Source organism: Pelobates fuscus, chromosome 5 (assembly GCF_036172605.1).
Source record: "Pelobates fuscus isolate aPelFus1 chromosome 5, aPelFus1.pri, whole genome shotgun sequence".
NCBI classification, from domain to species: Eukaryota; Metazoa; Chordata; class Amphibia; order Anura; family Pelobatidae; genus Pelobates; species Pelobates fuscus.
This window is the reverse complement of record NC_086321.1, coordinates 178,194,163-178,338,341: the sequence shown is the minus strand read 5'-3', so window position 1 is coordinate 178,338,341 and position 144,179 is coordinate 178,194,163. Positions and strand designations below refer to the sequence as shown.

General features: G+C 44.1%; 1 protein-coding gene across 1 annotated transcript; it reads left to right on the top strand.

Annotated features, from left to right (window-relative positions):
- Nucleotides 1-32,984: 32,984 nt before the first annotated feature.
- On the top strand, nt 32,985-91,528 carry INPP5J (inositol polyphosphate-5-phosphatase J). The gene is made up of 14 exons (XM_063454778.1): nt 32,985-33,077; nt 36,602-36,775; nt 39,653-40,218; nt 48,625-48,732; nt 49,750-49,858; nt 54,973-55,089; nt 57,565-57,740; nt 81,462-81,573; nt 82,349-82,458; nt 85,391-85,589; nt 86,433-86,570; nt 86,692-86,775; nt 87,858-87,962; nt 88,821-91,528. The coding sequence occupies exons 2-14, from the start codon at nt 36,704-36,706 to the stop codon at nt 89,271-89,273; spliced, it is 2,349 nt and encodes a 782-aa protein (XP_063310848.1). The 5' UTR covers nt 32,985-33,077; nt 36,602-36,703; the 3' UTR covers nt 89,274-91,528.
- The last annotated feature ends 52,651 nt before the right edge of the window (nt 91,529-144,179 follow it).

Here is a 144,179-nt window from a genome sequence, read left to right as displayed (position 1 = left end):
CGTTTCGTAGAACATTTGACACGACTAAAAGGTCAAAAAATGCCGCCAGGGCGTTAATGAGAATTAAGCAAGGATCTAAATCTGTAGCCGATTATGCTATTCAGTTCCATACCCTTGCCTCACAGGTAGATTGGACTAACAATGGGCTTACTACTGCGTTTATGGAAGGTCTGTCTGAAACTATGTTGGATGAGGTAGCAGCTAAGGACCTCCCTGTACCCCTAGAGGACCTTATTGACTATCTCATCGATATAGATAACAGGATCCGTGACAGGTTATATACCAGGTCCAGAAATAGACGCTTTGTCCCCGTTAACCCACCTAGAGCTGAGACTTCCGAGGGATCTAAAGGGTCAGAGGAGGAACCTATGCAGTTAGGGGTTGCCAGACTTACTGACGCTGAAAAACTTTATAGGAGAAAGGAGGGACTTTGCCTTTATTGTGGTAGGAGGGGCCATATGAGACAAGAATGTCCCGTGCGTCCGGGAAACTATCGCACCTAAGACCGTATAGAGGACTGGCCTTGGTGTGACATCAGAGTCCTCACAGTTGCCTCTTAATAAATTGCTTCTCCCTGTTTCCCTGCACCTTGGTAGTAACTGCATAGCAGGGAATATACTAGCCCTGGTTGATTCCGGAGCGGCCGAAAACTTTATAGATTCCAGTTTCGTCAAGGAGAATAACATACCCACTAGAGAGAAGGAGACACCCTTGGCCGTTGAGGCCATAGATGGTAGACCATTATGCTCTCCAGTTATCACACATGAAACTGTACCACTACATATGTCTACAGGGGTGTTACACTCTGAAACCATTCGGTTTCAGATCATTACTTCTCCTTCCTCTCACCTCGTGTTAGGGTATCCTTGGTTGCGTACTCATAATCCCACTATTGATTGGGAGTCAGGACAAATAGTTTCTTGGAGTGATGCTTGCCAAGAGTCTTGTATTGTTAAAATCACCCCTTTGAATTCTACTAATATTCCTCCCGTGCCTACGGTCATACCCCCTCAGTACTTGTCTCTTAAATCTGTTTTTGATAAAAGGGAGGCTGAAAAGTTGCCACCTCACAGGCCTTACGACTGTGCTATTAATTTACTACCTGGTACTATGCCTCCCAAAGGGAGAATATATCCTTTATCTCCTCAGGAGAATCTGGTTATGGAGGATTATATTAAGGAATCTTTAGAAAAGGGATTTATAAGAAGATCCTCTTCCCCGGCAGGGGCTGGTTTCTTCTTTGTATCTAAGAAAGATGGCGAATTAAGGCCTTGTATTGACTATAGGGGCCTAAATAAAATCACCGTCAAAAATGCGTACCCCATACCTTTGATCACGGAACTATTTGATAGGCTTAAACATGCCACGGTTTTTACTAAATTGGACCTTAGGGGTGCTTACAATCTCATACGTATCAAAAAGGATCACGAATGGAAGACCGCATTCAATACCAGGAGTGGTCACTACGAATATACTGTGATGCCCTTTGGCCTTTGTAACGCCCCAGCAGTTTTTCAAGAATTTATTAATGATGTCCTACGTCAATATATACATACATTCGTAATAGTATACTTGGACGACATATTAATTTATTCTACTGATTTACAAACTCATCACATGCATGTTAAATTAGTGTTGAGAACTCTTCTTGTTAACGGTCTCTATTGCAAACTCGAAAAATGTTCATTTGATCAATCAGAAGTCCAATTCTTGGGTTATATAATCTCTGCCAAGGGGTTTCGTATGGATCCCAAGAAACTTTCTGCCATTATGGAATGGCCTCTACCTCAGGGTTTGAAAGCCATTCAGCGTTTTCTGGGGTTTTCAAATTATTATAGGCGTTTTATTAAAGGGTTTTCTGCCATTGTAGCACCTATAACCAGAATGACCAAGAAGGATGGTAATACTCATGTCTGGAAACCAGAAGCACTTGAGGCCTTTGAATTCCTGAAGGCTTCATTTGCCTCTGCCCCTATTTTACAGCATCCTGTCCCTTCACTACCCTTTATTCTTGAAGTTGATGCTTCTGAGATTGGGGTAGGTGCTATCTTGTCTCAAAGAGATTCACCTGAAAAGCCATTACACCCTTGTGGCTTCTTTTCCAGACAGATGTCCAAAGCAGAGAAGAATTATGATGTAGGCAATCGTGAACTCCTTGCTATCATTTTGGCGCTCAAGGAATGGAGACATCTACTAGAAGGTACTAGGGATCCCATCCTCATTTTAACGGATCACAAAAACCTCTCCTACCTTAGTGAAGCAAAAAGATTGTCTTCTAGGCAGGCCAGGTGGTCTCTGTTTTTGTCTTGTTTTAATTACATAATCACATACAGACCAGGTGATCGTAATACTAAAGCTGACGCTCTGTCCAGACAATTCGAGACTACTGACAAACTAGAAATTGATGTTACCCCTGTCATTCCTCCCGACAGAATAATAGCTACTACTGTTCTTTCTATTTCTTCTTCCCTCTTACAAGCTAAACAGGCTAAACAAAACATGGCTCCTGGGGAGAGGCCTGCTGATAAACTGTTCGTTGATATACCCGAGAGACGAGACATTATGTCATTATATCATGACACTAGAACTGCTGGACACCCTGGTATTTCTAAAATGTTCTCAGCAGTTTCTAGATATTTCTGGTGGGCTTCCTTACGCAAGGACGTCACCGATTACGTTAATGCCTGTACTACTTGTGCTAGTATGAAGTCCTCCCACAGAGTTCCTTGTGGGTTGTTGCATCCGTTGCCCATACCCGAGAGGCCGTGGTCCAATCTATCCATGGATTTTATTGTTGAATTACCTCCTTCGAATGGTAAAACTGTCATCCTGATGATTGTGGATCGTTTTTCTAAGATGGCTCATTTTGTGTCTCTTGTCAAATTGCCATCATCCAAGGAACTTGCCTCTATCTTTGCCAGGGAGGTGTTTCGGTTGCATGGTATTCCCACTTCGATCGTGTCCGATAGGGGTAGCCAGTTTATCTCCAGATTCTGGAAAACGTTTTGTTCAGAGATGGGTATCTCCCTCTCGTTTTCTTCCGCTTACCACCCCCAGTCTAATGGAGCTGCTGAACGTGCCAACCAATCTCTAGAGCAGTATCTTCGTTGTTTCGTGTCCCACCATCAGAACAATTGGGCTGGCCTTCTTCCTTGGGCTGAGTTTGCTCGTAATAATGCTGCTCATGAATCCTCCGGTAACAGCCCTTTTTACGTTGTTTATGGCCGGCATCCCGTGGTTCTTCCAGCTGCATTCTCCTTACAGGGCATGTCAGCTCTGGATGAACATTTGGCTGGTTTACGTAATACTTGGGAGCAGGTTCAGTGTTCTTTGGTGGCTTCCGCTGCTCGCCAGAAGGTTCAGGCAGACAAGCATCGCAGGGCGGGACCGGGGGGACCGGGTTTGGCTTTCTACTCGCAATATTCGTCTTCGTGTGCCTTCTATGAAGTTGGCTCCTCGTTTTATTGGTCCTTTTCGTATCTTGCATGTGGTTAATCCTGTCTCGTATGCCTTGGATCTTCCTAGGAATCTACGCATTCCTAACGTGTTTCATACCTCCTTGTTAAAACCCCTCCTGTGCAACCGTTATACTCGGCATGTCCCTCCTCCCCCTCCGGTTTCTGTGGAGGGCCATGAGGAATTTGAAGTGGCTGCTATACTTGACTCTCGTTTTCTTCGGGGTCGCCTCCAATATCTGGTACATTGGAAGGGCTATGGGTCTGAGGAACGCAGTTGGATTTCCGCTGGCGCTGTTCACGCTCCTCGCCTTGTGCGTTCTTTCCACGCTCGCTTTCCTGCCAGGCCTGCTCCTCCCCGCCCGGTGGGCGTGTCTTCAGGGGGGGTACTGTAGCAGTACTTACCCTCTCCAAGGGCCGGCCGGGGTCCTCTCTCCTCGCCGCGCACGGTCCTGCTCCTGCACGAGCCGCGCGCGGCTCATCCAACGACGAGATCAGTCGGGCGGGCAGTGACCGCGAGAAGCGGTCACGTGTCCCGCCTGACACTAAGAGCGTGCCGCGCATCTCGGGCGCGCTCTTAAAGGGACAGTGGGAGACAAAATTAGAATCAGTCTCCCATTGGCCCCTGTCATGCCACGTTCCCCATACACTCACGTTTTGGGGGCGTGGATATGACAGGGGCCAATCAAAGTGAACATTAGGGTATTTATACTCACCTGTTTCCTTTGCACCTTGCCCTATCGTGGTTTCTGTCCAGTTCCCTTTAGTGCTTGTATCGTTCAGTTGGTTTTTTGGTGCTTGACCTTGGCTTTGTTCCTGACTCCGCTCTCTCTTTATCCTTGCTTGTTTCTCCGCTGGTTTGTCTTCTGTGTACCAGTACTCGGCTTGTTCTACTTTACGCTGTCTCTCCGTTCCCTTGACCTCGGCTTGTTCTGGACTCTGTCTTTTCTTGTACTCGTCTAGTCCGGCCATTCTAAGGTCCGGTAAGACTAATCCTGGTTTCTTGTCTCTTGACTGTCTGGACTATTCCTGCGTGTTGGGGTATATTACCGTGACAGTAATAATGTGCAGTGCTGCAATAGGAATACTAAGATATCAGAAAATGCTTGTAATACAGGCTACAACATGGTCTTGCTAGAGATAGTGCAACTAAAAAAGTCCGACAATGTAGTGGGAACATAAAAGCAACATTGTCTTAGCTAATAGTGGCTGCCAAATAATGTAGCCAATACATGTCTGTATTAATAGGAGTGATGGCAGGAAGAAGAAAAGTAGATACTAATTTTACCACATGACAGGAGGCTTCATATTTTGCATTAACTTTTTTTTTACTAACTCCATAGGAGCAAAGAAAAAACAGATGAAATGAAGAACCAATCAGAACACAGTCAGAGTGTATATAAGTGAAAGCATATCCAGAGCACTTCCTCTTTCTTTTCTGCTCCATCACAAGTCAGGTCAGAGTACTTGTTCTATGCCTCGGTTTTAAAACTGTACTTATTATATGGGATTACTATTTTCCTTTCCTGTGGGGGTGGCTGGGGGCTATCCTCTCTGGTGGGGCTGTTTATTTCTCTGATTGGGGTTCTGTCCCCTCTCTCCACAGGCCCTCTCTTCACTGAGGCGTACTATGCGCCGTTCGCATTTACTTCAGTTTTTAAAGGTAGGCAGACAATGTAATGGAGCAGCAGGAAATGCTAGCAGAATGCTTGGTTGTATTAGCAGTAGAAAGAGGGAAGTGCTCATGCCATTGTACAGAACACTGGTGAGACCTCACTTGGAGTATTGTACACAGTATCTCCAGAAGGATATTGATAATTTAGAGAGAGTTTAGAGAAGGGCTACTAAACTGGTTCATGGATTGCAGAATAAAAGTTACAAGGAATGGTTAAAGGAACTTAACATGTATAGCTTGGAGGAAAGATGAGACAGGGGGGATATGAAACATTTAAATACATAAAGGGAATCAACACACTAAAGGAAGAGACTATATTTAAAAGAAGAAAAACTACCACAAGAAGAGGACATATTCTTAAATTAGAAGGGCAAAGGTTTAAAAATAATATCAGGAATTATTACTGAGAGAGTAGTGGATGCATGGCATCCAGCTGAAGTGGTAGAGGTTAAAGCGGCACTGTCATGCCGAATTCTGTTTTTTTTTTAACCCCCCTCCCGCCTCAACTACATCCAATCGACCCCCTAGTCATCCCCAAATGCCCCTATGCCCCCCACATTACCTATTTTTTATTCTTTATTTTCTGCCCCGATCTATATTCAGGGCGCCGCCATCTTTGTGTGGGTAGGTGAAGTCCCTGTGGGACACGTCATCTGCCCACACTAGATAGCCCTGAGATTCCCGCACATGCCCAGTGAAACATCTGGACATGCGAACGAGAATTTCACCTATTCATTCATTCATCAGACAGACGAATGAATGAATAGAAAAAATCAGACGAACAAACTAACACTGTGTATCAGTGTTCGTTTGTTTGTTCGGTTTATTACAAGGAGGGAGCTACCGGCATGCAGCTCCCTCCTTGTAATATGTAACTATAGAAGCGGCAGGGAGCAGTGCTCCCCACCACTTCATAAGCCCCCCAGGTCCCCTCCTCACTCTATGGGGGTCAATATGACCCCCATAATAGCAGAAGGGAGATTAAAATCTCCCTAATGCCCCTACTCGCTATATCGCGAGTAGGGGCATGTCCACTAAACAGTGAGCAGCCTGTGGCTGCTCACTGTAAAAAAAAAAAAAAAAAAAAGGGTAATAAGGGGGGGACGGGGGGCCTACTGTCCTCCCCCGCCGGCCCCCACCCCTGGACGGCGGGTGGGGGCCATAATGGGAATGAGGGGGGACCTACTGTCCTCCCCTCAGGCCCCCACCCCTGGGCGCCGGGTGGGGGCCATAATAGTAATAAGGGGGGGGGACCTACTGTCCTCCAGCCCCCGGCCCCCACCCCTGGGCGGCGGGTGGGGGCCCTAATGGAAAAAGGGGGGGGGACCTACTGTCCTCCCCCCCGGCCCCCACCCCTGGGCGGCGGGTGGGGGCCATAATAGTAATAAGGGGGGGGGGACCTACTGTCCTCCCCCCCCCGGCCCCCACCCCTGGGCGGCGGGTGGGGGCCATAATAGTAATAAGGGGGGGGGACCTACTGTCCTCCAGCCCCCGGCCCCCACCCCTGGGCGGCGGGTGGGGGCCCTAATGGAAAAAGGGGGGGGGGACCTACTGTCCTCCCCCCCGGCCCCCACCCCTGGGCGGCGGGTGGGGGCCATAATAGTAATAAGGGGGGGGGATCTACTGTCCTCCCCCCCCGGCCCCCACCCCTGGGCGGCGGGTGGGGGCCATAACGATAATGGGAGGGGACCTACTGTCCTCCCCCCGCCCCCACCCCTGGGTGGCGGGTGGGGGCACTAAGTAAATTCCCCCCCCCCCCCCCCATCAAGGTGACTAGGGGTGCCCAAGCCCCTAGTCACCCACCCCCCACCCAAATAAAAAATGCCCCTACCTACCCCCCTCACCCTAAAAAATAGTGAGGGGGGAATAAAATTGCTAACCTGTAAAGTAAAATTAAACTTACCATTCGACGTCTTCTTTTTTCTAAAATCTTCATTTTTCAGCCCCAAAAAAGGCCAAATAAAAAACCATCATAGCCGTCGAACTAAAAATAAAATAAAAAACCCGAGCGCAAAAAAAAAAACCCAACGAAAAAGAAAAAACCCGAGCGCACAAAAAAATAATCCATCTTCACCCATGGAGGGCTCCGCGCAGACTGAGCTCCGCAGGGCGGGGCAAGGCTTATAAAGCCTTGCCCCGCCCTGCAATTAGCCTAAGAACACTCTGATTGGTGGGTTTAAGCCAATCAGAGTGCTCTTTGTCATTTTACAAGCGTGGGAAAGTTCTTTGGAATTTTCCCACGCTTGTAAAATGACACAGAGCACTGTGATTGGATGGATTTCAAGCCATCCAATCACAGTGCTCTGTGTCATTTTACAAGCGTGGGAAAATTCCAAAGAACTTTCCCACGCTTGTAAAATGACACAGAGCACTGTGATTGGATGGCTTGAAATCCATCCAATCACAGTGCTCTGTGTCATTTTACAAGCGTGGGAAAGTTCTTTGGAACTTTCCCACGCTTGTAAAATGACACAGAGCTCTGTGATTGGATGGCTTGAAATCCATCCAATCACAGTGCTCTGTGTCATTTTACAAGCGTGGGAAAGTTCCAAAGAACTTTCCCACGCTTGTAAAATGACACAGAGCACTGTGATTGGATGAATTTCAAGCCATCCAATCACAGTGCTCTGTGTCATTTTACAAGCGTGGGAAAGTTCCAAAGAACTTTCCCACGCTTGTAAAATGACACAGAGCACTGTGATTGGATGGATTTCAAGCCATCCAATCACAGTGCTCTGTGTCATTTTACAAGCGTGGGAAAGTTCCAAAGAACTTTCCCACGCTTGTAAAATGACACAGAGCACTGTGATTGGATGGATTTCAAGCCATCCAATCACAGTGCTCTGTGTCATTTTACAAGCGTGGGAAAGTTCCAAAGAACTTTCCCACGCTTGTAAAATGACACAGAGCACTGTGATTGGATGGATTTCAAGCCATCCAATCACAGTGCTCTGTGTCATTTTACAAGCGTGGGAAAGTTCCAAAGAACTTTCCCACGCTTGTAAAATGACACAGAGCACTGTGATTGGATGGATTTCAAGCCATCCAATCACAGTGCTCTGTGTCATTTTACAAGCGTGGGAAAGTTCCAAAGAACTTTCCCACGCTTGTAAAATGACACAGAGCACTGTGATTGGATGGATTTCAAGCCATCCAATCACAGTGCTCTGTGACATTTTACAAGCGTGGGAAAATTCCAAAGAACTTTCCCACGCTTGTAAAATGACAAAGAGCACTCTGATTGGCTTAAACCCACCAATCAGAGTGTTCTTAGGCTAATTGCAGGGCGGGGCAAGGCTTTATAAGCCTTGCCCCGCCCTGCGGAGCTCAGTCTGCGCGGAGCCCTCCATGGGTGAAGATGGATTATTTTTTTGTGCGCTCGGGTTTTTTCTTTTTCGTCAGGTTTTTTTTTTTTGCGCTCGGGTTTTTTATTTTATTTTTAGTTCGACGGCTATGATGGTTTTTTATTTGGCCTTTTTTGGGGCTGAAAAATGAAGATTTTAGAAAAAAGAAGACGTCGAATGGTAAGTTTAATTTTACTTTACAGGTTAGCAATTTTATTCCCCCCTCACTATTTTTTAGGGTGAGGGGGGTAGGTAGGGGCATTTTTTATTTGGGTGGGGGGTGGGTGACTAGGGGCTTGGGCACCCCTAGTCACCTTGATGGGGGGGGGAATTTACTTAGTGCCCCCACCCGCCGCCCAGGGGTGGGGGCGGGGGGAGGACAGTAGGTCCCCCCCATTATCGTTATGGCCCCCACCCGCCGCCCAGGGGTGGGGGCCGGGGGGGGAGGACAGTAGATCCCCCCCCCCTTATTACTATTATGGCCCCCACCCGCCGCCCAGGGGTGGGGGCCGGGGGGGAGGACAGTAGGTCCCCCCCCCCCTTTTTCCATTAGGGCCCCCACCCGCCGCCCAGGGGTGGGGGCCGGGGGCTGGAGGACAGTAGGTCCCCCCCCCCTTATTACTATTATGGCCCCCACCCGCCGCCCAGGGGTGGGGGCCGGGGGGGGGGAGGACAGTAGATTCCCCCCCCTTATTACTATTATGGCCCCCACCCGCCGCCCAGGGGTGGGGGCCGGGGGGGAGGACAGTAGGTCCCCCCCCCCTTTTTTCCATTAGGGCCCCCACCCGCCGCCCAGGGGTGGGGGCCGGGGGCTGGAGGACAGTAGGTCCCCCCCCTTATTACTATTATGGCCCCCACCCGCCGCCCAGGGGTGGGGGCCGGGGGGTGGAGGACAGTAGGTCCCCCCCCCTTATTATTATTATGGCCCCCACCCGCCGCCCAGGGGTGGGGGCCGGGGGGGGAGGACAGTAGGTCCCCCCCCCTCTTATTACCATTATGGCCCCCACCCGCCGCCCAGGGGTGGGGGCCGGGGGGAGGACAGTAGGTCCCCCCCTCCTTTATTACTATTATGGCCCCCACCCGCCGGCCAGGGGTGGGGGCCGGGGGGGAGGACAGTAGGTCCCCCCCCCTACTACTATTATGGCCCCCACCCACCGCTCAGGGGTGGGGGCCGGGGGGGGACAATAGGTCTCCCTCCCTTATTTTACTTTACGGCAATATTTTTTTAATTTTTTTTCTACAGTGAGCAGCCACAGGCTGCTCACTGCTTACTAGACATGCCCCTACTCGCGGTATAGCGAGTAGGGGCATATTATTTACTAATACCAAGTCATTTTTACTTGGTGTTAGTAAATTTGGCTGAAAGACCAATTTAGGTCTTTCAGCCTTTTAGTAGATAGCTCCCTGATACCGTGGGGAATTAGGGAGTTATCTACTAAGCGGCTGCAAGATGCAGCCACAGCAATGAATAGGATCGGAGTTTCATTCATTTGAATGAAATTCCGATCCGAACAAAGTACCGAATTGCATCCTAACACCAATGGAGAAACGGTGCTCATTCTGTTAGGATGCAATTCGGCAGTTTTGCCGGCGTTCTGTCTAAGTGACAGGACTTTCGGCAATACTGACAGGAAGCATTGTGGGAACAGGGAGGAAAGCTAGGGATCATGGGAAAATTGCTCTGACCAGCGGAAATGAAGCACACTTTGCTCCTCCGCTGGTCAGAGCTGGTCAAGCGGAGGAATCCTCATAAGACAGAGTCCCTACTTTGTCTTATGATTTTAAAGAAAACTAAAGAAGACAGGAAGAAAAGAATAACAGATCCTGAGAGAGGGGGAGAAGAGGAAGAGATTGAGGAAAGGTAAGTTCGGCATGACAGTGCCGCTTTAACACAGTAAAGGATAGGCATGTGCATGGGGAAAATTTTCGGTTCGGTTCGGCATTCCGAAATTCAGAATTTTCGCAATTCGGAAATTCGGCAACTTCGGAACTTCGGCACTTCAGCACTCCGGAACTTTGGCAAGTTAGTATTAGTAAATTTGGCTGAAAGACCAATTTAGGTCTTTCAGCCTTTTAGTAGATAGCTCCCTAATACCGTGGGAATTAGGGAGTTATCTACTTATTCATTCCTGTCATTACATTGACTGGCCAAGTTACTTACATTTTATATGAATGTATGTCACTTGATTGTTGTAAGTGTTGCAAATGCTTACAGGTGAATCCTGGCTATGTTTGTATACTTTTTATTTAAAATTGTATACAATGTAACATTCTTCTTCTTTCACTGGCTAAGTATATTAGTACTTAGGCAATACTGTGCTTCGGAACTTCAGCACTTCGACACTTTGACACTTCGCAACTTCGGCAACTTCGGAACTTCAGCACTTCGACGCTTTGGAAATTCTGTAATTTCGGAACTTAGGGACCTCGGCAATTCGGCACTTTGGCAATTCGGACATTCGGAAGTACCCAAATGTCCAAATTGCCCGAAATTCTTCCGAATTCATATTCGGACCGAAACGAATTGCACATGTCTAGTAAAGGAGTTTAAGCATGCATGGGATAGGCATAAGGCTATCCTAACTATAAGATAAGGCCAGGAACTAATGAAAGTATTTAGAAAATTGGGCAGACTAGATGGGCTGAATGGTTCTTATCTGCTGTCACATTCTATGTTTCGATGAACTCTGTTGATTCGTACATTTAGGCACTAATGGACCATTCGCTGTTTTTCCCTTTCGCGCCTATTCCAGCGTTTGGTGGCTTGCCACATACTGGCTGTTCGCGGCTGTCTATTTGTGGGGTTTCCAGTTCGCATACAGCATTCAGTAGTTTTACGTGAACGGACCATTCGCGAAATTCTCCGTTTGCATCTAATAACATTCCCTTTTCCATTCGTATGTTTTCCCGCAAACACATTTCGCAGGCTTTTACACCATTGCAGCACTCTTCTGCATTGATTCCAAACTGGCAGGTCTTGGGGTGAAAGAACTAGGCCCACAATTCCTTAATGAAGGAATTAAACAAGCACGTAAACGTGTTCACCTCTCTAAACAGGGCCTGTATCTCCATAAGCAGGGTCTTAAGAGGCAACCCCACCAGGGGTGTTTTTTCCAGGGCTGGTTGGCAAAGGGGCCGTGCCACCAGCCGATTTTGGCCATCAGGCCCCCGTACGGAACACCGACAACAATTCTACGCGGAAGCAGGCACAGATACCCCTACTACTGGGGATCGGACAGAGGCCGTGGAGGTCACGGACGTGCCCGCGCAAGATTCCCCACAGGTAAGAGACCATCAGTTACATGTGCCTACTTTAAGCCGTGTTTCTCTTTTTTTTCCCCAGAATTGGGAAAAACTGTCAAAGGTTATCACATCGAACTTCAGACGTTCCCTATGCAGAACCACCCCCTGTCCTCTGTGCCTCTCCGCCACGGACACTCATCTCATAGAATTGGAACTCCGCGAATTGTGCACGAAGGGCGCAATCTAACCCGCGCTCGGACAAGGGGGCTTCTTCAGCAACATGTTTCTCTTTCACAAGAAAACTGGCGACTTCAGACTAGTGATCAATTTAAGGGATCTAAACGTACATGTTACATACCGTCACTTCAAGATGGAGGGTATCCACCTCCTCCGAGACCTCCTACAAGAAGAGGACTGGTTTACACGTCTAGACCTCAAATACGCACCTGTCGATTCCAATTCACAGTTGCGTTTCCTTCGGTTCCTATGGCACAGCATCCCGTGGCAGTTCACTTGCCTCCCTTTTGGGCTCAGCTCTGCACCGTGGTGTTTCACAAAGATGCTGGAGCCGGTGGTAGCCCACCTCAGAGCACGAGGGATCTGATGCATTATATACTTGGACGACATCCTCCTGTTCTGCAGGACGAGCAACCTATTATCACAACATAACGGATATACGGTACACTTGTTGGAATCTCTGGGATTCATTTTCAACAGGGCCAAGTCTGCACTGACTCCCACCCAGACAATTCAATTCCTGGGCTTCGAGATAGACTCCCAGTCCTGCATGCTCTACTTTCCGTCTTCCAAAGTGACGGCCATTCAGAAGGAGATTTGCAGGGTCCTCGAGCTCAACTCTCCCGAATCTTTGGCCTGCTGTCCTCCTCAATCCAAGCCATATTTCCAGGTCCTCTGCACTACCGTTCACGGTCCGGTTTTGGTCACCACTCTGTCCAGATGGATTAGATGGCTCCTTACGCTGGCCGGGATAGACCCATCTTTCGGTGCCCACTTTGTTCGTAGAGCAGCAGCATCGTCCGCTTTTATGGCGGGCACGTCACTTTCGGATATCTTATTAGCGGCAGACTGGTCACGCAAATCTACGTTTTGGACATTTTATTTCTGTCCGTCGTCTAACGCTGCGTTTTCTCTTCTTCCTAAGCGTTAAAATTGCAAAATATGAAGCCTCCTGTCATGTGGTAAAATTAAAGATTATACTTTCGAAGTGTACTAATAATCTTAATTTTAATAATGACAGAAGGCGAGTATTTCCCCCCCCCCCCTTTGTTGTTCTTCCCATCCAGGGTATAAGGTAAGTTATAGGGTCATAGGACACTTGGGGTTTCTAGTAATTTATATGTCCATATGACGTGTATGAGACATATTATTGGTTATGGAATTTTTATTCTTGCATGTGTGAATAGTTCTAGTTATGATAATATATGATATCGTTAGATAACTTTAGTCTTACTAACATCTGCTTATGTAAGCTCACTGTTATATATTCATATAGTCTGTTCCGTATCACTGAAACAAGTCTATTTTCTTTCAGCTTAACCAATAGTCAGCACCTATGGGAGGAATTAGTTTCCCTTATCGTTTTCAAGTTTAAAGTTGGATTTGCGTACGAAGTTATCCATTTGTCAAGAGGTAGTGCTCTGGATATGCTTTCACTCTGACTGTGTTCTGATTGGTTCTTTATTTCATCTGTTTTTTCTTTGCTGCTATGGAGTTAGTAAAGAAAGTTAATGCAAAATAATCGCCTCCTGTCATTATTAAAATTAAGATTATTAGTACACTACGCTAGTATAATCTTCAATTCTGTGCCTTCGAGGGCACCCCTTAACCCAAAATGCCTGTTACTCCTAAATGGATGTATAAGGAATGCCTCCCACTCCTAGAATTGATATAATGAAAAAGAGCTGGAAATTGTAATTGATAGCCATTTTTTCCTCCAATATATGGGGAGAGGTATAAGTAAATTTCTGTAAAAGGCATTATAAGCCGAATGTGAGCTCACTCGTGATACAGTGACTCTGAAGTGTGCTTGTCAGTACCCCGACATACGTTTTGCCAATCTGGTGATTACTGTGTATATCTGTGTGTTATATTTAGTTTCTAATTCGGCTAGTTTAGACTATTCTGTCCTCTGGTGGTATTCTTTGACTCTGCTATTTGTCTAATCATTCTCCCAGCTTCTGGCTCTGTTGTATTTTGGTTACTTCCTGACTATTCCTATTCAGCCATGGTAAGCCTGGCCTCTCTAAGGTCTGGTAATGCATTTTATATTTATTTTAAAAAGGGTTGCATTCTACGTGTTGGGGTTTATTTACCATGACAGCCTGTGAGTGAGAGTAAGCTTTAGAAGAAAGCCACAGATAACAAAGACCGGTTAACCGTAAATTGGTGGATTAGGGGTGAGCAGTACCCAAAGATTCATTGTAACTATAACAATCTGTTATGATTGTGATTATGGTGCTGAGAGAGTCCCATTAAAACTTTATCTGAGTGCAAGTGAGATAATTATTATTTTGTTTATTTTAAAAAAAAATACTTTATAAAGTATTGACAATAGACTACTCTGACATCTGTCCACTTAAGGACCACAAGATGGTTTATGCCATAATGCAGTGTAGGGATTTAACACCTATTGATGGTATAGACGTCAAGCAGGGATTAAAACCTTGCAGGTACAAAGGAACCCCAGGTATCTTTTAATACCTGGGTTTCCCTCTGTCAGCTGTGAGCACCGCACATTGCCCTTTAAATACCACAGCTGAGCAATCTCTCTCAGCCGCAGTGTTTCTAACACTGCCCCCAGCCTGCAGTGTTAGAAAAAAGAAAAGGGTGGGGGTTAACTCCCAGGTATCTCTGTGTGCTGGAGATGCAGCAGGAGAGGGAGCACTCTCACGGAGCCCCCTGTTCTGTGTGAGCTGGGAAATTCCTTTGCTGACATCTGCATAGGAAATCCCTCATGGGTGGGATTAGAGAGTAGGATTAGGGGGCAGGATTAGTGACTAGGATTATGGATGAGATGAGAGGGTAGGTTTAGGACTGAGATTTTAGATAGGAGTATTGCTAAGATTAGAGTTGGATTATGGGTAAGATTTGGGGTAAGAAAGGAGTCAGATTATATGTTGGACTAGGTGTGGAGTAAGTTTTGGATTAGGGATAGGATTAGGGGAAAAGTTATGCATGTGGGATATCATTGTACTTGAGAACAGTAGCAGTATGACATCAGCAAAGAGAATCCCTCAGAGGTGGGATTAGAGGGTAGGATTAGGGCAAGGGTATCCAAACTCTTTTAAAAGAGGGACAGATTTGATGACGCGAACATGCGTGAGGGCCGACCATTTTGCCTGACATTCTTTGAACCATTAAAATTAAATGCAAATTGACTATTTTATACAAAACTTATTGCAAAGGCATATTTTTCAGTTCATGTCTTTATTCTGTCCCTTCTCTCTTTATTCCGTCTCTCTTTATTCTGTCCCTTCTCTCTTTTATTCGGTCACTGCTCTCTTTTTTTCTGTCTCTTTATTCTGTCCCTTCTCTCTTTTATTCTGCCCCTTCATTCTCTGCCCCTTCATTCTCTGCCCCTTCTCTCTTTTATTCTTCCCCTTCATTCTCTGCCCTTCCCTCTTGTATTCTGCCCCTTCATTCTCTGCCCTTTCCCTCTTTTATTCTGCCCCTTCATTATTTGACCCTTCCCTCTTTTATTCTGTCCCTTCATTCTCTGCCCCTTCCCTCTTTTATTCTACCCCTTCATTCTCTGCCCCTTCTCTCTATTATTCTGCCCCTTCCCTCTTTTATTCTGCCCCTTCTCTCTTTTATTCTGTCCCTTCATTGTCTGCCCATTCCCTCTTTTATTCTGCCCCTTCATTCACTGCCCCTTCTCTCTATTATTCTGCCCCTTCATTCACTGCCCCTTCCCTCTTTTATTCTGCCCCTTCTCTCTTTTATTCTGTCCCTTCATTGTCTGCCCCTTCCCTCTTTTATTCTGCCCCTTCATTCACTGCCCCTTCCCTCTTTTATTCTGCCCCTTCTCTCTTTTATTCTGTCCCTTCATTGTCTGCCCCTTCCCTCTTTTATTCTGCCCCTTCATTCTCTGCCCCTTCTCTCTATTATTCTGCCCCTTCATTCACTGCCCCTTCCCTCTTTAATTCTTCCCCTTCACTCTTTTATTCTGCCCCTTCCCTCTTTTATTCTGCCCCTTCATTCTCTGCCCCTTCTCTCTATTATTCTGCCCCTTCATTCTCTGCCCCTTCACTCTTTTATTCTGCCCCTTCATTCTCTGCCCTTTCCCTCTTTTATTCTGCCCCTTCGTTCTTTGGCCCTTCCCTCTTTTATTCTGCCCCTTCATTCTCTGCCTCTTACCTCTTTTATTCTGCCCCTCCATTCTCTACCCCTTCCCTCTTTTATTCTGCCCCTTCATTCTCTGCCCCTTCCCTCTTTTATTCTGCCCCTTCATCTCTTCCCCTTCCCTCTTTTATTCTGCCCCTTCATCTCTTCCCCTTCCCTATTTTATTCTGCCCCTTCATTGTCTGCCCCTTCCCTCTTTAATTCTGCCCCTTCATTCTCTTCCCCTTCCCTCTTTTATTCTGCCCCTTCATTCTCTGCCCCTTCCCTCTTTTATTCTGCCCTTTCATTCTCTGCCCCTTCCCTCTTTTATTCTGCTCCTTCATTCTCTGCCCCTTCCCTCTTTTATTCTGCTCCTTCATTATCTGCCCCTTCTCTCTTTATTCTGCCCCTTCATTTTCTGTCCCTTTACTTTTTTATTCTGTCCCTTCATTCTCTGCCCCTTCTCTCTATTATTCTGCTCCTTCATTCTCTGCCCCTTCCCTCTTTTATTCTGCCCATTCCCTCTTTTATTTTCCCCCTTCATTCTCTGCCCCTTCTCTCGTTTATTCCGTCCCTTCATTCTCTGCCCCTTCTCTCTATTATTTTGCTCCTTCATTCTCTGCCCCTTCCCTCTTTTATTCTGCCCCTTCCCTCTTTTATTCTGCCCCTTCATCCTCTTCCCCTTCTCTCTTTTTTTTTTTTTTTAATTCTTTATTTTTGTCGTGCAGGTGATTACAAAGCATAAACGTACGCCACAACAGCGTGCATGAATGGTTAAACATAGGATTAGCAGTGGCATGAGAGGTCTGCACATTTTTGTTTTAAAATGAAAATAACAGGCTGTTTAACAATATTAGGTAAGATTACAAATGTTAGGCTAGACAAGCTTGTGTTCGTAGCGCATTACAAGCAAAAAAATAAAAGATTAAAGTAAATAATAATAGAGAAACTGAGCTTAATAAACGTGTCCTGCTGGTGAAATATAAAATAGAGTACATTGCGCTGGTTATTTAGGCAGGCTAGTGCAGGTGGTTCAGTTAAACTAGACATATGCTAAACATACTGCGTGGAACTAAATAACATGCATGGTCGAGTAATGCTAAAGAAGATTTGTCGTTGACAGTTCAATAGGAACACATATTGCGAGGTGGGTGTCCTGGCTGTGAGTCGCTGCCAGTGGCGATTGTGCTCCTCTAAGTCAGTCCCTTCATCCTATGCCCACCTGACATACCGACCTGTCCAGCATGAGGGTATCGAGCAGGGACTCTGCACGGTCAGGGAAGGTGTTAAGGTCCTTCAGCGTAGTCAGCGGTATCAGCCGCCAGGGGTGGGTCTTGTACCTGCGGGCGCTATTCTGCCATGGCTTTTCCGGTCCTGTTTGTGGTGAGGAGTTGTACTTTGTCGGATGTGTACCCAGTGTCCTAGTGTCTCTGCCCTTCAGGTCTGTTCGGTTGATGGATGGTGTCGGCAGGGGTTTTGTCTGGCGGGGGCGCCATATAGTTTGCGGTCTGTTGGGGTCCCTCTTTGTAACGGGCGGTCTGCAGGATCTTCTCACCCGGTTCAGTGGCGCCTGTGCCCGGCTTTTATGTGGCGGGTTCATGTTGGATGCACCTGGTCTGTGCTTTATCCTTCTGATCTGCATTTCTTTGAACCGCGTTCGCGGTGCTTGTGCTGAATGCGGGTGGCCCGCCAGTGTATTAAGGGGGGCGCATCGGCTTCGTGTCGCTGAGGCAGGTACCTTTACGGATCGTGGGTTCCCAGCCTCGACGCGGTCCCAGAAGCGCTGGCAGATCGCGTCGAACTTGGCCCTGAATGCCGCCGCCCAGTCCTCATCCCCTCGCTGTTGCAGAGGGACCGCTCTGTCGGCGGCCATCTTGGCCAGGCCAGGCCTCGTGGTGCTGTCATGGCGGCGTGGCCCGGGTCTGTGTCCCAGAGGTATGTGTCCTATGCTGGAGGACCGGGATGACCCCCGCCGGTCCAGGGGGGGGGGACAGGGGTCCGTCCGCAGCGAAGCCCCCAGTCTTGGCGGTGGGAGAGCGGCCGTCTCTCCTGCTCCCGCCTGCTGACTAGGCCTCCGATGGTCGTCGGGCAGAAAACTCCCGTTTCGCTGCTTGGAGGGTAGCATTCTGTTCCTCTCGGCATTCCCCATTGTTTGCTGGCTCTATCGGCCCGCTTAAGTCACGCTTGGGTCAGGGAAAGCTGGATAAACAGCGGAGTCCTGCAGGAGCTCACAAGGATGTCGACCGCTCGGCTCTGCGGTCAGGCCCCGCCCCCCCCTTCTCTCTTTTTTTATTCTGCCCCTTCCCTCTTTTATTCTGCCCCTTCCCTCTTTTATTCTGCCCCTTCCCTCTTTTATTCTGCCCCTTCACTCTTTTATTCTGCCCCTTCATTCTTGCCCCTTCCCTATTTTATTCTGCCCTTCCATTCTCTGCCTCTTCTCTCTTTTATTCTGTTCCTTCATTTTCTGCCACTTCTCTCTTTTATTCTGCCCCTTTCCTCTTTTATTCTGTCCCTTCATTCTGTTCCTTCATTCTCTTCCCCTTCCCTCTTTTATTCTGCCTCTTCATTCTCTGCCCCTTCCCACTTTTATTCTGCCCCTTCACTCTTTTATCCCGCCCCTTCATTCTCTGCCCTTTCCCTCTTTTATCCCGCCCCTTCATTCTCTGCCCTTCCCTCTTTTATTCTGCCCCTTCATTCTTTGCCTCTTCCCTGTTTTATTCTGCCCTTCCATTCTCTGCCTCTAAGCCTCACCTGAATTACTACTGTAAACATGCTTAACCGCGCTAGCCTGTGTAATTCACTATCAATATATATGCCTGTACAATTCGTGTTATCACCAGACGATCTGACGAACAGACCTAGCCTGTTTGCAGCTTAAATGTATGCTTTAAATCGATGCTATATTGCTTTAACTGATTCCACCTGCTTATATTACTAAATTGTACCTGTTAATCAAAAACCCTGCATGTTCAGCGAGGGAAATGCCTGAGGACTGCTGTCGGGGCACCTCAAACTTGCTTGTACCATCTCTATGCACTGCAAAAGTAAAACATAAAAATAAAAAAAGTGTGTGAATTTCCCCAAAATAAAATGTATGGGGAAAGAAAAAAAACAAAACAGAAAGAAATAACTACTTTGACCTAAGTTTGTGATAAAATGGTTAAATGAAAAGTGTCACAACACTTCTACGTACATAGCATGGAGGATGTATTTTCTACAAATATACAATTTTGTGTAGAGGTTATAGATTCTGTGACTCCTATTAAAGTTGAAATCTCTGCATGACAAATTTAGCTAAATTTTAGCTTTAAAACTATAATTCACTTTGTGCATTATTTGTTTCTAACTTCTAAAAATGAATTGAAATCCTAGACATATTGGGCATTTTAACAGTCAGGGCTAATCTGTGAATCTATTTTGATTAATTTTCTTTATTTGCCCTTGGTGTGTAGAAATGATTAAATGTAAAACTGAGAAACAATTTGTTTTAGATTTTATTCCTATTTAGTATTGTGTTGTGTAAATTGGACATCAAAAGAAAGCCTGTTTCTTCTTTAAAAAATTATATATAATATGTATGGTGCACTTAAACAGAAAGGGGGAATTGTGCATTGCATCTCAAAAATAGCCTTGGTCCTTAGGTGGTTAAGGCTGCAGTTGACGTTCTTTGCCTAATGTACACTCCTCTCATCCAGCTGTGATCGGATCAGAACAAGACATTTAGTAGCAGCTCTGTTATAGGTCAGAGAACACATACTGTGGTACAAAATGCCACGTGATTCTAGAACGCAGCGATTGTGAATGCCGGGTAAGTAGGTCAGATGTGACCCTGTTTTATCATGTTATTAATCCTTGTGGGAAGACAAAATACGAAGAAAATACATAACCTCAGCAGCTTTTATGCAGGTCTAGAGAATTCAATCTCCCTCTCTGCAAGGATACATTAAAATCACAAAACAACTTTTAGCCCTTACATTGGGATAGGGCAAGCAATGTACTCTATGCTCCTGTGGGACTCAGTGTAAAATATATAGTAGAAATTTTTTTTATTTTTTTTTTAAATAATTTTATTTTTTTAAAGGGGTGAAGTATGATTATTTTTTAAAAAAAATAATTGTTTCATAGTTCTGTTTTGAATAATGCTAGATGTAAAAAAATAGTAAATGTTCTTTAATCCGCCGCACCGTTAATGCACCTCATTTTCTTTTACTTCCCATAAAAAGTGTAGAGTCCACAGCAAGATTTGCTATTAATCGTATGTTTATTTATTTTCAAATATAAATATGTTGAATATTGTGAACAGAGCATCAGCTTATAGCCTTCCATTCACGTGAATGGAGAACAACTCCGTGGCATCTTCCATACATCTGAGCACACATTTCTTTTATTTAAGAGACAAACTGTATCATGTGTCCTCTGGATTGTTCATGCATTTTCATTTTATTCATTTGCATTATAATTCCATGAGAAGGCATGTACGAGGCATTATATTTAGTCTTCCAATATGTAGTTCTCCACTCATTGACAAACTCGCACATTTCCTTTTTGGGATAATGGATGAGCATCATGGGAGATTTAGTTGCACCATTGCTGTTAAAGGTTATTAGGTCAATCTCAAGTTGCAGCCTGAGTTCTAGAGTAATTATATGTAGCATTGCAAATTCATGCAAATGTTAATACAGGTCATTTCATTAAGCCACTATTTTTCATATCTGGTAGCAGGGACTTTATCTAGATTTGAGCACCTGGCATGTGTACAAACTGTGACTAGTCACTGACTGTAAAATGCGGGTTTGCTTGCTATATGCCCACTGCTACTTTACTTTGGAATGTGCAGATCCAATACTTTATCAATGCCTGCCAATTTGTTTTCTTTGGCTTAGGACACCCTCTAAGCAGGACAAAGTATTATTAGTGCTAACAGTATTTGTCTGAAGCACAGGTGCATAACCGTAAAATCCCTGTCATTGCAATCTGCACCAGGCTCCACAGGAACAATATAGTGTCAGGAATGCAGACATATATTCCTGACACTATAGTGGCAGTTTAGGTCCCTAGCCCCCTTCTCTGTGGAGTGAAAAGGTGATTTTACTCATTTTTGTCCCACGCCATTCTCGTTGCAGCAGGCCCTACCTCCATTGCTGAGATCATCAAACTTGATGATTTCAGCCAATCGATTGCTTTTAAGGCTCCTGCGCATGTGCAGCAGAACTCTGTGCTGTGCCAATCAGCATCTCCTCATAAAGATGTATTGATTTATGGGGAACGTTCAGTGTCTCCATGCAGAGCGTGGTGATTCTGTACGTCCGTGCTGCACACGGTACAGCACTAAACTAGGAGTCACCTTTATTGTCCATCTGAGTGACTGCCACTAGGGGCGTTAATAGGCTGCAATGTAAACACTACCTGTTCTCTGCATGGACTGGCTATACATACCAGAACCATTACATTAAGCTGTAGTTATTCTGGTGACTATAGTGTCCCTTTACAGGGAAATTGATGTCCCTCCATCCTTTTTCGTGTATTGTAAGGGAATGAAATATCTACATCTCTTGATCTATGTCTCTCACGACACAAACCTCTGTAGTGTTTAAAGGCTATTATAGCTGGGAAGAAAGGGGGCCTTTTCCTGAAGAGGGGAGATTGTTGACTCTAGCTGCGGAAGCAGGACAAAGAAACTTAAAAAGATGGAGAGGAATATTAAAAAATATATTGAGGTAATATAAAAACTGCTTATTATATGCCTTGTATATAGCACTGATTGGGCAATTTGCAATGTGTGCACACAGCTTTAAACCTTTCGTTTATTTATGTTTTGACGTTTAACTGTGTAACTGTATAATTTAATTTGACGTGTTAATCACTGGATATTCTAGAAGCAATATAGAAGCGTTTTTATATAGTATTGTGTTTTACTATATTCTCATTAAAACCAACACACTATTTTTATACTTCTTTTATTATTGCGCTGTTTTAAGGAGAGCCTGACCTTAGTGGTTGCAGCTGTCTTACATAATGTTCGCATAGTTTCTATTTCAAGAGCTATAATTTCGCATTTTGTTAGGTAGTCCGTTTTCTATAGATAATTATGTGTGTGTACGCTTTGTATAATTAGTATTTTTGAAGTACAATTTATAGCACTTTTAGTTGAGTGTATAAAAGAAAGAATTGTGGTGACAGGGAAATGTCAGGGAGACATTACAGCAGCCATGCTCCCTGCAGAACTTGGTAATGTTACAAAAAGCAAGTGGACAACTGCTGTGACCTCTACATTTAAATGTCAGTGAATGGAAAAATATGTGATCTGATGGAATTATTCTGTCCATAACTTTGTGAGTATTAATAGCAGGGAAGGGAATTAACTCTGTAAAAGTCGCCTTTGGGAGAAAGTCACTTACTGTTAGCCATTAAGAGCCCTTAAAACCAGTTAAAACATGTGGCAACCACTTCCTAATCGTACATAGAAAAAACAAGAAAGAAACAAAACCTAGTCAATTAGTCAATAGTGAGATATAATGATATGAAACCATGTTTCAAAACCTCCATTCACATCTCTACAAAGTCCATGCTAACCTGGTCTGCTTGCATAATAGTCAAAGGGTTGTTCAATAAAGTGTGAATTGACAGGAATTCAAATTATAGGCCAACATTGCCACACTGCATCTCTGCTATGTCAGTGAATGTTTAGTGTAAGTCAGCTATGTTCTATCTGCTATAGCAGTCAAACAAGCAGACTAAAATCTACAATATTATAATGAGTCTTTTTTTGCTTTTTTTTATAGTCTGTTATAGAAAACAATAAACTGAGGAGAAAGATGCATTGTATGTAAAGCGCTACTTTAAGAATCATGACAAATTCAGGTTTTGAAGTGGTTGTGGTGTACGGACCCTGTATGTGCAGAGGTTTTATATGCTTATTTATATTCTGTATATGTGGTGCTGCTGAACAAAAAGAACTCTGATAATTGAAGGTCTTAAAGGGACCCTAGAGGCACCCAGACCACTTTCTCGTACTGAAGTGGTATGGGTGCAGTGTCCCTGTCCCCTTAACCCTGCAAATGTAATTATTGCATTTTGTGATAAATTGCAATAATTACCTTGCAGTGTAATCTTCACTTCTCGTGACTGTCTACCAGACATCCACTAGAGGTGCTTCCGAGTCTGTAGCTGACATATTGCGCGAGCACATTAGGTCCCCCTGCAAGCTAACATTAGCAGAGGCAGAGCCTGACCCAACCCCGAGGGACAACGGCACTGGAATCAGGTACGTGACAAAATTGTTTGTAACCCTTTCACCACCACAGGGAGGGTGGCACTACTAATATAGAAATAGAGCCTTTTTCCTTTAATGAGAAAGTGGCTCTCTGTCTGACAGTGTCTAATTAAATTTACCATCTTAGGTGAAAGGAAATACCAAGTGATATATCTATTTGCCAACCTATTGATAGATACATCACTTAGTATTTCCTTTCACCATAACATTTCGTATTTCATTGATACTATAAGGACATGATGTGAAAAAAATTCTTGACAATAAATGCCACCGACCCTTAAGCCCTTAGGCATATATGGGACCCAGTGTTTTCAAGCTTCATGACAACCTTAATAAAATGAGGCTCCAAACATCTAATCGTAGAACTCCAACATTCTATAGGGAGAGTATGTACTCTGTACAATAAACCAATGTAAAAATAGAGCAAATTAGATTTATTTAATAAGGTTTTATTGTGATGAAATAGCAAGTAAGAGGTACACAAAAAAGTGCAGTCAGCACAGGAAAAAAGCGCGTACATAAGTCCTGAAAAAAAAATCTAACAATCTAGCACTAAACCAATTAGCATTCAAGGTAGCTACATATTCAAACATAAAATGTGTTGTGTTAGGATACGTTCCCTGGCACAATAGTCTAGTGCTGAAAGCTTAAAAAATGTAGTGTTGGTCTATTTTCCCTGGTTCAAAGGATTAGTGAGGGAGATGATCTGTACTATTAACTACACTACAGAGTGCTACAAAAATAAATAAATAGAACACAGGGAAAATTTGTGCATACATCCTGAAAAGAAAATGCAAGGATCTACTCATCCCACTGTGATGCCAATTGTTTAGGGATCTGCGAGTCCTACCAATGCCTAACTGAAAAATGTTTATTTTGAATATTAAAAAGAAAGTTACAAAAAAATAAATAAAAGGTCTACTGGAAGTACATATGTTTCGATTCTATACATGTTAGCACAATTTTTCAGCCCAAGAAAAACAGAATGCTAGTTGACTGTTGTTGTATAGTTGTAATCAAAATGATTCAACACGGGGGGGCAAGGCCTGACTGGCATGGCGGAGAGAAGTGTTTTGATAGAGCTCCTCTCCTCTACTGACAAAAAAGCAGATTTTAGCCTTAATAAGCTCGATTAGGCTGACATCCTGCAATTTACATGCTCCTTGCCCAAGCTGATAATCCCTGTAGGGGTCAAAAATTTAACACAACCTGGATGGTGAGGCCTGCAGTTGCCCAATGGAATTCAGCACTATACCGGTGCCCTGTAACCTCCCCCCGGGAGGCTGCCTTGCTAAAAAAAGGAACACTGAGCAAAACCACGTCGGCAGAAGCAAAATTTTCCAACATCCCTAAGATGGCGTACGCCACGTGGTTCCCAACAACACTAGGGACAAGCAAGAATTCATGTCTAGACTGGACAGAACATTAAGTAAATTCTGGCGCAAACTGGAGCTGAGGATGCAGCAACCTCTACCCAGACAACCGAGTGCCTACTTACCACGAGAGCAGAATCCTTGCTTGAAACGGCAGACCCTAGCTCCAACAGCGCAAAAAGACCCAACATGGTGGCGAAGCGGGAAACACACTCCAGCACAGAGCTGCACAAGCGGGCTCCAACACAGCCCAGCACTGAGACTCTTGCAGGATCTGAGGTACTTGGCAGCAACCCGATCGTGATATATAGTGCAGACATCCAGCACACACCGAAGCTCGGAAGCCTGTCTCTCCACTCACCGGAGCGAGACTCTGCTAAACAACCAGTTGGCATAGGCTAACTGCAAAGATCCAGTCTGCAAACGGAAGAGCTTGTGGTCCTTCATAATACCCCTTTACCATTGAGTTTTGGATGGGATACTGGTTACACTGTTCGTTACATGTGCATTCATCTACTATTATTTTATGTCATTCTCTGGTTTCAGAACCCTCTAATAAGTACCTCCATTCCTTAAAAGCGAACACAATAGCTAATAGTTCCCTGTTCCCAACATCGTAATTCTTTTCTGGATCAGACAACCTTTTTGAAAAGTAACAACAGGGATGGAGGGGTTCGTCATACGATAACCTCTGTGACAGTACTGCTCCCACACCCGATTCCGAAGCGTCTACTTCCATAACAAAGGGAAGAGAAGGATTAGGGTGGTGAAGCACTGGAGCAGAGGCAAATGCCTTCTTGAGAGTTTCGAAGGCCTTAAGGGCTTCAGGAGTACAAACCCTAGGGTGTAGACCTTTTTTAGTCAGCTTCGTTATAGGGGAGATAAGTGGTGAAAAGTTTTTTATACATTTCCTATAATAGTTAGCAAATCCTATAAAACGCTGGATAGCCTTAAGTCCTTGGGGAAGTGGCCAGGACAGTATGGCTTCTAATTTAGCAGGATCCATACTGAAACCCTGTTCAGAAATTATATATCCTAGGAAATGCACAGAGGTCTGATCGAACAAACATTTTTCTAACTTACAATAAAGTCCGTTCTGTAATAACTTTTTAAGCACCATCCTAACATGATTATGATGTGACTTCAAATCAGGAGAATATACAAGTATGTCGTCAAGGTACACCACGGCACAGACATGCAATAGATCCCTAAGGACATCATTTATGAGGTCCTGAAACACAGCAGGAGCATTACACAGTCCAAAAGGCATGACCAGATATTCGTAATGCCCACTACGCGTATTGAACGCTGTCTTCCACTCGTCATTCTCCTTTATACGGACAAGGTTATAAGCCCCCCTGAGGTCTAATTTAGTAAAGTACTTAGAACCTTTAACACGATCGAACAACTCAGTGATGAGGGGGATAGGGTAGGCGTTTTTCACCGTTATATTGTTCAGACCCCTGTAGTCTATACATGGCCTTAGGTCACCCTCCTTTTTGGCAACGAAAAAGAAACCAGCCCCAGCAGGAGAGGAGGACCTTCTGATAAAACCTTTACTTAAGGCATCCTGTATGTACTCCTCCATGACCTGGTTTTCGGAAAGAGGATATACCTTACCCCTAGGTGGCTTAGTACCCGGTAAGAGGTTTATGGCACAATCATATTCACGGTGCGGGGGCAGTTTATCTGCCTCCCTTTTTTCAAAGACCTTTGCTAGGTCTGCATACACAGGAGGGACAGAAACAGAAAGTGGTTTGGCTGTGGGCACATTAAGCAAGCTAACAGGACAAACACGGGTCATACAATCTATTTGACAAGATTTCCCCCAGGAGAGAATCTCCAAAGAACCCCAATCAAGCACTGGGTTGTGTTTAACCAACCAGCGGAAGCCCAAAACGAGGCTGTAGGAGAGTTGATTATTTGAAAGGACCACCTTTCCTTGTGCAAGGCACCCATAGACATAACCAGTTCTTGGGTCTCATGGGTCACCAGAGGTTTTTCCAGTGGTCTACCGTCTATGGCCTCCATGGCCAAGGGAGTAACCTTTTGGATCAGAGTCAAAGATGCAGTTTTAGCAAAACTCTCATCCATAAGATTGTCAGCAGCCCCTGAATCTATCAAGCCTTTGGTAGTCACAGTAGTATTCCTAACTAAAAGGGTAACCGTAATAAACGGTCTAGCAATGGGGACATGAGGGTAAAAGGACATGACACCCGAGGCCGACCCCTCTTTAGGCCTTAGGTGCTGAAGTTTTCCCTGCAATTCAGGGCAGGTTCTTAGAAGATGTCCCCTTTTCCCACAGTAAAAGCATAACCCTTCCGTTCTTCGATATGATTTTTCAACCTCAGTTAACCCAGTAACACCTAATTGCATGGGTTCAGTGGGAGGTTGGCTAGAAGGGGGTAATGCTAGTAGCGCAGTATTGGTCAAAGCAGGTACCACCTGTGTATTCATACGCCTCTGATTACATCTCTCTCTAATACGATTATCAATACGGATGATATAATCAATTAGATCATACAGAAGGACAGGCAATTCCCTGGACGCTATTTCATCCAGGATGTAAGCGGCCAAACCCACCTGGAATGCTGTTACGACAGCGTCATTATACCAAACCACTTCAGCTGCTAAAGTGCGGAATTCAATAGTGTAATCCGCTACCGATCTGTTCCCTTGTCGAACCCTAAGCAGAGCTTTGCCAGCAGAAGCAGCCCTACCGGGTAGATCGAAAGTACGTTTAAAGGCTGTCAAAAACTCAGCAAAGGAGGTAGGGGACGTATTCTCCCATATGGGATTAGCCCATGCTAAAGCTCTCCCGCAATGATGGTTAATACGGAAAGCAATCTTAGTTCAATCAGTGGGATAGGAACGAGGATTCATCACCAAATGGATATCAATTTGGTTGAGGAAACCACAACATAATGCCGGATCACCATTATAACGCTGTGGTGGCGTCATATGCACTACATGAGCAGGAACAGGTACCAGCGTCGAAGTAACTGCTTCTTGGACACCAAGCTGCAAGTGAGGAGTACGAGCCAGTATGGTTGGTAAAGCCTGAGCAAATTGGTCCATACGGTGGTCTAAACCATTCTAGCTTCCTGATTAACCAATAACTGTGAAATGTCAGCAGGTTCCATTTTGGCCATTTTGTCACGATTCCGGGAACCAAACACACTAACACACACACAGAAAAGGTGCCGTACCGGACCTTAGAGTTGCCGGGCTAAGCACACAAAGAATAGTCAGGAGACAAGCCGAGTAAGGGGAACCAGAAGACAGAATAACGAGAAACAAGCCGAGGTCAAAGGGTAGGAGAAAGTCACAAAGTCAGATAAACAAGACAGAGAGTATGTAATCAGAAACACAAGTTCAGGGGGGGGCGGAGCCTGGCATCCAAACGGAGCGGTTGTGCTGCACCTCAGCTCCAGCTCAAAACGGCACAAATTGGGGAATTTACCCCCAAAAAACCGACACAAGCACATGCTGGAGAGGTGCCACTAAGTAGGGAACACCCGGGTGACACTTGGGTGCAAAAACGAAGCCTGTAACCCATCGAGACCCTGCATTGCCACCTGAGGCCTACCAGAGATCGGGCAGTGGAGAGACGGCCGCTCACCACGCTGCAGACCTGAGTATGGACTCCCAGGGGTTCCCAACGCCTACCCCCCCCCTTTGGACCGATGGGGGTTATCTCGGTCCGGCATGGACAACCGGAGAGACAAACTGAGCCTGAAATCACGGGAGAGAATCTAAAGAGCTTCCAAGCACATGGCCCACTTAAAATGGCGCCGACAAACGAGACAAACCACATACAAGGGACAACCATGGCTTTACTACCGCAGCCTTGGGAGAACACAGCGAGAGCCACTGACTACCTCGCCGAGCGTACAGATTACTCTGCAAAGCTGGATGAGATCTTCGACAGCTTCTGGAGAAATCTGGCCCTGCGTCAGCGACAACAAGCAAAGCCTCGGCAGGCTGACAGCCCACCTCATGTCACACGCAAAATGGCCGCCGCGCCTAATGGCCGTCCCAAGCGCCTTCCTAGGCCGAAGACCACCCGGAGTAAACCTCCGAAGCACCAACCACAACGCCGCAGGCTTGGCCGCTGCAGGCAGCGGCAGAACACCCAAGCGGATAACGGCGCCCAAAGACGGGAAGACCCGGCCTCACTGAGACACCGAGTCAGTGGAGAGCAGGTGCAGGCCTTCACAACGACCTGGGGCTGGCTGATGGCCATCGGGTAACGGCGCCCCGCCGCCTCCCCGCGGACTCCCATGGATGGGGGTGTTACCTTGCCAAGCAAGGGCATCGGCTGATAATGGACTCCCGACCCCAAGGACACTACACGGCTAAATCAGCAGTGATCAAACCGTGCAACAGACCTTGTAACGTACTGTAAGAACTTACCTGTACAAGCATAGCTAATGCATCATATCGCTAAGACACTATAGTACAGAGATGTCTTTGTGTTTCTTGCGGCATATTGTCTACCCTGACTATTGCCTTACCTACCACCTAAATGTTTAACAATTTTTAGGCCTGAGCTTATGCTGTAAATGCTTGTTTAAATCCTCTTGCACACACTTCAGGATAGGGAACTTAAGCCTGTGTATAAAATGCTCACATGGAAACATGCATGTCGAGAATTAACCTGTTCGCAGTTCACTTTACTTGTTTTAGTTGCTGGATAGAAACAGCTAAATTGTCCCTGTATAAATGTATAACTGCATAATGTAGAACCTACCTAACACGTGCTTTACACAGCTCTGTTAAATTAACAGGTTACATACTAGTCTAAACATCCCTGAGAAATCCCTGATCTTAAGTTTGGCGTTAATTAATAGCTCGTTATAACCCATGCCTTACCATAATAATCACTCACCTAATACTACTAAAAGCGACAGTTATCCTGATGTATTTCTAATAGTCTATTAGACCAATGATACATGTGCCAAGCTTAGCGTGTTCAACCTATTACTGTTATAAAGCCTGATATTTCTATGTTTTTACTCAAAATGTATATTGATGTTTCAACGTTACATTAATCAAGCTGGATAACCAAGACATTTATTATAACCCACCTGTTTGAATAACTCAATGTTCTAAGCTTGTTTAAAAAATATAAAATGAGGCGGATAACTCTAGGAGATTTTGTAATTTGTTGTGATGATATTAGCCTGTGTAACCCCTGCAAGTCTCCCTCTCTTTATTCTGTACCACCATAACCATATGCCTCAATAAAAGAAAGATTGACAAAAAAAAAAAAAAAGAAACACAAGTTCAGTAGCAATACTAGCAAGCAAAGACCACAACAGGGCAGAGAGGAACAGGAAAGGTAAGTATTTAAATCCAAAGGTTAATTCTGATTGGATAATTTCCAATCAGAATTAACAATCACACGTGGGAGATATCTAGACCTCCCACTGTGATTGAGGCTGACCCTGGCGTTTATTAAAATGGGCGGTCTCCCAGCGTGCAGCGTCATGCATGCTGCCGCTGGGGGACATAGAGGAAGACGCGGGCGGCATCCGTGGCTGGGAGGATGTCGCCCGCCGAGCGCACGCCAGGAAGGGGACCGCGGACGGCTGGAGGGTGAATGCCGCGAGCGGACTGCAGCCTCCCCTCGCAGCCGCCCGCGGGATCCTGACACTTATACTGATGTTATTGTTTTAACTCATGCAACCTGTCATATGTCTTTGCTTCAACATGTATCTGACAATGCGCTCCAAAAATAAAGAATGTAAAAAACATTTCATTTGTTTTTTTTTTTTAAATCAACAACCCCCATTGAAAATCAGGTTTATTGTCAAAATGTACAGACTTTCAGCTGTTTGCAATAAACAAATAAAACAAAAGCCATTGAAATAGCTCAACACAACAAATGCTTCAATTGGTATCATGACTTCTCCAGGCTCAAAATGATTCAACCTCCTGAATAGAATCCCTCACAACAGCACACATATGCAAAGGAAGTGTTGTCTCAAGCACACCTGATGCAGCCAAATCCAGGAAGTAGCCAAGCAGGGCCTCCATCAGGAAGTGACAACTGTCACGTTTGGCATGGGCCCGGCGCCCGAGCACCACATTCCAAATGTGCACATATATATATATATATATATATATATATATATATATATATATGTGTGTGTGTGCCCCAGGGGCCACATGCTGCAGGGACCCATCAGGAGGCCCCAGGGCCGCCATCAGAATTTTTGCGGCCCCTAACACAGCTCAAGGTCTTGGCCCCTGGGGGCCAGCCTCCAAATCCCGCCCACAGGAATACACCGACACAAACACAGACACACACACACACACAGAAAGAAACACACAAACTAACAGACACAAATACTGAAACAGACACACACATACAGGCATACTGACACAAACATATACAGACACACACACATACATACTAACATACACACATACTGACACACACACACATATATACATACACATACACATAAATACATAATGACACATACACACACATACTGGCATACAGACATACAGACACATACATACACATCACAGTCAGGACAGGTGTGCCTATGGCTTCAGTAAAAACACAGATAATTCAGCAGTGTGACTGCAGGGGCATTGCACTAAATCCACTTCATTAAAGGGACAGCTTAGGCAGCATAAGGCACTATTACAATTTGATCTAAATGAAGGCCCCCAGACACACCCTTCCCTTCAGGGTTTAACCCCTTAAGGACCAAACTTCTGGAATAAAAGGGAATCATGACATGTCACACATGTCCTGTGTCCTTAAGGGGTTAAACCAGTCTTAAATGTTTTAACCATGAAGTGGCCTCCAGCGCCGATCCTAACTCACCCCAAGGTGGCACCTGGCTTCTGAAATTTTCAGTTTCAGGAAGTGCGGAGTGCTGCTGAACAGGGACACAGCTGATTGAGTGAGAACGGTTAACTGAGGCTCTCAGCCAATTAGTGACTCCACATTCATAAAACTGGCTTGGAAAGAAATTTACCTTTTCCAAGCCAGTTTTGCGAATGGGGAGTCAATGATTGGCTCACGGTGGTGAACTGACGCTCTTAGTCAATCAGCTTCGGCCCTGCTCAGCGGCACTCTACGTTTCCTAAAACTGAAATTTCAGAAGTCGGATGCCGCCTTGGGGTGAGTTGAGATCGGCACTGGAGGCAACTTCGGGATCAAACCATTCGAGAATTCCACCAATATAGTGCTGGGTACTAATATACTGAAAGCTTACAATACACTGCTTCTGCTGCTAATAATGAGTCTTTCTATTATTAAAGGGGCATGCATTCTATTTGAGTCAACTGTCTCATTAAAAAGCTTTAGCTTTATTTCTTTTTTTTACACTTGGTTTATTTTTTTTATTTTATTTTTTTAGATATATTTGTAAAAGTTATTGCTTGATGGTTTAAAAAGTAATTTTAAGTAATGTTTCCTTTTAATTTGCCCATGTTCTTTTGTCACTAATGTATGCAGGCAGCAGGGGTCCTCCTTAACTGACTCTGTTGGATGCAGGAAGGTATGTTCTTTAATGGATGAATCATATTAGATGTTGAATGACTGTGATCTGTTTTATTTTGTTTTATTAAGGAAGCATTTTTCGTTTGGCAAGTTTCTGGCATAGCTCTCTGTTCTTCACACACAATTGCCAGGTTGGACTGCTTTTAATTTTTTTTTCTTTAGTTTTACATCTTTATTTAACCCCATAAGAACCAATAATAGTTCATGTCTTATTCATATTCATGTTTCCAAAAAAAAAAAACATGCCTGCATCAGTGTGCCATGCAGCATTTGCAGTTCCGTATGGCCGTGAAATAGTTAAATGAGTTAATTTTGAGATAAAATCTGTAAAAGGTGATTTGCTATTACTGAATTATTCTACCATTGTTCCTTAAGAAATTAACCCAGAACACACTGCACCTATGCCCTCTATGTGTTGCATTATCAAATAGTCCAATTAATAAATATCACATTCATAAAGTTTCCAGGAGAGGGCACTAATACATTATAACATTAAAACAGGCTATGTTTGCATGATCTGTCATTCTTCTTGTCCTATCACGCTGTGATTAGCAAGATGTTGGCATTAAAGGTGTTACTGTTTCTTTCTTGCAAATCATCTGGCTAATTTTTAACTTTGCTTAGGGCAGAGCTTGACTTAAATATTCCACTTCACGGCTTCAATTTTGAGGTCAAACTATATGTTTCAGAGGTTAAATACAAATCTATTTCCTTATTTATTTATTTTTTTTATTCTTCCTGTGCCAGTCTCCGCCCATGGCTTTATACCTTTTGAAACGACAGCATGGACAAGGCAAGGCAAGTGTGCACAGAGAGCTGGAATTGCTGTCATTACCACCACAGAGGTCAGTCTGGAAGTAAATAAAGTGTGTGTGTGTGTATAAATATTATGAATTGCAGTACTGTTATTTTAAAAGGCAGATCATATTATCAAATGCCATACTGTAAAATGTGACATAATTCCGTGTATTACTACTCAGAGAGGCCCTCACCCTGGATTACCTGTAGATATCGGTTACTTGGGAATCCTGCACACACTGTGGCTGAATATAAATGCTTGCTGAGTTCCTGTAAAGCTACAGTAAAGTTAGGGTTACTTACTCTGACAATTAGGGTTAGAGTTTTGTGCTACGGCACAAAATAAAGCAAGAGAAATCAGCACTTGTATTAATTAATATAGGAACTCCCCTGGCAGTTAAGATCTTCCATACGAAATCATTACTTTATCATCCTACTGGGAAATCGCCATGTCCACCATGTTTGATTTCTGCATGTGCCAATTTCATCTGCACAAGAAGGGGAGACTGTCATTACTGACAATCTCCTGGGGTGCCATTGGAAAAATATGGGACAAATAATATTTTTTTGTATTGGGAGATGTCCGACATAGAGTTAAAGGAACACTCCAAATGTAAAAAAACACAATATCTAATAACCATTAACCCTGAATATCATTTTAACCCTAAATATTATAAATCTCATACATTTGTTTCAATCTCTAAAACTGGCACTAATTTTATGCCCAACCCTTACACTAAATGTCCTAGCTCTGATTGTCACATTTCCAGCTCTGTCAGAGTAACCGTGACTTTAATTACCTTGCAGGACATTGGCGAGCAGCTCTTTTCAGCCATTGTGGTGTACAGTTTACTCAGAGATCATATTTTATTTATAAAATATTTTACCAGGAAGGATACATTGAAATTTCTCTCGTTTTCAAGTATGTCCTGGGTCCACAAACACTGCATTGCTATAACAGGGTACAATATAACATTACAAAAAAAAAAACCAAAAAAAAAAACCAAAAAAACAAACAAACCACTATATATACACTGAACAAAATTATAAGCTGAACTCAAAGTTCTAAAACTTTTTCTATGTACATAAAAGGCCTTTTTTTTGCAAATATTGTTCACAAATCTGTCTAAATCTGTGTTATTGAGCATTTCTCCTTTGTCGAGATAATCCATCCACCTCACAGGTGTGGCATATCAAGATGCTGATTAGACAGCATGATTATTGCAGGCCCAAATAAAAAGCCACTCTAAAATGTGCAGTTTTATTGTATTTGCGAAGTCCTGGGGGTTCCGAAAACCAGTCAGTATCTGGTGTGACCACCATTTGCCTCACGCAGTGCAACACATCTCCTTCGCATAGAGTTGATCAGGTTGTTGATTGTGGCCTGTGAAATGTTGGTCCACTCCTCTTCAATGGCTGTGCGAAGTTGCTGGATATTGGCAGGACCTTGAACACGCTGTCGTATACCCCGATCCAGAGCATCCCAAACATGCAAACGTGCTCAATGGATGACATGTCAGGTGAGTATGCTGGCAATGCAAGAACTGGGATATTTTCAGCTTCCAGGAATTGTGTACAGATCCTTGCAACATGGGGCCGTGCATTATCATGCTGCAACATGAGGTGATGGTCGTGGATGAATGGCACAACAATCGGCCTCAGGATCTTGTCATGGGATCTCTGTGCATTCAAAATGCCATCAATAAAATGCATCTGTGTTCGCTGTCCATTAAATACGCATGCCCATACCATAACCCCACTGCGACAATGGGCCACTCGATCCACAACATTGACATCAGCAAACCACTCACCCAAACGACGCCATACACATTGTCTGCCATCTGCCCTGTACAGTGAAAACCGGGATTCGTCCGTGAAGAGAACACCTCTCCAAAGTGCCAGACGCCATCGAATGTGAGCATTTGCCCACTCAAGTCTATTACAACGACTAACCGCAGTCAGGTTGAGACCCTGATGAGGACGATGAGCATGCAGATGAGCTTCTCTGAGACGGTTTCTGAAAGTTTGATCAGAAATTCTTTGGTTATGCAATCCGATTGTTGCAGCAGCTGTCCAGGTGGCTGGTCTCAGACGATCTTGGAGGTGAAGATGCTGGATGTAGAGGTCCTGGGCTGGTGTGGTTACATGTGGTCTGCGGTTGTGAGGCCGGTTGGATGTACTGCCAAATTCTCTGAAACGTCTTTGGAGATGGAATGAACATTCAATTCACGGGCAACAGCTCTGGTGGACATTCCTGCAGTCAGCATGCCAATTGCATGCTCTCTTAAAACTTGCTACATCTGTGGCATTGTGCTGTGTGATAAAACTTTACATTTTAGAGTGGCCTTTTATTGTGGCCAGCCTAAGGCACATCTTTGCAATAATCATGCTGTCTAATTAGCATCTTGATATGCCACACCTGTGAGGTGGATGGATTATCTCGGTAAAGGAGAAGTGCTCACTAACACAGATTTAGACAGATTTGTGACCAATATTTGAGAGAAATAGCCCTTTTGTGTACATAGAAAAAGTCTTAGATCTTTGAGTTCAGCTCATAAAAAATGGGAGCAAAAACAAAAGTGTTGCGTTTTATAATTTTGTTCAGTGTGTGTGTGTGTATATATATATATATATATATATATATATATATATATATATATAGATACACACACACACACACACACACACAAATAAGATTTTTATAATTTAACACAAAACAAGTAAGAACTATAGTCAGCCATGATTACAAGTGCATTCTGTATGTATTGAGGTATGTTGCCATATATCTCTTAAAGGATTTTAGAGTGATCTTTAATGGGAACTCTCTTCAGCAAGACACAAGCTAAACGTGCAATAGGGAGTGAAACACTCACTTTACATATCACTAGTGGGGGAGGAAGAGATTTAACAATGGTAGCTGTGAATTACAGCTGCAAATAAAATTATGCATAAAGACATCATTATTAGATTGAAAAATGACTCCGATCCATTACGTTAACCCTCTTGACCTGGTCTCTTATAATGTTTGCAGAAACCATCAATGGCTTTATTTCTCCTAACGCCTGGTTAATAATTATGCACCACTTTGAAGGCTACAAACATCATCATTACTTATAAAATGCTCAGCGGTGTACAGTGGGTTCATGAGATATACAAGTTACGTAAATGTAACAAACAAAGTTGAATTTACAGGAACGAGCAGTAGTCATGGCTCAGCATAAATGAATTTATAATCTGCATATACATTATATGTAGGTACACACACACACACAAATATATATATTATCAACAGATTTATCTCTCTATTTGTAAGTAGAATGAGGGGGGAAACAAAGTCATACTGTTCATGCAGTCATTTTGTATTAAAAAGTAAAATGTTTTTGCTGAGGCTAATGATTGATTTTACTGTGGGGGAATGTAAGGAGAGCACCACATTTTTTTGTTTGCGTTTTTTTCCTCTCCTTTTTTTTTTTTTTTTTATCATTGCCACTTTGTGAAATATTGTGAATAAGTTAATATGGTAATTTTGCCTGAGACTGAGTTCACTGTCCCTTTAAAAATCCTCCTGCAGGTTGAATCTCTGACGTCACCTTCCACTAAGGGGCTGAGAGGAGAGACACAGAGAGAGAGAGAGAGAGAGAGGAGGAGGGATAATAGCATCTGCTGAGCAGCTATGGAAGAGGAGAGGAACTGTGGGCACAGCAGCAAGCACCGGGAAAAGAATGTGACTACCCAGCACAGACAGGTAATCAGAAATGAATCACAATCAAGTGGCTTTGAGATTAAATACTACAATAATTATTTTATTTGGCTAATTGCATGCAAGCATGTTTTAAGACCGGTGTAGACACAAGCACCAAATAGAAGCTAAGTCTGTATGTCATTGACATTTCACAGAGGTCTAACATGCAAACACCTCTGTATTTTTGAGTTGGGTAAATTACTCCTGATGGTTGCAATAGCCGCCAAAAAGAGCCATTAAATGCCACAAGCGCCATTAAATACCACACGAGCTCTGCCAACGATAACGCTGATTTGTCAGCACAGGGTCAAATTGTGTCTTTCAGGCGCACGCATTAATCCTTTTTCTACAAATAGAATACATTCTGGATATTGAAAGCGGACCTTTACACATTGAGTGTATTGAGCAAAACATTACTACATACAAAATCCACAATTACACTTGTGCACATTTTCCTAAATGTACGTGAAGATCCATACATGATTTAGTGTTCTGTGGATACAAGAAGGAAAAATCATATATGGATCCTTGTATACATTGTGAGAAAGTATCACTGCTTTAGAATTGACACATCTGGGTTAAATAAACAATTACTTGTATGTGTGACAAAATTAGCAGCAGACAAAAAGAAAAAAACCCTAGACAGGGGAATTTTAAATAATCTGCAATTTGTTTAAGAATTTTAGAAGCAATGCATCTAGAAGCAATGTCAATTGCTGTATACGTGGAAGTGGAATGAAAACGGCTTTATAATAAAACAATTTTAAAAAAACATTTACATCCGAGTATCAGTGTTGGAAAATGTCTACTTTTTTGTGTTTTTAAAGTGAGATGTGCTGTTCAAATGTATGAATTATTTTTCAGCTATTTTCATACAAGACAAAACTGGCAGACTATTTTTGCATTGTTCAAATAACTGAATCTTAACGAAAAGTGTTGGGAAACTTTTGCTTATCTTGCAATCTATAACAGACTCAGATCATTTTCATTTTGAGCACATTATACCCCAAAACAGTGACCAAGACCCGCAATACCTTGGGTTACTCTCTTGGCTAATACACCTGCTGTACAAGTTTGGGTTAAGTGTCACAATATTGTTGGGCCCATTGATCTATGTGATGATGATGAAATTGATGGCTATTATTTGGCTTACTGTGCAAGAAGGGAAAATGGAATGTAAAAGCACAAGAGATTTATAATTACGACCATAGTAACATTTGCATTACAGTATATGACTAAAACATACTTTGTTGAGTTTTTGTGTTTTTTTTATTTTTTTTTTTTTAAACGGCACACACTCCAACTTAACCACTTAATTATTCATAAACACTACTTGATCTGTAGTGTACACAACTACACAAAAAAACAAGCAAGGGATGACTCTCCTAAAGTAATCTTAAACATGTGCTACTCTTACAGTTTAAAATACTTACCCATACTATTCTCACTAATACAATAGCTCTTGGTGTCTTAAACCATATACTGATTCCTGAAAAATTGTAGGAGATCTAGGAATGTGACATGACAGTGCAATTCATACATAGCCAATATTTCTAATTATGCATAAAACAAATTAGGAGACAAAAAGGACCAGGTTTATAGCTGCGCAATAAAGACTAAAATAAGATTATAATGAATATTGTCTTGTACATTAAAAAAATACATTTGCTTGCAGATTTGCAAATGAAAACACACTGACACACACAATGACTCTTGCTTACAGCATATGCACTTGGAACAAATGCCAACAGATGCTGACAGATATTAAAACATAAACTGTTTTCTGCGCCAAGGACACACTTTCCCTTTTGCTGAATGTGCACTCAATGCAGACACCAAATCACACATTGATATCACCTTGTCATAGTTAAAGTGAAATCTAGTATACTGCCATTGGTACAGCCAAACTGTAATACAGACTTCCCTATACTAAAATTGTTTTATGTTTATCTTGCCGATTACACTTTGACGCCATACCAAACACGCACATAACATCTATGCACAATTATTGATTCGCAGTTTATTTATCGCACATACTTCTTTTACAAGTAGAACTCTCCCTAATTTCTATTTTACTGTAATTTTCTCCTGTTCTGGTTTCACATTCTTCTTGTCTTTAACCTTACAGTGTCCTTCTGTCACCTCTCTTTTGTACTGTTTCTAGATCTCCTTATTGTGCCTGTTGTCTGGTTTTAATTGTTATTTCAACTTTACTCTTATCCTTATTTAATCTGTCCTTTTTTTGTCTCTGCCCTTCTTTGCTATTTAGCACCTCTCTTCGGATCCCTCTTTCTCTTTTTGTCTCCTTTGCTACCCACATCTTTCGTCCCTTCCCCCTCTGCTTGTGTCACCATCGAATTCGTCTCTGATAAATGAACAGAAAGCTGAAAGTTTATTTTTAGAGCTATTGTGATTGAGATAAGGAGAGTAACACACACTGTAGTTATTTTCCCCATATTGTGTCAAGGATATGGTGATATCAGTGGTAGAAAAAGGATCCAGGCACTCCAAGTATCTTCAAATGAATTTATTGGGACAAGTGAGACACCGCAACGTTTGAACCCCTACAAGGGTCTTTGCCAAGCTACATCACACCGGACATAACAATGATTTATAGGCAAAAACATAGTGAAAGTGTAAAACAAAGGATATGGTTATGGCATTATATTATCTGTGCCCATACTAAAAGCATAAAATACTTGTATGTAAAATGCTATGTATATGTGAAATATGTACAAGTGGAAAGGTCATGTGACTAACATCAAGTGACACCAAACTATAGTTTCCACTTGAGGTAGATAAAGAATGAGCTCACACTACTAATTCTATGCGATAGACAAACTGTGTTTGAAACACTCTGTTTTCCCTTTTTCTCTTCAGATGGATCCTAATGTGTTTGGTGTGGAGCAATATGTATTTGTAGCACCGCCTTCTCCTGAACCACCTCCCAGACCTACTTATTTGACCTCTCCTCGGCTCAGCCCTGCAGGCTCAGGTCGATCGCAACCTGAGGGATCAAGTGGGTCACAAACTCCATTCCCAGGAGTACAACTGTCTGTTCGCCCTCTTTCTCCTGTTGGTGCATCTGCACCTGATCGTTCCCAGCCAGAGGGATCTCAGAGAACCCACCCAGTGGGATCACCAGTCAATCCCAGAGTAGAATGTGGCAGATCCCAGCCTGAGGGTTCCTGTCCTGGCCTTCTGTCCCCCACTCAACAGTACCGACCACTGCCTCCTCCACCACCATCTCCACATCGCTCTCCTGCTCCTAGCCCCTGTGGGCAACCGGAACGTAGGAGATCACACACTACGTTAACATTCACAGGGTCCCAGGAGCCACGTCAAAGGTCTAATTCAACTCAACATAGATTAGAGGCAACAGAAAGGTCAATTTCCAGTGAGCTACCACTAGGTAGTGAACAAGAAAAAAATAGTGAGGATTTCAGGTATGATATTTACTTAAATAATACGGTTTAAAGAAATCTTAAATATTTTAGTAAAGGTGGGGCCTTTAATGTGCATGCTTGTATTGCAGTATATAATTATGCAGATCGATTTCATAGTAGTCCTGGTGTCTTTACATTCATTGAAGAACATTCAAATATTGCACACCCAGAAATAGACATAGCTATACTGTTTTGAATAGTATCACACATATATTTGTATAAAATTAATCAAGAATGTTTAGTGCAGAGTTTCCACTTGTCCTAGTTGGGACAGTCCATTCTGCAGAACCCCCAATCAATTCCCACGGGTCTAAAATATCTTGCCTTACAGCAACAACTGCACCTACACATTACTTGTTTCTCAGTGACACAGACAGGAATGGATCAGGTTCACATTGTATGTGTGTTACCATGTGATACCCCCCCTTCAGCAGCTTACCTAAATTCAGCGCCGGGCTCCCTCGGGGCTGGTGACCTCTCCTCCCCCGCCGACGTCAGCTCCCGAGTGGAGCGGAATGTGCATGCGCGGCAAGAGCCGCGCGCGCATTCTAACAGTCCATTGGAAAGCATTTCTCAATGCTTTCCTATGGACGTTCCGCGCCCTGGTTGCGAATTTCGCATCCAGCGTCGCAGAAGCGCCTCTAGCGGCTGTCAGGAAGACAGCCACTAGAGGTTGGATTAACCCTGCTATGTAAACATAGCACTTTCTCTGAAACTGCTATGTTTACATGTGACGGGTTAAAACCTGAGGGACCTGGCACCCAGACCACTTCATTGAGCTAAAGTGGTCTGGGTGACTATAGTGTCCCTTTAAGCTATGCTTTTAGTTCAGCTATTGTGGCTTCAAATTTAAAATGCTCACTTTGGTAAATAACCCTGTATGTTTTACAAGGATAACTCTTTTTATCTATGTGTATTTTTCGTTATTTACTCCATATATTTTCTTTTGCATTTTTCTCCAACTGCCTTTGCCATTTGTCCAGCTCTGACCTAGAGTGTTCCTTTAATGGCAGTTTATTGAGAAACAAAGAGAAGGCAAAGCGTCATGGAAGTTGCAGTTCTACAACATCTGGGGATCTACCATTTGACCAACTCTCTAGGTGTTACACAATCTGACATTTCAATGCTCTTTTAGCAGCATTAGCTGCATTCACAGTCATCGTGTTGTGTGTGATTTGTGAATTTGTGGCAAAATGTCAACAGTGACACTTCAAAATCGCATTCTTTTTACATTGTCAGTGATAGGCAACAACCTCTACGTACCCAAACCATCAAGTAAAGATAGTGGATTGATACTTAGCGAGTCCCTTTAATGAAAGCATAAATGCAGCGTACTTTACTTTATTCCAATACTTTAAAACAGAGCAGTACATTTAAAAACCTTCATTACAGCACAATCTGAGCCTCATCTATGCTTTTAATAGTGTGTGAATCAAAAAACGGTCAGATTGTATCGATTATAAATCCAAGCTTCTCAAATGTTCCTGAATGTTGTTTTATACTGAGCGTACGGACCCCAAGGTCTATAGTTGTTCTGGGAAATAAATAATGGGATATAATTATAAGCATTTAATCATAACAAGAGCTTTGGATAAATCTAAATGTGCTCATCTCTATTATTGAACTTTTTGTTTCATACTTAGGAATAATATACAGCAATTATAGAGGGTTCAGTGTGCGCGCACAAAAGCTCATAAATGTGGACCTTTTCAAAATTCAGCATAGTTCTACCATAGCTATCTCCTCATCTGCTTAAAGTGTGCATCTTTAAAACAATGGGTTGTCTTCTCCAAGACACATCCAGGTTTTACATCACTGCCAACTCTTCATCAACTTGAAAGGTACCAAACCCAAATCCTGTTGGCCTCTCCAACTGTGCCAGTCTTGGAACGCAAGAGCACAAGCCAGTGAGACTGAAAATACTGCCTAAATATATATATATATTAATATTCTACAGAATAAGTCTGTACCATTCCAAGCCTGATGCTACTATTGGGGTGATCGTCTTTTTTTAATTTCAGTTTCTGTTCTTGTTCTATAATGTTTTCTTACATTACAATTTCAGATGCCACCCACATCATCTATGACTTGTTGCCAAGGGTTTCAGACTAACAGATTGCCAGATTACCAATAGCTGACTTTGCTTTACTTGTTTATTTCTGTCTTATTCGTTCTGGATTGTTTTAACTCTTCTCAATTTTTTTCTTGATTTTCGTTTGTTCAGATGTGTTTTCTTTTAGTGACTTGAACATTTAATTTGTTCTGTGTACTATGTGAAATTAGGTGTTTTTTTTTTTTAATCTTTGTTGATATTGTGCTTTATTATTCCTAGCTATTATGGCCATACAAGATGCACTGATAAAGTCTAGTTTTCCCTCTTGACCTCCAGTTTACAATTATCACCACTTTGTTTGTTATAGTGAGCCAGAAACTAATTTCCTCCATACATTTGTGAGTGAGAAGCATGGCCATTAGTAAAGCAGGTAATAAATTCTACTAAATTGTGCACAGTCTACTTATATTATAAGACAATGGATGTTGATGTTTTCAACAACTACCCAAATGAAATATATGGCATTACATTGGAAACCTATCGTTCCAATAGAACATAATACTTGAAACACCTTCATTAGCCTCTGCAGTGTCAAGGCGCTCCCACTGAGGAAAGCAGCTCTGCTACCGTAATTTTTTTTGCGCGGGGGAACTGTACGATGCTGCTGTTCCAAGCAACGGGGATCCACTAAACACAGAACTGGAGCCCAATTTTGCATATAGGCAGAATGTTAAATTGTTACTCCAACTATCACGACCATTTTAGTGATTTTAATAATTTTTAGTTGTGTGCTGGGGGCTAGATGCACCATCAGCACTCATGACTTAGGCAACCCAGGACTCTTTTCCAGGCTGCCTAATTTAAATTCTGTGCATATTCTGTGGCTATCGTCAGCGTGCATGGCTTGCTGGCAATAGAGGTGCTAATCTTCCCCCTTGATGGCAGAGGGCCTACAAGGGGAAGATAATTTTCCCCTCCCACCCTGCCTCCCCTCCTTCTCCCCTGTCCCTCAGGCTCAGTGTGTACCCTTGCGCTCTGAGACTGTGAAATTGTCCATTTACAAGCTTCTCTATGCTTCCCATATGACGTAAGATGGAGGCGTGGAAGTCAGGTTATTCTCCAAACGGGGGAGGGGGAAGACATACTTCTTGGTGCATAGTACACCTATAATACCCCACTCTCAAAACATTTGGAGTAACTCTTTAAGAACTTATTTGTTAAGAGATTTGCAACCTCATTTTAATATATTTACTAATTAGACAGGAATTTCTACTCCATAGATAATAGTCTAACTGTAAATTACTCCATACAATTCTAAACACTGGGTCTCGCTCTGTGGGTTCTTTTTATTTTACCTTCTACAAAAAATATGATGTTGCCTTGTATATCTTCTGAAACTATTGTACATCATGCTCTTACCTCAATAAAATAAAGACTGACAACAACATCAAAAAAGATCTCCCCAGGAGTTCCTAACTTATGTTGGAAACACCATACACATCAAGTACTTACCTTACTTTTTGCATTCATTTTATTTATATTCTCTTTCCACAAACCAGTTCTCAAGGTTATTGATTAAGTATACAGTATAAACATAACCGGGCTTCTGTTCCAACTGTTATTTTAATGCAACGTTCTACTCTTCTGATTTCCACTGCTAAAACACAAATGTAATGGGTTACTCCTACCTGGTGCCCATCCTCATTAATGGGGCAAACCGTTTTGCAATGGTTTACCCTCCTACCTGAGTCCCCACCAGATGCCATGTTTCCTTTAGAGCAGGTTTAAAAAAAAAAAACAGCTTGCAGAACCGCAAAAGCTGGATGCTGATCTTGACGCTCATTCATTGGTTGAGTGCATCAGCTTACCACTCTCAACCAATGAATACATTTGTGTGTATAGAAATATGCAAAGATTTAACATTAGCTAGCCGGAGCATTAGCTAATGACACCTCAAAGAGTTACATATTTGGCAGCAAATTGGTTAAGCTAATCATACCTCCCCAGTGTCCCTATTAAGGAGGGACAGTCCCTACCTATATTGGACCCAAATCCCTCTGTCCCTCTTTTGTATCCTAACGTCCCTCTTTTCTAAAAACTCCATATTGTTGGTGTGTCTGAATGTATAACAGAGCTCCACAGCAATAATACAGACAGCAATGTGTCTTTAAATTACAGGAAATGTGTTTAGAAATCAATCTGTGGCAATCAAATAACTTTTTAGTTTTAAATTATATTTAAGTTGCATAAATTATTAGTAAATCACCTAACATTTCTCAGAATTGCCCCGACTCGCACTCCTAAAATTAGAGGGTCCTCTTTGTCCATGTGAAATGTTGGAAGGCATGCATTATGAGCACCGTTTTGGCGAAACAGCACATACAGATTCCATGCACTTTGATCACTCAAGTCACTGTAGTGCCCAGGAGTAGAGGCGTAACTATGTTACCTAGCACAAGGGGTGGAAATGTATATTGGCAGCCCCCACAATCTAATATTATTAATTTTTTTGTCTCTCTCTGCTGCAATGCCCCTAAAGCCCTTTTCTAAGGAAAACAAGCACACTCACATTTGTACACACACATGCTCACCTTCATATACATACCCACAAGAATTCATATACACATGCACACATTCAGATGCACACACTCAAATTCACATTTCACATACTCACTCATATTTATATGCACACACGATCACATTGATAAACTGACACACAGTGACTGATTGACAGTGGTTTCCTGCAGGAATCCGACTGCTCTGTGCACCCCCTGCCCCCCCGTCACCCAGGAGAGACAGCCCCATTGCCCCAAGTTAGCACGTTAGTATGCTACTGGGCACTAAGAGACATTTAATGATGCAAAATGTCTTGTCTCTATTGACTGAAATTCCCTCAGTAGTAATAAGTAAACCTTATGCAAAATATACATTTAAAGTAGGAGCTAACATTTGCCAAGGAAACTGGAGATGTAAATGCTATCACTTTTTAACCCCTTAAGGACACATGACATGTGTGAAATGTCATGATTCCCTTTTATTCCAGAAGTTTGGTCCTTAAGGGGTTAAAGTGGCTATCATGCACAGTTTAGAGAATAATCCCCACATGTAATCAGCTCTCACTAACTGCTAGTCTCTGGCAAATGTGGATCCCACCTTGCTGAGACCTTCTTCACCAGATACAGTGGGTATTATTGTCTCATACACAATCTGATTTATTTAATAGTGACCGAGCATAGTTTAGGTAATAATCCCCATTTTTGCGATATCTGGTGCCAGTCTCAGACAAATGTCTTTATTATCTTTAGCTTCATAACACGTGTGTTTGGTGGAGTTTGCACTATTGTTTATTATCATTATTTTTTACTTTTTATTATTAAAAGGTACCCATTTTTTTTTTTTTGTCAATCTTTGTTTTTATTGAGGCATAAGATGGGTCAGTACAGAAAGTAAAACAAGGGGTTAATGCATGAAATACATACGGTATGCATAACTGATTGTACGATTGTTGCATGTAGTCCCGAGTATAACGGACTCATTTTATGAAAGTTACAACAGTAGTACTATACAGGCTAGACAGGTTTTTTGGTTTTTTTAAAGGTTTGTCGTTGACCTAGAGTTTGAAAGTACAAGCTATGGATCATATGATCCGATTGGTAACTAATTAACACAACAAAAAGGAGTTGCATAGTTGTAGGCAAATAAAGTTAAATGTAGTACAGGCTGATGTAGTGTATCAGAGGTGGTAAAGCACGTTAGGGCAACAGACTTGTGTCAATAGACATATATGCCTGTTCAAATGCGGTAAGGCAATCTGTTTTGTTGTAAGGCATATCAATGAACTGGCATTATATAGTTGCTTAAGATGCATTGAATGGCACAGCAGTGTATTACTATACTGGTTAAACCGGTAGGTGCATGTGTAGTCTCCAATAGCATGCTCAATAGTACATCATCCTAACCAGCTAATAAGTTGCTTAGGGTCCACAGCTGGGTGTGTGGTTAGGGCAAGTATATGATAAGCAGGCAAGTGTACAGATGTTTTTATACAGCAAGCATCTTAGCTAGGGCTATTATTCAGATAAAGTAAAGTAATAGACAGTACAATAAAGTAGAGTAGAATAGAGTACACTAAAGTACCATCAGGCAGATCGCGGCACATTGCGTCAGCCACTGCGAGTGTCAGGGTGTTAGAGACCGCTGTGTGTTGCAGGTTTGACTGTGATATTATTAGCATATATGTCCCCCCATGTAGTGTTGAATGCCGCCAGAGTGTCCCTTGGTGAGGCTGCCTGCGGTGAGTTCAGCAGATTGTGCCTTTCATATCTTCCGTCTGCTTACTTTGTGGAAGCTATTAGTAGGCATCCTCTTCTTGGGCATGGGGATACACCCCGCAGGTCTCTCCAAATCCACTGGGTCCCGACGTCCCGCTGCAGGGCACAGTGTCCGGAGGTCGATGTGGTCGTGTGACCCAGTCGTGGGGTGAGTGCAGGTCTTGTGCTGAACAGATCACTTTGTCCAGGTGCGGGTAGTGGTGCAACCTAGCTGCTACAAGGGGACAGCTTTTCGGTGCTTTCCCCCAGCGATGGTCTGCGGTCTTGGCAGTAGGAGGCTGGGGTGAGGCGTTCTCAGTTAGCGCGGTCTGCGCGGCTCTTCTCTAGTGGCTTGTGGGGCAGTTACAGCACAATCACCCATTTTGCTGAGGCCGTTTGGCAGTCGTTGGCGGTTGGTGCTGAGCTGCCCAGGAGTGCCTTGTGGGTGTTTGCTTGCCTGGTGGAGACCGGGACAACCCCCACCGGTCCAAAGGGGGGGGGGGTGAACGGGCCCGGGACGGCTCCAGCCGTGTTGTGGCTCTCTGCAGCCGGGGTGAGAAGCAAAAGCAGCGGCCATCTGCTCCACTCCCCCCCGAATAGGCCTCAGTCTCCAAGCCCCAGAGCATCTCACCGGGACTTGGAACCACCCGCTATCAGGTGTTCTAGCTGCACCGGGACACTCCAGGATACTGTACCATGGATTTCCAGGGTGTTTCAGGCTGAGTTAAGTGGGTATTTGCCCAATTTTAACAAAATTCCTCAGGAGCCATAGTGACTTGCAGCCTGCCAGCATGGCCGCCCGTCCCCGCCCCAAAAGGTACATTTTAACACCCACGTTTAGAGTGTGCACGACATACTTTCTATTGTACCATCCAAGTTTCCCATTACTAGTAGGGTACTCCACTCCTCTGGATGCTTTACCTTAAGCCAGGTTCTCCTGATTCTCTCTATTTTTGTAAATGCTATCCCACTTGCAAAAATGATGTTAAAACTCTCACCTTAAACTGTGCTTTAGTCTTCCTACACCTAGAAAAAAAGCTGTTTCAAAATCTTCACTATGCATTCCCACAGTGCTTAGCTGTCACTATATTAATCACTTCAGTATTACAGTGAAAAGCAGCAATGCACATCTTTCTGCTGCAGCACTTTAATAACAATAGATAGAACATCATCAACAACAACAAAAAAAGAATACAGCGCAAAAACTAATGGGTTCCCTGAGGACCCCTGACTATTGGGAGAGGCCTGATGTTATACACCAGAGTAGGATCATTCTTCCTCCAGTCAATGCATGGGAAGAACCTTTAGAGATGCACTGTGACTCGCTATGTAATCACCCAATCACAACGCAACATAGACATCCAAGAAGTTGCAACGGCATATACACTTGGTGTTTCAGATAAGCAATCAATTTCATTTCCTCCATTGGTGCAGGAAAGTGTAGGTTATTTTTTCATTATTGTTTTTTTTTTTTCCTTCAAGAGGTATGTTTTTTTTTTTTGTTTTTTTTTTTTAGAAATTTGTATTTTCATGTTTTGTCTCGGTTTTTTTTTAACTTATTTATATTATGGGTCTCTTCTCACAGGTAAAGAATGTGGATTAAGGGATATGCTATTTGTATAGGGTCCCTTTGTTTCTTGTTTTTCCATTTATGGTGAAATATGCCTGGTGATAATTAGAGGTGCAGTGGCCAAGTAGGGTCATCGTTTTAATTTATATTCCTGTATGGGTATTTTAGGGGACTACTCTAGTGTTTCAGAAGTACTGGAGACCCCTATTTTCTCTTGAAGTGCAAGTGTATTGGGCCCTTACCAGTTACTAGTAGAAATGGGGAACTGTTTAACTGTAGAAAGAGGGGGCAAAGGTCAACAACATTATATTTAAATAAAGAAAGTCAATTAATTATGCAAAGTGACATACAAACTAAAGTATTTTATCCAGAAATCTGTGTAAGCCTAGAATAATAATTGCATTTTAATATAACTGTATGTGTCATTGTTTTGATATAAATTAATATTCTCTCTGGTTTTGATGTGTCTCTAGGACATATGTGATGACTTGGAATGTTGGCTGCTCAGTTCCTCCTTCTGACCTTACCTCCCTTCTCTGTCTCAATGCAGGAGATGGAAAAACAGATATGTTTGTCATTGGGTAAGAAACATCTCTATGGGTTATCCTTCCTGTATAGCGCTGAGAGAGTTTAATGCATGGGTGAGGTGATATCACTGGTAATACAATAATACCGTTTTTTTTTTAAATAAAGTTATAGAAACCACAAACCTTTATAAAATCTAATTCAGTGGAATGTGGAAAATGATAGAAAAGAGAAGTTGCAATAGTTAATCACACTAGATATTTGAGTATTCCTGGTTTAAAAAAAAAAGATTAAAGAGATACTCTAAGCATTAAAATAACTTCAGTTTAATGAAGCAGTTTTAGTGCGTAGAGTAGACCATACACCTGCAGTTTCACTGTTCAATTCTCTGCCATCTAGGAGTTACATCACTTTTGTTTCTGTTTATGTAGCCTTAGCCACACACTCACACAGCCTGCATGGGGGAAAAAAATGTTTTATCAGATGCTAACTTACTTTAGAAGTTTTCCTCTCCTCCTCTGATAATTGAGCTTTAATCACACATGGGAGGCTTCTGGGGGGGGTCTAGAAGGCTTTTGATAAAGCAGAAGATTAAATAGACTGCAATAAATCTAGGTTTCTTTTCAGAAAGTGTTTAGGAAGGCTGTGTAAGTCGCATGCTGGGAGTTCTGAATAGGGATCTATAAACAAAATTATTAAACCCCGAAATGGCAGATAATTGTGCAGGGGCATGATCTATACACCATAAATGAAAAGTGGAAAAATTATTCATGAAGTAAGTACATGCTCAAGTTCAGAGCTTGCTTACATAAAAAATGTGATATACCAATAGTTATTACATTACCAAAGCATGCATTTTGGGTGTTCAGCTAGCCAGTCTACGATCTACATAAATATCCAACTTTTACTCTACCTGATCCCCCAAACTGTTCTTATGCCCGAGTTCAAGCAGGATGTCTATAAAGTCTGATATGTCACTGTTCCAGGGTTGTGCAGCCCTGTTTAAGGATATTGCTTTATGTTACTCTAAATTAGAGCCTGATATCCTCCTGTCCACTAATGTGTCTCTGCAGGTTACAGGAGGTTAATTCTATGATCAATAAGCGTCTTAAGGACGCTCTGTTCTCTGATCAGTGGAGTGAAGTCTTCATGGATGTCCTGAGTCCTTTCAGCTATGTGCTGGTGAGAAATGGGCCTTATTATCTTGCATTTATATTTGTCTTCTCTTTGTTGTCTGTTCTATCTGTGGAATTCTCTATGTATAGTCTCATCCACCTGCATACTTCATATCTGTCTTACTGCAAACTTTCCATCTGCATAATTTAAGATTTCCACAAATGTTCCTTCATGAACTCTTAGTCGACTCTACACTACCAGCATGTAGAGAGTTTATTTACTAATAGCGGATTTTTTAAATGAAGTCAAAAATAGCTGAAATGGAAACATTCTTCATTTATGTTACCACCTTATTATTCCAGCCTTAATTAGATTTTTTTTTTTAAACTTCTCAAGAGTATATGGTTTCTGTGAATTGATATACATTAATAGTGCTGTATTATTAAAGCTATTTTTACATTTTTGCAAAGTAATTGAGCTAAGATTACCGTGTAAAAACCAAAGAAAAAGTTACCTGCGCTCTCTCCTAAATCCCTATGTATATTTAAACAAATGGAGGTCATTTAGTTACTGCCGCCCAGGAGTGATGGGAGTGAGTGCAGGACTTATCTTTTTGTATTTGTAAGATTACCGTGTCTCTCTCATGTTTGTTAAGATACATAGTGAAATATTGCTGCTATTAACGACATGCTGGAATTCACCAATACTAATTACATTGGCAACATGGATCAAAGGCCACTATCTTGCAGGAGAATTAGTAACCAGCATTTTTAGTACATATTTTTTAGAATACCACAAAGGTTTCATGCCTTACTGAATTGCCTATTGTAAATACTGCTACGTGGCTCAATAAATGTAAAAGTCCATGAATTAGGGATGTTCTTGTCACGTTTCTCTCTGATCCTATCCATGATTTGAGCGTACGGTTTTGAAAACTCCTCAAGTATTTTAAATTCACAGTTGGCTGGACAGTTGGCATGGGAAACTGTAGTCCGACATCTGCTGGAGATAGATTGGCTAACAATAAGTCTAAAAAAAGTAATTTTACAGTCTCAGTGCTAATAGCTTTATAATAGTATCTATTACATATCTAAAACAAAGATCGAAAGCTTGCATTCTAACTGCACAAGCAAAATAATCTCTCACTTTTATTATACTCTGTTATGTAACATGACTTTAACATGGTCTACAAGATATTGCTCTCTCCTGGTGCTCCTCCTACCTCTCCCAGCGCTCTTTCAGTGTTTCTTTCTCTGGCTCTGCTTCTTCTCCCAAACTCCTCTCTGTTGGTGTCCCCCAAGGTTCAGTCCTTGGTCCCCTACTGTTCTCCATCTATACTGCCTCCCTTGGTAAAGTCATTAGCTCCTTTGGCTTCCAATATCATTTCTATGCAGATGACACGCAAATCTACCTGTCCTCTCCTGATCTCTCCCCGTCCCTCTTGACTAGTGTCTCTGACTGCCTCTCTGCCAGGCCCGGACTGGCCATCGGGCACACCGGGCAAATGCCCGGTGGGCCGCGATGACCGTGGGGCCGAGGCCGGCAGGGGAGATCACAGGATCTCCCCTGCCAGCCCCTGCAGGGCCAGCGCTACCCGAGCGCCGGCCCTGCTGTGTGTCTGCATGGGCCGGTGGGGAGATCAAAGATCTCCCTCACCGGCCCACAGGCACTCAGGTGCGGCCGCCGGCTGGGGAGTGTGGGAGGGAGGGAGGCAGGAGAGAGGACCGGCGGAGCTCTAGCCAGCAGCTCCGCCGGGTCCTCTCGCGAGGTCTGAGCGTTGCCGCGGTAACCGCGGCAACGCTCAGATCTCGCGAGAGTGAACTCTAGCCTGCAGGGGGCTAGAGTTCACTCTCACCACAGGACCACCAGGGAAGAATGGCAGCACGGCACCCCTCCTCCCCCCAGGCAGAATGGACCCCCCCTCCTCCCCCCAGGCAGAATGGACCTCCCAGGATAAAGGTAAGAAGGGGGGGGGGGGGGGGGATATAACTTTTTTTTTTTTTCTTATTACAAAAATATATTTAAATAAAATATACATTCACACTCACACACACAGCACCCCCAGACACACACAGCACCCCCAGACACACACAGCACCCACAGACACACACAGCACCCACACACACAGCATCCAAACACACACAGCACCCCCAGACACACACAGCACCCCCAGACACACACAGCACCCCCAGACACCCCCAGCACCCCCAGACACACACAGCACCCCCAGACATACAAAGCACCCCCAGACATACAAAGCACCCTCAGACACACACAGCACCCAAACACACACAGCACCCTCAGACACACACAGCACCCTCAGACACACACAGCACCCCCAGACACACACAGCACCCCCAGACACACACAGCACCCCCAGACACACACAGCACCCACAGACACACAGCACCCACAGACACACAGCACCCAAACACACACAGCACCCAAACACACACAGCACCCAAACACACACAGCACCCAAACACACAAAGCACCCCCAGGGTTCTGTGTGTGTGTTTGGGTGCTGTGTGTGTTTGGGTGCTGTGTGTGTTTGGGTGCTGTGTGTGTCTGAGGGTGCTGTGTGTGTCTGAGGGTGCTGTGTGTGTCTGAGGGTGCTGTGTGTGTCTGAGGGTGCTGTGTGTGTCAGAGGGTGCTGTGTGTGTCAGAGGGTGCTGTGTGTGTCTGAGGGTGCTGTGTGTGTCTGAGGGTGTTTTTATGTGCCGTCACATTCTAGGTTTCTAATTTTCTTTGTCTGTTAACTCACTGAGGGTTATTTTATATATTATATATATAATATATAAAATAACCCTCAGTGAGTTAACAGACAAAGAAAATTAGAAACCTAGAATGTGACGGCACATAAAAACACCCTCACATACAGCACCCCTCTTACATACACACACTGCACCCCTCACACATACAATACGTCCAAATATATATATATATATATATACACACACACACACACACACACACACACACACACACACTACAGCACCCCTCACACTGCACCACTACACACATTACGCTCCAGATACACGCTAGATCCCTTACCCTATATGCACTCTTAATCCTCTACACACACACTCTCCTATACACACTGGGTCCTTAACACACTAGATCTCCTACACACACACACTACATTCCTTGTCAGCAAACACATACAACATTCTTTAAACACACCCTCTCTACAACCCCTACACACACTACGTCACCTATACACACACACTACAGCCCGTATGCACACACTCGCTACATCCCCTATAACACTATGCCCCCTATATACACACTCTCTACAGCCCCTAGCCACACATATTACACCACAAACACAAATGAAATTTACCTATTTACACAATACCACACCACACTCTACACACACGCAATCCCACAAGCACGCTCTAAACATATGCACCATACACTTTCCTGGCCCTTTTGTCCTCTGGTATCCCACTTGTGGAGACACCAGAGACAATTTAAAAGCAAACACAGCGCAAGCATGTTATTAAATTTGCTTGCGCTGCGCAGAACAAATTCAGGGCCTTTTTCTAATGCCAGAGCTCTTCAGCGAGGCTCTGCGCATTGAACCAACATGCTCACTTTGAGAGGGGGCGTGCTTGTCATTAGTGATGACAAAACACACCCTCTCTGGCCCCGCCCCCTTAGGGGGCCGCTCTGATTGAAAAATGCCCGGGCCTAATTTTTTTCCCAGTCCGGCCCTGCTCTCTGCTGTTTCTAACTGGATGGCTGCCCACTTCCTTAAACTAAACTTGACCAAAACTGAAATTCTTGTCTTTCCTCCCTCAAGTGTTGTTACTCCTGTGTCTGTCTCCCTCCAAGTCAACGGTGCTACCATCAGCTCCACCACGCAGGCTCGCTGCCTAGGTGTTCTATTTGACTAAGACCTCTCCTTCAACCATAATGTTCAATCTATTGCCAATTCCTGTCATTTCCATCTCAAAAACATTGCGCGCATCCGCCCCTACTTAACGCCAAATGCGACTGTAATCCATTTCTCAGTTGTCTTACGTGCTCCCAACTTGCGCCGTTACAGTCCATAATGAATGCGGCAGTGAGGCTCATCTTCCTGTCCGCCCGCACCTCCCATGCCTCACCCTTCTGCCAGTCCCTACATTGGCTTCCTATAAAATATAGAGCTCAATTTAAAATGATGGTTCTTGCTTTCAAATCTCTACATAATGCTGCTCTCACCTATCTATCCTCCCTTATACACAAGTATGTACCGTCTAGGCCCTTATGATCTGCTGAAGACTTATGTCTATCTTCTGTCCGTACTCCCACCTCTGATGCTCGCCTTCAAGATTTCTCGAGGGCTGCACCGTTCCTGTGGAACTCGCTTCCCTCCTCCGTAAGAGCTCACCCAGTCTCCACTCCTTCAAAAAATCGTTAAAAACCCATAAAATTGTATCAATTAAACTGTTAATAGCTCCCAGCTGATTCCTCTCTTGCAACTGTCACTAGTCTAATACTATCCTTACCTATTGTGTTGCTTTACCCCACTCCCTCTAGCATGTAAACTCATTGAGCAGGGCCCTCAACCCCTCTGTTCCTGTGTGTCCAACTTGTCTGGTTACAACTACATGTCTGTTCGTCCGCCCATTGTAAAGTGCTGCGGAATTTGACGGCGCTCTATAAATATCATAATAATAATAATAATAATGGTCCATCCTCTGTATAGTTTCTAATTGCACTTAATCTCTTTTTCTTATACTTTGAAAGGGAACTGTCACTTTAATACCGGAATTTATACCGTTGAATGAAACCTTGAAATTCATGATATTTTCCATTTTTTATTTGAATTTATATTGAAGATTTAGCAGATGCCACCATATTCCAATTCAGACATGGCAGAGCTAATGTCTAAGGCAAATATTGCAATGTAAGGGAGAAAGAAATACTTTGTTGTTAATTTCTCCTCTACTTTGTATACTATGTTTATGATGTAAAGCTTATGACAATGATTGTCAGGAAGCTAAGATGGGGGCAAACAGTTACAGGATAAAGAGGTGTGGATTTCTACATCTAATTCTATTTTTCACATTTAACAAATGCATATTTGTTAAATGTAGGGATTAGTAAACAAATATGTTGAAAATTCTGGGAAATGTCACTTTTGCTTTGAGCACTTCGATATCGCTAATCTTTATCCCTATCCTATGTAGGTCAGCTCAGTGAGGATGCAGGGATGTCTTCTGTTGGTGTTTGCAAAGTATTTTCATTTGCCTTTTCTGCGGGATGTACAGACAGACTGCACAAGGACCGGCTTAGGAGGGTACTGGGTTAGTATACATTCTATGTTTTTATTTATGAGATTTAAACTAGTTTGCAATGTAATCTTGTATTTAAACCTACATTATTTTATTATGACTATACCTTTTAACTGTAGCTTCACATATGTGGTTTCAAAATCTGAGGACAAACATGACTTTTTCTAACCTATATAAATCTGTAAGTTAAAATATTTAAACACTGCAAGACAAAAAAAACCAAAACAATCTCAAGTCTTCAATGTTGTATAATGTTAGCTCTACCTTACACAGTTTCAACTTTACAAGATCACAGACACACCCTTTTATCCCAAAGGAGCACTCTAGGAACCACCATAACAACTTCAGGTTGCTGTTGAATTATATAGTGAGCATATTCCTATGCTCACTATGGAGAACACTAACAGGCAAACACAGACGCAAACACACTACAAATAAGGTCACGCACTGTAATATGGGGGGGGGGATAGGAACTATAGTAGGGAATTTGTGTTGTAGTGTTGGGAATAGGGGGCTGTAGTGGGTAGACTGGGGTGGTAGTTTGGGGTTAGGGGCTGTAATGGGGGATAGGGGCTGTAGTGGCAGCATAGGGGCAAACTATAAAAAAACAACAACAAAAATGTTTAATTTAAAATAAAAAAAATTGGAAGGGGGGTGGGGCCTGAACCCTGAGCTGAGCAGATGTGAAATAGAGTTGCTCCTGCATCTACAAATGAAAACTAAGATAAAGCAGCCAAGAAAGGCACCCAAACAATGCAAAAGTGCCACCACCAGTGAGGTGACACTGTGGGGCACATGCAGATACCAAATAAGCCGCCCGTCGGACACGACTCGGCAAAGCAACACCTGCTGCCTACAAGCATGTTCGGCGCAGGGGAGGCGGCCGCTTCCCCCGCAGCCCGCTACGGCAGTAGTCATGACTTAGGGCCTATCCTACCCTATGGACTGGTGGGAGTTATCCCGGCCCCAAAAGGGTCCATCCAGGCAGAGGAGCAGCACCCTCAGACAGAACTCGTCAACCTCAAACTGGCGTTGACTGCAATTTGGCCCCCGACACAAAAGAGGGACCTGATACCTTCATGGCCTTCTGGTGACAACCAGAGTACCGACAAGCCATGGCACAAGGTCCAAAGGTGTATTTATCGTCACCGTTGCCTACACGCTCCCGCCATCAAGGCACATACCACAAGGGGAAACAAGCACAGAAATGGCGCCACATGAAGCGGCTCTACCCGCCTCCAAGCAGACTCACATTGGCGCACCCAGCAGCAAGCAACCCCTCACACAAGCACAAATACAATCAGTCCTGACCCACTATGCACACCGGAGCAGGATAGCAAAGAGGAGAACCCGGCAGGTCCCGGGAGACAAGCACTATCATAGGGCCTGTGCGTTATAGGATTTCGGCGGAAATGGCGTCTAGCCCGTCTCGCTGTCAGGCTCCGCCCCAAAAAATAAAGAATTAAAAAAAATTAAAAAAAAACTTTGATCAAAATCTTTGATCTCCCGACCTGTTCTGGATCGCCTTTCTTTAGGCCAGCATTTAAATAATGCTGGCCTTAAAGAGGATAGCTGGAAGGATCCCATGATCTACCCTACAGCGCATGGCCATCTATGACTTCTCATCTCATCCATGGCTTATTAACAATTTATTCAACTAAAATGTAGTTTATAATGAGAACAAAGCATCTTATTTACACAGACTGATCTCTAAACATATTTATTGTGGTTTAAAGACACATTGTTGTATCTTTCATTTAAAGAGAGTAATGTTGCTCTGGTACTCTGTTATACACATGATATAGTGGGGGAGCAGTGAAAGAGACATGTTTCCACTAAAGGAGCAGACTTTTTTCCACGCACACTTGGCCACCAGGAAATGTACCCCACATTTTTGCTAAGGAAATGTAAGTAACCAAGAGGGATAAATAGATGTATATTCCTTATATTGGAAAAAGCACAGTAAGAAAAAGACCAGAAATGGAAAAAAGTTAGAAAGGAAGAGAGGACAATTGATGGTCATGCCTTAAAGAGGCACATAACCAATACAGTGAGAGGTTTTGACAACTACTAGGGTTCTCCCTGGTACCCGTGCTTTGGATTTTGATTTACCCACTCAGCTCTCTCACCCTACCATCACCTTCCAAGAATGGGTGGATTCTCCTTGTTTTTTGTTGTCTACAAAATGGTTTTACTGAAAACCTTTAGGTCTTTGGGTATATTTTCTTTATGCACTTTATTGAGGAGTCATGTGTGGAAATAATTACAACAAATATGTGTGTAAGTAATTGCAAATTATGTGTAAGTAGTTCAATTAAAAATCACTAAACACCAAACACAGAAACCACAACAAATTGGAAATACACAGCTAACAATATTGGTTTTATGTATCTACTAATACAATTTCAGTCAGTTAGGCTGGTCCCTTCTTTGCCACTTATGCTGGTCATACGGAACCCATGGAATCTTTTCCCCTTTCCTTTCTAGGGAAACAAGGGTGGAGTCAGTATTCGCATGTCCCTATTTGGTCACATGGTGTGTTTCCTGAACTGTCATTTGCCAGCTCATATGGAGAACTCTGACCAGCGAGTGGATAATTTCGAAAGCATTCTACAGCTTCAGCAGTTCGAGGGGCCACTGGCAAACGGTGTGCTGGATCATGAGTATGTGGTTTACTGGGTTATACCATCCTGAGACAATTACACAGCTCTGAGGTTGGAATTTGAGAGTTAAACATAAGTCATTTTCTTTTTTTCTCCATTTAACCTTTCCTGTTATTTTATCTTGTTCTCCATCTGTTCCTTTCACCATATATTTCCATTGTTCTTGTGAGTTTTATTATACTGCAACTTCCCCTATTGCTTCATATCACATCCCTTTCTGACTTTACTTATTGTGTTGTGTAACTTCTCCCTATAAGTCATCTTTTTGTGCAGCACAAATTCTTTCTTTAGCTCTTCTTATTGCTGTATATAACCTGTTGCTATAATTCATGGTCTTCCTCCATACAGCCTACTCTCTTGTTTTACACCATATTATGTCTCCTATTGCTACGCTTACAACAACATATAACCTTCATAGCTACATATAACATCTCTATAGCTCCAATCCCACCCTCCATGTAACTCTTGCCAAGTGGAAGCTGGTGATGTTTTGAGATGGTGGGGTACCAGACTCTTCCCATGGAATTTCAGTCTGTCTCTTAACTCTGTAGCCGCGATCTTATGACCTGTGGCTTCTGTCCATTTGACCTCATGTATTCAATCCCTACAATACACAGAGCAACATACAATACTGAGTTATCCATACAATGCTCTGAGCTAGCTGTAATATAGAGATATCCATATAATACTCAAAGCTAGGTACAACACAGAGAACTGACTACAATACAGAGATACCCATCCAATACAAAGAAATCAGTACAATAAAGTGATACCAACACAATACACAGAGCTGAGCATGATAAATGCCCTCGGTCTAGGAGGGCATTTATCATTAATAAAGGGACAGGGTCCCGAAACGTCTGTAATTTGAATGCTCTTTGAATAAATTTGGGCTGCACTAGTGGACCCCTATAACTAAGCTGCGCTTTGTGGATGAATACTTTGGATTGCTATATTTTGCTTGCTGTTGGGGCTACAGTAGCTTATACACAATAGCTGCACTAAAACTATTTTGCCTTTTGGTTTTGAGCTATACCACACTCATATGATCATATGTTCGCTTTATAATTAATTATATAGTTTAGTAAATTCCATTACTTAATCAGAACTGAGGAAGGTACTGAGGCTATTGGGGGAGAGACAAATATAATTTTTTTTTTTTTTAAAATTCTTTATTTTTGCATGTGCATATGAGTTACAGACAATCTTGCAGGGCCACAACAGCAACTGCAGGCATATTCTTGGTATTACAATGAGTGGCATTCAGAAACAGCACATTTTTATATATGAAAAGCGCAAGTTTTGTTACATTCTAAGCAGGCGTATATAGATGGCAAACTGATAGGTGTCGCTTAGTGGCCCTTCATCTGAGACAATTATTGTGATAGTAACGTATTTAAGTGGCATTATAGATGATTACAAGCTTTAAGTGTATACATATTGTGCCAAGAGGAACTGCACACATTTTAATTGAGAGTGTAAAGCAAGAACTAGTTGCTACGTCAGTGTGTGCATACATGTCTAGTCGAGATGGCCTAGGATGTTACATCGCAGTATTAAGATCTGAGACATGGCTTGCCAAGGACCTACATTATTACTGACAACATTAATAGGCTATAGAGAACTTAGTGAAGTACAAGCTGTTATTACCGCTGGGAGACCAAGTCCCGCCGCACTAGGGCACTTTCACACAGTGAAATAAAGTATAACAATTTGAAACGCTGTGGTGAAGTGAGGGCACAAGTCTAACGTTGTACATCTGTACCAGTCTTAACATCCGCGTTAGTCTCCACTCCACCAGAGTTCCCCGTGTGTCCCTCAAGCTGTTGCGGCATGCCGGCTGTCAGGTGTGGCGGTCAGATGAGTTTCACGGCTCCTTCATGGCAGGTTGGGGATGATAGGCTGGCTTTGCGGCAGGGATATGCGGCTCTGTGTGTCGGAGACCAGTACCTCGTCTTGGCGGGAAGGTAGGGTTTTATCCGCGGAGCGTTGCTTGTAATGCTGGCTCGTTGTGTCCCTTTGGCTTCGCCGGCTTCTGGCCTGCTGAGGTGCTGCCATGCTTGCAGATGGTTAGTTGTTGCAGATCGATGCTGTCGGGCTTAATGTTCCTGTCCTCCGCCGTCAGCGCACATGGCGTCCGCCATTTTGGATGAGGCGCCTTGCTTGTGCTGCAGCGGTCGGTGTCCCAGGGCAAGGACCGGGATCACCCCCCCCCCCGGTCCAGAGGGGGGGAACAGGGCCAGTTCCACTCTGCACTGGGCCTTCAGGTTAGGCATCTTGAGGCGGGATAGTGGGGCAGCGGCCGTCTGTCCCGCTCACCGCCGGAGTAGGCCCCATCTGGAGCTTCAAAGATTCCTCCTCCAGGGGACTGTAGCTCGGGGAGCCAGCCTCTCCCTGGATCCAGTGCCTCCTTTGGGCCGGTGATCTTGCTGTCGGTCAGTTTTTAAGTTGTAATTAGTAGTTTTAGAGGCTTATAACGTGAATAGTTGCAGGAGCTGTTCAGTTTCGTGACCGTCCAGCTCGGCGGTCCGGCCCCGCCCCCCGACAAATATAATTTTTAACACTTGCGTCTGGCAGGGCTTAAGAGCTGCTTTGCTCTTTCTGTGGTACTTCCAAAATGGCTTCTTGCTTATCTCTTCTTTGGTTACTGTAACCCTATTCCCTGGTGACAAGAGCCAATGATGGCCCCTGAAGAGAGAGGTCAATAGCATGCCTCCACTCACGGGCAGCTGGCTCTGCGGCCTGAATGGCAACTCAATGGTTCTGTTTTTTTTTTTTACATGCCCAGTTGCCTCTCTAGAAAGTGTCTCTAGACAGCCAAAAATTGGGGGAGAGGGGCCTTAACCTACAGGTCTGACATCTATTACAAAATTATTTTAGTAGATTTTTTTTTACTATTATTTTGACACTCTGTGTGAAGGCAGTGGAGTATGTTAATCCAGTTTTTCCTCGTATTAGCTTGCCCCCTCCCTCCAGAAAAATAAGCTTAGTTGTCTTAAACTACTACAAATATATTTTATTCCTCACATAAAAACTGTTGGGTTGCTGCCCCATTTTGCTCCAGCTCCCCTCTCCATGTGACTCAATGTAGTGTTCTATATAACTCATTCTACTACTTCTTGTCGTTTCCTGTACCTTCACCTGCGCTCTGCTGTATGGAACGTTTGCAGGAGTTACCCTGGGAAAGCCAGTACCATATTTCATTTCTAATATACAACCTAGGTAAACTAATCTAAAGCTTGATAAACCCTCTCCCTTCTAATAAATACATTATTCACCTGTGTTTCTTACATTGTTCAACTTCTCCACTGTGTGCCTTTTTATCTGTACAAAGGCATTTAAAGTTCATTATTATTATGATTTATTTTCAATTTAAAATATTAAACAATAAGTTAGTTTTTAATGCTGTAGTAAACAACCCACATCTTGTAGAATAGTTTCACTGTAGGGTTAAAACTCTTATTAGGTTGCCTGTGCCAGAAACTCCTGACATTACAACACCTCCTATTGTTCTGAGTCGTGTATAGCAGTGTATGTGTTCATGGACGGACAGAGCAGGGTGCCTATATTAACTTTTTATATTTCAATACATGTAAAACAGCAATGCAAATGCACGCAGACAATATGAAAATAAGAGTCAGCCAAGGGATTGGGATTTTCCATGATAATGAATGCTCTGTGCAAATCCAGAATCACTCAGTCAAGCTGCACACAGGTTAGGGCATGAATAGACACCTGGGAGCTTTGTCAAGACAACTGCTAATCCCCCATATACATATATAACACAGAAAAGACAAGCTCACGACCTAATCTACATATACTATACAAAATCATAACAAAATAGGTGCTTTGTCATGACTTGGCAAACGTGCATTAAATAAACACTATACGGTCAGGAACACAAACATGTATTCCTGACCCTATAGTGTAAAAAACAGCATCTAGCCTGCTGGCCACCCCACCCCCCTCTAAATATAGTAAAATCATACCTTTATTCCAGTTTTATGCTGCTGGCTCTGCCCCTGATCTGCCTGCTTGGCTGACATCATCAGAATTGTTGTTCAAAGCCAATCACAATGCTTTCACATAGAAAAGTATTGGATTGTCTGAGTAAAGGAGGCAGATCAGGGGCAGAGCCAGCACAAACCCAACACAGCCCTAGCCCATTAGCATCTCCTCCTAAAAATGTATTGAATCAATCAACTCCCCACATGTTTCAGACCTAACTTCTGCAAGCACCATGCTGACAAAACCCAGAAGGTTAATCCTGTATAGTCCATGGTTGTCTTTTGCTTATTGGTTCTTATGATCACGCTCATACTTTGTTTTAAAAAGCTGTGTTTAAAACAGTGCTCAGTTGCCCAGAGTGCCTGCAGAAAAACAGGATGAACACTGAAACATGATGTTCATTTGCATGTCAAGCTGGGACATTCTTTCTCCCCAGCCTCTCTATGTCTCTTTGTGTATCCCTTCTCCAGCCCCTCCATTGCATGTGTGTCATTTCCTACCCCAGTTCCCATGTCTCATTCCCCCAGGCCCCCTTATGTGTCTCTGCTCCCATGCCTCCCCATGTGTCTCATTTCCCCAGTCTTCCCATGTGTCTCATTTCCCCAGTCTCCCATGTATATTGTTCCCGTAGACCCCCATGTGTCTCATTCCCCCTGCCTTCCCTATGTGTCTCATTGCCCCAGTCTTCCATGCATCTCATTCCACCAGTCCCCCCATGTGTCTCATTCCCCCAGTCCCCCCCATGTGTCTCATTTCCCCAGTCTCCCATGTGTCTCATTCCCCCCAGTTCCCCCATGTGTCTCATTCCCCCCAGTTCTCCCATGTGCCTCATCCTCCCTGCCCCCATGTGCCTCATCCTCCCTGCCCCCATGTGCCTCATCCTCCCTGCCCCCCATGTGCCTCATTCTCCCTGCCCCCTCATGTGCCTTATTCCCCCTGCCCTCTCACATGTCTCATTTCCCCTGCCCCCATGTGTCTCATTTCCCCTGTACCTCTTGTCTTATCCCCCAGACCACTCCCATGTGTCTTATTTCACCTGCACCCCCCATTGTCTCATTCCCCCTGCACCTCCCATTGTGTCTCATTTCCCCAGCCCCCCTTTATGTCTCCTGTGATGGACCTTCCATCAATCGATGCTCCTAGTGCTTACCAAGGACCATCAGTACTTCACCAGACACCATCAGCACCACAGTCCCCAGCGTTACAGCTTGGCTGGGAACTCATTGTCTCCTACCCACCCTGGACCTACGACAAGGCTCCAGGTTCCAGTGGGTGACCCTCTCTTCCGCCAGAGAGTTAAGCAGGAATAGCTTTTAAAAGAGCTTAGTGATTATAGCCCTGGGGAGTATACAGAGTATAGCAATCCCCCAGTGTAGATGCAGCCTTTTCCCCCACACATGAGACGAGGCACTATTGTTATGGTACTTTTTGAAAGTAAACCAAAATGTTCAAAGTCTATCTGTTCCTGTCCAAATAAATAAAATTAAATTGCGTATATACGCTGAAGTAATTAAGTCTGACACACGAGGTTCAGGTTAAAATAACTTCGAGAAAGTTTATTGGCAAGTGAAGAAAAAGCGGGCGCGCAGGCCCTTTTAAGAGGCATTTTGCGTCATCATTGATTATTAGAATATCAGCAAATAAACATCATCAATTGGATTAATTGTTAAGTGACGGGGTTAGTGTCTTACCTATTGGTTCGTAAAATTAAGAGGTTAGTCCCGTGCCCACCCATCAGAGGTGGGATTATTCTGGACACGGGTGGGGGACAAGGGGGTCCTAAGCGTCATTTTACACGGTCAATGATATCAGGCTTTATGTCCAGGTGCAAGGTCTCTTATGAATAGAACATTTCATTACTACTGTGTTCTGTGGCCTTCAAACTGTACTATCTTACAAGCTCTAAGGAGTAGCCAGCAAGTCTTAAGGAGTAGCCAGCACCTCCTGGTACTTGTCCTTGAAGGAAACACAGTCTTTGTCTACTATACTAATTGGGTTGAGAAGTTCAGTCACGTAATGTAGTTTTAAAATGAACAAGTTAAGTCATGAGGACAAAATGGAGGATTGAAGAAGTCAGGTTAGGAGGACAAAATGGAGGATGAAGTCACAGTATAAAGTTAAAATGGAGTTAGTACAATAATTCAATACAAGTACAATAAAGATTTTTAATAATTCCACATCAGTCCCCCCTATGAAATGTTAGATTCTAAGAGATAAAAACTTTATTATGTTAGTATCAGAAGACGTGTTAACCCAAAGGCACAGAAACCCCATGGCCGCTAGCTAGATGTTAATGCAAAGTGCAAGTCTGTCCCTAGATCTGACCCTGATAGGCTAACTCATCCGTCAGTATGGCTCTCGAACGCTTCACACCCAAGGGTATCCCATGGCAGCTAACCCACCACTTCTCCACATGGGGCCTTTACCATTCACTGACAGATGCTGTCCCTAATCCAGTCCCTTCCTAGAATTCCTGCACTTTATCAACAAAGGGGATAATTTGCAGCGGCAGACAGGGTGAGTTGATGTCTTGAAATTCTTGGTCATCAACTTCGAGATGGGTGAAAGTGGGTGCCGCTTGGTCAACAGTCTTCATGAGGGATTTTCTCAGACATGGGAGGACACAACAAAAGAGAAGAGCAAAAATAAAAAGAAAATTTAGTATAGCCATACCAATCTGCATTAAAGCCTTTTGCCATCCTGTCATCCAACCAAACCATCTTTCCCAAGGATCTTTTATCCCAGAATTCCTTTTTAACTCTTCAGACAGGTCATTTAATTTTTCTATGGCTAGTGTGACTTTACCATTAGGGCCTGTGTTTTCTGGGATATATGTACAACATGTCATAGTGTCGGGCAAAATCTTACAAACCCCTCCTTTTTCGGCTAAGATCATATCTAGGGCCATCCTATTCTGGAAAGTCATTTGGGATGTGGCCTGTAACTGTTCGGCCAACCCCTGGAGGGCGTCTCTGGTGTAATTGACAAAACGCTGTTGGTTATAATAAATGTAATTTATCCAATTTAAATTCTTGTTTGCGGTAACTATGGTAAAAATTGATTCAAATCCTGCGGCAACTTCATCCCTTGCTTTAAATTCATTGGGCACCCCCCTGGGCACTCCAATGGCATCAATGTAAATGTGAGGGTCAAAACTTCCTTTTACTGGGGCTTCACGTTTAATCTTAGTGTGGTTGGGCCCATGGGTGTTGAGGTGTGTGTCAGAGATAATGTGTATAGGCATAATGGCCTTAGTCAACGTACACTCCCCCCACCACGCTGTGTCCATTCTGGATCTTAACTGTAAGTCCCCACACAACCAGTAAATGTCTCCTAGTGACCTAGTATGGTGTTGCAGCAAGCGTACAGGAACAGTTCTGTATGTAGCACAATAACCTTTGGAAAAGTTACCCACAAATTTACCAATACCATCGTACATGGCATAGCACGTGTAATTACCTTTATATACGGTAATACCATCAGGGGGTTTGACATCCTGGGTTAGGAGAGGATACTCCTTTGTCCATGCAATACATATGGACCTGTTAAAATTATAGTGATAGGCAAAAAGGCTTAAAACACATTCTTCTATATCTACTGGTAGGATTAAAGGCACGGTACCCAGGTGAGGCCGGGCACCGCCACACACATAACATGCAGTTCTATTATGCTTATTAGCATTATATTTCATCCATTCTAACCATAGATTTACATCATTAAAACCTGTTTCAGCGGCCATGGTATCTTCAAAAGTGGGGTTAGCAATGGCCATCATGTCTTGAAAGGTCTGGATATGAGGTTTTAATGGGTTAGGGACCATATGGGTGGCCCCTTGCCACTCAGAAGAGTTGCACATATCTTTGAGGTAGAAATGCCCTAACTTTTTATAGGAACCCTTTTTCCAATACATTCCCATCACATACTGGTCTGCATCTGTTGGGCTTGGATGCTCAATGTTAAGGATTAGTTTCATTGGTGTACTCCCCCCGGGCTTTCTCAAAGTCATTCTCTGGAGGAGGGATCTACCATGATCATCTACTTTAGATACGGCACTTTTTGGTTTGTAACCCCAGGCAGGCCCGGCATTCCATCCCGCTGCCCCCCAATGGTCACAATTGTGCCCCCATTGCTTGTCAACTACACAAACATATGGGTCTTTCGAATGAGGGATATCTCTATAGATGTTTTGGATTTGTGGTGTGGGAAATGGGCATTCTACAATATCACAGTAGTCAAAGGTATAAGTAGCCACCTGGGTGCACGATGAATTATACCAGAAGGTGTACCCACTAATATCTTTGGTAATGGCTACTTGTTGGGCCTTCATAAGGCTAATTAAGGAGAAGATGTACCAGAGATACATGTTTGTGCGATATTTGCTTCCTCTGGGGCAGAAGATTTCTTGCAGTGGGAAGCGTGGATCCAATTTGGCCTACCGGCCAATTTGACGGAGGTTGCGGTAATCAGGAGAATTTGGAATGGACCGTCAAATCTTGGTTCCAGGGTATTTTTCCGCACAAACTTCTTGACCAGGACCCAATCTCCGGGAAGTAGGTTATGGGAACCTGTATCCAATTCGGGATCTGGAATTGAAGAGAAAACTTGGGCATGTATTTTGTTTAGGACATTTGCAAGTTCAGTTACATAGTCTACTAAAACATCTGATTGGAGTTGCAACTGCTGCGGATAATAACAACCTAGTCTGGGTGCTGTCCCAAATAGAACCTCATATGGGGACAGTGAATGCTTCCCTCTAGGTGTGTGCCTAACACTAAATAGGGCTATTGGTAGGCTTTCTGGCCAGGGCATCTTTGTTTCTTGTGACATTTTTAACATTCTGGTTTTTAGGGTGCCATTCATGCGCTCCACTTTACCACTACTTTGTGGGTGGTAAGGGGTATGGAAGGCTAGAGTCACCCCTAGAGCGGTCCAAATTTCTTTAGTCACAGTTGCTGTAAAGGCTGGGCCTTGATCACTCTCAATAACTTCTGGGAGTCCGAATCTACATACAATATCTGTAAGTAGGCGCTTTGCGGTTGTTTTTGCAGTGATATTGGCCACTGGGTAGGCTTCTGGCCAGCCTGAGAACATGTCCACTATTACTAGTGCATATTCATGGGGCCCACTCTTGGGCATTTGGATGTGGTCAATTTGAATCCGCTGGAAGGGGTACATGGGCTTTGCCAGGTGTTTCGTAGGTACTTTAACTGGTCTTCCTGGATTGCATTTTGCACAGATGACACAGGCCTTGCAGAAGCTATTGATCAATGTTGTGATTCCAGGTGCTTCATAATACTTCTGTATGAGGGCGGCCATCAATTCTTTTGACAGGTGTGCAGGCCCATGTGCCCATTGGACAACTGCTGGATACAAATTTCTGGGAAGACAAAATTTGAAGTTGTTGTAATATATTCCGTCCTTTTGGACAGCTCCTTTCTTTTTCCATTTCTGGATTTCTTCAGGAGTGACTGCAGCTTGTTGTTCTTGTAAAATTCGCAAATCAGTAGGAAGAGTTTGCAGAGCAAAAATAGGGACTTCTTCTTCTTCTTGTCCGGACACTTCTTCATCCACTTCCTGCAGATCCCTGGCCGCTAACTTAGCAGCCTGATCAGCCAAATGGTTGCCCTTTGCTTCATCTGTATCCAATTTCCCATGGGCTTTGACTTTCAGAACGGCCACCTCTTCGGGAAGTAGGAGGGCATCCATTAGCTCCTTGATTGCAGTGCTGTGTTTGACTGGTGTACCGGCGGTGGTAAGAAATCCTCTTGTCTTCCAAATTAGGCCGAAGTCATGTGCCACACCCAGAGCATATCTTGAATCTGTATAGATGTTGGCACGTTTTCCTTCGGAAATTTTGCATGCTGAAGTCAGAGCCTGTAATTCAGCTTCTTGTGCAGACATTGCTGGCGGTAAGGATGATGATTTGATGACTTCGTCTGTTGTGGTTACGGCATATCCTGTGTGATATGTTCCTCCTTCATCGGCATATCTTGATCCATCCACAAACAGGGTAAAATCCGGATCTGGTAATGGATTCTCATGCACAGTTGGTAAGTGCACTGTTTCCATTTTCATCTGTTCAAAACAGTCATGAGGTGTTTCTGGGTCATAATCATTCTTTATGACCAGGTCTTGAAATTCCTTTTCCAGGAAATGGCGTGGCCATGCTTCCAGAAGGTCAGTTGTTGGGTATTTGACAATACCATTTTCCTGTAGCTGTTCTTCATTCATGGTGGCCCATAGTTTTGCCATGGGCCCAAGATCATTCCATGACTTTGTCTTCAACTTGGTAACAGGAATATGTGGGATATCGGTATCCCAATGGCGGTAGAGGTAGTTAAGTTGTTGAGGTAGCTGGACCAAGACCATGCTATTACCTTCAGAGTCACAATAAAAGTCTTGTGCAGTGAGCTTTACATCGGTCCAGTGGTAAAGCTCATCTTCATAGCAAGGTTCGGGAGTAATATTTGGCTTGTACCACATGGTACAGAAGGCGTAATCCGGGCCTTCACAAAGAGGTGTCTCATCTTCATGAAATGACAAATGTGGATGCATGACTTTCTTGATACATCCACAGAGCAGGTAGATGTAGGTTTCATCTGTGATAAATCCATAATAGATACCCCCCTCAGGGAGTGGAAGAAGAGTGGACGGATTAAGCACTTGACATCTTTGGATGGAAATGTTGTCAGGCAAAAGAAGATGACACTGTAGGCGCAGGTGTCTGGCTGGAGACACGTGCTTGAGCTGGACTTGGTTGACGATGGCAGAGATGTCATGAGGGGCCAAAACAACCAGAGGGTGGCCAAGGACCAGGTCTGAGGTCCTCTCTATGAGTTCTCTCGCAGCAAAAACAGCCCTGAGACAGGAAGGAGTCCCTCTGGCCACAATGTCCAGTTGACATGAGAAATATCCAATAGGCCTCTGGCGGCCTCTTAAGTCATTAGTTTGGGTGAGCACTCCTGTTGCGTGGCCTTGTCTTTCAGAGACAAACAATTTGAAGGGTTTGGAGTAGTCAGGTAGGCCCAAGGCAGGAGCAGAAGCAATGGCCCGTTTTAAAGCATCGAAATTGGCCAGGGCTTCATTGGTCAGACAGAACGGGTCAGACTTAAGAGCATCATAGAGAGGTTGCATAAGCAGAGAGGCTTCTGGGATCCATGCTCTGCAGTAGGAAATGAGGCCTAGGAAGGCATGAAGAGACTTTGAAGTCCTTGGAGGTGGAATGTCCAAAACAGCTCTTACCCGGTCCCGAGTAAGATGTCTGGTACCTTGAGATAGGCAATGTCCAAGGAAGATCACTGAAGATTGACAGAATTGTAGCTTGATGAGTGAAGCTTTGCATCCTTGTTCTGCCAAATAGCAAAGGAGACTAAGTGAACACCTTTTAGTAGTGGGTACATCATCTCCACATAGCAATAGATCATCCACATACTGAAGCAGGACAACTTCTGGGTGCTCAGCTTGCCATGGGTCAAGGATGGTGCCCATGGCCTTAGCAAATTGACTTGGAGAATTTTGTGCCCCTTGGGGCATGACAGTCCAGGTATACTGTTGCATTTCATGAGTGAAAGCAAACAGGTATTGACAGGATGGGTCCAGTGGGACACTGAAAAAGGCATTGGCCAGGTCAATAACTGTGAAGAATTTTGCAGATGGTGGGACTCCAGAGAGCAGAGTATGAGGATTTGGTACAAGAGGGGTGTCCAGGACGGTAGCTTCATTAACAGCACGGAGGTCCTGGACCATCCTGTACTTCTCTGGTTCACCCTTTGGAGTTTTCTTTTTCACAGGAAATAACGGGGTATTGCATTCAGATTTACATTTTACCAGGGCACCCTTCTCCAAGAGTGCCTTGATGTGGACAGAAATTGCAGCGGACTGTGCTGGTTTTAATGGATATTGTGGTTTTCTTGGTAACTTAGCCCCTGGAATAAGCTTTACCACCACAGGGGGAACATTTAGGTGACCTATGTCCTCTGGGCCTGAGGACCATAACTTAGCGGGCACCTGTGTTTTTAATTCCTCTGGGAAATTGGACCTTAATTCTGCTGCCCCCTCACGGGGCTTTTCTAAATGCAGCATCAGAGGCAAAGAGCATAGGGCTTAAGTGTCTGATACAGACAGAGGTGTAAACATTTCTACCTGCCCATCCGGGGTAAAAGTGATGGATGCTTGCAGGCGTGAGAGGACATCAGCACCTAACAGGTTAATGGGGCATGTGGAGGATACTACAAAGCGAGCGAGCAGGCTAGAACCAACTCGCAGCGGAGTTGTTAGGGGGCTATGTCTCGGCTGGCCATCCACTCCAACACAAGAGACGTCGATATTTGACAGAAAAGATGGGTCTGGCAGGTCTTGTTCTCGCAGAACACTACGGGCTGCACCTGTGTCAACAAGGAATGTGGTAGGGTGGCCTTCAATAGGTAAAGTCACTGTGGCGAGTGGCCCCCCCTTATCTCCTGTAGACACTGCCATTACAGGGGTTACAGACACAGGCTTGCCAGTCTCCTAATCGTCCGGTTCTTCAACAATTGGAACCTTTGTCTCGGTCCTGGGGCCTGGGGCAGGCTTAGAGAACTTCTTGGGTGCCCCTGGTTCCTTTTTAGGTTCCGGACAGTCGCCTCTGTAGTGTCCCTGAGCCCCACAATTGAAACAAGTTACATCTTCTAACCTGACTCTCTTGGTGCCAGAGGTGACGGGGGTAGCGCGAGCTACCATGAGGGGAGCTGGATTGGATCTTCTTGGGGTCTGAACAGATTCCAACCCTCTAGCAACTAAAAGCAGGGTATCCAGGGGAACAACCTTGTATTCAGGACGTGCAGCAATAATTCCCTTGCGTATAGAGTCTTTAACACCTTGGACAAACGCACCTGACAGCATTTGTGAATGAATCTTGTCAGTAAGATCAAACCCCAAATCTGTGAACATTTGATACAGCCTTGCATGAAACCTTTCCACTGATTCTCCTTTATCTTGAATAACATCAGTAAGGCCAGCAGCCTGATCCGCAAGTTTGTCCTTAGCCCATTCTCTTAATTGGGTGCAAAAAGTTACTCCGGAGGGGTAATCAACGTCACTGCCGAGCAGATCCGTACTGAGGTGTCGGGCCATGCTTGGCCAATATGCATCCCCTGCTTTTATAGCACAAATGCTCAGTAGATCACGCCATGCTGCGGAATAAGTCTTTTGAATTTGAACTATCCCTCGATAGAAGGGCATAGGCTGTTTTTCTGGGTCAGGGAGTGATTTCATTAGAGCACTAGCTTGAGTGGGATTGAAAGCAACATATTTAGGAGGGGCCTGTTCTCCCCGACCCTTGTGGCCAAAGGGGTCATCGATAGAACGATGAGTTGGGGCTCCCGCGGCAAGCTCCGATGAGACATGGGACACCCTGTCCATCTCGTCATCATCGAATTCTATGATATTGGCTCTTTTGCGTGGTGCAGGGCCTGAATGAGGTGAAAGGATCGGTGGTTGGGAACGAGCCCCAGATGCAGGGGTGGCTAGCGAGTCATAACCTGGGGATAGGTAGTCACCGGGAATTACCGGCATCAGGGCCGAACTGGGGGCCGCCATATTGGTGGCCGGAGAAGGTACTACATTAGGGTTAAGGGAAGAAGTGGCGGCCATGTTGGAAGAGGGCACATCCGGGGCAGACTGTGCCGGACTGGGCATGACCGGAACCTGGGGCGTGACTTGGGGAGTGGGGAGTGGATATCCGGGGTAGGGCAGGGCCATGGGATATGGGAAGGGGTAGGGCCAGGCTGGGGAGGGGAAGGAGGTGGGGTATTGAGCTGGGGTGGAGATGGGAGGGAACGGAGAGGGATTGGTAGGGGTGGGTGTAGAGGGAGGAGCCGGGGCAAGGGCGGAGGAGGTGGTTAGTTGGGCGGAAGAAGAGGGGAGGGGGTCATGAACAGAGAGAGAGTGTAGGGCAGGAATGGCAGATGAAATGTTAGGGGAAGGTATAGCAGGTAGCGTATGGATGGATGAGGATGATGGGAATGTTAAAGATGGGGCAGGGGAAAAGAAAGATCCATCAGAATTCAGGACCGGGCAGACAGGGGAGGTGATGGGATGGGTATTGGGAGTGGGGAATATAGTCAGCTGGCTTTCATTTATTGCTGACTGAACCTTGGGGATAGACATTCCCTGGGCGCCGGTTTTGGGCGCTGGCTGAGGATAGACCCCAGTAACACAATTATTATGATACACAAACAATTTCACACCTTTGTGATTTATCTCTTCCTCAACCCAACCTTCTAGCTGAATAGCCTTCGCTACTCTATACCATGCTTCAGCAGTCTTTAATAAACCATTATCTGTAAGTTTGCCTTTCTTTTCTGTCAGTAACCTACGCCAACTTTCTGGTTGCAATCTTCCACATGTCGGTACAGCAATTCTACATACTTTTGCAATTTTTTCAACACCTTTAACCATTTCCTCACCCTCTCTATCTTCGACTAAATCACATGCTAACCAGCCCTTACTGGGCTTGCTTAAATCCTGTCCCATAATCCCTTTACCCCTATACCAGCGTCCTAGATATAGGGAGAGAGAAGGAAAACTGAACAAGAACGTCTACAATGCTCGACTGCCACCCGAGAATCGTGGGACTTTCTCAGGTGCGTCTTCCCAAAACGTAGACTAGTCACTGAATCCGCCTACCCGGGGTGGTAGACACGGATTGGAGCGAGGTGAGAAGTGTGTGACCAATCACTTCTCTTTCAAGAGAAATGGGAGTGGATAGTATAATAATATAGGAAGTTTAGAAAAGATGAAAGACAAGGAAAAATCCTTAGAGACAGACACAGGAGCTCATGAGACTCCCAATTAAACAGACAAGACAACAATACAATTGAAATACAGTGCATGCATTACAGTTCAAATAAAATCAACAATAATCCCTTTCCTTCTACATGTGCTTACTCCAAAGTCACCTTCCTCAATCTCGTAGTGTCCCCGCTCGGAGAACGACTTTCATAAGTCTCACTACCAGCGGCCAAGGATAACAGCTAACACCGGTCCGAAATCCTTTCCAGCCTCCCTCTACTCTGCAGTCCACGAGAATGTGGCCACGTCTATCCTCACTCCCGTAGTGCCCCTATAAAACCCACTTTATAAGTCTCACTACCACGTGATGCGAAAAACAAGCAATACCTGCCTGAATCCCCCCCGGAAACTGAGTCCCCTGCCACAAGGCTCAGTCTCCTACCACAATTAAATAACCAGTGGATCTCCGGCTCAACTAGAGCCGAAAGGTCCGGGCCAGGACGTCCCCAACTCAACTAGAGCTGGATGGTCCGAACGTGCACAGTGAAGCTAGCTAGGCTATCAAAGTGACACACCATTGGATCACAGAAACCTATGATTCTACACAGATCCCACAGTTCCACCAACTTCTTTTTCCTTACAGCCACAGCCACGAGGCTCCTAAAAGAAGTAAACAGGCAACAGAAGACCCCCAGGAACACATCCACAGGTCAACCCCCCTTTTTCCTTACAACCACAGCACAGTGGTTCCTAAAAGAGGTAAAACAGGCAACAGAAGACCAAGGCAAATCCCCTCAGATCCACCCCCCTTTATCCCAAAAGAGGGAAAATACAAACAGATAGACAGTCACACCGAAGACCCAGGCAAATCCCCTCAGGTCCACCCCCCTTTATCCCAAAAAGGGGAAAACAAGCAAGACAGAGAACCCCAGGCAAATCCCCTGCAGGTCCCCACCCCCCCTTTATCTCAAAATGGGGAAACAGGCAAACAATTCAAACACAATTCAAACACACCCAGGCAACAGATAGACTAAAATGCAGGTAAACAAGTGAGTAACGAGACACCGGGCAAGATATTACCTGTCTTTGATGTCCTCCCGGGAAGCAGTCACAGACACGTGGACGGGTCAATCAAAGGGGCCGGAACGTACCGGTGGCTCTGCAGAAGTCTCTACCGTGTATCTGGAGGTGATCAATCTCCCTTCCTTCCCCCTGGATTCCTCCGTCCACCCTTGTCTTCCTTAGGACGGCTCACCGGCCGGACATAGCCCGATGCCCCACGTTGGGCGCCAAGTTGTTATGGTACTTTTTGAAAGTAAACCAAAATGTTCAAAGTCTATCTGTTCCTGTCCAAATCAATAAAATTAAATTGCGTATATACGCTGAAGTAATTAAGTCTGACACACGAGGTTCAGGTTAAAATAACTTCGAGAAAGTTTATTGGCAAGTGAAGAAAAAGCGGGCGCGCAGGCCCTTTTAAGAGGCATTTTGCGTCATCATTGATTATTAGAATATCAGCAAATAAACATCATCAATTGGATTAATTGTTAAGTGACGGGGTTAGTGTCTTACCTATTGGTTCGTAAAATTAAGAGGTTAGTCCCGTGCCCACCCATCAGAGGTGGGATTATTCTGGACACGGGTGGGGGACAAGGGGGTCCTAAGCGTCATTTTACACGGTCAATGATATCAGGCTTTATGTCCAGGTGCAAGGTCTCTTATGAATAGAACATTTCATTACTACTGTGTTCTGTGGCCTTCAAACTGTACTATCTTACAAGCTCTAAGGAGTAGCCAGCAAGTCTTAAGGAGTAGCCAGCACCTCCTGGTACTTGTCCTTGAAGGAAACACAGTCTTTGTCTACTATACTAATTGGGTTGAGAAGTTCAGTCACGTAATGTAGTTTTAAAATGAACAAGTTAAGTCATGAGGACAAAATGGAGGATTGAAGAAGTCAGGTTAGGAGGACAAAATGGAGGATGAAGTCACAGTATAAAGTTAAAATGGAGTTAGTACAATAATTCAATACAAGTACAATAAAGATTTTTAATAATTCCACATCACTATGTTGAGGGTAAAACAGGAACTCAGCAGATCTGAGGGTTTATTGTCTTTTATACAGTTGTCCCCACAAGGTTACCACCCAGGTGGACCTTGTGGAGCACAGGACACAAAGTCACAAAACCAATCAAAACAGTACAGTTAGACACTCCCAGATAATGTACACAAACCCTCCCCTCTGCTTGGGAGATAATTGAGTAAGATACTGTAATTAACTCAATTATCCCCAACCACATTTTTCACAAAACCCAGAAAACACCCCAAAACACCACATATCCCCATGATATTATGTCATATCCCCTGATAGCCCTGATCTGGGTGAGCAACATATCCAAAAATCACCCAGATCAGAGGAGGAGTTCAGGAAATTCCTGGAAATCACATTTGACCGACACACACACATTTTCATGCCCAAAACAGTTCTAGAGAATTAGGCTGTGCGGCCGGTCTATTTCCAATACTAAGTTCAGTTTGAATGCACGAACGGGGGCCATTTGTGCAAATAGCAAATATCAAAGTGGCGTTCGAATTGACGAACGCTGTTCGACTCCCGTCGACGTTCCGGAGAAGGTAAAGTTCAGCGGTGTTCGTGCCGTCTCGTGTCTGATTTGAGTTCCATGAATTTGACGACAAAACACAGCTGAACACGTTCGACTAAACAAGATGACACGATCCTTCAGCCATATACATCCATCTTATTTCAGACTTTAAAAAAAAAAAAAAAGTTAAAAAAGTTTTTGTGGTGACAGGTGACCTCTAAGGCAAGTAATGTAGAGGTGTGTTACAAGGGTTCTGAGAACAGTGCATTTTGTGTTATGGTTACTATGGTTACTATATGTAAGTTATTCAGTATAGAGAGAGATGCTGGAGAAGGTTCGGCTCCAGTAACTTCATTGGCCAATGTACCAGGCCTGCTTAATAGAGGTCCTGTAAACCCATGCACAGTTTATTTTCAGCAACATGCCCTCCCTGCTGGTCATTTTGTATGGAAGGAGGAGAGTGATTGCAATTGTGGTTCTGTGCTGACTTAGGGCTCGATTTAATAAACTTTCCAAATGATACAGTACTGTTGGAAAAAAAAACAATATTGTAACTTTTAAAAGTTGACCAAAAAAAGCTAAGTTTTATATTTAAGACCCAGGAGTATTGGCATTTTATTTCAGTTATTGTTATTTTAACTGCTGGTCGATAGCACCGGGTACCATACCATATCTGAATCATTGAGTGCAAGCCCTCTGTGTATGTTTGTATATGTATATCTATATATCTATATATAGATATACATATATGTAAAGGTGGAGCCTGGAGTTGTGGGAGGGGCTAGTGCTGATAAAAGAGCTCCCCTGTCATCTCCAGACTCCACCTCTGTATCGCACAGTTTGTGTTGTCACTTCGGGTTACACCAGTGTTACTATCTGACGAAGGTCCTGCCGCTGCTGGGCGTCTTAACTACTCCACGAGACTGTCTTCCTGCCTAACTGTAGGTTGACAGGTGGGTGTCTCAAGCACACCATCTGTATCATTGAACAGGGAACCCCCGACCCTCCAGAATCCCCGGCTCTGAGTAAGCACAAGTAGACCTCCCTACATACACAGGATCACTGTGTGTAAAGGGATTTCCCTTTGTTACTTACCACGTACCGTTTTTTTGTTTAGCCTATCAAACGGGTCATCCCCCCCAAACATGCCGGCAATTTGGTAAGCATAATCTCCCTGTGCCTGACGCGTTCGGCACTTTCATTCACTCAGCGTACGTTAAGTTCTGTTCCCCTTATTAAGCTGCTTACTAAGGCAAATATCGCCACCTTGTGGCCTTGTTACTATATTGATGGACATAATTTACTGTGATTAAAGTATGTTAATTATTTTCTGATTGAGGTTAGTTTTCCTTGATCAGAATGGTTGGTTAACAAGGTTGGTTATAGGCACTTTGGCTCCTACTACTTAGTCATATTCCTATTAATCTTGTGTTTATCATTTTCTGTTGCTTTAGGTTCTGTTAGGCCTGCCTTTCCGTAAACCATTAGCCAAGTCTGAAGTTTCAAGTGTATTTTTCTTCTTAATAATTGGTACGTGAATATGCATCAGCTACGCATTTTTATTACAAACTCACTTGACAAACACTTAGTTGCAGCTATTTAAATGCTACAGGTGTTGATAAGGAGGGGGGATAAGGGGTTATGATATAGGCTGACTATCTGCAAGTTACCATTGGATTACATTCTCCTTTCTCCTGCCTCCTGGTATATAATTTAAGTTACGTCAAATGTACCAGGTCACTCTAAGAGCAGTAGAGCATGTCACTCCAATGCTGATTATAATCACTTGCTTCAGTTTTTCCCCTACCTCAATTCTTTTAAGCACGGCATCTACCACTGGAATATACAACTGATAGTTATTGCAACCGACTTCGCACCAATTTGGGTTTTGGGCACAAGTCACCTGGTCTGGTTGTCTCTACCCAAACTCGCATACAATTACTCCCAATTCATCCTTCTCTGTGGCATCTTCATGGTGTTAAGTGGAGAAACCAGTATTATTTTTTCAATAGGCTGACGTTCGGTTCGAAAAGTAGCCCAAATTTTTTTTATACTTTTGCCGAAGCCTTATGTTTGTTACTTCTTAATTCATATAGATGTCCATCAGTACTTCACTATAACGACGATTTTTTCATCACAGAGTGTAATGATAATCCGCCACATAGTCTACAGGTTACCATACAGCTGTTTGAGAGTTTGGGTGTCCCGGTTTTGCCTTCCAAAACAGAAGTTCCTGACACCATTGTCAGTTTTCTTGGCATTCAGCTAGACTCGGTGGCTATGGAATCCAGCTTACCAAGGGATAAAATTCAACGTATCCTAGCAGGTATTAATGATTACTTACGACTGGGTTCCTCTAGCCGTAAGGAATTACAATCATTGCTCGGCTCGTTAAATTTTGCAATGAGAATAATCCCTCCGGGCAGGTCATTCATTTCACGGCTTCTTTGTTTATTACCATTGTGATGAAACTACCCTGTTCATTCTGGACTTTGACTTTTTTTTTGTTCGGTAGTTGAAACTACCGAACACCGACCACCCCCCTGGCTCATTAACTTCAAAGAGAACAGTGAATTAAGTGCTCTCCTTGTGTGGCCGCCGTTCGTATAGTCGAACGTCACGTGCAGGAGAAAATGGTGGCCATCTTGTTCGCACGAAAGGAGGCAGCAGGACTTGGTCGTTGAGTGTCTGTAACTAAAATCGGACACTCGACTTCCCGAACACCGGTCAAACTTTACGAACACCTGCTTCCTTTTCCCAAACAGCCAGGAGAGTGCTGTTCGGTAGTTTTGTTCCCACGAACTAGGGAACAAACACTACTATGAGCCAGGGGGTGCTGTTCATGCATTTGTTTGTTTTCAAGACTTTCCGAAATAGACCCGACCGCACAACCTAAACTCATGGAACTATTTCTGGGCAGGAGCCTTGTATGCGGTCGGTCAAATTAACACATCCATAGAAATCCCAAACCCCTGAACTGATCTGGGTGGTTTTTGTTTTAAATAGTTTTTATTTCATTGGTAACAGTCTAACCAGCATATGACAAGGGTGCAAGTTGTTTCACTGTAGCCTACGCAGAGGCCTATCACGGGAATTTTATGGTGAGCTTGCATGTGCCTTCGCAGAGGCCAGGTATTGCATCGCCATATAGCAGTAATCATCAACACAACATATGCATATAGGTACAGATTTACGTATGTATAGTATACGTTCTGGGTGGTTTTTGGATATGTTGGTCACCTAGATCAGGACTCTCAGGGGATATAACATTTATGGAGATTGTATGTGTTCTGGGGTACTTTTTAAGTTTTATGAAAAATGTGTTTTTTCTGCCTGGAGATAATTGACTTATTACATTATCTGACTCAATTATCTCCCAGGCAGAGAGGAGGGATTGCATGATGTATAGGGGAGTGTCATACTTTGTAACCTTACTGTTATTGGTTGTTAACTTTGTGTTGGAGTCCCCCACAAGGTCCATGTGGGAGTGCCCCTTGCATAAAAGCCAGTGTGGCACCATTAAACTTCATTCCTGTTGTAACCTTCATCTAGTCTAGGCTGATGTTTGGGTAACTATCTACTTCATGGGGAGAAACTACTAGGATGCTGCATTCATCTGGGAACCGTTCAAATTTACACCCGAACTGCTTCAGCAGTTTGGGAGAAAATAGGCGAACGGGTATTTACCATACCAGCGTTCGTAACAACCATGTCTTCCCTCCCAAGACAGTAGGGTTTCCCTTGATTACCAGGCCACAGCAGATTTACGGATGTGGCAGAAATTCCTATGTCAGTGGAATGGGAAATCTATGTTTATCCCTTCTATTTCCGACAATTCCCCAGTGCTCTGGTCAGATGCAGCAGCTTCCATTGGCTTTGCAGCTATTTGTAGTGACCAATGGATGTGATGCTGTTGGCCTCCCGAAACCAAAGCTTTGGAGGCCTTAAATCTGACTTCAGCATTATTTGAAATGTATCCTATTGTGGCCGCAGCAGCGGCCTGGGGACACTCTTGGTTTGGACAAACGGTACGATGCTTTACTGACAATCAAGCGGCATGCCATATCATTAATAAGGGTCATTCGTTCCCCTGACCATTTATTTCTCTTCCGTTTTCAGGAATTCCTCCAACTCTACCCCAGTGCCTCTCCGGACCCTCAATTTCAAGACCTTATCAGATATCATGGAAACTTCACCATTCGAACCAGAGACTAATCACACTTTAAAAGCCGCCATATACTTGGCTTTTTACGGTTCCTTAGACCTAGGGAGTTCACGACCATCAACACTTCTGAAATAGGGTCATGCCTTAAAATATCACAACTCATTAAATGACGAAGACCACTATGTGCTCTCTTTGCAACACACCAAGACCAGTCAACCGGGTCAAACTGTAGATATTCCTTATTACCCCACGTTTAATAAATGGTGTCCACTGAAATCATTAGATATATATCTTGGCCACATTTAATTACCTCCCAGTCAACCTTTACTTATCTTACATGGGACCATTCTCACTACAAGCAAGTTGTTCATGCTTTATATCAGAATCCTACTAATGGGACTAGGTTTTAATCCCATACATTATTCCGGACACTCCTTCCGGCAGCCTCCAATAGGAACATTCTGGCCCATATTATCAAATCATTGGGGGACTTGAAGTCAACAGCCTACTGCCGATACATCTGTCAACCAGAGAAAGAGATAAGACAAGCATTCCAACACTTAGCATTTTAAGGTTATATGTTGTGATAATGTTAGTGACTGTTGAATGAATAAATTATTTTGGCACACTTCCTTTTTGCCCACTTTATTTACAGGCCTACCGATACGTCGGTTTCGGCACACCACCACCGAATGTTGTATATATCTACAGGTATGGTAAGGTGTCAAATACAAGATATGGCTTCTTGTTGCCCTGTGCACAAATGTAAAGGCGGACTCTGGAGTTGTGGAAGGGGCTAGTGCTGATAAAAGAGCTCCCCCATCATCTCCAGACTCCACCTGTATCGCACAGTTCGTGTCCTTCCCACCACTCCCACTTTTATTGAATTATTTTATTTTTTTCTGTTTTTTCTTTGACCTCAATTTAATAAGCTTTCCACATAATTAAATACTATTAGACAGCTTCCCAAATGATATGACTACAGAACTCACTATTAAAGTCTATGGGATTTTTTGTAGATAAATAATTTGGAGAATATATCCAACAGCATTGCATGATTTGGAAAGTGTGTTAAAGGACCACTCTAGGCACCCAGACCACTTCAGCTTAATGAAGTGGTCTGGGTGCCAGGTCCAGCTAGGGTTAACTAATTGTTTTATAAACATAGCAGTTTCAGAGAAACTGCTATGTTTATCAATTAGTTAAGCCTTCCCCCTAATCCTCTAGTGGCTGTCTCACTGACAGCCGCTAGAGGAGCTTGCGTGATTCTCACTGTGAAAATCACAGTGAGAGCACGCAAGCGTCCATAGGAAAGCATTATGAATGCTTTCCTATGTGACCGGCTGAATGCGCGCGCAGCTCTTTCCGCGCGTGCGCATTCAGCCGACGGGGAGGAACGGAGGCGGAGAGGAGGAGGAGAGCTCCCCGCCCAGCGCTGGAAAAAGGTAAGTTTTTACCCCTTTCCAGAGCCGGGCGGGAGGGGGTCCCTGAGGGTGGGGGCACCCTCAGGGCACTCTAGTGCCAGGAAAACGAGTATGCTTTCCTGGCACTAGAGTGGTCCTTTAAATTGGGGCCTTATTAGGGATACAGGGACTAGGTATAGAACAACCAAAGAAGTCAGACGCATGCTGGGGAACATTTTTTTGAAACAAAAGACAAGGAATGAAGTTCAAAAGTATTCCTCATAATAGTTTAGATAACATTGACACACCTTTAGACTGTATACCATACTGTAATTATTACTATCTAGTATTTAGCATGTGAAAGATTCATGTAATAACCACCTGAATTTGCAATAGATTTCATGTACTTATGTTGGGGAAAAAATTAGATTATTGTTGTATTGTATCATATCTGAGAACACACTAACATCACATCTCACATCTCCACTGAGAGAAAAGCTCCAACTTCTATCTTCTATGGATGTGTAAATGTATTGAAGGTATCCTCAGTGTTAGTATTGATCAAATATATATCTTACTCTGACAGATGTGTACCAAAATCCTTTAAGGACCAATTATATTCATCTCCATAATCAATATCTGGTCTTTGACAGCATGGAACTTCTTTATTAAGTATCAACAGCTCTGTATGGCACTGGTAACACTTTATAGAAGCAAGAGATGGAAATAGATAGTTTTTTTTTTTTTTTTACTCTCTAACACTGTTCTTTTTCAGCCTCGTCTTCTGGTTTGGAGATCTGAACTTTCGAATAGACGATCTGGATTTACATTTTGTGAAATCTGCCATCCATGGCAGCAAATTAGCTTTATTATGGGAAAAAGATCAGGTAAATTTATTTTCTAGAGCTTGTATTTAATGAGCTCTATTCAAAAATAATATGTAATAAATGGCTAATCACATGGGTTTCTAACTGTTATATGGGGGCTTGATCATTGAGATTTTAGTCACCATCTTACAAGATAATACTTACCTATTCTATTCAGGGGGTTGAATAATTTTGAGACTGGAGAAGTGAAAGATTGCATTTTTAGTTGAATTTGGGGAAACCACTTGAAGCATTATTTGTGTTGAACTGTTTAAATTGCTATTGTTTGATTTGTTCATTGGAAAAGGCTGAAAGTCTGTAAATTTTGACAATAATCTTGATTTTCAATGGGGGTTGAATAATTTTGATTACAGCTGTAGATTGATACGTAGATCTATCTATTTAAGTAGGTAGTAATGTGTTTTTGTAGACAAGGCCACCATAAATGTATGCACCAGCAGATATTGTGATTTGTTGTTACCATGGATACCTCACTTTGAAAAATTAGTGGTAAACATGGAGACCGAATGTTTAGAAATCAGGCAAGGTTTAAAAATAGTCTGATGCATTACTGCTGACTCTCTGTTATACAAAGAAAAATTCTGTTCCTTTATTTTACCGACATCACATAAAAACAATTTGAGTTTAAAGGGTCCTGTAACACGTTAGTGTTTTTAATTTACATTTTTGTTTTGTTTTTAAAAACTCATAACCTGTCAAAGTAGTGGGGTTCTGTTCCTCTGCAGTTTAATGTATGTGCAATTTATATTAATTTAGCAATATTATGTAATTACAGCTTAATATGGCAAAATGTTATGAGCCAGTGCTAAGTGGATTTCTGGAGGGACCTTTGACATTCCCCCCAACCTACAAATATGATGTTGGGACCAATACGTATGATACTAGGTAAGAATCGGTGCACACACATTGATTACATTACGTGGTTTGGATGTACACCTTCATATAAGTTACACTGTACTTCTTAATGTGTCTCTATTAGTTTTCTGATTTATGTCTGAAATGCTAATGGAGCATAATATCCGTATTTACCAATGAGTTTGAGAAAAACAGTATTTTATGTGTGAGAAGCACACAAGTGTTTAGATATATGGTAAAAATAACAGATATCTGTCTGTCTGTCTATCTTTGTAGGCTATGGGTAGCCAAGTAACTAAATCACTGTCTTTTAATCTTTTGATCTTGATGTTTCAAAAAAATCACTGTAAAGCTGCTTATATTACTAATCATGTCCTACATTGCAGATTATTCTGCATTCCACATATTCATATTTTGTGTTTATATGCTTGCTTGCACCTTTCTTTGGTTGTTAGCAATGGATGCTCATCCATAGCAGCAGCTGGGGCAGAAACCCCCTATTTTTTATTTATTTTTTCCAAAAACAATTAAAAATAAACAATTGAATTCTTTTTTTTTCTGTTGGGTTTTAACTTTTTTTTTGTTCTGTCCTTTTAAATATTAGTACTGCAGTTCCCCCTGTTATTCTCCTCTGCTCCTGCTAGGGAGAGTTAAAAAAAAAAAAAGCCTAATCTGCGTTTTGGGCACATTCCCAAAAACCTGATTAAAGTCTTTGGGAAGTTGCCTACCTATTGTTTCCTAATGGAGCTTATACAGCAAATATTCGCCCTTAGTAGACAGGCCGGCCTACTAGCCTGCTGTCAAGGCTCTCATTGGTAGTTTGCACCAGGGGTTGCAGTTGTCAGAACTCCACTTTCCCTCGTACAGTTGGATCCTAATGTATGTTGCTGGCTCTCTCCCTTACCATTAAAGGAGATTCCTCAACTCCCTCCTTCCCCTTCAAACACTAGTAGCTTGGACACTTAGACTGGCGGTAGGCGCCACTTTACCATTGGGTGACTGTCGCCATGCTCACAGATAGCTCTGGATCCGTCACTCCCCGCAGCATCAGGCTGTGTTCCGATCAGTAATACTGTCGGCAGGCACCGCTTTACCATCGGGTTCCTGACGCCCAGATCTCTCTCTCCACTTTACCATCACGTGTCTGCTGTCATGCTCAAAGTGTCCCCGACTCCCTGCCCTAATAGCAGCAGCAGCTGGGTTCTCTAACTAAGACTGGCGGCAGGCACCATTTTAACATGAGGTCCCTGCTGCCATGCTGTCTCTCTCTCCAGCCGGCTCCACCATTCCCTGGGTATCTGTTTATACTATTAATGAAAAAACCAAGGGAGGAATTCTCACTCTTATCTGGTCCTGGTGCATCCAGACCTGGGGCTGGCTAACCCCACTCCAAAGGAAAAAACAATAAATGTAGTTCAGGCACTCAGGATTGCAACAGTTTTATTGTAAAATCAGGAAAAACAGGCAATGTTTTGAAAGCTTGAAAAAGATCTCAGTTAAGATCGAAACGTTTCATGCTTTTCCTGATTTTACAATAAAACTGCTGCATAAGTGACCCTGAGTGCCTGGACTACATTTATTGTTTATATTTTTAAGGCAGGTACTGTTTAACCACCGGGTGCCTGTCTTGATAAGATTTAACTAGATAGTCCAGACCAGTCATGTAGCATGACCAGCAGCAGCACACAGTGACAGGCATCACTTGAACAGTGGCTGCCTATCATTTGCACTAACTGGCTGGTTCCTTCTTATGTTCCACAGGCTGGCAGTGCTTCAGCAAAATTAACCAATTTTTCATCATGTTGACTATATTTATTACCTGTTATGTGTTACTTTTATATATGTGTGTATTTATATATACAGATACTCCTCACTTACCAACCGGGTTCCATTCCTACGATCCATTCGTAGAATGAATTAGTCGGTAAGTGAGGAGTTAAGGGATTCCCTGCTCTGCTGTGTTCTTCTATGTTCGGGTAGATTTCCCCGAACATAGACGAACGCCCCCTCTAATCTATGTTTGGGCAAATTTCCCCAAATATAGATTTATGGGATTCCCTGCTCTGGTGCGCATGTCTATGTTCAGGGATATTTCCCCGAACATAGACGAACGCACAAGAGCAGGGAATCCCTCAAATCTATGCTCGGGGGAAATTTCCCGGAACATAGATTAGAGGGATCCCCTGCTCTGTTGAGTTTGTCTATGTTCGGGGAAATATCCCGAACATAGGAGAACGCAGCTAAGCAGGGAATCCCTGTAATTCCCACAACGGCTCAGACTTCCCACCCCGCGAGAGAGCTGGTCGTAAGTGCGAGCCGTCGTAAAACAGGTAGTTCGCAAAACGAGGACCACCTGTATATTGTTTGTATATTGTATTTTTTGTAATATTGTATCCTATTGTAACAATGCAATGTTTCGTGGGCCAAAAACATACTTGAAAACAAGAGAAATCTCATTGTATCCTTCCTGGTAAAACATTTTTATAAATAAAATAACTGTTAATATTTTTTTTTTTTAAGTAATTCTTTGGTGGCATCTTGTGACTAAACTCTGTATTACAATTGTAATTTGAGTTTAGCCTCAAAATAGCCTATTTATTTTACTCATTAATAGGAACATGTCTACATGGTTTATTCCCTGTGTATGATATCATCCACATATTTGGAGGTAAAAGAGCCATATTCATATTCTTGTTTAACTATATTTAGGTACACATTTAAATACATGTGTATTTGACTATGTCAAGTCTGGTGCCCCACCAACTTGAAAAGTCAACAGCTGCAACTGGTTGTTAATAGTTTTAAAGCCCCTAGATTGGATTAGATTACAGTTCCATCTTTTAGTAATCACCATATTCCACTGGAGCGTTTTTTGTAGTTTTTTAATGTTATTGTATGTAAACAGAGTAACCCATAAACAGCCCGATAAGTGCAGTGTGCCAATGACCCTTGTTATCTTCAGCTCTAAGAAGAGGAAGCCTGCTTGGACTGATCGCATCTTGTGGAAAATGAAGAATCCTGTTTCCCACAATCCTACAGAAAGTCCGGGTATATGCAGCACCAATTCAGAGAACTTGACAGTAACCCTACTGAGTTATGGAAGTCACATGCAGTACACAGAAAGTGACCACAAGCCGGTCTCTGCTATTTTCTCCCTACAGGTAAGACCAAGAAGACACCAAAATGTAATTTTCTGAATGACATTTTCTAGTTTTCTAATATTTGGAAGAGGTAATTTGTTTAGAGAGGGATTGCTACTTTCCTAGATTTTTCATATCACGCTGTTGCAAGGTCTGAATGGTAAATTAAATGTAAAATTCCATACCACACTATCCTGGAACTGAGCGCCTCCATCTTGATTCCATGTCAATCACTGTTATAAGCTCTGCCCATTTTGTCATTGAATATATTATGTGGAGGCGAAGAAACAGAAACAATATTTTTGTTTTTCCAATGTAATATGTGCCCTAGGTGTGCCAGGACAGAATTGGATGGTTATGTCAATTGCCTAATCATTAATATACATTTTATAGAAAACAGCATCACATGAGAAAAGGTTGATTAAAAACATGATTTTCAATAGTTTAATTCATTAAACATTTGCAGTTTCCCAAAATGTGACAGTTTCTCTTTAAAATGGGTTCTTCAAGAGTGTGTTCTATCATTGTAAATATGGAAATTGTCTAATCAGTATTTACACATAGTATAAACATGTTTTGTGAGGCAGGTTACAAGGAATAATTAGAAAGAGAGAGAGTTTTTTTTATCTGGGCTGAGAAGCCATTGAGGAGTTCTGAGATAGTTATACTTATGTTTTTCTAAAATAGGTAGCATGGATATGTTAAATATTGCTGTTAAATTAGGTGTAATAATGCCCTACCATAATAAATTCATTATACCTGTATATTGGAAAGACTTACTGAAAATAATACAATTTGTCTTTGACTTTCATATGTGCTTTGAGCCAGAAATCTATGTTTTATTCTTCTGTGACCTTTCTCCAGTTGTGTCCAACTCGTGTGGCCCCTCTAGTCAGTTTGTGGGTACGTGATGAATGGTTGCAGCCTGTAGATGCCTGTGTTACCTATCGGTGGTCCCCAGCGTATATGAAGACCTCTTGGGACTGGATTGGACTTTACAAAGTGAGAAAGTAGTGAAATAAGCCACTGTGACAAATTGACATTTGTCAATATTAAAGAACATTGACTCTGTCCTCCACTTCTCATGTCACTGAACATTACTTCCTATTCTTGTCATCTGCAGCTTGGATTTCGACATCACAAAGATTATGTAGCTTATGTTTGGGCAAAGTCTGAAGAAGAAACAGATGGAGGAAGACAACAACAGGTCTATCATTTAACTACAGTTTGCTAGTTCAAGCCCTTAGGGTTAGACCAATTGCACCAGGTGAACAAAATGGACTCCTGATGAGAGGATCATAGCTGATATGTGGAATGTATAATTTGTGTGCGTAATATCCAATTCACAGAATAAAGCCTTCGATATCCACTCCCCTTCTCAAGTTTCCAATGCCAGCATAATTTCTCAAAACTCCAGTGTCATTACTAGTGTATCAAATTTAAATGACTCTTCATTCACCTGGGCATCTTTCATGCAAATAAATATTAATGTAGGGCAACATGTTTGCTTAACATGCATAAATGAATGTGTCCAGTTTTTATAATAAATATATTGTGCAAGTATAACAAGCATAATATAGCTCACCTTTTAGATTCTGTTTCCAACTGGAAATTGGTTGCAGGCAGATGAGGCTATTATAGAATAACTTGAGCATTAGAGCCAGGACCCCAAAAAACAGAAGTCAATGGAAGAGCTAGTATGTATGTATGTTATATATAATATCTACTCCCATACATTTATATGGGAGAAAGTTGTTTAGTACTTACTTTGTGTTTTTGTCTGGTTTGATGCCCGATTATTTAGTCTGGGGGTATAGTGACATTTGTAGGATTTGTTGGTGACCCTTCCCCTCCTCTGTTTACCTTTGAGGGAGAGTAGCGTCACTGATCTCTCCTTTACTATTCTTCATTCAGATATTTCCACAATGTACACTGCAATATAACTGAATAATGTGTACTTTGGCAATTCCTTTACAAATCCTCCAGTGTAGCCTATTTGTCTTGGTGCTGGGTGACACTGCATTATGTAAAAGCATGCTGGTATGTAGAGTATTTTATCAAGGGCTACGATGACCTACCGGTGATATCGTATATCTAAGCTTCTTTATTTGATGTCAACTCTGGGCTTACATTTTAAGAAAGTCTATTTCTAGAACTCAAACCTGAAATCTATCCATAAAGCAAAAACAGTACAAGCCATATTTGCCATGTCTCAGACATCTATACAGATGCCTGAGATGACACTAAAGAATACTGTGTACTTTGCAACTGACATTTTTTGTTTCCTAGGTTATGTTCAGCGAAGAATCTCTGCCCAAGGGTGTTGGTGAATATCTCCTTGCCTATTTCAGCAACAACCTGGGAACCTTGATTGGGGTGACAGAGCCATTTCAGGTCAGGGTCTACATGCTTATCACATTTGCAGAACTTAAAAGGGATACTTTAGGCATCCAAACAACATTAGCTCAATAAAGCAGTTTTTGTGTACAGATCATGTCCCTGCTGTGTCACTGCTCAAGTATCTGCCATTTAGGAGTTAAATCACTTTTGTTTCTATCCATGCAGCCCTAGCCACACCTGCACTGGTTGGGATTCAAACAGCCTGCAGGAAAAAATTGGTTTTACTTTCAATCAGATCGTAACTTGCTTTAGAAATGTTTATCTCCTGCTCTGTAAATTGCACTCTAATCACACACAGGAAGCTAATGCAAAGTCTAGAAGACTATTAACAGAGCAGCAGATAAGAAATTCTAAATTATTATTATTATTATATTTATATTGCGCCAACAAATTCCATAGTAAAAACATGTGTAATAAAGGAAGTTTAAACATTAGGTCTCTCTTTACAGGAATTGTTTTGGAAGGCTGTGCAAGTCACATGCAGGGAGGTGGGATTAGGGCTGCATAAACAAAGTGATTTAACTCCTAAAAGGCAGATGATTGAGTAGTGAGTCTGCAGGAGCATGATCTATGCACCAAAACTGCTTCATTAAGCTAAAGCTGTAGTATTGCCTATAGTGTCCTTTTAAAAAAGAAGTTCCATAAAATGAATACAACGCCGGTCTCAGCTCCTCCCCAATAGCAGCTATGACACTGAATGAAAATAAAATTTGTGTGCTTTGTGAAGAGGTTTTTCCTATATGTCCTAGCTTTAATTTTTCACTTCCACCTCTGCTGTGTATATCAATTTCACTCTCTGTAACAATAACATTTTACCTCATTAATCAATACTCTTTCGTTGTGCACTTCTAGATATCTCTACCTGGCTCTGACGTCGGTTCGTCTTCTGATAGCTCGGACTCCAGCTCTGAAGAGGATGATAGCACCCATGTCCTTCTCAGACCCAAATCTCGTAGCCCCAGCCCAGCTGCTGCTCGCTCTCCAAGGAGCAGAAGCCCAGGCCTTTCCCGTCTGCACGACCTTATCATACCCAACTCTTCACGTCAAAAGAGTCGTAGCCCATCCCCACATGGGGCTAAGAGTCCTAAGCATGAGAGACCCCAGAGGTCCCGCTCTAGGGATGCTGCCTTTGACCGAAAGGGTAGCAAAGTTCGTAGTTTGTATCAATCTCAGTCAATTCCCATTCCTATTCCAAGACCTGCAGTTGTTGGATTTAACGCAATAGAAACCACACTCACCAGTCCCAAATCACCCTCACAAAATTCAACCCTTCAGGCTGCTTCCCCACCACACCCTCACACTTAGCCAGAAGGAAGACAAAGAGTTCTGTAAGGTCCTTTCATTTTGTAGTCCTTTGCTCTAGGTTGGCAGTTTGCACAGATTCGTGTATTGACAGCATCTCTATACTGTGCATCAAAGATGTCTTTTATTTTCAGCCTGATTGTAGGATTGTAAAGGCAGATTATAAGAGTAACCAGTATAAAAAATGAACACTGGATATTTTGTAGCTTTTATTAATATATTCTGATCTTGTTGCTGCCCATCAAACTGGGAAGGGTTGTAAGGACATTTCCAAACAATAAAAGTCCATCATTCTACATTAAAAACGATTATTCAAAAGTGGAAAACATTCAAGATAGTTGCCAATCTTCCAACGAGTGGACGTCCCAGCAAATTCACTGCAATGTCAGAGAACTTTTTAATGCTCAGAGAGATTGCAAAACATCCAAGAGCTTAGAGTTACATCTGAGACTCTACAGGCCTTAGTTAGCATGTTAAATGTAAAAGTTCATGACAGTACAAGAAGAAAAAGACTGAACAAGTATGTTTTGTTTGGAAGGGTTGCCAGGAAAAAAGCATCTTCTCTAAAAAGAGCATGGCAGCACGGTTTAGGTTTGTAAACAAACCACAGGGCTTCTGGAACAGTGTCCTTTGGACAGAAGAGACCGAAGTGGGGATGTTTGACCATAATGCACAGCACTACGTTTGGTGAAAAACAAACACAGCATGTCAGCACAAACACTTCTTACCAACTGTCCAGCACGGTGATGGAGGGGTGATGATTTGGGCCTGTTTTACAGCCACAGGAATTGGAAACCTTGCAGTCATTGAGTCAACCATGTACTCCTCTGTATACCAAAGTATTCTAGAGTCAAATGTGAGACCATCTGTCCTACAGCTCAAGAAACAGATGATTGTTATTATGTCCTAATGTATAATTCGATAGAATTCAAGGAGCGTGTACTTTCTTTTTCTCATGACTGTACCTGACTAGTGTATATTGATATATGCTACAACAAATCAAAATTCAGATATTCTTGGTAGGTCCTCTTTCACATTTCCACAGTATTTTCACGGTCAGAAATGTTTTGCCAAAATAGTAACTTAAAGCATTTCATCTGTTTAAAAATATATTCCTAGTGTGTTAATGTCTCAGGTCACACAGAAACGTTAAAATATTTCATTTTATATTTATCCTAAAATTAAATATTTTTGTTTGACCGTTATCTAATACTACACCATTTTAGCCTATGAAGTGAAGGAGCAGCCCAACCAACATTACTAGTATTTAGAATTCTTACCATATGTATAACAAATAAAAACTGTAATACAGACCTGTACTCAGCCTTTCTAGCTAAGCAGGCTAGTAGTTTGTACATATGTAGTAGGGACACAGTAGACATCATATATATATTACAAATCAGATAGCACTATGTGCTAATGAAGAAGTGCCCTGTGATTGTCATTGACTAGAAACCAAAACATTGTATTACTGTAACATAATCGAAGATTGTAGCAGTCAGTAGAGTGTGCCACCATCTCTAACATTATCAGCCAATGACCAGGCACTGCATTGCTTAGCTCAGGAGAGCTTACAGAACAGCTCCTGCTAGGAGCCTCTTGCTCCCAGACCAGAAGAGGAGAGGAAGTGAGTGCTGTTGGCAGACCCCAGTTAGGAACTCAAAACATTCTAAAATGGCTTGACTACTTACTTTGGGATTTGCCGGGGCACTCCTGGTGCAATAGCTAAAGCACCATGTAGTGATTAAGGTGCATGGGGCGTTCCTTTAAGCACCTGTAGCTTAATGTGTATCCTGAGATAGCATCTTATATAGAATTATTTATTATTAAGTGTTTATTCAATGGCACCCTTTCTCACCACTTAACCCTGAGCAGGTCTCTGTTTATTTCCTTAAAATGCACTGACTAAGTCTTCTCTTCTTCACAGTATTGTTTAGTGAAATGTGCATCATTTGTTGATTAACCCTAATACTTGGGGCTACCTAAATATATTGAATTTAAAAAGAAGTGTGGTGTTTCAGTTATTGAGGAAAGGGAATGTATATTTTAGCTATATGGTCTCACAGGTGTACTGAGTGTTTACAGGATTAATTAGTTTAGAGAGAGGGGGAACAGTGCAGTAAATACTAATAGCTATACAGATATCATAGTGGTGATATATTAGTGTTTAATCTGTGCTTGTAATCTTAACTACTAAGAAACGTTGAAGGAAAATGCTCATAATTTTTATTATTATTTGAAATAAAAGATTACATGCATTACAGCATCTGTGTGTTTTATTTTATAATGCATTCACACAAGTAACTTTGTCAGTGCATCTCCGGTTAACCATTACTCTGTGGGGACAGCCACATTTTTAAATTCTCTTTGGTGGTAAGCGCTACATATCATCCAAGAATATGCACAATTTCAGTTACTGAAACCAGCTCACATGCCTTACTGCATGATTACCTATAAAGGCCTTGACTGGATAACCCTGACCAAATAGCATTTATATTCTGTGTCTGTGTGTTATCAAAAATTAAATCCACACCTCTTTATAATCCAACTGGGTATCTGTGTTTTAACTCCCTGTCAGGCGTTGTCATAAGCCCTGCCCTTTTTACCTTGACAGTCAGCATATGGAAATCACATGGAGAAATGGCACGTTAGGGGTCACAATTATTAAGTGCTGCCTTCGCTTTCATGTTTGTGCCAGTTTTTGTATAAATCTGTTATTCAGCCATTTAAATATTGGTGCCATTTTCCTGCCTTTTCTGGATGAAATGGCATGGGAAAATAAAGTGACAGGATAAGCACAGTAAGGAATATTTTAAGGCAAATAGGTGAATAAATAAGTTCAAATAGAAGCTGTGGGAAAAAAATGCAACACTCTTTATACATAACTATTTTTTTTCTCCATATTTGCAGTACGTGCAGACTAAAATGGGTTATGATGTCATCTCATGATAAAAGGTTAACACAAGTTATATGTGATTTTCAATTTTATTTTTAATAGTGTAATTTCTAAAGTGTCAATTCCCCTTTAAGGACGGGTAAGCGAGGAGATGCACTGAAATTTATTTTTTACATTTATTTTTGCATTACAAAATTATACACACAGAAGCAATAATGCATGTAAGCTTTATTACAAAATATGATGACTGTTTTCTTTTACAGGGTTAGACTGAGGGCACACCAATGCAAAACAGACAAATGAGTATACCTCAGGCTCATGTTACTCTGCCCACTACCCCAGTCTGAGAGCCTCCACCTTGAACATATTAACAAGTTGTCTGTATATTTGTAATACATGACTTTTTACCCACCCTGTATTTCAGAAAGAATTTATTTTATATCTGTGATATAGCCATACAGATTTTCATAGAATATACATTTAGAAAATTGGTATGAAAATAATCGTACAAAATGCATTATGTGTCTTATAATACATAAATGTATGGTTGTTTAAAATAACATAAAAATGCAGCCACTCTAAACAAAATGTTGTAAAATATGAATAAAATTCAGAATAAGATAAAGATTGTAGACAAGTACAAAAACAATATTTATTAATGATAACGAATAAGAAGAGAAATGTGATAAAATGAACCTCGTCACGGGTTCTTGGAGGGACCTGCTGGCCAGCTTCCTAACTCAGGACTATAGCCCCTGTGATGGACCTTAGCCAATGTACTGTAAAAACGCTCTGTTCGTGCCTTGACTTAGCTGGTTTGGTATTCACCCAACAGATTATGCTTATTGGGTTCGTATACCGAATGAACTACCAAACAGCCAGACCACCCAGTGGAGTCGTGAGCTGCTTGTTGTCTCTTTTGACCACTATCAACACCTTAACTGCAACATTCTAAATGGTCGGCTTGGTGGTCGGCGTTCGTATGTGCGAACACGTGGCGGCGGCAATCTTTAGCTGTGAACACATAAAGCGGTGTTTGGGCATTGAGAGCATGGAACTCAAATTGGACACTCAACGGCGCAAACACCGCTAGAACTTCTGCTTCCATTGAAGTTTGGTAAAACGTGTGGGAATTGACAGGCGTTCGGTGGGAGCAAGCTCTCGAACAAGGGACACAGTCTAAGTCTACAAATGAACTGGTTTAATTCATACTTTTATTGCATTTCGTACTCCAGAAAGAGACCAACCGCACAGCCTAATTTCATGGAACTCTTTTGGGCAGGAGCCTCATGTGTGGTCGGTCAAACTATGACTTCCATGGAAATCCCGAACCCCTAAACCGATCTGGGTGATTTTTGGATATATTGGTCCCGCCATCAGAAATTGTGGGGCCCCTAACACAGCTCAGGGTCTGGGCCCCTGGGTGCCCGCCACCAAATCCCGCCCACAGGAATACACAGACACACACACAGAAAGATACACACATACTAACAAGAGACAAATACTGAAACAGACATACACAGATATATACACACACACATACATACAGACATACACATACATACATACACGCAGATAGATATATACATACTGACACACAGACATACATACATACAGACATATATATATATATACATACTGACATACACACACACATACAGATAGACACATACTGACATACATACATACTGACACACAGACATATATACATACTGACATACATGCATACATGCATATTGACATACACACACAGACAGACATACATACATACTGACATACACACAGACATACATACTGACATACACACACACACTGACACACACACAGACATATATACATACTGACATACACACGCAAACATATATACATACTGACATACACACACACAGACACATATACATACTGACATACACACAGACATACATACTGACATACACACAGACATATATACATACTGACATACACACACAAACATATATACATACTGACATACACACAGACATATATACATACTGACATACACACAGACATACTGACACACACACAGACATATATACATACTGACATACACACACAGACATATATACATACTGACACACACATACATATATACATACTGACATACACAGACATATATACATACTGACATACACACACAGACATACATACACACATACTTCATTTATCAGCCACCTTCCTCTTACCTTTAAGTTGCAGGAGGGTGGCTGGGGATGATGGGAGTGGATGCCTCTGGTGTCCTCTCCTGGCCTCCGCTCTCCTCCGCTCTCCCTCTCTTGCGCTTTCCTGCTGCTCTCCCCCCGCGCGGAGTAAGCTGGGAGGAAGTGACCGGCCATTTGCGGTGTAGCCGCAATTTTTTTTTTTAAAGGGGCCCGGTCGCGCAATTACCCGGCCACAGCGCTAACCGGGCCCCTGAAGATATAGGGCCCATCGGGTGGCTCTAAATGCTTGGGCCACCTGGTGGGCCCTGGTGCAGATGCACCTACGGCAGTTTCGCCGCTCCACGTGGGGCCCGGTCGGCCGAGACCCCCAGGGCCGCCGGGCCCATGACAACCGTTATGGTTGTCACCCCCTGATGGCGGCCCTGATTGGGGCTATCAGGGGATATGACAATTGTGGGGTTTCTATGTTTTTGGGGGTGCTCTTGGGTTATTGTAAAATATATGTTTTCTGTGCCAGGAGATAATTGAGTTTAGTACAATTCCTGACTCAATTATCTCTCAGGCACAGGGGAGGAATTATCATGTTTTGTGTGGGAGTGTCCTGGACCTGAGAGCCAATGTAATTACAGTGTGTACTTTGTCACAGTCCCCTCTCAGGTCCAGAGGAATGCCTCTGGAATATGTTATAGTAAACCCCTTGCATGGGGACATGCATATTAGGCCAGTTGTGGCTGCCATTAAACAGTTCCTCTTCACCCTCAAAATAGAGCCTTGTCTCATGTGTGGAGGGAACAGCTATATTCACTCTGGGGATTGCCATATCACCATTCTCCCTTGGATTACAACACTAGCTCTTGTAAGAGCTATCCTGCTATACTCTCTGGAGTAGGAGAGGTCTACCCACTGGAAGCTGGATCCTGGTCTCGGATCCAGGGTGGGTGGAGGACTGCGAGACCCCAACCAAGCTGTAACGCTGGCTGTGGGAAATATGGTGGTTATGGTGTCTGGTGCTCAGTGAGCACTAGGAAGCAGCGATTGTTTGAGGCACCAAGTCGGGGTGCCAGGCGGTCCACCACAAAAAGGAACAGATGTAATAAAATAGTATAAAGGCAAAAGCATACATATCATATATGGCAAAAAACATAAAATAAAGAAACCAACAATCTTTAATAATGGAGAATCTGTAGAAAGTCACTTGAGCCTCTCACAGGGCACTGCTAGCCTGATAATTACCAGCTGATGCAATGTCCTCCTCTGATAGCCAATTCTCCTGAAAGTGTTGAGTTCTTTAAAATGAATGCCGGTGATGGTCAAGTTATCAAATAGTAAGCACTGCCAAAGCTGTGATTAGTAGTATCCTTTTCAAACAGCCCAGAGTCCACATTCAGCCGTTATCGGTGGCCACAAACAATTGACTGGATCTGCATAGCGTACAGATTCATTCAGATATCATTTCAGGATAAATCCAGTCTCATGGGACAGGCAAGCTTTAGCAGCACACTATATCAATGCACTTCATTCAATAATAAAATAACTTAAAGGGACACTATAGTCACCAAAAACAACTTTAGTTTAATGAAGCAGTTTTTGTGTATAGATCATGCCTATGAAGTTTCACTGCTCAATTCACTGCCTTTTAGGAGTTACCGTATATACTCCAGTATAAGTCGACCCGAATATAAGTCGAGACCACTAATTTTACCCCAAAAAACTGGGAAAACTTGTTGACTCGAGTATAAGACTATTGTGGGAAATGCAGCAGCTATTGGTAAATTTCTAAAAAAAATTATATCCCCCCAAAATTACATTAATTGAATATTTATTTACAGTGTGTGTATATAATGAATGCAGTGTGTGTGTGTATATAATGCAGTGTGTTTGTATGAATGCGGTGTGTGTGTGTATGAGTGCAGTGTGTTTGTATGAGTGCAGTGTGTTTGTATGAGTGCAGTGTGTGTGTGTATGAATGCAGTGTGTATGAGTGCAGTGTGTGTGTGTATGAATGCGGTGTGTTTATGAGTGCAGTGGATGTGTGTATGAGTGCAGTGTGTGTGTGTATGGATCCAGAGTGTGTGTGTGATGCAGAGCCTTGGTGGGGGGTGGGCATTTTTTTTTTTTATTATTATTATTATTTTAATATTATTATTTTTTTATATTATTATTATTTTATTTTTATATTATTATTATTAAAATGTTTATTTATTTATATTTTTATTCGTTCCCCCTCCCTGCTTGATACATGGCAGGGAGGGGGACTCTTACTCCCTGGTGGTCCAGTGGATGGGGCTGTGCAGGAGGGGGGATGGCAGAGAGCTCTAACTTACCCTCACAGCAGCTCCTGTCAGCTCCCTTCTCTCTCCTCCGGTCAGCTCCCTTGCAAGTCTCGCGGTGTGAGAGCCGCGCAGAGCGTTGCCACGGCTCTGAACCCGTGGCTCTCGCGAGACTTGCAAGGGAGCTGACCGGAGGAGAGAGAAGGGAGCTGACAGGAGCTGCTGTGAAGGTAAGTTACAGCTCTCTGCCAGCCCCCAACAGGACCGCCGGGCTTGTAATGAGCCCGGCGGTCCTTGTCTGTATTATGGCAATATAAATTGCCATAATACAGACATTGACTCGAGTATAAGACGATAAAAAATGTGCTGAAAAACTCAACGTATACTCGAGTATATACGGTAAATCACTTTTGTTTCTGTCCATGCTACCCTAGCCACACCTCTTCCCGCTGTGACTGACACAGCCTGCATGAAAACAAAATGTTTTTTTTTATCTCCTGCTCTATAATTTGAGCTTTGATTACATACAGGAGGCTGCAGCAGGGTCTAGCAAACTATTAACACTGCATGATATAAGAAATGATAAATGAAAAAGAATTTGCAATAAAGAAAGTGTAAACATTAGGTAACTCTTTTCAGGAAATGTTTAGGAAGGCTCAGGGCCGGTGCAAGGATTTTTGCCGCCCTAGGCAAAAACTATTTTGCCGCCCCCCCCATATGTCCTGCCCACCATGTGACATCACAATGCCCCGCCCATATGCTCTGCCATATGGGCCAACGCCAGTCTTCACAAAGTGTCTTTTATCTGAAAAGACAGTGTGTTTACATTAAAAAGCCTACAGACAGAGGCTATAGACACCAGAACCACTACATTATGCTGTAGTGCTTCTGGTGACTATAGTATCCATTTAATGTGAGGTAAATTAGAGATAAGTGCCACTAATAATATATTGGATTGCCTACTTACCACCAGATGAGGACAAGAGGCTGATGATGGGCTCAGTCTGGCTCCACAGGTCTGGTGTAGAAGAGGCTCTCTGGAGACTGTTTTTAACAGTGCTCACAACAATTAACGAACAGGAAGCAGCTCCATTTTTTAGGGCCCCTTACACAGCTCAAGGTCTGGGCCCCCAGGGGGCATACGCCTACAATGCCCACCCATGAATCCACCTACATGGCCCATCCATGAGTTGGGGATTTTTTATGTGTGCAATTTGTGTAAGGGATGTAGTGTGTTTATATGGGATGTAGTGTGTGTTTGCGTGTAAGGAATGCATTGTATGTTTCTGTGTGTGTGTGTGTGTAAGGGGTGCAAGGTTTGTTTCTGTGTATGTAATTGAATGCAGTGTGTGTCTGTAAGGGGTGCATTAATTATGTAAGAGAACGTAAGGGATGTATTGTGTGTGAGAAGGGATGTATTGTGTGTGAGTAGGAATGCATTGTATGTTTCTGTGTGTGTGTGTGTGTGTGTGTGTCTCACTTAGTGCTCTCCCTTGGCCCCCTGTCCCTCTGCAGTCCCCCCTTGGTGGTCTTCTCACTCCCCTCTCCCCCCTTAGTGGTCCTCCCTCTCCCAAACCCCTTAGTGGTCCTCCCTCTCTCAAACCCCTTAGTAGACCTTCCCCTACTCCTACCACCCCCTTAGTGGTAATCCCCCCCCCTTAGTGGTCCTTACCCTCCTTCCCTCTCCTTAGTAGTCCTCCCTCCTTACCCCCCTTTGGTGGTCCTCCCCCCCCTTAGTGGTCCTCCCTCTCCCAAACACCTAGTGGACCTCCCCTCCTCCTCCCTCAGTGGTCCTTACCTTCCCACCCCTGTTCCCCCTGTGTTCCTTCACTCCCCTCCCCCAGTGGTCCTGACTCACCCCTCCCCTAGTGGTCCTTACCCTCCCCTCCCCTAGTGGTCCTTACCCTCCCCTCCCCTAGTGGTCCTTCCTCCCTCCTTCCCTCCCGTAGTAGTCCTTACCCTCCCTCCCCTCCCCTAGTGGTCCTTCCTCCCCCTCCTCTAGTGGTCCTTACCCCCCCCCCAGTGGTTCTTACCCCCCTGGTCCTTACCCACCCCCAGGGGTCTTTATCCACCCCCTCCCTCCCCTAGTGGTCCTTATCCCCCCTCTCCCTCCCTCCCCTAGTGGTCCTTATCCTCCCTCCCCTCCGCTAGTGGTCCTTACCCCCCCCAGTGGTCCGTACCCACCCCAGTGGTCCTTATCCACCCCCTCCCTCCCTCCCCTAGTGGTCCTTATCCCCCCCTCTCCCTCCCTCCCCTAGTGGTCCTTATCTTCCCTCCCCTCCCCTCCCCTAGTGGTCCTTACCCCCCCTCATGATCCTTACCCCCCTAGTGGTCCTTACCCCCCCTGGTCCTTACCCACCCCCAGTGGTCCTTATCCCCCCCTCTCCCTCCCCTAGTGGTCCTTATCCTCCCTCCCCTCCCCTAGTGGTCCTTACCCCCCCCGGTCCTTACCCACCCCCAGTGGTCCTTATCCCCCCCTCTCCCTCCCTCCCCTAGTGGTCATTATCCTCCCTCCCCTCCCCTAGTGGTCCTTTCCCCCCCTCATGGTCCTTACCCCCCTGGTCCTTAGCCCCCCCCGGTCCTTACCCACCCCCAGTGGTCCTTACCTCCCTCCCCTCCCCTAGTGGTCCTTTCCCCCCCTCATGGTCCTTATCCACCCCCCCCCCGGTCCTTATCCAACCCCCCCTCCCTCCCCTAGTGGTCCGTTATTCCCCCCCCCCCTCGTGGTCCGTTATTCCCCCCCCACCCCCCCTCCCCTAGTGGTCCGTTATTCCCCCCACCCCCCCTCCCATAGTGGTCCGTTATTCCCCCCACCCCCCCTCCCATAGTGGTCCGTTATTCCCTTCAGTCCGCCGGCGGCTGGGTACAGGAAACAGAGGTTCCTGTCCCGGGTTCCGCGCCGCCCGGCCACGCTACATGGAGAGACCGGCAGGAGGGAGCGCTCTGTGCTTCCCTCCTGCCGGTCACTCAAACCCGGCCGCCCTCCATGCATGCTTGTTAAAGCACTCAAGCGTCGCAGCATGAGGAGGCGCACCAGGGACAGGGATCCGGCGCCCCCTGATAAGTTGCGCCCTAGGCGGCTGCCTAGGTCGCCTTACAGGTGGCGCCGGCCCTGGGAAGGCTGTATATGTCACATGCAGGGAGGTGTGCCTAGGGCTGCATAAAGAAAGTTATTTCACTCCTCAATGGCAGATGATTGGGCGGTAAGACTACAGGGGAATGATCTATGCACCAAAACTGCTTCATTAAGCTAAAGTTGTTTTGGTTACTATAGTGTCCCTTTTAATCAGGATAGTTTGCTCATCCTAGAGGTGTGAGTTTATATAGCTTAGATGAAATTGAGGTTGATGGAATAAGGGAGCGTAAAGCTCCCTTTGCTGGTAACATATAAAAGCAAAAATCTAAAGAACAATATCTGGAACATTGTGAAAAAAAGGGAAACACTTCACTGATCATCAATCCTCCATCCATTCTCACATCATAAAACATAAAACAATAATGTAAATCAAACACTTAATAAATAAAACAAGTCGCCGTTTTCCAAACATAATGTATAATACAGTAAACAAAAACACAAAACTACTATAAACCAACAATCTTAATATAATTAAATCCAAATCTTAAATAAAACCTCTGGGAGACCGTGTTTCTTATTGAAATATGCATCTAGTATTAACCTTTAGAAGGAAATTCCCTCTTATGACGTGGGGACCTGCTGGAGAAATTCATTCAATCCTCAATTCAATTACTAAGATTATAGTGTCACCTCGATGATCATGGAGAACTGATCTATAATGTTCTCTAAAACAGTCCTTCATTTTCCTCGAAGCCTGGCTGGCATATTATAGACCTGTCCAATCCTAGTCATGGTAGGTGGAGGAGTAAGGGATGCATTACACTTCCCTGATACTAATACAAGGGTCATAGTAACCCATGTTATATATAGATTTTTTTTTTTTACTTACAAGGCTAGTTGTTTAAAAAAAATAAATAAAAAAAAACACGTGCTTTAAATGCACATTTATTGGTGTTTGGGTTTTTTCAAGCAGCCGACTCATTTATCGAGTTCAATTGCTTGAATTTCAGCTGCAATTATATTGTCACAGTTGCCGGCCCGCCGCGTGGCAGGACTGTGCCCGACCGGCACAGCCTCGCCGACAGCACTAGCTTACCTGCGAGCCGGCGAGCCGACAACCTCTTCCCTGGATCCTCTGGCCGTCGCGCCCGGATCCAAAGTATCCAAAGTTCATACTGACGTGCGCATGACGTCACAACGTCAACGCGCACGCACTTTTTGGGGTCAGAGGTCGCCCTCTGACCAATCAGACCTTAGAGAGGGATATTTAAATCCCTAGCTCACCTCAGTACCTTGCCCTGTCGTGGTTTCCTGTTCCTGGTTTCCTGAGAGTGCTTTATCTTTGTGAATCTGATTTCCTGGTATCCTGATCTTGGCTTTTCCCTGGTTATTCTGAATTCTGGTTTCCCTGACTTGGCTTTCCCTTTGACCATTGTCTGTCCCTAGCGTATTAGTCCGGCCATTCTAAGGTCCGGTTTACGCTCTGTCCTTTTATTTTCCTTTTCTTGTCTATGTATATGTTTACATAGTTTCTGCGTGCTGGACCACACTAGTATTCGTGACATATATGCAGCCGAAATTCCATAAAAACAATGGGCCAAAAAGTTTGTAATTATCGACTGTTATCACCTGATTGAATTAAATTAAGGCCTAAGCTTCTTGTGGATGTTCTTTAAAAAAATAATAATAATAATTACATTAGATTTTGTATTTTACATTGCCTGGCTATATTGGCAGAGCTAGAGCATGCTACGTAAATTATTTGAACCCCCACAATGTCATATATCTGGTTGCATAATAGTACTATGAAACAAGTACCCATGCAGTGGTGTATCCTGGTTTTGTGCTGCCCTAGGCAGCACAAAACTCAGGCGCCCGCCCCCCCGCGCGCCACCCCCACCCAACCTTTACCCCGCCCCGCATTCTAAATACACACACACACATTCACTGACGCATACACTAACAGAAACACACACTCGCTAACAGAAACACACACTCGCTAACAGAAACACACACTCGCTAACAGACACACACACTCGCTAACAGACACACACACTCGCTAACAGACACACTAACAGACACACTAACAGACACAAACTAGCAGACACACACACACTCACAAGCAAACACACACACACTCACAGGCAAACACACTCACAGACACCCACACTCACAGACACACACACACACACACACTAACAGACACACACACACACTAACAGACACACACACACTAAGACACACACACACTAAGACACACACACACTCACTAAGACACACACTCACTAAGACACACACACTCACTAAGACACACACACTCACTAACAGACACACACTCACTAAGACACACACTCACTAAGACACACACTCACTAACAGACACACACTCATTAACAGACACACACTCACTAACAGACACACACACACTAACAGACACACACTCACTAACAGACACACACACACTCACTAACAGACACACACACACTCACTAACAGACACACACACACACACACTCACTCACATTAACACTTTTCTTTTTTTTTTTTACTTTAACCCCCCCAGCCTCCTTACCTTTGGGAATGCTGGGGGGGGGGGTCATCTTTCACCCTGGTGGTCCAGTGGCTGCTGGGCGGTCGGGCGGTGCTGCTGGGCGGGCGGCGAGGGAGCACTCCCCCTGAGCTCTCTGCTCAGCTCCCTCGCGCGCCGCACAGTGAGGCTGGGAGGCGGAGCCGGAATATGACGTCATATTCCGGCTCCCAGCCTCACTCTGCGGCGCGCGAGGGAGCTGAGCAGACAGCTCAGGGGGAGTGCTCCCTCGCCGCCCTCCCAGCAGCGCCGCCCGACCGCCCAGAAGCAGCCCAGCATGTCTGTTAGCCGCAAGGCTAACAAGACATTTGCCTTGGGCATTTGGGGGGCGGCTTTTTTTGCCGCCCCCTGGAAAATGCCGCCCAAGGCAAATGCCTTGTTTGCCTCGCGGCTAATACGCCCCTGTACCCATGTGTGCATGCACTTGATTGAAATTTTTCTGTAGATGACTGTGATGGATGGCCTGATTTGTTGGGCACAAGCTTGCCGATCCATTTTTGTGTACCTAGGTATCTCTGTATTGTGTACCTGTATTATACATAGAGCAGTGCGTGTGTGTGTGTGTATGTACAGTTGTGGGTCAACAGATGGGGAGGAGAGCAGCTCTCTATGCAGGCATAAAGTATAGTCAGGTGTGAAATGTATTTTGTGGGCTAATTAGGTAAAATGCTGCACTGTGAGTGAGCCAGCAAGTCCATCTACTGCAGTGTTGATGTAACCAGAGATTGCTCTGAAAGGACAGTGGGTCCAATCAAGATAACTTTTTGTTGTCAGGGTGCTTCTCCATTTGTTGTCTCTGGGGAGAGTAGTCCCATTCCTGTGCCCTGGTCTGTATTCCCGTTGGTGAAGTGTAGAGGAGTTAAAGGCATTTAAAAAAATGTACCTCTGGTAGACAGTCCAACCGAACAATGCATTAGTATTGGTTACTAGTTTATGAAAACAAGGAAGGGTCCATCTAAACTCAGCGTTAAAACCCAGATGAATCGGCTATACCTTCTCTGTGTTCAAAAATTCATGGAGCTGCATCACAGGGTTTAGGAGTCCAGAGCACATATTGCGGTATAATATAGGAGCTTACGTGAACACATCAAAATACTATTTGGGTATTATGGGTTATATATTAACAAATTGATGTGTAATATACATATATTACATTAGGATCCAGCATTACTTATACAGTATGTACTAATTGATTATGTTGCCAGAATCTCAGGGAATACTAATCACTGGGGGACCTTGCATTGCGTAGAAACACCAGTCCTAGATGTCAAATAATGTGAATGTTTTAATATTTTCAGATGTTAACACAACCTATATACAGTTATTAACTATCTACAAAACCCTGCAAATGGGGTCCAGTTTTAACTTGAATAGCTTACTGTGAAGAACAAATATTTAGATATTAAAGGGACACTGTGGGCACTATAACTATTTCATCTAATTGAATTGGTTATATTGTCTGGAGTCCTTTGGCGCTGTCCCTCTATTCAAAGATAACAGATTTTCAAGCTGATTAACACTAGATAAGGGTCACTGGCCACCCACAGCCTGGCCCTTACTGGAGGCTACGGCAGAGACTACACATTTCTTTCTAGTGATACCAGATCTTATACCAGCAATGGGTGCTTTGATAGGCTAAAAGCAGACCATTGACGTTATTCGCCAATCATAGTCACCCATTGCAGGCTAATGCTTCTTAATTGACCTCAGAAGCACACAATGGAAGGGCTGCCAGGGGACTCCAGACACAATACCCACTGCAATGAGATGAAGTATTTAAATCCCATAGTTTGTATACCTACCAACATTAAGTAACCTTATGGTAGCATGCTTGGGAACTAGCTCAGCGCTTCTCAGGGTCACATGTTCAATCCCAAGCAAGGTCTACTCATCCCTCCATCCATGCACTTGATTAAAAACAAAACAGGGATGGTGTATACTTATTAACACATTGTCGGTACGAAAGGCCTCTGCTGATCCTTTGCTTAAAAACTATGTATTTTTCATCATACAAAAGCAATATCAAGTATTCATCAATGAATGTTTAAGAAAATGTATCTGACATTTGCTTAGAGTCTTTTGTTGGTTCTTTCTCCAAGTACTCTTTTGACAAAATTCTGACTGTCTCTTTTGCTGATTCCCGTGCTTGCGGGTCTTTATCTCCTTTGGTCTGTCTCAACAACTTGCTTTTCTTCCTCAGGAGTCTTATTTGCCTGCCCTCTTTTAACAAATTCCAAACATTCTCTTTTCCTGAGTTTCCTTTAGTCTCCGCTTGTCTTATCTGTTTCATTTTCTGCTTCCTCAGAAAGTTTCCTCGCCCACCCTCTTTTGACACGTTCCTGACTCTCTCTTTTGTAGTGTTGTACAACTGCATATGTTTATTGTCTCTTTCCGTTTCCCCCTGTTTTGATTGTAACTTTAGAAGCGTGCTCTGCTTGTCCTTGTTCGTGTGTGGGTCTTGAGAATATGATGTGGAAGGGTACTTCCCATTGTATGGAAAGGGGGTATAAAAGTCTGTAACATTATATGATATGACTGGAGCTTTAGTTCTGCCCCTTTTGGAGGTAAGTGCAGAACGAGACTTGATCCTTGTTTGTGCTTCTCCTTGAATGAAGCGGGCAGTAGTGACAGAATTAGTGATATAGTTGAAAGGGGCCTGTTTCTGTACCTCAGCCTTTGGTACCAAACCATACTTTTTACATCTGTAAAAGAGAAGAATATATAGATATTATCAGAGATGTTTTTAAAGTCCAAAATCTGCTGAAGCGTTAGTCAAAAGCAAAATGCATGGACCCCTGATTCAAGGCTGCATCCAGGGCAAACCTCCAGAGACACCCTGCAACCCCTGAACTGTTGTCCCCCTCTCCCCAATGCTGTCTAATGCATTCCATGCAACCAGTGTAAAGGAGTGGGTGCAGAGTGACCATCACCCATAACCCTGCTCCATATGTTTCCTGTTAGTAATAACATACTAAAGGGAGGAGGTGATCTGTTTTGAGTTAAAAAGCAGGGGGGAGAGTGCACACGGTACCTCTGTCGCCAGCTATGAATTTCCCATAGTGTAGAGTGGCTGAGCAGGACCAGAGCACAGAAAATGCCCTGCAAGTTTCATCTTTAAAGCCTGGAAAACACTAGTGCATGTGCCTTTCAGGTGGCTGCTTCAATTACTATATATAAAACACTAAAAGATAAAAGTACTAATATCTTGCCACTGAAGACATCTTCAGCAAAAAAAAGCCCATCCCCCTGACCTTTAGCTCTTCCACCCACCTTCCAACAGCCTACTATGTTAGGGGCGATACCTGTCTGAGTCGATAAGCCTTTACGGAGTCCAACCTAGCTGGGTAGCTGTAGCTGATGACTATATGCCCTGATCTCGGTAACGGTCTTCGCTGGTAGACCTACAACCCCTATTGTGTTTTGTCACACTGTTATATGGAAATTGCAAATAGCTGCAGACTATTTTAACACTATATAAATGCTAATAATAAAATGAAATGCTAATAACAATTTCTGTCACTGCTGCACATTTTTAATATGTTTTCTTCAAATGGATGATTCACTAAGTAACCCATGACCTGGGACAGAGAGGGGTTCTAGATGTGGGATACAGTTAGTTAGCAGAATGGCACTGATATACACAATCATGAGGGATATTATGGGAGTAGGAGGTCTTTGAAATTAAGACTACAATTTATCTTAAAATATTTGTGAATATTTGTGAATGTAGTCCTAAACTAGTACTCTACTACGTGCATCAGTTTAGCACAAGAGTTTGAAAACTCACCCTCCCCACCAGTGCCACTCTGTACACTGTTCCTCGTCCTTCAAAGTGAAGCATGGTGCCTGGAAAATGTTGAAGTACACTTTGCCAACCAATGTGGAGATTGTGTCATTGATAGCATGGAGGCACATTCTGAACCTGAAAATTGACAAGAACAGAAGTTGAGCAGACATGAGTTGCTTATATAAAGATTTGGTAAAATAAGTTTGAGAAACGCAGAGTATGCGATGGGTGCTGAGAGACATTGCAATAACAGACAATGATAATGCACAATTATGTTATGAGTTTTAGCACAATGCAATAATATAATCAGCAGGGCTTAAAATGTCAAGTCCCAGGCTACTAGCCAGGCCATAAAAAATACTCACAACTGCAGGTTTGGAGGGTCCATGGCGCATAGAATTCCTACTCACCAGGGCTAACTTTTTAATTGCCAATGAGCTTTGTAATGAGTATTTTTATAGGAGAAGACAATGAATGGATTACTGAAACATTTTACAACAGACCAACGAAAACTATTACTACTGAAAGGTTGACAATGTGATATCTACATTTTTTTCAAAAGATCTGATATAGCCCAAAGCATTAAATTAGTGATTGCTTCGACGAGCCATGTATAAAGACAATTGACCAAGAGGGAAATTAACACTAGTGCAGAACATATAAAGCATACAAATATTATAGGGGCAACTGCATCCTAACATGTAAATTCACAAGTTCTCAAATACACAGAGTCCCTCTTCTGAAGAGAATTACATAGTTACATAGCTGAAAGATCAATCTTTCTCACATTATTTTTTGCTGATGATCCAAAAGAAAGCAAAGAATCCCAGTCCGAAGCGCTTCCAATTTTGCAACTAATGAGGAAAAATTCCTTCTTGACCCCAGAACAGTCAGATATATCTTAGATCAAGTAACTAGTACCCCACTAATTAAAAATTATATTCCTGAATATTATGTGTTTGCAAGTATTTATCCAATTGCTGTTTAAACATCTGTACAGACTTTCATAAAATCATCTCTTCTGGCAGAAAATGCTACATCCTTATTGTTTTAGCCGTAAAAAAAAAAAACCTTTCCTTTGTCTTTGACTAAATCTCCTTTCTTCTAGTCTAAATGTGTGACCTTGTGTCCTATAGCATTAGAATGGCGCTGAATATTTTTTTTATCGCTATCATATTTCCTCTGAAGCACCGTTATTCAAAACAAAAAGAAATATAAATGTGTTAACCTTTCTTCATAACTAAAATGCTCCATTTCTTTTATTAATTTTGTAGCCCTCCTCTGTACTTTTCAAGTGCCATAATATCCTTCTTTAGAACAGGTGCCCAAAATTGCACAGCATATTCAAGATGGGGTCTTACCAGCGATTTACAAAGAGGCAAAAATATATTTTCATCCCGAGAATTAATGGCTTTATTTATACATGACAAAACCTTACTGGCCTTAGCAACTCCCAAATGACTTTGCACATTGGTGCCTAGTTTGTTTTCTAAAATAATTCCCTAATTCTTCTTGTCTGCTGTCATCCCTAATTCACTATCGTTTAGGGTGTAAGAGTCTTGAAGGAGTCTGCCATATTCAAAGTGTGTGTGAAAGAATGGGGAATTGTTGTATTGTCATTAAAGGGAGATAACAGCTTACCCAAATATTCTCCACAAATAACTATAGAGAGAGTGAACATAATACTGACAGTGGAGCGCTGATAAAATATGCTGACCCTATCATATAATAGGGGAGTTGGATGATAATATTCTCCCTTTTGTAGAGGTGTTTTCAAACAATAATTTCTAAAATAGAGAAATTCAGACAAATAATGGTGCAGTATGTCTATGAAACCTGGATATGATATATGGGAGATATGGGTTAGACTCACATGGTATAGAGCCTTACTAGGATAGGCTCAAGTCTCAAAAGCAGGGGTATGTAAGGTCATACCAAACCTTCTCCAGATTCTTGACCCAGTGGTTCTCAGACATACCCCTGCGTTTGAGACTTGAGCCTATCCTAGTAAGGCTCTATACCATCACCAGCCCAAGAGGGGTTACAGGAAGGCTGGCTCTGCATGGGCCAGCAGGGGAGCTGAAAGTATCTCCCCTGCCCATCTTGGTCCACAGCCATTGAGGCCAACTGGCCGTTTTCGGCAGAACCCACCACCAGCCACCTGAAATCCCAAAACGCCCACTAGTGGGTGGTAGGGACCTGGTTGACTACCCCTGGCATAGAATAAGAACCAGCATACTGTAGCGAATTGAAAACTTTATTGCTAAAAATCAGGCTAAAACAGCAAAGCTGTGATTATAGAATTGTTTCAATTTGAGTATTTTAACCTAAATTTCCGATATAACTTCACTGGAATTCAGATGTTACAAAATAACTTGTGACATTTATGGAGAAGTCTTGCTGGAGCATTGCGAGTGGTTTAATTAATTTTGTTCCAAATTAAAATAAACGTGCACACAGCTGGATCTGCTTTCGTTTCCATTAAAAAAGTGGCAGAATCAGGAATTTGGTATTTTGATGTAGTGCTAAACTCACCTGTGGTCACAATCGCAGTGTGATACTGTGTACAGAAGATAGTTTCGCCATCCATACCGGAACTCAAAGGATTGTATTTGAGGAGTACAGTGGTCATGCTCCCTACAGCATAGATCTGCTCCATGGAACACACCTAGGTATTAAGAAAACAGTACTAACTTTAGTTAAGGTACAAGTTTGGATCACAAAAGAATGAGCATGCACACACCCAGTAGCATTATTCACTAAATTCCTAACTGTAGTAAATTAAAATCTAAATGACAAAATCTAGCCACAATTGCTGACATGTTAACATTTTATAAATCAGCGATAGTTACTGCCTTTTAACTTAAATTTTACAATGCAAATTTAAATTCACCTCAATCCTTTGTTACGTGAATAACCATGTTAGTGTATTCATATACAGCTGCATGTGTGTTGAAGAGAGTATCAGTATTGTTCACTAAAGTGTGAATTGATGTGAGTTCAAATAGATATTTTTGTGAGTGTATTGTTGAGTGTATATATATCACCATAGGTGTGATTTGCTAAGTTATGTGTACCATTAAAGGAATGATCCAAGCACCATAACTGCAACAGTCAAGCCAGTCTAGCGTGGTTCATCAATGTACTTGGGTCCTGCTGGTTGCCTGCACTACAAACGGCTTGACCTCTTACTATGGAAGAGCACTAGGTAATCCTGGCACCATAACCATTGTAGCAGGCTATAGTGGTTATGGTGCTTGGAGTGTTTCTTTAAATATCCACGTTGTTGAATATAATTGTTTATTACTGTTTGTGTTGCTGCTTCTATCCTTGTGTGTTGCTGAGAGTGTAGGTGACTCTCTGGGTGAGTTGCTGAATGTATATTGCTAAGTATATACTGTATACATGATGGTATTTGCTGCTGATTGTAAATGTGTATCACTGTATGTGTACATTATTGAATGGATATGTGTATCACACACAATACAACAAGCAAGACACGTAACTACCCATTTTGCTGAATGCATATATCATTGAGTGTATATGTGAATCATTGTGTGTTTTCCTAAATGCACATGTACATCAGTTTCTATGTTTTGCAGAGAGTGCATGTGTTGTCAATTGTTTGTTGTGTCTCTGTGTGCGTTACTATGTATTGGTTTATCAGTGATGAGTTTGTGTGCAGTGTTTTAGAGTGTATAAGTATTTTACTGTGTGTATGCTTTGTATCCTCACCCAGACTGGTAAAGTTTTCTGCAGCACTTCCAGTTCCACACCACAATGTCCCTGGCATCAGCCAACTCCTCTTGTGTCTGGCATTGGATTTCTTGCCATCCACGCCACCCCAGGCAGCCAAGAGATGCACTCCCATTAGCACACAGAGTCTCCACAACATCCTAAAAAAGCAAGAAAAGGAACGTGGGAAGTGCAAGAAAGAGGCAGCACTATCCCTCAAGATGCATACATCTCTTGCTAATGAGTCAACTTATTATACAACTGCTGTGTCTAATGGTTTTATAGACTGCAGTAAGATGAGGTGATGTGTGATAAATATCTATCCACCCACTAAACCACTCCTACCTCCTGCAATGGTCCTTACACTTTTACTTTCTTCAGTTTCCCTTTTTACATAATTGCGTGTCCTAATATGTTTTGTGGAGACCCCCTACTTGGTAATATTCAAAATGTCTTTAATTTAATAATCAATCTTTAAAAACTATTTTAACCATGGCAGAATATAAAAATATTCAAATAGATTTTCAGCTATCATCTAATCAATAGATGATTTATGAAATAGGTTCCAGACTGTTTGACTCTGGAAATCTGCCCATCTGTCTACTTCATTTGCATCCTATTTTATTTAAATAAAAATGTCTTTGAAATTCTCAAGCAGTCAGAAGACAAAGAAGTACAGGTTGCTTTTGTCTATGTTTACTGGGTGAATGATTTTGAAGTTGGGCTATATGCAAAAAGGGCCTATATAGGACTGAACATATTACCCTGGTCAGTAGAATTTCACCTAGATGCAGAGTATGTATAGCTTTGTATGTATCCCCTTAACTTTCTTGTCTGTTTCTCCTAATTCCCCCTTTAAACTTGTGTGTCTCTTAACCCTTTTGACCTTCTTGTGTATTTCTTAACACACCATCACATAATACATAAACATACACAGTTACGTACACATACATATACCTAGACATACTTACATACATACATACATATAGGTGTATGTTTGTGTGTATGTATCTGGGTGTCAGTGTGTGCGTGTATCTGTGTGTCCTTTTGTGTCAGTGTGTATCTGAGTGTCTGTGTACATAAGTGTGTGTATTTGTGTGTGTGTCAGAGTGATTTATATGCAGAGCCGGCGCTACCCTAAGGCGGCCCAGGCGGCCGCCTTAGGGCGCGCGGGTCCAGGGGGCGCGATCTCCGGTGAACAGAAGGAGGAGGGCGCCATTTGCATCGCTCCCCTCCTGTCTGTCACTGCGGTGCGTGGCTGAGCGGGCGGAACGCTACTTACCCGGTCTGACAGGAAATGCAACGAACTGCTTACTGTCAGACCAGAACAGGAAACCGGATCCTTCGCCGCGGACCTCCAGCTCAGTCACATGGATGGAGGTGCGGAGGGGAGAGGAAGGAGACAATAAAAGGTACAGGAAGGGGGGGGGCAATAAAAGAGGCATGATAGGAGGGGGGACAATAAAAGGAACAGTAGTGTAAGGGTACAATAAAAGGTACAGGAAGGGGGGGACTATGAAAGGTTCAAGAGGGAAGACAATAAAAGGTACAGGAGGGGGAACAATAATAGAAGGCAGAATAGGGGAGTGGGGGACAATAAAAGATACAGGGGACAACAATAAAAGGTACAAGAGGGGAGGGGGACAATAATAAAAGGTAGAATAGGGGAGTGGGGGGACAATAAAAGATACAGGGGACAACAATAAAAGGTACAAGAGGGGAGGGGGACAATAAAAGATACAGGACAGGAGGGGGGAAAGGGTATAGGAGGGTAGGGGTACAATAAAAGGTACAGGAGGGGGGGACTATGACAGGCTCAAGAGGGAAGACAAGAAAAGGTACAGGATGGGGGACAAGAAAAGGCACAGGTAGGGAGGGGAGACTATGAAAGGTTCATGAGTTGAGACAGTAAAAGGAACATTAGGGGGATTATGAAAGATACAGGAGGGGGGACAATGAAAGGTACAGAAAAAGAAGGGGGGACAATAAATGGGACGGGAGGAGGGACATTAAAAAGCACTGGGGCATTGAAAGACACAGGAGGGAAAGGACAACTATGAAAGGGTCAGGAGGGGAGGAGGTGAGACAAAAAAAGGTACAGGAGGGACAACAAAAGGTACAGGAGGGGAGGGGGGGCAATAAAAGGTACGTGAGAATATAAAAAGACACAGGAGGGCTGGGTGGCACAAAGAAACATACAGTGGGGTTGAGGGGGGGCAAACACAAAGGGGCTGGGGGGAGAAAGAGTCGCGCAGAAGGGTGAGGGGCTGGGGGAAAGATGCACAGAGGGACTGTGGGGGAGAACGAAGCACAGAGGGGCTGTGGGGGAGAACGAAGCACAAAGGGGCTAGGGGGAGAAAGAGATGCACAAAGGTACTGGGATAAAAATACACACAAATATGTTGGGGAGAAAGAGCCACACAAAAGGGCAGGGGGACGAAAGACACACAAAAGGGCTGGGGGGAGAAAGAGAAAGGCAAAGGGGCTGGGGGAAGTAAAAAATACACAAGGAGGGTTGTAAGAGACACAGGAGAGATAAAATACAGCAATATATAAAACACTAAAGGGGGTAAGTTAGTCAAAAGGGGGGTAAAAGACACACAGGTGAAGATACATTTTTTTTCGATGGGGAGGGGGGTGGCAAAATTCATCTTCGCCTGTGTAGTCAAAAATCCTTGCACCGGCCCTGTTTATATGTGTGTGTATAGCTATGAGTCATTGTTTGTGTCTGTGTGTGTAACATGTATGTGTATCTGTGTGTCCGTTTGTGTAACTATGTGTGTGTGTAAATGCACGCCTGCATTCAAACCCCAACATGCTTACATTCAATTATATGTATATATATACATACATCTTACACTTTGCATCCACTACACATGCACTAACACACACCATGTCCAATTTACACACACAATGCATTAAAATAAACAAACACACACTGCATTCACAACACACACAGACACCCTGTATCCACTCTACACACACTGCATGCTTGCGGGCAGGCCCGTCGCTACCCGACAGGCAAAACAAGCAACTGCTTGGGGCCCCGAGCTGGCCTGGGGCCCCAAGCAGAGCCGGCAGGGGCATGCGGTCCTGGGGGGCCCGGACTGCTCAGGTCGTCCGGGCACCACATTCAGTGGGTACATACCGGGTCGCAGGGGGCCCGGTATGTACCCACTGGGCCAGCCTCTTCTCCTGGGGGGCCCAGCAGCCGGTCACCTCAGGGCCCCCCAGAGGCTGGCCCTGCTGACACCCGGCGGGCGCGCGAGGGAGCACTCTCCTCTGAGTGCTTCCTCTTCAGCTCCCTCGCGCACCGTACTGATGCCGGAGCCGGAAGATGACGTCATCTTCCGGCTCCGGCATCAGTACGCGGCGCGCGAGGGAGCTGAAGAGGAAGCACTCAGACAGGGAGAGTGCTCCCTCGTGCGCCCGCCGGGTGTCAGGGACAGCCGACAAGGAGGACATTGCAGTGAGTGGGGGAGAGGGAGGGAGAAAATTTGAGTGGGGGGGAGGGGGGAGGGAGAAAATTTGAGTGTGGGGAGGGGGGGAGGGAGAAAATTTGAGTGGGTGGGGGGAGGGAGAAAATTTGAGTGGGTGGGGGGGAGGGAGACAATTTGGGTGGGGGGGAGGGAGACAATTTGGGTGGGGGGGAGGGAGAAAATTTGAGTGGGTGGGGGGGCGAGGTAGAAAATTTGAGTGGGTGGGGGGGCGAGGGAGGAAATTTGAGTGGGTGGGGGGGAGGGAGAAAATTTGAGTGGTTGGGGGGGAGGGAGACAATTTGGGTGGGGGGAGGGAGAAAATTTGAGTGGGTGGGGGGGCGAGGTAGAAAATTTGAGTGGGTGGGGGCGCGAGGGAGGAAATTTGAGTGGGTGGGGGGGAGGGAGAAAATTTGAGTGGGCGGGGGGGAGAAAACTTGAGTGGGTGGGGGGTGAGGGAGAAAACTTGAGTGGGTGGGGGGTGAGGGAGAAAATTTGAGTGGGTGGGGGGCGAGGGAGGAAATTTGAGTGAGTGGGGGGGCGAGGGAGGAAATTTGAGTGGGTGGGGGGGCGAGGGAGGAAATTTGAGTGGGTGGGGGGGCGAGGGAGGAAATTTGAGTGAGTGGGGGGGCGAGGGAGGAAATTTGAGTGGGTGGGGGGGCGAGGGAGGAAATTTGAGTGGGTGGGGGGGAGAGGGAGGAAATTTGAGTGGGTGGGGGGGGCGAAGGGAGGACATTTGAGTGGGTGGGGGGGCGAGGGAGGACATTTGAGTGGGTGGGGGGGAGGAAATTTGAGTGGGTGGGGGGGCGAAGGGAGGACATTTGAGTGGGTGGGGGGCGAGGGAGGACATTTGAGTGGGTGGGGGGGAGAGGGAGGAAATTTTAGTGGGTGGGGGGAGAGGGAGGAAATTTGAGTGGGTGGAGGGGGAGAGGGAGGGAGGAAATTTGAGGGAGTGGGGGGGAGAGGGAGGGAGGAAATTTGAGGGAGTGGGGGGAGAGGGAGGGAGGAAATTTGAGGGAGTGGGGGGGAGAGGGAGGGAGGAAATTTGAGGGAGTGGGGGGAGAGGGAGGGAGGAAATTTGAGGGAGGGGGAGAGGGAGGGAGGAAATTTGAGGGAGTGGGGGGGAGAGGGAGGGAGGAAATTTGAGGGAGTGGGGGGGAGAGGGAGGGAGGAAATTTGAGGGAGGGGGGAGAGGGAGGAAATTTGAGGGAGTGGGGGGGAGAGGGAGGGAAGAAATTTGAGGGAGGGGGGAGAGGGAGGGAGGAAATTTGAGGGAGTGGGGGGGAGAGGGAGGGAGGAAATGTTGGGGGGGAGAGGGAGGGAGGAAATTCGAAGGGGTGAGAGGAAGGAAATTTGAGGGAGGGGAGGGAGAGGTAGGAATTTGAGGGGGGAGAGGAAGGGAGGATATTTGAGGGAGGGGGAGAGGAAGGGAGGACATTTGAGGGAGGGGGAGAGGGAGAGGGAGGGGGGAGAGGAAGGGAGGAAATTTGAGGGAGGGGGAGAGGAAGGAAATTTGAGGGAGGGGGAGAGGGAGGAAATTTGAGGGGGGAGGGAGGAAGGAAACTTGAGGGGGGAGGGAGGAAGGAAATTGGAGGGGGAGAGGAAGGAAATTGGAGGGGAGGGAGGAAGGAAACTTGAGGGGGGAGGGAGGAAGGAAATTGGAGGGGGAGAGGAAGGAAATTGGAGGGGGGAGAGGAAGGAAATTGGAGGGGGGAGAGGAAGGAAATTGAAGGGGGAGGAAGGAAATTGGAGGGGGGAGAAGGAAGGAAATGAGAGGGAGGGGGAGAAGAAGGAAATTGGAGGGGGGGAGAAGGAAGGAAATGAGAGGGAGGGGGAGAAGAAGGAAATTGGAGGGGGGAGAAGGCAATGAGAGGGAGGGGGAGAAGAAGGAAATTGGAGAGGGGGGGAGAAGAAGGAAATTGACGGGGGTAGGGGGAGAGATTGACATCCATCACACACACACACACACAATGCACCCCTTGCACACAGAAAAACACACAATGCATTACACACAGACACACATACACAAGCAATGCATCCCTTACACACAGCAACACACAATGCACCCCTTCCACACACTCAGTGCATCCCTTACAGCAGTGTTTCCCAACCCAGTCCTCAAGGCACACCTACCAGTCCAGGATTTAGGGGTGACCCAGTTGTGTCTAAGGTATTTTTTCTTTTTTTTCTAAAAACACCTTAGACAAAACTGGGTAATCCTTAAATCCTGGACTGGTAGGTGTGCCTTGAGGACTGGGTTGGGAAACACTGCCTTACAGACACACACACTGCATCCCATACATACACAAACTCACCTTGCAGCCCTTACACATACAAACACAGATTCACACAATGCATTCCTTACACACATCAGGACATCCCCCCCCCCACACACACACACCCCTGTGAACAAACTCATTGGTGGAACATGAAGGTGGACCCTGGGACCCAGACCTTGAGCTGTGTAAATGGCCCTCAAAAAATGGAGCTGCTTCCCGTTCTCCCAGAACATTGATTTTTGTGACCACAGTTACAAACCACCTCCAGAGAGCCTGTTCTACACCAGACCAGTGGAGCCAGACAGCAGCTGAAGCCCATCATCATCCTCATCTGGTTGTAAGTAGGCAATCTAGTATATTACTCGTGGCACTAATCTCTAATTTACCTCACATTAAAGGGACACTATAGTCCCCAAAACCACTGCAGCTTAATGTAGTGGTTCTGGTGTCTATAGCCTGTCCCTGCAGGCCTTTTATTGTAAACACGGCGGCACTGCAGCACTGTGTTAGTTAACATGGCAGATCATATGGGTGGGGCACTGTGATGTCACATGGGGGGCGGCAAACTTTAGTTTTGTCTAGGGTGGAAAAAATCCTTGCACCGGCCCTGCAGACACTGCATCCCTGTGGGCGGACTCAGGGGGGGGCGGGGGACGGGGGGCCCAGACCTTGAGCGTGCATGTGGGGGCCTCCATGTCTGTTTTGCTTGGGGCCCCCAAATTCCTTCAAACGGCCCTGCTTGCGGGTGGACTTGTAGGCGAGCTTTGTGGGTGGAAGCCTGCCCTCTGTGTTCCTTTAAATATTCTACCGAGCTCCTGCCTGTCCCCAGGGTGGGAACCACCCACCGCCCCCCACGTGGTATGCTACTGCCCAGGCTTGCAGTGTCAGGTAAGTTTTAAGGCCTGGCTAGAAGTGTAGGACTTTAAAATTTAAACTCAAAATAAATTACTTTCTCTGATTCTCTACATGTAGCAAGATAATAACAGTAAATCTTTTGAAAGATGTGTAGGTAGTCAATTTGTTTGTCTCTTCCTTTCTGAGTAACCTTATCACTAGGCTGCTTCTTGATTGTTCACAATGTAAGACCATGGGCGTTATAATATGGGTGCGTTACAGGACACGTGGCTCAGGCTGCGGAAAAGCAGAGAGACCCACCTCTTCTTTACCATGAACAGGCTGGGACCCACAGAATACTGAGATGATTGTGGGTAGGGCCTCTAAATCTTGTTTGACCATATCTTGTTGAAGGACCTAGTGACCATTGTCTTCTGTTCGGAAATGAAAATGTCTGGCCAAAAACAAACAGGACTGTACTTTTTGGCTAGATATTTCCAGTTATACCTAAGCTGTGTGCCAGACAAATGACAAATGTTAAAAAATGAGGACATATACGGCTAAAGTCAGGTGTATAGTAACCTTAACGGGACACTATAGGCGCCATAACTGTTTCGTCTCTTTGAAATGGTTATAGTGTATTAAGTATCTCTCGCATCCCCTGGCGCTTTCCTTCCATTAGCATTAAACCATTTTTAATGTTTTAATACTAAACAAAAGTTCCTAACAGCTCTGTGCTGCTTGGGATAATAATAATAACAAAGTATTTAACCAGGAAAGGTACATTAAAATTACTCTGGTTTCCAAGTACGTCCTGGGGATGTTACCTTAGCCCAACATCCAGGGGTTGTTAAGCATTACACTGAGCTGTAATAGGCAGCTGTGATTGGCTGAGAGTGTCAACCTATCAAAGTGCCATTGTAGGTATGAATCAGTATGGCTTCAAGGAAGTGTATACTCTATGCCTTAGCTGTACCTCCAGTGAGGGGAGGACTTTGGGATGCCAGGGACCTTCATTCAATGTTAAACTGCTTGAAGATTGGATTATGAATTATAGATGTTTAACTGCTTGAAAAGGGATTAACACTGACTGGAGGGACAGTGCCATAGGACTCCAGGCCCTCGAACCAACTCAGTAAGATGAAATGGTTATAGTGCCTACTGTCCCTTTATAGGAACACGCCAAACACCATGAAATGGGCAAAGCCTCACTGCCATGCTGATCAATTACACATTGTTTGAGCTCTGCGAGAAAAGCTGAATTGTATACCTTTTGAGGACTCTTTGATCACATTTACTGGTATAGCAACTACTGTTGTTACTGTTCCAACTTCGAGGGCTCAACAAGCAAGCATTTTGGAGGGATTTCCAATCACTTTTGGTGAATTTCATTCAGGGAAATCCTGTAGCCTACTTGGTGACATGGGTGCGAGGGACGTGGCTGACCTCTCAACCCTTAGTCACCCTTTAATCAGAAGATCCCTATTTCTTCTCCCACTCGCCTGTGGCACTTTTTGCTTATTAACTGGCTCCATACTGCAAGTATTCTGTTTATTGGTTCAGCCATGACTTACCTAAGATAGCAGTTGAGCATAATGTGGCGGTGCCTGATGAATTTGAAATTCCCTCACGTCATCTTCTATGCAGCATATTCTAGAAGCAGTTGCAGGTGAGACAAGAAGTTGGGGCCAGTACACAGTCCTGATGAGAGCAAACTCAATCTCCTGTCTTGAATAGAATTTAGACTCTGGGTACTGACAAAACATGGATAGAGTAGTGGGCAATGTTCCCAGTGACCATTATTTTTCAGTAGAAAAGCACCGTGCGATTGTTACCCACAACTCTCTCATAAAGGCTGGAGGACAGGAAAAGCATGTTTTTCTCTACATCTTAGCTTCGATTCCCATTTGTGTTTCAATCTGGCTTCTAGATTGTCTGATATAGTGTCTCTGCTCGTCTCATCAGCAGAGGGTCAGGTGGTGGTTGCCCTTGCCTACAAGTTGATCAGCAACAATTAGGAGACTGGTTATGGGTCCTCCTCAACCTCTCTTACCTGTCTCAGTGACAAGCCTCTAGAACTGGCATTTGTTAAATGATCTAGACTGCTCCAAGGACTGGTCTTTTCTGTCACCGCCTCTGCCATTCATATTCGGCTAATCTGTTGAGTCGAAACTTAAAATTTACCTTGACTCATGTAAGCTTGGTATACAAGGTCTGCTTGCATTTACCTCAATGAAAACTGATTGTCTAAAAATTCCCTGTTCCTTTTTGACATGAAAATGATCACTATTTACACATATAAATAACACTGCATTTTCTACAAAAAAAGAAAAGGCAAGTCATCACTACCACCTGTAAGGCAGGTTATATTTTCATAGCTCTGATTGGAATTGCAAGAAACGCGTCAGGTTGTCTATTTTAAAAAGGGTTTACTACGGTCAGAAAATAGATGTGGAGCACGTGTTTCTTGCTCTCTGCACTGTATATACAATTCAGCACTGTCAAATCTGAGTTTTTATAAAGACAGACATGAAAAAATGGAATCTCTTTGATGCACATTAGACAAATCAGGGGGCCACTTTGTCTCATGTAGGACATGTTTATTGCATTGTTAAAGATGGAGGTACAGATGCAGTGCTGTATCAGGTACATGTGTATATATAATATACAGTGGATATATATGTGTGTGTATGTATATATAAATGATGTTCTTTCTTCTCCTGGGTGGTATAAATACCTCATTCTCTGATCCTCTAGCAGAGGCCTAAATAAACCCCCCAAACATGACCATGCCGTATTACAACAGATAGCTGATTAGCTCAATTTAATAATTTCACACAGAAGAAACATTCTCTATTGCTCTTTTTTTCTTTTTGTCACTTGAAGCCTTAATTATAGCAATGCTATTACTGGCTATTTCAGTTATGAAAAACCATAGTAAATAATTATTGTAGGAGCAACAATGTTATTCATTAATCATTGTAAACGCATGCAGGATTTGCAAATTTAAGGCCAGATTTGTTGCACTGGGAATATAGCTGCTTTGAATATTTTTTTCAATATATTTATATGCATAGAGAGAGAAAGCATAGTGTATGTATTTACAGTAACCGGTATATTATTATGGGTGGAGCCTATTTTTATTTATCAACACTAACACGTGTCTATGTGGGAGAACCCTCTGCCCCCAGACACGCAGACACGCAGACATATTTTGGGGTAAAAGTCCAGGGTTCATAATGACACAACTACTTATGACGAGGAACTAAGTGTCACCCGAGGTGTCATAAAGGTCACCTTTCCTAGAACTTAAAAATGGTTCTTATCAAAGCAACATTTTAACTCTTTATGAGCATACAAACTCATTGTGCAATTTGTTAAGAACACATTCATTGGCCACAGTGGAACTAAATATAATTAAACAGTTAAACCCTAAACCACACCAAGAGTATCTACATGGGATGGAAAGTATACTAACAGGTCTGTAATTTTTGTTGTCTTAATTTTGTTCTAACCGCTAGTGACAGGTTTTATAAAAGTTTCCTCTGTAATTCACCTGAATGACAAACACCTGGTATTGAAATAATAACAGCACTTGGGAAAGGTGCATGCACCTGATTTGGTGCCACAAGCAATCTGAAAAGCTTTTTTTTTTTTTTTTTATTCTTAATTTTTCTTTGTGCAGGGAGTAACAAAACGTTTGTCAATGCCACAACAGCATATTCAACAGATATAAACACAGTAGTTGTACATTTGTGGTATGAGAATATCGGCACATTTTTTTAAATGTTATGTTTTAAACAAGCTATGTGCAGTAGATTATGCATGCTTTAAGTAGTTAAGTTGTGAGATCGTAGCAGAGATTTCAACATAGGATAACAGTATGATTAGTTTTACGTGGAGAGGCATCAATGCGAGGAACAGGTTCAATATACTAGGCGGTTAGCATTATACCCAGTTTAAGCATGTTGGGATTTACGTTGGGTAGGGTGCCCGTCAGGCGACGCTGTCTAGGTGTTGTCAGACAGTGAGCGACCATATGCCAGAAAAACATATAAAGTTAAGCTGTGTTTCTATGGTGGGTACATATTTGGTGCTATCAGCAAGATTACATTTTCAAAATAAACAGAACCTCGGTGGAAAGCTCCCTGTAACTGCATCCCTTCCACTCACACATTACCTTTTATGCAGGAGATATCAAATCATAAAATAATATAAGATAACAATATAAATCAGAGGAAGTTGGCAGCTTTAGGGCTGAAAACAAAATTCTAACTTAACACATGCTAGCTGGGGCAGCATCAGAAAGAGGAATAACAATAAACATCCTTAAAAATATGGTACAGAAATGTAAGAGTCCTTAACTGAAGGGCAGGATGTGCTAAAGTCCCATGGTAGCCGTGTAACAATAACCCAGATGATGGCTGATTACTGAGAGGGGGGACCTGAGTCTTGGTTATCCCTCGCCAGTTCTGGGCAGGTCATAGCCCCATGATGTAGTCAGTGTCCAAAAGAGGTGGTTGCTATCTGGTGTAAAGTAAACATGTAGTAAGCTTATTCGATTCAGCTTACTGATTAATTGCTTAAAGTAGTGCTTGGCTACGTGAGTACAAGTGGACTCGCTAATGTTAGATGGCCTCAGTCTGAAGTTCCTGCCATAAGATTCTATATGGTAAAACATACTAGGAACTGGGTGCGTCTAGCCTGACAGTAAAGTTCTCAACATAGCATTAAGGCACGAGTAGATTCAGATTAATGATAAGTAAGCGAGTGAGTTGCAGGTGTGACCCCCTGAGATCCCCTGCATGTGCTAAAATTAAGAATCTAGAACAAAATAAAGGAAGAGTAATCAAAAATTATACTTGTGAGAGTCCAATAGCGGCATATGGAGATCATGTGGCATAGGGTACTTTGCCCGGCAGTGTGCCGCAGTCACTATAGAGTCAGCCTATGCCCCGTCGGGGCTGAGTTCTTTCTCTGAGTTCTTTCTTTCATCTCCTGCCGCCCCACTGGTGAGCGGGAGCTCCGAGTCGCCATCTTCGTCCTTTGTGGAAAGGAAATGTTAAGGTGTGAGGTTCCCGAGTGGGTATGTGGGCCGTTCGGCGGGCAGGGTGCAGACTCATATGAGTGTCTCTTCGGTCGGTGCATTCTCAGGATGTTGCTTTGTAGGCATGGGTGATCTGTCGCTGCTGTTGACGTGGGACCTCTGGGGCGCCGCTTTTTCAATATTGCTCTGTGTGCTGCACTAGTCCCGGGTGTATACTGGAGCTTTGTTTGTAGGCGAGGCGTTTTGGGGCATCTTGCTATGGGTGACTCTTTGATTTTGCTTACTGTGTGTAGGCTGCGCCCGTTCTTAATGTTGTGCCAGGCCCCTGCCATCAAAGTGAGTCGTCTCACTTGCCTGCTTAGCTTCGGGTAAGAGTGCCGTGGGTTCGCTGAGCCCTGCTCTGGGTCGTCCCACAGTGGGCACTGTGATGTGTTTCTCTGTGGGGGTGCTTGCTCTGTGGGCCATGTGAGGGCCTCTAGTTTCTCCCAGAAGGAGTCGAATATATGGTCAAGTCGCAGCTTTGTAACTTTCCATGCTGTGGCTATGGATGCGGCATGGGTGTCGTCCGCCATTTTGTAATCTGCCCTGCTCCCCTCTGGGCCGATAAACAAATTACTTGGCTGTCGCTTATTGTGGGGATCGTGTGGGGGTGGCCCAGGAAGACCCCCGCCGGGCCAGAGGGGGGGAACGTGGGTTGTGGGGCGAGATGTCATCTGTGCCTGGCGGCAGGAGAGCGGCCGTCTCTCCTGTCCCCACCATGTTGGTAGGCCTCTCCCGGGTGGTCGGTACATACCGGAGCGGGTGCCGTTTAGTAGGCATCGTCTTGTGTGCCCCGGTTCTCCCTTTCACCAGGAGGCCTTTTGTTGCCGATTCAGTGGCTTTTTAGGGTATTTTCCACGCTTTTAGAGCCCCAATGTGCTGGAGCCTTCGATGTATGCGTCCTCTCCTCTGAAAAGCTTTTTGTTGTGCATGGCAACAAGAACTCCAAGATTTAAACAGGTACACCTTAAATTGTACCTGCCAGGGTGCATACATTCAACTTCACCTATACTTTGTTTAGCACTTTAAAGGATCACTAAAGTTACACAGGCCACTCCATCTCAATAAAGTGATCTGGCTGCAGTGCTCTTGTCTCTGTAATCCTGCAATGTGAAACATTTCTTTTTTTAAGAAACTGCGCTGGTAAGCAGCGCCAAAGGAGCCTCAGTGCTGGAAAAAAGGTAAGTAAAACGTTTAGTTAATTATTTTATATGGCAACCAGGGATGCCGTGGTACTGTTTTAAAATCGGAACAGGGACACTAAAGCGTCAGAAATATAGGTTTGTATTCTTAAATCTTTAGTGTTCCTTTAAGTGAAGTCACCACCTGTCAATAAATTATCACTGTACAGGGCTCTGACAATGAATTCTATACCGACGATTGAGTGAGAAGGAGATCTCTCCTACAGGAGATTCTCCTTCTGTACATCACACTACTGTGCATGTATTCCTTTACAGGAACAGTAACAGGCATCTCTCCATTAATGCTCCTATGCACTAGGAAATGAAGCCAGCATGACAGGCGAGGCTCCCCCTATTTGTGGTAGGGTTCCTGTGGAGAGCCAACAATTTAGCAGTGTGGCAGTAGTAGGGGTGACAAGAGTGTGACTGCTGTATTTGGGCAACACACATAGACCACTGTGTAGGCATTGACTGTGACTGTGTAGGCATTGCAGGAAAAGTAATTAGGGTTAGGGATGTGCATGGGGAAAATTTTTGATTCGGTTCGGCATTCCAAAATTCGGGACTTTGGTTTGGTTCAGCACTTCGGAACTTCGGCAACTTCGGCATTTTGGAATTTCGGGACTTCTCTTGCAGGCGCTTAGTAGATAACTCCCTAATTCCCCCGGTATTAGGGAGTGATCTACCAAAAGGCTTAAAGACCAAAATTGGTCTTTCAGCCAAATTTACTAATACTAAGTAAAGATTACTTAGTATTAGTAAATTATGCCTCTACTCGCTATAGCGCGAGTAGGGGCATGTCTATTAAAGGACCACTATAGTGCCAGGAAAACATACTCGTTTTACTGGCACTATAGTGCCCTGATGGTGCCCCCACCCTCAGGGTCCCCCTCCCGCCCGGCTCTGGAAAGGGGAAAAGGGGTAAACCGTACCTTTTTCCAGCGCTGGGCGGGGAGCTCTCCTCCTCCTCTCTGCCTCCTCTCCGCCCCGTCGGCTGCTTTCCTATGGACGCTTGCCTGCTCTCACTGTGATTTTCACAGTGAGAATCACGCAAGCGCCTCTAGCGGCTGTCAATGAGACAGCCACTAGAGGATTAGGGGGAAGGCTTAACCAATTTATAAACATAGCAGTTTCTCTGAAACTGCTATGTTTATAAAAAAATTGGGTTAACCCTAGCTGGACCTGTACCCAGACCACTTCATTAAGCTGAAGTGGTCTGGGTGCCTAGAGTGGTCCTTTAAACAGTGAGCAGCCTGTGGCCCCCCTACCGAGCCCCCACCCGTGACGCACGAGTGGGGGCTTTTAAACTGAAGGGTGGACCTATTGCCCCCACCCCTGAGCGGTGGGTGGGGGCCCTAAATTAGAATAAGGGGGGGACCTATTGTCCTCCCCCCTGGACCCCACCCCTGAGCATTGGGTGGGGGCCCTAAATTAGAATAAGGGGGGGGACACCTATTTTCTCGATTAAGTAGTTTGGGTGCAATGGCCCTGCCATTTTAACCCAGCAATGTAAAAACTCAGTCACATGACATTGCAGCTCCTAGTAAAGCATTAAACTCAATGCGCATCAGGTCCCCAATGCTGCTCTATGAGGACGTATGTCAGTGTTTGTTTGTCCGTTTATATGCCTGTGTATCTATGTAACTGTCACTCCAACACACACATTGTCACCACCCCCTTCACCCTGCCACACTCTCAATAACTCTCCCAATCCTGTCACACTCATTCTCCATCACTCTGTCACACTCTCCCCCTTTCACCCTACTATACTCACCTATCACATGAACCCCTCCAATTCTGTCATACTTATTTCCCCACACATTCCACACTCACCCTGTGGGGTGTGAATGAAATACATTGAGGGGCTGGGAAGTGTAAATGTGACACATGGAGGGGCTGGAGGGAAGAGGATATGTATGTGGGGGGGCTCATGGCAATTGTCGCCTCTGTTCCCAATGCTATAGTCTTCCTTTAGTTAACATTTCATTACGTGGGTGAATATAGAATTTATCACTGGGGTAAACTATATTTTGACTACATAAGGAACTGTTCCAGCCCAGTTGACCTGTCATGGCATATTCACTTTAACGCCAATCACCCATCTGCTGGATTTAGTCACTCCAGTAAAGAGTATAACATTCTTCATGGATGAGTCATTATTATTAATATTGTTTTAATTTCCTATCACGTTTTGTAATTTATATTAAACTGACTGGAGGGCTGGTTTTGAGTACATGTTCTCACGTGGATTCTGAAAGCAGATCTCCTGAATGTTTCTCACGCTGTTTCCCCAGTCAGTGCTTTAAACAATATAGAGTATTCATTAAGCTCCAAACTGTCCTCAGTATTGCAAGTCAAGGCGCATCACCACATCTAACCAAACATTGCAAATCTAGTATTCATTTAACACATTTTGTGAAAATATATGGAGACCTATTTAATACCTGTAGCCCAGGAAATAGTCTATATTTCATAGGATTAGTGATGTCCCGAACGGTTAGCTGGCGAATAGTTCCTGGCGAACATAGCTTGTTCGCCACGGATGGCGAACATATGCGATGTTCGGTCCGCCCCCTATTCGTCATCATTGAGTAAACTTTGACCCTGCACCTCACAGTCAGCAGACACATTCCAGCCAATCAGCAGCAGACCCTCCCACCTCCTAGACAGCATACAATTTAGATTCATTGTGAAGCTTTTTTTTTTTTGTGTTTGTGTTTATTATACATTATCCTCCATAGCCAGTAACCTGTGTTTATTATACATTATCCCCCATAGCCAGTAACCTGTGTTTATTATACATTATTTCCCCATAGCCAGTAACCTGTGTTTATTATACATTATCCCCCATAGCCAGTAACCTGTGTTTATTATACATTATCCTCCCATAGCCAGTAACCTGTGTTTATTATACATTATCCTCCCCATAGCCAGTAACCTGTGTTTATTATACATTATCCCCATAGCCAGTAACCTGTGTTTATTATACATTATCCCCCCCATAGCCAGTAACCTGTGTTTATTATACATTATCCCCCCCATAGCCAGTAACCTGTGTTTATTATACATTATCCCTCCCATAGCCAGTAACCTGTGTTTATTATACATTATCCCTCCAATAGCCAGTAACCTGTGTTTATTATACATTATCCTCCCATAGCCAGTAACCTGTGCTTATTATACATTATCCCCCCATAGCCAGTAACCTGTGTTTATTATACATTATCCTCCCATAGCCAGTAACCTGTGTTTATTATACATTATTCCCCCCATAGCCAGTCACCTGTGTTTATTATACATTATCCTCCCATAGCCAGTAACCTGTGTTTATTATACATTATCCCCCCATAGCCAGTAACCTGTGTTTATTATACATTATCCCCCCCATAGCCAGTAACCTGTGTTTATTATACATTATCCCCATAGCCAGTAACCTGTGTTTATTATACATTATCCCCCCCATAGCCAGTAACCTGTGTTTATTATACATTATCCCCCCATAGCCAGTAACCTGTGTTTATTATACATTATCCCTCCCATAGCCAGTAACCTGTGTTTATTATACATTATCCCTCCAATAGCCAGTAACCTGTGTTTATTATACATTATCCTCTCATAGCCAGTAACCTGTGCTTATTATACATTATCCCCCCCATAGCCAGTAACCTGTGTTTATTATACATTATCCTCCCATAGCCAGTAACCTGTGTTTATTATACATTATCCCTCCCATAGCCAGTAACCTGTGTGTATTATACATTATTCCCCCCAATTTTTGTATTACTCAGCCTTGCTTCCTTGAGCCTCTGGCAAAAATCTCTAATGAGACAGAAAGGGGTATTTTTTATATACACCCCTATATATTATTAACCCTTAATAGGGAACACATGGGATGGGCGGCTGCATTGTAACAAGGCTGAGTAATACAAAAATTGGATACAAATGCAGAAAGAAAAGTCCTGCGCTCAACTCCCATCACTACTGGGCGGCTGCAATGACTACAGTACACACATGTACTGTAGTCATTGCAGCCGCCCATGTACTGTAGTCATTGCAGCCGCCCAGTAGTGATGGGAGTTGAGCGCAGGACTTTTCTTTCTGCATTTGTATCCAATTTTTGTATTACTCAGCCTTGTTACAATGCAGCCGCCCATCCTATGTGTTCCCTATTAAGGGTTAATAATATATAGGGGTGTATATAAAAAATACCCCTTTCTGTCTCATTAGAGATTTTTGCCAGAGGCTCAAGGAAGCAAGTTGAATGGTTAGAGTTAGGACCCACCTAGGGGTGTCTGCCTTGATGTGGCAGGTGGGCTCAACCTCTTATGGCCATTGGAGGTAACTAAAAGACCTCCATTTGTTTTAAAAATACATAGGGATAAAGGAGAGAGCGCAAGTAACATGCTTTTCTTTGGTTTTTACTATGTATTGGGGCTGATGTGTACTGTAGTCATTGCAGCCGCCCAGTAGTGATGGGAGTTGAGCGCAGGACTTTTCTTTCTGCATTTGTATCCAATTTTTGTATTACTCAGCCTTGTTACAATGCAGCCGCCCATCCCATGTGTTCCCTATTAAGGGTTAATAATGTATAGGGGAGGGGCGGGGCCTGACCGCCGGTCGGATCAGACGTGCCTCGTCTGAGCTCCTGCTTCTGAGCTGCAATATCGGAGCCAACTGCGGGCCACAAACAGAATCCGACCCGAAAATGCGATTACAGCACTGTTCAGGCGATGGGGATTCCGATGATACCCGAAAACGGCACCAAAGTAACCCGGTATAGGCCTGAGGCCTGCAAGCTTGAGCCTGGGTGAGACGGCCGCTCGCCCGGTTCTCTGACCGGCGCTCTGCCACCCCCCCCCCCCCCCCCCTGGACCGGGGGGGTCATCCCGGTCCCCACGGGCTACCATCACTACCGCCCGCCACTACATGCCGGGACACCTCCACCCCGGTTCCGCCGAGCATTGCGGTCCGGTCAGCGAGCCCCAAGATGGCCGACCAACACCTAACACACACAAAGTATGGCGAGGACACAGAGCAGCACTCAAGCAAACTGCCGCACTCCCACGACTGGATACCTAGTCTGCGGCCATCTGGAGGGAGCTGGCGGGGTCGAGAGCCTCGAGAGAGCACTTACCAGGTACACACCCCAAGCCACGAGGTACTGCTCCCCGGCCGCGCGATTCACATCATGGCGGCGGAGAAGGAGAGGATCAGTGCCGAACCTCAATATGGCGCCGAAGACACCTAATAGACTGACCAGAGCGACACACAGGCTAAGAGCCCCAACCTACCGGAGCATGTCGTGGCAAGATGACAGGCAGCGGGCCCCTGAACTCAGAGACTGTGCTGTGTCCCCTGCATGGGCTGAGTCTGTCCCTGAGACTGATCAGCGTGGGGTAAACCCTAAGTAACTCACCGCAGCAGGCCACCCACGAGACTGTAATGTTATGTGCCAATATTTCATAGCCTGTGGGGTTACTGATCCGCACAGCTTGCCTAAACCACCTGCATCATTAACTAGCACACTGTACTCACCTATATACCTTACCAGCGTGATAATTGCATTCAATTTCATTACACTATACTACTGATAAGTATGCAGATTTATAATGCTCACAAATAATTCCATCTTATATAGTTGCACTGTTTAATTATTCAGTTAAAGCCTTGAATAACGGTCAGACCTGACCAGATGGCACCCACCTCCCCTATTACTGTGATCTTGGTCAATCATAAGCATTGTTTAATTTGCTGTGACAGTGTGCAACCTGGTATGTCATGGGGTGTCTAGTCTATAGCTGCTGGCCATTGGGTGCTCTCACTTCTTTCGTTTGCTCTTACTCTAACAATATAGTTGGCTAAGCGAGTTAAAATTATTAGAAATGTACAAATTCCCATTCTCTCACTGCATAGGCAAAAAGCGAGATTTCACACCAATAACTCGATTGGTGGAATACTCTTGTATGTACGTTCTCTGCACGAGCCATGTTTTTCCTCCTTTGTCCCTCACCTACCTGTTTCTGCATGGCATGTGCATTATGCTAACATCTTGAAACTAAACGTCAACCTAAACTATCGTAATACTATAATAACTATAAAATGTGCCTGTATAACGTATGCCATGACTTGTACTACCTATGTTTGCCTATTTTACTGGATGTCGCTGTTGTGGCGCATACCGGCTACCTGTTTATTCTGTGCACACCCAAAATAAAGAATTAAAAAAAAAAAATAATAATAATAATGTATAGGGGTGTATATAAAAAATACCCCTTTCTGTCTCATTAGAGATTTTTGCCAGAGGCTCAAGGAAGCAAGGTGAATGGTTAGAGTTAGGACCCACCTAGGGGGATCTGCCTTGATGTGGCAGGTGGTCTCAACCTCTCATGGCCATTGGAGGTAACTAAAAGACCTCCATTTGTTTTAAAAAATACATAGGGATAAAGGAGAGAGCGCAAGTAACATGTTTTTCTTTGGTTTTTACTATGTATTGGGGCTGATGTGTACTGTAGTCATTGCAGCCGCCCAGTAGTGATGGGAGTTGAGCGCAGGACTTTTCTTTCTGCATAAGTATTTTAACTGGGCACTAGTTCTAGGTGGGATAAAGTGGTATAGCGGATGGATGAGTAGTTTGGTTCGTTTTAGAGGTTTGTAGAGAAAGTATATAGTGATCATGATTTTTAGCGATATCCAATATTTTTAAGGTGGTCTCAAACAAACATAAAATGCCATATAAAATTTATGGGAATATCGAGTAGTCATGTACAGTAAATCAGAGAGGGCTCAGAATATCGAACCATCGATCGGTAACTTGGATGAAGTAGGGGGTCTATCTGTTTTATTAAATACGCTGTAATATGCTTTTAATGGGATAGGGCGTTAGGAAAGGTGTGTGATTGGGATAAGTGGTTGTGGCTGTATTTACCTTATCCTGGGACCGACCTGGCTCCTAAGCTTGAGCCGCGTGTGGCTGGATCACTCCTGCCTCCACACGAGCTGCATGCGGCTTGATCTCCTCTTCTGACTTCGCTGCGTGCACTGACCGCTGTGATCGGTCACGTGGCCCGCCTGGCACTAGGAGCACGGCTCGAGTCACGAGCTTGCTCTTAAAGTGGCAGTGGGAGCCAAAAGTTGATTCAGGCTCCCATTGGCCCACGTCATTCCAGCACCCCCACACACAAACGTTTTGGGGGCGTAGGCATGACGTGGGCCAATCAAATGTTAAAGGATATTTAAACTTCCCTAGCCCTATCCACTTTGTCCTATCGTGGTTTCTGTGTCAGTACCCTTTAGTGCGTTCCTTGATCTATTTTGGTATTGACCATGGCTTTGTTCTTGACTCAGAATTTATCTTTAACCCTTTCCTGTCTTGTTTACCCGTGACTGATTACCATCTACCTGACTCTGGCTTGTTATCGTTTTCGTAGTCTCTCTGTTACCGTGACCTCGTCTCGTTTCTGATTACGCTTTATCTCTGTCTGACGTTTAGTCTGGCCATTCTAAGTCCAGGTAATAAGTTATATCCTAGTATTGTCCCTTGCTATCCTAAACTATGCGTGTTGGGGTATTACATCATGACATTATGATAGGACCATGGGCCCTGCAGGTTTAGGACAGCAAATGGCCTCCTATGAGGCAAGATTTTAAGAACAGGATCACCGTATGGACCAGATTGCCCAGGCCCATCAGACACTTTTGTCCAGAAATGCTTATTTGGCCCCTGAGACACTGGTATGCGTACCATCTCAACCCGTACCTCCCATTCCAGAGGCATCTATCCTGACTAGAATACTAATGAATTTGACTAATGATTAACCTTTGTGCCAGGACATTGAGTGTATATATATAGGAGCTTTAAGACATTTTCTGCATTTACATTGTGATTTCCAATGAGTTATATATTTATGAATTTGATTGAGGTTCGACCTTTATGCAGAGCTTTGTAAGTGTAAATATATGAATTTTGAGGCAGTTTCTGCACTATCCCAGTAACTTTCGATTAATAAATTTCAAAAGATTGATTTTGAGACTATCTCTTTATATCAAGTGCAAGCATAACCTTGTGTAAATATATGAATTTTGAGGAAGTTTCTGCACTGCTATAGCAATTCTCAATCAATGAATTCCGAGGATTGATTTCTAGGCTATATACATTTTCTTATGTATATCAGGTACATGATTGATTTCTAAACCATATCTCTTGGCATCAAGTGGATGCAGAGCTTTTTTTGTGTGTAAATATATGAATTTTTGAGGCAGTTTCTGCTCTGTTACAATAATGTTCTATCAATGAATTACAAAGGATCAATTCGGATAAATTTTCAAACTAAAATTGAGATCATCAGAACTCTATATGTACATAGTTCTAACTTGGATTGCAAATATATATTCCATTAAATGATTTTTTGTACACTAAATCATACTTAATTATTGATTTACTTGTGATACTATATTTAGAGTGCGGTATTTTTATTTGATTTTTTGGATTTGTCGTTTGAGAGGTTATAGTAGAGGAAATACCTCTAAAATACCAGCACCACCGTGTAATCGAGTGCAAACACTACCCAGCTTTTTTGTATCCTGACTAGAGATGTCCCGAATAGTTCGCTGGCGAATAGTTCCTGGCGAACATAGCTTGTTCGCGTTCGCCACGGATGGCGAACATATGCGATGTTCGGTCCGCCCCCTAATCGTCATCATTGAGTAAACTTTGACCCTGTACCTCACAGTCAGCAGACACATTCCAGCCAATCAGCAGCAGACCCTCCCTCCCAGACCGTCCCACCTTCTGGACAGCATCCATTTTAGATTCATTCGGAAGCTGCATTCTTTTTTTTTTTGTATAATTTTTATTTTTTTTAGACAGAAGTGTGTTATATCTGAGCATGCTAGGCTGAATGTGCGTATATCATGGCTAGTTGCACTGAGGGTATGAGTATATAGCAGTACATTGTTGTGAAAGATGGCTGTCATGTTTAGGGTGTGCATTTCTGTTTGTGCCTCCGGTCCCGTCTTCGACGCCTTTTGCGATGGTGGATTTTAATGGGGACAGCTTCGCTTAGCTGTGGTGGAGCTTGTTGGGGCTGTGGTGGAGTTTGTTGGGGCTTCCTGCTTGTTATTTGCTTCCAAAATTGATTAAAGAGTCTGTCCAGCTTAGACTCAATATCCTGCCATGCTTTGCTGGTACCAGGAGGACACGCGGCTGCCGCCATATTGGGAGAGTCGCAGATGAGTATGTCAGCTTGGGCGGCTGTGCTCTGTGCGTCCATTAGCTCCAGACAGCCTCTCAGGGGTGGACCGGATAACCCCCACCGGTCCGAGGGGGGAGGTAACGGAGCTCCTGCCGGGAAGTAGCTGCTCCTGGGCATCCCAGTATCGGGAGATCGGCCGCCTCTCCCACCCGGTGAGCACCAGGCCACACTTGCCACGCGGAGGTAAGTAAGACTCTGTCGAGTTGCTGACCACTATTAAGCATGTCGGGTCGGTCAGGTAGGAGCAACATTGCTGGGTCATCCCCTTCTGGGGTGAAATTCGCTTGTTGAGAGCTGCTTAAAGTGAGATATTGAGGGAGCTCACACAAAGTGTGTCTTTCCTCCATGACAGCTAGGCCCCGCCCCCCGGAAGCTGCATTCTTAGTGAGAGGAGGGACAGTGTAGCTGCTGCTGATTTAATAGGGAAATCGATAGCTAGGCTAGTGTATTCAGTGTCCACTACAGTCCTGAAGGACTCATCTGATCTCTGCTGTAAGGACAGCACAGTTGCCTGCCTGCCAGCATGTGTGTCAGGCTCACTGCGTATACTGTGCCCACTTGCCCAATGCCACCACTCATATCCGGTGTCACAATCGCTTGCATTTAAAAAAACCAAAACTTTTTCGACTGTAATATAATAGCAGTCAGTTTCCTTCATGAGTGTGCGTTTCAGGGCCTGCCCAGTGCCACCACTCACTCACTGGTGTCACAATAGCTTGCATTTAAAAAAAACAAAACTTTTTTGACTGTAATATAATAGCAGTCAGTTTCCTTCACACGTGTGCGTTTCAGGGCCTGCCAGGGCACAGTGTCACACCAGTGCAACTCATATCTGGTGTAACAGTAGTGTACATTAAAAAAAAAAAATACAGGGGGCTTGTTGTCACCTTTCGGGGACCCTTGGTGTTGTACGTGGCTATGTGGAGGAAGAGACCTTCAATGACATCAGTGAGGACAAGGAACGGGACATGGCTAGCTTGGTATCCAACCTTGTGCAAATGGGGAGTTTGCGGTTGTGCAAATGGACTGTTTGCGGTTGTTTGCAGTGCGTTAAACGGGGAGTTTGGTCGGTCACTGTGAAGTGGGCGTAACCCTTACACTATCTGATGTTTTAAAGCACGTTATTCCAAACAATTTAGGAATGTTTAGGTTAATGTTAGTCCCCTTGAAACAACTTTTCCATCACTATTGTGGCCAGAAAGAGTCCTTGTGGGTTTTAAAATTCGCCTACCTATTGAAGTCTATGGCGGTTCGCCCGGTTCGCCCATTCGTGAACATTTGCGGAAGTTCGCATTCGCTGTTCACGAACGGAAAATTTTATGTTCGCAACATCACTACATAGGATATATGCAGGGCCGACGTGAACCCACTGGCGGATCCGGGGAGGGGGGGCAATGGGCCCCCGAGGCTCTCCCCTGTCACTAATGCAGGTCTGGCACTGTCCAAGCGCCAGCCCTGCAATGCGCCTTCACGGACCGCAGGCACCATGCTGGCAGCCAGCAGGCGAGGGAGGGAGAGAGGACCCGGGAGCTCAGTCTGCAGCTCCTCCGGGTGCTTCTTTCGCGAGCATGGAGCGTTGCCGCAGTTACCATGGCAACGCTCTGGATCTTGCGAGAGTGAACTCTAGCCCTGGAGGAGCAATGTGTGCTTCATTTCCGGTGGTCAGAGAAATTTCCCCACAATACTTACCTTTCCTCCGTGTTCCTGTGATGCTTCCTTTCACTTTTCCCGAACGTCCTGTCACTTAGACAGAACGCCGGCGAAACTAACAAATTGCGTCCTAACAGAATGAGAACAGTTTGTTCATCCATGTTAGGATGCAATTCGGGACTTTGTTCGGATTGGAATTTCATTAGTAGATAATTCCCACGGTCTTTCAGCCACATTTACTAATACTAAGTAAAAATTACTTCGTATTGGTAAATAATAGCCAGTGGCTGCTCACTGTTAAAAGACAAAAAACAAACCCGAACACCCCTGCGTGTTGCGCAAGTGGGGGCTATTAAACTGAAGGGGGGACCTAGAACTCCCCTGGCCCCTACCCCTGTGTGGCGGGTGGGGGCCCTAAATGAGAGTGTGGGGGGATCCTATTGTCCTCCCCCCGGCCTCCACCCCTGAGCGGCAGATGGGGGCCATATAAACAATGAGGGGGGGACCTATTGTCCTCACCCCCGACCCCCACCCCTGAGTGGTGGGTGGGGGCAATAAAAAAAACAATGAAGGGGAGGGACCTATTGTCCTCCCCCCAGCCCCCGCCCCTGAGCGGCGGGTTAGGGCCATAAACACAATGAGGGGGGCATATTGTCCTTCCCCCGGCCCCCCACCCCTAAATGGCGGGTGGGGGCCATAAAATAAATGAGGGGGCCTATTGTCCTCCCCCGGCCTCCTCCCCTGAGCGCCGGGTGGGGGCCCTAAATGAGAATGGGGGGAACCTATTGTCCTACCCCCAGCCCCTACCCCTGAGCCGTGGGTGGGGGCCATAAATAACAATAATGGGGGGGACCTACTATCCTCCACACCGGCCCCCACCCCTGAGTGGTGGGTGGGGGCCCTAAATGAAAATGTCCACCCACCCAAGGTGACTAGGGGTCCCCAAGCCCCTAGTCACCCTCCCCCCAAAACAAAAATTATTAAACCCCCTACCTACCCCCCTCACCCTAGAAATAGTGAGGGGGAATAAAAGAAAAAAAATAACTTACCATTTGATGTCTTCTTTTTTCTAAAGAAGGGGCCCCCTCATTGTTTGTATGGCCCCTTAGACCCCCATAGAGTGAGGGAGGACATAGGGGGCTTAGGAAGTGGCGGGGAGCACTGTTCCCTGCAGCTTCTATTTTTACATTTTACAAGGAGGGAGCTGCTCCCTCCTTGTAATAAACTGAACGAACAAACGAACACCTATATTCGTTTTTTGTTTGTCTGACATTTTTATTCATTCATTCGTCTTTCTGACGAATGAATGGATGAAATTTCCATTTGCATGCCCAAGTGTTTACCTGGGCATGTGCGGGAATTTCACAGTGCTATCTAATGTGGGCAGATGACGTTTCCCACAGGGCCTTCATCTACCCACACAAAGATGGCGGCGCCCTGAATATAGGTTGAGGCAGAAAATAAAGTTTAAAAACTAGGTAATATGGGGGGTTCAGGGGCATTTGGGGGTGACTAGGGAGTCACTTAGATGTAGTGGAGTCAGGAGGGGGGTTAAAAAAACAGGATTCAGCCACAACAGTGCTGCTTTAAGTATGGAAACTTAAGAGGGATATAGGGAAACAAAACGTGTGTGGACTGGCTGACAATGAAATTAGTTAAGGTAAAGCTGGCTTTGTGCTCAGGGTGCAATCTAAATAGTATGTCCTTAGTTGGCCAGCCTGCATGATTAGCAGGCAGTTTGGCATGCGTCATGCGTGCACGAAAGGCTGATAATCTAATTCTTCGGGCAGACATGCCCCCTCTTTAGGCGTGTTCTCCCCTTTGGGCGGGTCTGGATACGTATTTTTTTTTAGACATTCTTTATTTATTAAAGATTTTTCAAATAGGGGAAGGGTACAGAAAAAAGGAAAGGGAGGGGAAGAGCGGGGGTAACAAATATCCAGTTACAAAGAATGACATATATATATATATGAACAGTGTATCGAGCCCAGCGTTAATACAAAGTTGAGTACAACGTTTCACCTGTGACCACGTCACAACCAGTGTACAGCATGTCCGCCTAGGCGGGTTGCGGTTGGTGGTGTGGGGCAGTTTCCATAGACGTAAAATGTATTACAGGCACGTCCACAGTTGTTAGGTGGGTCAGAGGTATGTGTCGATATTCAGTGGGGTGCAATTTCTCCGTAAAAGGGAGGGGTGGGGGGGAGGCATGTTCTCGACCTACGAAGAGCTCCTGGAACCTCGATCTAACAATCTAGCGGGTTGACGCGTTTCGTCGGTGGGCATGTCCGGTGATTCACTGGTTGGTTGGGTAGTGGAGGGGGTGACTGGGTCTGGGATCTTCCCTACGTCATAGAGATAGGGATAGCAAGGGAGGGTATCAGGCGTCTCCTGGGAGGCCAGGAATACGGGATCAGGCCCGTCCCCGTGCGGTGTAGGACGTCCAGGGGTTGGATACGTATTTTGTGTCAGTGGCCCACCCTTTTACCCTGTCCACCCACATCCTGATGAAATTGAAATTGAGAGATTAGCATAGGGTATGTGTTTTCCTATAGCTATTTCCTGTGAATTTCCCTCAAGCACCACCTCTGCCAGATACATGACGTTTGGGAGGTATGACTGTTTTAGTGTTTTCTGTTGATAAAATTCTGTAATTAGGCCCATCAAAATTGTCAGCACCAGACCCAATGGGCTCTTAATCTGGCCAAGGGAGGATGCAAAAGAGCAAGGCAGAAATTATCTATATTTTCTATGATTTCAAAGCTCCCCCTGTGCCCAGTAATCAGGGCCGGCGCATCCGCTAGGCGAACTAGGCATTCGTCTACACTGGGATGTTTCCTGCTGGGTTGCCCCTGTCTTGGGCCACAGCACAGGGTGATCGGCTCTTGACCTCCCCCCACCCCGACCACCCCAGCGCCGGGCCAATCCTCCAGGCGTCTGAAGGTGGGGGCACCCATAGGAGCCCTGTCACAGGGGGCTCAGGATGTGGCCATTTGGCCACCTTAGGGTGCCCCCAAAGCTGTGCTAGGTAAGGCAGAGCAGGCACCTGCTTACCTTGATGGCAGATGCCTGCTCTGCCAGCAAATGCCAGTGACCGGGGAAGAGAGGGAAGGAGAAGGTAGGGGGTAAGGGAGGCTGTTCTTGCAGCTTCTCACTCCTTCTGACTCCTCCTTCGCACACACTCTGTAATGCCAGGAGCCGGAATATGACGTAATTCCGGCCCTGGTATACTAAACAGCGCGCTGGAGGAGTGAGGAGCTGCCCCACACTGGACCCCAGGGATAGGCCTCAAAAAATTAATTGTGTGAGTCTGTGTGTTAATGAGTATGTGAGTGTTTGACTGTCAGTGAGTGTGTGTCTGTATGTGTGTCTGCCTGTATGTCTGTGACTGTCAGTGAGTGAGTGTATGTATGTATATCAGTTAATGTCTGTGTGTGTGTGTGTGTGTGTGTGTGTGTGTGTGTGTCTGTCAGTGAGTGAGTGTGTATGTGTGTGTGTCTGTCAGTGAGTGAGTGTATGTCTGTCAGTAAGTGTCTGTCAGTGAGTGAGTGTATGTCTGTCCGTGAGTTTCTGTGTGTGTGTGTGTGTGTGTCAGTGAGTGAATGTGTCTGCCAGTGTGTGTGCTCGTCTGTGCTAGTCTGATTATAAATCCAATTCACCAAATGCATTGAATATATCATTTATCACAGTGATAAATGATGTATTCAATGTACAATGTATGTAATAGGCAGTGTGTGTATGGATGTAGGTATCAGACAGTATGTGTGTGGATGCATGTATTAGGCAGTATGTTTATTTATAGTATTAGGCAGTATGTGTGTATGGATGCATGTATTAGGCAGTATGTGTGTATATGGATGTACACATTATTCAGTTTGTGTGTATGGATGCATCTATTAGGCAGTATTTGTGTATAGATGTAGGTATTAAGACGTATGTGTAAATGGATGCATGTATTAGGCAGTGTATGGATGCAGGTATTAGGCAGTGTGTATTTATGGATGTACGCATTAAGCAGTATGTGTGTATTAGACAGACCTAACTGGAAACCATACGGCATATGCTGAGAAGAGCAGGTAATTTTTTTTTTTAATTATTAAAATAAATCTAATATGAGAGTTATTATACAGTTATAATTAAAATTAATGTACTCCCATTGAAAATCAGGTTTACATTGTTAATATTTACAGACATTCAGCTGTTTGCAATGAACAAATAAAACAAAAGCATGTGTGCTTGAGCTGGATACATAACTGGCTATGGGTTTGTTGAGTGTCACATTTGACTGCATGTTAGAAACATTGCAAAGTCAATAGATTGGTTCACAAAGTTAAGAGAGGAGATCTTCATCCTTCACAAACAAGGAACAGGATACAAAAAGATAGTGAAAGCACTGAATGTTCCTAAAGACACTGTTGGAAGACATAGTTGTCAAATTCAAAGTTGAAGGAACAATCGTTACACTACCTGGACGTGGCAGATAAAGGAAGCTATCAATGACTGCAGACAGATTTCTGACAAGGCAAGTTGTGAAAAACTCTTGAGTGACTGCAAAAAAACCTGCAGCAAGACTTTGACAGAACAGAACACAGAAGGTTTCCATGCCAGAATTCTAAGAAGTACACCACTACTGACCCAAGAGCACATGAAAAGTCAGCTCCAATATGCTTAAAACCATATAAATAAGCCACAGAAGTATTGGGATTCTGTTCTTTGAAACAATGACACAAAACTTGAACTTTTCAGCCCAATGGATCCGTGGTATGTCTGGAGGAAGAAGAATGAAGCATACATTGAAAAGAACACTCTACGTACAGTTTAGCATGGTGGTGGCTCGTTGATGCTCTGTTTTCCATCCTCTGGCACTAGAAACCTGCAGCATGTGGAAGGCAAGATGGATTAATTGAAGCATCAGGAATTCTTAGGAGAAAACGCCTTGCCGTCTGTGAGGAAGCGGAAGCTTGGGCATCATTGGACCATCCAATAAGACAATGATCCCAAACATACCTCAAATTACACCAAGGCTTGGTTGCAGAAGTCCTTGAAAATTCTACAGTGGCCATCATAGTCACCTGACTTAAACCCATAGAAAATCTCTAGAGGGATTTGAAGAAGGTGATTGCAGCACACAAATCCACGAATATTCGTGAACTGGAGGCCATTGCTCATGAGTAATGGACTATGATTCCTCTGAAACGCTGCCCGAAGCTGGTGTCTGGCTATGCATCTCGTTTGCTGCAGGTCATAACAGCTCATAACAGCAAAAGGGTGCCCTACTAAGTACTAAAGATGCTTGTCATGAATGTGTTGAATAATTCTGAGACTGGAAAAACCATTATAAGTTGAATTTTTAGTTGAATTTGGGGAAACAACTTGAAACATTCATTATGTTGAGCTATTGCAGTTGTTTTTGTTTGATTTGTTCATTTCAAACAGCTTAAAGTCTGTAAATGTTGACAATAAACCTGATTTTTAATGGGGGTTGAATAATTTTGATTACAACTGTATATAATAAATAGTACTCCCCACCTCCCTTTTCTTACCTCTGTCAACGGAGGGGGACATTGGGTTACCTCATGGTCTGTTGGTATTTGGAGGCTACTGACTACACTCTGCCGGGTACCCATAGTGTTAATGCGAGCCCCAGCATTGGCAATGCTCTGACAGCCAGGGCTCACGAGAGAGAGGGAAAACCCAGTGGTGGGAAAGAAAGACTGCCTCCTGGATTGCCACTCCAGTGGAAAAAGCCTGCAATGGCGCAGGCAGGGAGATCTTCAATTGGCCACATAGCTGTACTGCTTGAAACCTCTGGTGGCGGCCCTGGGCACAGCACAGTCATCATAGAAGTCCCCACTACCCACCAGGGAGAGGATCAACTCCAGCTTTTCCAAAACCAATTAGGGAGGCTGGGTGGACCTACAATAAAAGAAAAAATAATAATTTATTTTTCTTTTTGGATGGGTTAGGCACGCTTCCCAAATTATGTGTCTAAAGGTGCATTAAAATTAAATCAAGCTCTGTTTGTGGATGTGGGAATCACAATTATGTGGCTCTCACACAGACATCCTGCAGGGGTATAAAGTGTGAGGAGTAATTCATAGGTGATATAGAAGAAATTAGCAATTTCAGCCTTCTAGCTATCAAACCAAACATAATTATTAAACTGCTCTACACCATTCTTTCTACTTTTATTTTTGCAATAGTAACTTATGCTTATAAGTTATGCTAGGAGTCAGGGGCGGACTGAGAACCCCGGGCAAAATAAATCAAGGGCCCCCTTACAGGCCCCACCTATACTCCGCAGCAAGCGCCACCCATGTCCCGCCTCCATGCACCGCCTCCAGCCACACCCTACACAATCTTTAGACACAAGGAACAAAAGTGCAATAATCCCTTCAAGGCCCCAGTAGAGACTACAATTGAGGGCTAATGGGCCATGGATGGGGGTCTTTCTAGCAGAGGCTATCTCAGTGTCCTTTAGAGAGTGTGTTAGAAAGAATCCCCTCCAGGCCCTATTAGAGACTACAATGGAGTCTAATAGGCTTGGAAGGGGGTCTTTCTAACAGAGGCCATCTCAGTGTCCCTGCTGGAAACAGTCGCCTCCAGGCCCCAGTAGAGACTACAATTGAGGGCTAATGGGCCATGGAGGGGGGGAGCATTCTAGCAGAGGCTATCTCAGTGTCCTTTAGATAGTGTGTTAGAAAGAATTTCCTCCAGGTCCCATTAGAGACTACAATGGTGTCTAATGGGGCCTGGAGGGGGGTCTCCAACACTCTGGTTCCTATTCACAATATAGCAACACAACATAGCTCGCTGAAACCTAGGCCAAGTTGGCTCCTCTTACCTTAATTACTGTTGCTGGCTGGCAGTCTGTGGGCTTGCTGGAAGGCTGTGGGCTTACTGGCTGCAGCTGGCAGGCTGTGGGCTTGCTGGCTACTGCTGGCAGGCTGTGGGCTTGCTGGCTGCGGATGGCAGGCTGTGGCTTGCTGGCTGTGGCTGGCTGGCTGGCAGGCTGTGGCTTGCTGGCTGCGGTTGGCAGGCTGTGGGCTTGCTGGCTGTAAGCCTAACTGGTGGCCTGTGGGCTGGCTGGCTGGCTACTGGCCAGCCTGTGGGCTGGCTGGCTGGCTGGCCGGCCTGTGGGCTGGCTGGCTTGCTGGCTACTGGGACACTTGTAGATTATTTAAAGAAATAATCCATGCACAATAACCACTACTGCTCTGTGTAGTCGTTATGGTGCCAGGAGGGCCGGGCCCCCCTCCCAGAGTAAGTAGTCAAATCGTTTAAGAACAGTTTGACAACTTACCTGGGGTCTGCTGGGATATGAGGCTGTAGTAGGGTATAGGAGCAGTGGTGCAATGTGTAAGGGGTGCAGTGTGTGTGAAAGGTTCAGTGTGTGTGAGTGGGTGTAGTGTGTGAATGTGTAGGGTGTGTGGGGCAATGTGTGTATGAGGGGGCTGTGTATGTGTGTGGCAATGTTAGTATGGGGGGCTGTGTGTGTATGGGTGGGCAGTGTATGTGTGTGTGTGAGGCAATGTGTGTAAATGTGTATGGTGTGTGTGGGGGCAGTGTGTGTGTGTATGGGGGGCAGTGTGTGAATGTGTATGGTGCGTGGGGGCAGTGTGTTTATGGGGCTAGAGTTCACTCTCACCACTGCGACCACCAGGAATCCCTGGTGGTCACAGTGTTGAGAGTGAACTCTAGCCCGTAGCTCCAGGGCTAGAGTTTACTCTCGCAAGAGCCGTAACGTTGCCGTGGTAACCGCGGCAACGATCTGTGCTCGCGCAAGAAGGACCCAGAGGAGCTGCAGGCTGAGCTCCCGGGTCCTCTCTTCCTCCCTCCCCTGCCGGCTGCCCGCACGGTGCCTGCGGACAGGGGAGGGGGCAATTGCCCTCCTCTTACTCCCCCCTCCCCCTCTTCTTACCCCCCCTCCCCCTCTTCTTACTCCCACCTCTTCTAACTCCTCCCTCTTCTTACTCACTCTCTTCTTACCCCCCTTCTTACTCTCCCCCTCTTCTTACTCCCACCTCTTCTAACTCCTCCCTCTTCTTACTCCCCCTCCCCCTCTTCTTACCCCCCTCCCCCTCTTCTTACCCCGCTCCCCACTCTTAATACTCCCCCCTCCCCCTCTTCTTACCCCCTTCTTACTCCCCCCTCTCTTCTTACCCCCCTCCCCCCTCTTCTTACTCCCCCCTCTTCTTACTCTTCTCTCCCCCTCTTCTTACCCCCCTCCCCACTCTTCTTACTCCCCCTCCCCACTCTTCTTACTCCCCTCCCTCTCTTCTTACCCTCCCCTCCCTCTCTCTTTTTACCCCCCTCCCTCTCTCTTCTTACCCCCCCTCCCTCTCTTCTTACCCTCCCTCTCTCTTCTTACCCCCCCTTGTCTCTATTTTTACCCCACCCTCTCTCTCTTTTTACCCCCTCTCTCTCTTTTTACCCCCTCCCTCTCTCTTTTTACCCCCTCCCTCTTTACCCCCCCCTCTCTCTTTTTACCCCCTCCCTCTTTACCCCCTTCCCTCTCTCTTTTTACCCCCCTCTCACTCTCTTTTTACCCCCCCTCCCACTCTCTTTTTAACCCCCCACTCTCTTTTTAACCCCCCTCCCACTCTCTTTTTAACCCCCCCCCCACTCTCTTTTTAACCCCCCCAAACACTCTCTTTTTAACCCCCCCACTCTCTTTTTAACCCTCCCTCCCACTCTCTTTTTAACACCCCCCACTCTCTTTTTAACCCCCCCTCCCACTCTCTTTTTAACCCCCCCTCCCACTCTCTTTTTAACCCCCCAAACACTCTCTTTTTAACCCCCCACTCTCTTTTTAACCCTCCCTCCCACTCTCTTTTTAACACCCCCCACTCTCTTTTTAACCCCCCCTCCCACTCTCTTTTTAACCCCCCACTCTCTTTTTAAACCCCCCCTCCCACTCTCTTTTTAACACCCCCCTCCCACTCTCCCACTCTCTTTTTAACACCCCCCTCCCCCCCCCTCCCACTCTCTTTTGACCCCCTCCCCTGTAGCGTGGCCGAGCTGCTGTGCGGTCCGCGGTGCCCGGCCGGAGTGATAGGAACAGAAGTTTCTGTTTCCTGTACCCGGCCGGACTGACAGGAAGGTGCACACTGAGCACCTTCCTATCACTCCAGCCGGGCACCGCGGACCGCACAGCTACAGGGGAGGGGAGGTGAGAAGCTGCAGCCGCCTGAGGCTCTTAAGAGAGCGCTCAGGCGGCTGCAGCATTTAAAGGGGCGGCCGGGCCCCCTGATGGCGGGCCCCCCTCCCGGCCGGGCCCTCGGACCATGTCCGAAGTGCCCGACCGGTCAGTCCGCCCCTGCTAGGAGTGCTACAGGTGGTCAGCATTTCAGTCCCAGCTTGGGACTTTTCTCAGGACCTGAGCAAATAGGCGGCATCTCTAATGGCTGTCTGAATAACTGCTACTAAAAATGATCCTAGGTAGTAATTTTTATGCATTACATCCTTGAAAAGGCAGCATTTACATTGAAAAGCCTGCAGGCTATAGACACCAGAACCATTACATTAATCTGTAGAGCAGTGGTTCCCAACCCAGTCCTTAAGTACCCCCTACCAGTGCAGGATTAAGGGATTACCCTGTTGTATATACATTTTTGCTTTTTTCTTTCTAAAAATACCTTAGACACAACTGGGTAATCCCTAAATCCTGGAATGTTGGGGGGTACTTGATGACTGGATTGAGAACCACTGCTGTAAAGGGACAGATAAAGTGGTGCAATGTGATAAAAAGAGAGAGAAGTTGTGGTGGAGGGAGAGGCAGGGCAGTTTTTGCATCAGTGTGCCGTGGTTTCTAGTTACGCCTGAGTGTAAGAATACAAAAACAAGGAAAACAATGATATATTTCTTTTATTAACCCATATAAAAGTAGTACAAGTGTAAGTGACCATTCCAGTAATTTAAAATAGGCTTAGAGAACATAGGATGCCCTAGTTGCAAAAACTAGCAATAAAATGGCCGCGTTACAGTGTAAGGAACCTAGGGTCAGACTTCACCTTAAAGAAAGAAGATAAAAATACAGACGAAGGGGGAGTAAATAAGTAAGCAAGGATGCCATTCATATTATACTTTTGTACAATTCTGGGTTTAGTAAATATTTCTGACAGAGAAGGAAAAAAAACAGACATTAAGTGGGTATACTAGACATTGTTTAACACTAGACATTGTTTTATAAATTAGGTGTCTTATTAGTACCATTTAAATTTTATAATTAGTTTTCAATTCACCACAAATAGCTTGTTAGCGAATAAACCATCCTATTTTGTGTAGTAAGTCACAAAGATCAATGTTTTAACTTGATACGCAGGAAGTACTCACTTTGCCAAAGGGTATAACCGTCCCAGTTTTGTCTTGTATATAACTAGTATGCTAACAAATTCAAATGACATGTCTCCAATTTTCAGAGATACAGCCTAATTTATAAGTCAATTAAACCTGACTGAGAGAATTGGTTCTTACTATTTCATGATAAAATGTGTATTAATCCGTATGCTTCTTGCTATGTATGTAGGTATGTGAATGTGCATTAAATAGTAGTGCCACAAAGTATTGATAATAAGTGTGTGGGAGAGGGGGGGAGAGGGGGAGTAAATGTAGCCATGTATT

Bases quoted from the DNA above. Each gene is read 5' to 3' on its own strand.
- INPP5J (XM_063454778.1), top strand. From the start codon at position 36,704: ATGGAAGAGGAGAGGAACTGTGGGCACAGCAGCAAGCACCGGGAAAAG. The intron at 49,859-54,972 runs GTGAGAAATGGG...TATCCTATGTAG, and splicing joins GTCCTTTCAGCTATGTGCTG to GTCAGCTCAGTGAGGATGCA. The intron at 82,459-85,390 runs GTAAGAATCGGT...TGTTATCTTCAG, and splicing joins ACCAATACGTATGATACTAG to CTCTAAGAAGAGGAAGCCTG.